At 38.9% G+C, this 144,179-nt stretch overlaps 5 protein-coding genes and 2 pseudogenes across 12 annotated transcripts; 5 read left to right on the top strand and 2 right to left on the bottom strand.

The window, feature by feature from the left end:
- Positions 1-23,746: 23,746 nt before the first annotated feature.
- On the top strand, positions 23,747-28,406 carry LOC306648324 (histamine H3 receptor-like; the record flags this gene model as incomplete). The annotated part of the gene is made up of 3 exons (XM_079118354.1): positions 23,747-24,237; positions 24,420-24,586; positions 27,546-28,406. Exons 1-3 carry the CDS (start codon positions 23,976-23,978, stop codon positions 28,404-28,406), a joined length of 1,290 nt encoding a protein of 429 aa, XP_078974480.1. The 5' UTR covers positions 23,747-23,975.
- Positions 28,407-33,018: 4,612 nt separating this feature from the next.
- Positions 33,019-59,388, bottom strand: VPS35 (VPS35 retromer complex component). Of its 3 annotated transcripts, none has more exons than XM_079117636.1 (17): positions 59,283-59,388; positions 53,646-53,744; positions 52,043-52,139; positions 50,689-50,812; positions 49,313-49,495; positions 47,376-47,589; positions 46,163-46,246; positions 45,496-45,605; positions 43,733-43,829; positions 43,478-43,626; positions 41,475-41,682; positions 40,943-41,098; positions 39,311-39,433; positions 35,926-36,105; positions 35,212-35,451; positions 34,684-34,827; positions 33,019-33,961 (listed from the first exon to the last, which is right to left on the bottom strand). In XM_079117636.1, the coding sequence occupies exons 1-17, from the start codon at positions 59,283-59,285 to the stop codon at positions 33,782-33,784; spliced, it is 2,391 nt and encodes a 796-aa protein (XP_078973762.1). In that variant the 5' UTR covers positions 59,286-59,388; the 3' UTR covers positions 33,019-33,781. The 3 variants fall into 3 exon arrangements, with proteins under 3 accessions (XP_078973762.1, XP_078973764.1, XP_078973763.1); XM_079117638.1 differs by having other exon boundaries at positions 59,322-59,345; XM_079117637.1 differs by lacking the exon at positions 59,283-59,388 and adding an exon at positions 58,464-58,962.
- Positions 59,389-59,525: 137 nt separating this feature from the next.
- ORC6 (origin recognition complex subunit 6) lies at positions 59,526-70,399 on the top strand. Its single transcript, XM_079117664.1, has 7 exons — positions 59,526-59,917; positions 61,215-61,344; positions 62,518-62,681; positions 62,899-62,988; positions 63,609-63,721; positions 64,196-64,267; positions 65,448-70,399. The coding sequence occupies exons 1-7, from the start codon at positions 59,853-59,855 to the stop codon at positions 65,573-65,575; spliced, it is 762 nt and encodes a 253-aa protein (XP_078973790.1). The 5' UTR covers positions 59,526-59,852; the 3' UTR covers positions 65,576-70,399.
- A 3,183-nt stretch (positions 70,400-73,582) lies between these two features.
- On the bottom strand, positions 73,583-117,623 carry MYLK3 (myosin light chain kinase 3). 4 transcript variants are annotated; one of them, XM_079117634.1, is made up of 13 exons: positions 117,407-117,623; positions 101,067-101,157; positions 99,151-99,577; positions 94,924-95,378; positions 93,421-93,526; positions 92,725-92,818; positions 92,142-92,251; positions 91,023-91,164; positions 84,146-84,216; positions 77,708-77,836; positions 76,214-76,366; positions 75,176-75,308; positions 73,583-74,425 (listed from the first exon to the last, which is right to left on the bottom strand). In XM_079117634.1, the coding sequence occupies exons 1-13, from the start codon at positions 117,422-117,424 to the stop codon at positions 74,366-74,368; spliced, it is 1,989 nt and encodes a 662-aa protein (XP_078973760.1). In that variant the 5' UTR covers positions 117,425-117,623; the 3' UTR covers positions 73,583-74,365. The 4 variants fall into 4 exon arrangements, with proteins under 4 accessions (XP_078973760.1, XP_078973761.1, XP_078973759.1 ...); XM_079117635.1 differs by having other exon boundaries at positions 117,411-117,623; XM_079117633.1 differs by lacking the exon at positions 117,407-117,623 and adding an exon at positions 113,658-113,831.
- Positions 117,624-125,755: 8,132 nt separating this feature from the next.
- Positions 125,756-128,016, top strand: LOC306647837 (polycomb complex protein BMI-1-like). The gene has a single exon (XM_079117377.1). It carries the CDS (start codon positions 125,800-125,802, stop codon positions 126,778-126,780), a length of 981 nt encoding a protein of 326 aa, XP_078973503.1. The 5' UTR covers positions 125,756-125,799; the 3' UTR covers positions 126,781-128,016.
- Positions 128,017-132,696: 4,680 nt separating this feature from the next.
- Positions 132,697-133,356, top strand: LOC306649221 (large ribosomal subunit protein uL6-like; annotated as a pseudogene). Its single transcript has one exon. The product of its transcript is annotated as a large ribosomal subunit protein uL6-like (transcript).
- Positions 133,357-135,467: 2,111 nt separating this feature from the next.
- LOC306647990 (syntaxin-12-like) lies at positions 135,468-138,535 on the top strand (annotated as a pseudogene). The gene has a single exon. The product of its transcript is annotated as a syntaxin-12-like (transcript).
- Positions 138,536-144,179: the final 5,644 nt, after the last annotated feature.

Raw genomic sequence — 144,179 nt, 5'->3', positions numbered from 1 at the left:
ACTTTAAGTGTATGTGTGTGTGCATGCACACACATGCTCATGTTTCTGGGATTTAAACCCAGGACTTTTCTTATGCCAGGTAAATACAATACCACTGAGCTTCATACTGATACCGCCGTTTACCGGTGACGAGTTCTGCTCCTTCTAATGTTGAAGATTGAACACTAGAGAAGCACGCCAAGGCAAGCAGATTAAGCAGGTTTTATTTAAAGCTAGTAATACAGACTTCTCCCGGCAGGGAGAAGGGGGCCATGGCTGATGTTCTAAAGTCCCAAGAAGTGAGCGCACCCTACATCTTTTATAGGTTAAATTCTCTTTTGTTCTCCAGTTCTCTCCCTGCTTATCTCTCCTTCCTGCCTAGTGACTAGGCCTGGTATTGCATTAAGTGAGAAGCCACGGGCAGGGGGAGGGCCAAGGTGATTCAGGCAGGCAAGGGCCCAGGGGGCATTAATTAGCAGCTCCTGGCTTGCAGTCCTTGATAAAGGCAGGTAAATTTGGTAATCAATGGGCTCCGGAGATCCTTGACATTCCATCCTTCCAGGGGCAGTCTCCAACTTCCAGAGGCAGATGATTTTGTGGCCTCCATTTCCTCGATTTAACAGATCCCCTATTTCTACACTAACTACCTGTTCCCAATTCTGGCTTCAATACTCCACCCCACCTGGGGAACTTAAAAACTCCCAACATCTGGCCATACTTAATACCCAATAAGTCAGAATGTTTGGTGATGAGACCCAGGCATCAATGCTTTTTAAAGACTTTCAGGTGATTCACTGTGAAACCATGTTATGCATTGTCCCCTTTGCAGATTAAGAAGCTGAAGCTCAGTATGACTAAGGTGGAGGCAGTATTGAGACTTAATTCCCTTCTAGCCGACTTCTAAACCACATGTCAGCTGCCAGGTGGCGGCCTTAAAACCATGAAAAACCCTCATTTTACATATCAGATCACACAGAGAAAGGAGGGGACTTGTCCAAGACTACATAGCCAATTGGTGGCAAAGCTGGGACTGAAGAGCACTCAGAAGGTCACCAATAGGCTAGTAGCCTTAGCTTGTGGCATTATAGGGACAGGGTCCATTAAAGAATGCAATCCAAAACCAAGCCACCTGCATGTGCCCACCCTTCTCCCTCTTGTAAGATTGGGACATGCCTCCTATACCACTCTGTCCTCTCAAGTTGGGGACAAAACCAACTTGGCAGGGGCAGGGAGTCATTTAAACATCATTAAGTTAGGTCAGAGAGGAAGAAGGAGGCTGAGAAGAGTCTGCGGCAACCAGGGGACACGGGAGGACCTTCTGCTTTTGCTCTGGCCTCATTCTCTCCCCCAGCTGCTTCCATGCTCCTGAAAAACAGAACACAAAAGCCTTTTGTCTTGACCTGTTTGCCTGACTGAGAGCCAAGCAACACCTCTTTATATCACTAAAAAGTCTCCCCTGGGATTTTAAGCCTATGCCTTAAAATAATAGACTCAGAAATACATAATCAAGGAAGGGAAACAGAAAGCGCTGTGACCGGGCCAGAGCAGGTCAACAGCATCCCCTCTCACAAAAGCCAAATTATAAGGAACAGGCACCTCAGAGGGTAAACTGTAGAATCGGAAGAGGTCACAGAGGTCATCTTGCCATTTAACCTGTAATGCAATATAAGTCAAGACTCCCTAGAGAAACAGAACCAATTAGAGATAGATGATAGATTGATAGATAGATAGATAGATAGATAGATAGATAGATAGATAGATAGATAGATAGAAGTTTACTATAAGAAATTGGCTCACCAATAATGGGCTAAGATATTCCAACATCTGCAGTCAGCAAGTTGGAGCCCAGGAGAGTTTATGATACAGCTCCAGCCCAAGTCAAAAGGCCTGAGAAGAAGCAGAACCAATGGTGTAAATTACAGGCTGAGTCTAAATCTCAAGGCCAGAAAAAACTGATGTCACAGCTCCAACATAGTCAGGAAAGGAGAGCAAATTTTCCCTTACTCAGTCTTTTAATTCTGAATTATTCTGGCTATTTTATGGATCGATGAGGTTCACACACATTGGGAAGTATTGTCTGCTTTACTCTGTCTACTGATTCAAGTGTTCATCTCATCCAGAAACACCCCCATGAATACACACGAAAATAATATTGAACCAAATACCCAGTCCAGCCAAGACACAAAAAAATAAACCACAGGCGAACTCACTCCTCTTCTCACTGCAATACCCCACTGTGAAAAGTCATCCAGGCTCCGCCTGCACGTACCTCCAGTGGTGGGGAGTTCAGTGCTTCCAAGGAAGCCCATTACATCATTGGAAAGTTCTGACTATCAAAATTCCATCCTTATAATGAGTGGGAATTTTCTCCCCTCTAATCTCTGCACATCAGCTCTATTTATAGCTTTCTTCAAGTTCCACAAATATTTATTCTTTTTGAAATCTCCAGCACCAGAGAAATTTGTTCCAGAAAATGGTGCCTCATTTTAATCCTAGAGTCAGCATTCTTTAAAGGTTATGGCCAAACTGGGCCAGTGGCACATACTTGCAATCCCAGCTGAGGAAGGAGGATCACAATTTCAAGGTCACTCTGGGCAATTTAGCAAGACCCTGTCTCAAAATAAGATTTGAAAAAAAAAAAAAACTGGCCAGGGATGTTGCTCAGTAGTAGGGTGCCTGTCTGCGTTAGGCAAAGCACTGGGTTTAATCACCATTCTCTCTCTCTCTCTCTCTCTCTCTCTCTCTTTCTCTCTCCCTCTCTCTCTCTCACACACACACACACACACACACACATACACACACACACACACACCACTGATGTGTTCAAACGAATTCTTATTAGAAAGGTCCACTCTTCCCTGGAGACTTGTACACACTTATGTTTTAGCTGCCCAACACCCATTTGCACCATTTAACACAGCATTCTAATTTCCTTTTGGGGAATGATCTCTCCTCCACTGTGTGGAGTCTTGGTAGGAGAGCAAACCAAGAATCCTATTCCTGGGCTGGGATTGTGGCTCAGTGTTGGGGGCTGTGCCATGTTGGCGGCACCAGGATGGCGCCTGATCACATCGGCAGCGAGGAGGTTGATTGACATAAGCACACTCAGGTGATTTTCTCTTTCACGCACACAATGTATGCACATGTGTTCTAAAGCACTAATTGCCTGCTAGGAGCGTCTGGCCTAATCTTTGCGTAAGAGGCGTGGCCCTGCTCTCCGCCTCCTGGAGGTGATATAAGCGTAGGCGGAGGGAAACACGCCACAGCAGCCATTAGCAGAAAAGCAGGAGAAGGACATATGCGCGACAGCAGCCAGAGGGAAAAACACGCTACAGCAGCCATTAGCAGAAAAAGTAGTAGAAGAAGACTCAAACACGAAAGCAGCTAGGAAACGTGCGAGGGCAGCTAATAGGGAAAAACGGCACAGCAGCTAGCAGGCAGCGGCGGAAGGCAGATCGCAGAACGGAGAACTGAGACGCATCACTAGGGCACCTTAGGTAGACGTACCCTTAGTTCACAGGATGCAGGACTTTAAGGCGTAGCAAGTTTCTCTCTCAAGCAAAGTCTCTCTCTCCTCTCAAAGCAAGTAAACCTCATTTCCTCTATCCTCTATAATCAAGCAAGAAAGCAGTGCACTAAAGAGAAAGATAGAAGTGCCTCAGTTTCCACTCCACCACCCATAAGACCCGTGCAAGTTGTTGCTGCAAGCGGTGACAAATATCCACGGATTTTGGAACCGCAAAGAGCCAGCGACAGCTCGGTGGTAGAGCCCTTGCCTAGCACAGGGTTTGATTCTCAGCATCATATAAAAAAAAAAAAGAATCCTACTCCTGCCCCATCCACTGAGGTAGTCAAAGTGACCAGGTCTTTCTCTTTCTCATATTATCACAGCCAGGAATGTGGGCGTATGAATTAGGCTTGGCTTAAACTCTGAACCTTCCAAAACAAATTTCCTCTCAATTCAGCAGAGTAGGTTTCTATGTCTTGCAGCAAAGAAACTAAGGTAAAGGGCTGGTTCTGGGAGAGAAGAGCACAGCTTGGAAGTATCACATAATCCCATGAGCTAGCAATCAAAGATGGACTTTATCCATTATGCAAAGTCCCACCCTGGGCATGAAGAAATAAGTAGAAACCATTAGCTTCTAGATATAATACTTACAAACATATATCTCATCAAAGAATATACAAAGAACATTTACAACTCAATTAGAAGATAACTCAATTTTTTGAAATTTATTTTTATTTTTAAAAATGGGGTACAACTTTGGTTTCTCTGGTTGGACACAAAGTAGAGCCACACCATTTGTGTAATCATATATGTACATAGGGTAATGATGTTTGTCTCATTCTATTATCTTTCCTTCCCCCACCCCTTCCCCACCCTTCATTTTCTTCTATACAATCCATTCTTCCTCCATTCTTACCTCCCCACCCCCATTATGTATCATCATCCACTTAGAGAAATCATGTGACTTTTGGTTTTTGGGGATTGGCTTATTTCATTTAGCATATATTCTCCAACTCCATCCATTTACCTGCAAATGCCATAACTTTATTCTTCTTTATGGCTGAATAATATTCCATTGTGTATATATACCACAGTTTCTTTATCCATTCATCTGTTGAAGGACATCTGGGTTGGTTCCACAATCTAGCTATTGTGAATTGAGTTGCTATAAACATTGATTTAACTACATCACTGTAGTATGCTGATATTAAGTCACAACTCAATTTTTTAAATGGATGAAAGATTTGAATGTGTATTTTGCCCAAGAAAATAGATGATGACTAATAAGCACATGACAAGATATCCAAATTCATTGATCATTAGGGAAATGCACATTAAAACCACAATAAGATGCTACTTTATGACCACTAGAATGTCTAACAACTTTTAAAAATGCAGATAATAAAAAGTGCTGGTGAGGGTATGGAGAAAAGAGAATCCTCATGTAAAAGATGGTGGAATAAGACTGACATCCTTACCCTATGTACATATATGATTACATGAATAGTATGAATCTATATCATGCACAACCATAGAAATGAAAATTTATACTCCATTGTGTACAATGAATCAAAATGCAGTCTGTGAAAATAAAATAAAAAAAAAATCCTCATGTACTGTTGGTGCAGCCACTTTGGAAAACAGTTTGGCAGTTTCTTAAAAAGTTAAACATATAACTTACCATATGCCCCAGCATTTCTACTTCTAGGCATCTATCTACCCAAGATAAATGAAACTGGTCACACAAAGACCCATATCCAAATATTCATAGAACTGTATTCATAGTAACCAAAAATGAAAACAATCCCACGTATTCATCAACTGGTGAATGGACAAATAAAATAAGGTGTGCCTATAAAATGGAATACTCAGCAATGAAAAGGAATGAACTGCCGATATAATCTGTGTCATGGATGCACCTCAGAAACCTTATTAAGTGAAAGAAACTAGACCCAAAAAGTCACACGTTATATAATTATGTGAAATACCCAGAAAAAGCAAATCTATAAAGAAATAGCTGATTAGTTGTTTCTTCAGGCTGGAGATAGGGACAGGGATTGATTGCAAGTGGACACAGGAAATCTTTGGGGGAAGATGAAAATATTCTAAAAGTGAATTCTACAACTCTACAAATTTATGAAAAATCATTGACTTCTACATTTTAAATGACTTAATTTATGGTATGTAAATGACATATCAATAACTTTTTTAAAAGCCCATCTCCCATTTCTTAGAAGAAGGCATTAAGAGGTAGCTGCTCTCTACCACCACAACTGACTTTAAACATTGTGTCTAAAGTCAGGCACAGTGGCACATGCCTGAAGTCCCAGATGTTCTGGAAGCTGAGGCAGGAAGCTTACTTGAGCCCAGGAGTTTGAAGCCAGCCTGGGCAACATAGCAAGATTCTGTTTCAAAAAATGAAAATAAAAAACAAAATACATGTTTTGTATTTCTAGTGTGAAGGATATGTAAATTCCTAAAACAATGGAACTTGAAGGGCTGTACTGACAGAATTCTAATTGGTCAGAATTCTCTTTGTTTAAAGTAGCAAAAATCCATCTCAATGGTTGGATCAAACAAAGAGTATCAATCATCTCATATAACCGAAACATTCAGGGACATGCTGATTTCAGGCACAGCTGCATGCGGGGGCTCAAATGAGGTCACCAGTACCTTCTCTATCTCCTCTCTTTTTCTGCATCTCTTGGCTCATCTTTCCTCCATGTCTGTTTTTGCATCCTTTCGGTGCATGGTCCCAGTAAGCACTCTCATACAACCATTCCCAATAAACAAAAGCTCCTCTTGCTCAACAGTTTCCATAAACATCCTAAACTGACTCCTACTGACCCAACAAATCACAGATTCACTTGCCATCCTGTAACACATGCTTGCTGAGAGTGGGAGAAAACTGGTTCCCAAAAGGAAAAGCCAAGTTCAATTATCAGAAGAGGACTGGATGCTTGGCTGGCAAAAACAAGATACTCAGTACAGAAATCATTAAGTTAGACCCTGAGGTCAACAGGAAGTTGGAGACCTACCAAAGGCAGAGAAGAATCCAGTGGAGTGCAGATCAGGGTTTCCCATATCCAAGACACACAGGGTGTTCAGCATGGTAGATCAGTACCAGAATGTTTGCTTTCATATTTTTTCTTTGTAGTGCCTTTTTCCCTGAGCCACACAGAGCTAGTGGAAGCTAAATCCCATCCTGGGTCCCTTTCTACCCTCTGTGTCTCTTATTCACTCTTCATTCATTTCTCAACCATCCTGTGTTGTAAAATTAATGTCATCTAATGGTTCTTAAAAATAGAGCATGGGGGAAACATACTGTCAGTTTTTAGGCAAACTACTGGGATCTGAAGTTGGCAGTGGCCAAGAGGGCTGACAGGAATCAGTCCAAAGAGAGTCTAAGCAGAATTCAGAGAGTAAGCAGGGATGTTGTACATTTGCCTCCACTGGGAGTAAACTCAGCAGAAGCCACCACTGTTGGTCCCAACACAGGGAAGAAAGAAGAGACATGCAATTATACCCATTGCTACTGGGTCCTGCCTATCCTGCTCACTCCATCCATTCAAATATGGAATGCAAGGAGGATCACAAGTTCTGGACCAGCCTTAGCAACTTAGCAAAACCATGTTTCAAAATAAAAAATAAGTAAAAAGAACTGGGGATATAGCTCCATGGTAAAGCATCCCTAGGTTCAACCCCTCCCCTAGTATCAAAAAAAAAAAGACATAAGTCATATACCATGCAATTCATCCATTTGGAGTGTATAAGTCAATGATTTTTGATATATTACATTAATTTTTAAATTGTATAAAACAAATTTCCGTTTTGGCCATTTTACATATATGATTGTAAATGTATATGGCATTAATTACATTCACTTTTTTTTATTACCACTTCTATTTCCATCACCACAAGCAGAAATTCTGTAACCATTTAACAATAATTCCCCATTTTCCCCTTCTCCCAAACCCTGGCAACCTCTATTCTACTCATTGTGTCTATGAAATTTCTACACTAGGCACTTCAAAAAAGTCCTCAATATGGAATCAAACAACATGTGTCCTTTTACATCTGACTTGTTTCACAGCATAATGTTACAAGGTTCATCCATGTTATCACATGTATCAGAATTTCATCCATTTTTCATGACTAAATAATATTCTATCCCATGTATATGCCACATTTTGTTTACACATTCATCTGTGGATGGACACTTGGGTTATTTCCACCCTTTAGCTATGGAGGATAATGCTGAGTGAACATTTGCACACAAATATCTGCTTGTACAAGTATCTCCTTGTATAGCAGCATATAGGTCCCTTGAGTACTTACCTAAGAGTGAAATTGCTGGGTGATATGATAAAAATTCTATTTAGCTTTAGAGGAACTGCCCAAAATGTTTTCCACAGCAGCTGTATCATTTTACATTCACACCAGTGGCACACAGAGTTCCAATTTTTCCACTTCCTCATCAACACTTAAATTCCATGTTTCTGGGCTGGGGAGATAGCTCAGTTGGTAGAGTGCTTACCTTGCAAGCACAAGGCCCTGGGTTCGATCCCCGGCACAGCGGGAAAAAAAAAAAAAAAATTCCATGCTTCAATTTATTTATTTAGTTTATTTTTTAATATTTAACTTTATTTTTTTGCAGTGTTGGAGATTGAACACATGGGCACTCTACCATTGAACCCTTCTTATTTTTTATTTTGAGACAGGCTCCTGCTCAGCTGCTCAGGCTGAACTGGAACTTGTGATCTTCCTGCCTCAGCCTCAAGTGGCAGGGATTATATGCCTGGCTCCATGGTTTTATTATAGCCATTTTTCTAAGTGTGGGGTGGTATATCTTATGGTTTTGATTTGAATATTCCAAGGACTAATACTGTTGAGCATCTTTTCATGTAGTTAATGACCATTTTTATATCTTCTTTGGAGAAATGTCTGTTCAAGTCCTTACCTGATGCAGGTGGGATGCTGGAGATTAAACTACGGAGTGCTTTACCATTGAGCTACATCCCAGTTCTTCCTTTTTTTTTTTTTTTTTTAATACACAGAGTCTCCCTAAGTTTCTGAGGATCTTGCGTTTAGTTGCCCAGGCTGGCCTCAACTTGGGATCCATTTGCCTCAGTCTCCAGAGCCTCTAGGATTACAGACATGTGCTCCCGCACCAGCTTCTTTGCCCATTTTTAAATTGAGTCATTTATTTGTCTTTCTGTTGTTGAGTTGCAAGAGTTCTTTATAGATTCTGAATATTTAACTCTTACCAGATATATGATTTGCCAGCATTTTCACTCATTATGGAGGCTGACTTTTCACTTTGTTGATGTTGTCTCTTATGCACAAAGATTTTAAATTTCAATGAAACCTAATATATTTTTCCTGTCATTGCTCATGTTTTTTGTCTTGTCTAAGAATCCATTGTCAAACCCAAGGTGACAATGATCTGCAAACCTTATTGCTTCTAATTTTCTTCTCTCTCCCCAAGAGATAGCTTTCACAACCACGTAGGGGTGAATGTACCAAAATGTCTACGTTCGCCCTAGCCTTTCTTCTGTTTGATTGTAACAAAGAGACAAAGATTCTACTGCTTACTTGTCTCACTACCCTGCATTCTCAAAGGTCCCTCAAATGCAGCACATCCAAGATCAAATGCATGACCTACCCTTATCCTCTAGCCCCCAAAGCTAATCATCCTCCAATAGATGGCACTTTTGTAGTTCCATTCAAGTATGTAAACGAAAGTCTACTGTTTTTATCTCCTTCTTCCTGAAGCCCAGTTTCCAATCCATCTTCATGAACTTGGGTGCCTGAGTCTGAAGAAGCCTAAGTATGCAGAGCAAGGTCCTCCTTGTCAATGGGAAGGCCAGATCCAGAAAACGGAAGGCCCAAACTGCTCTTATCACAGAAGAGTGAGGAGCCTGGAGCCCTTTCTTGCTTCTTATCTTCTCAGTGATCTCATTGGCATCCCTACTGTGATTGACATGTACTCAAATCTTCCCCCCACACCAACTCTCTGGCTCTCTTCCAATGTATTCTCACACTACAGCCAAACAGGTCCACTCATGTACCCCCCTTTAAAACCTTTCAAATACCTTTCATAGCTCTCAGAGTCAGATTCAATAGACTCATCATGACCTGAAAACCTTGCATGGTTGGATTGACCATTCATTTAACCCACTGGTAACACCCCTACCTACAAATTCCAAAAGAACCTCAAGCTCATTATATCCAAGTTGAAATTGGATCAGATTCAAGCTCTGGGGTCAGGAGCTTAGAATCCCAGCATTTTTTAACTGAGAGACACCTCAAAGATGATATTGTTCATTGATCTCATTGTGGTCTAGATGGTGACTGGCGCCCAAAAGGAAGGGAGTCTTCCAAAGACATGGGTCACTGGCAGGGTCAGATAAGTGCTACCATTTTTCATACAGTTGCAAAGGTTAGAACCAAGGAGTCACTCTGATATCTCCCTGTCCTTCACCCTCTATAGCCAAACCAGCACCAAAGGCTGGTGATGGGGTCGGGGCGGGGTTCCTGTATATGTTTCAAACTCATCCACTTCTATCTGCCCTGTCAGTCAGTCCTTCTTGACTAGGCATGTCACCTCTTGCCAGGGTGACTGTGTTGGAACCACACATCCACTCTGACTCTCCTCCACCCTTCCTCTCGCTGCAGCCTCACCATAGGTCCAGTCATTGTCTCCTCTTTGCTGAAAAATCTCACTGGTTTTGCAATTAGTTCCTTTTACAAGTTGGCTTCTGGCTTCTCCAGCCCATCTCCCTGACTCACCTCTTTCAGGTACTTAAACCTTGTAATCTCTACCTGCTAGGGACTAAGGTTCGTGTTCCTGCAAAATTCAGAGGTTTAAGCCCCATTGCCCAGTGTGATGGTGTTTAGAAGTAGGACCTTTGGGAGGCAGTTAGGGTTAGATGGGGTCATTCAGGAAGAGCCTCCAGGCTGGGATTATAATGAGATAAAATGGGATTATAATGAGATAAAGGGACCAAAACTCTCTATCATGTTAAGAAACCAGGACAAAAGCCCTCACCAGAACCTGACTATGCTGGCACCCTGACCTTGAACTTCCCAGCTCCAGAAATGTGAAAAATAAATGTTTATTATTTGAGCCAACCAGTCTGGTATTCTTGTTATAGCAGCCCAAGTTGACAAAGACACACCCACCTCAGGGCCATCATATATGCTATTTCCTCTACCCCATTCCATCCCTGAGGCCCAGTAAATGCCTACTCAGCTTCCCAGTCTCAGCTGAAGGAAACATTGGATAAAATCCCTAGTGTCTGCATTCATAGCACAGACAGATGGCCTTGTCCTTGATCTTGAGGCAGAGGAGGCGTTTACTGCCCACACACTTCTCTCCCCGTCATCTCTTAGGCCTCCAAGATCCAGAAAACTTCCTTAGCCAACCACCCACCTCCAGTGAACTCCTATCGGGGCCTGATTCTGTCCACTGCCCTTGAAGATGAAGCCCATGAGTCATCCCTGGGAGAGGACACAAGGAATGTTGTCCCAAATGATACGTCCTGCAGACCCAAGCTCTGGGGTCAGGAGCTTAGAATCCCAGCATTTTTTAGCTGAGAAACACTTCAAAGATGATTTGTTCACTGATCTCATTGTGGTCTAGATGGTGACTGGCGCCCAACAAGAGGACGGAAGTCTTCCAAAGACATGCCATGGGTCACTGGCAGAGTCAGATAAGAACCAGATATCTTCATTCCCACCTCAATGCTCTTCCCACTTCAACAACGAGGGGTGACAATGTGAGAAGGTACCATCCAGAGTCTTCACAAGAAGCAGACACAACAAAGAAGGTAAAGTAGGCAGTCCTGAGACTGATCTAGGAGCTCATTGTAGACAGGTCTGAAGACTGCAACAAATAATTGAGTAACAATTTTTAGAGGATGAAAGAAGGGCATGACTGAGAAGGTCCTTCCCCATACTGGTGGGGACCAAAACTGGTGAAACAGTAAGGGTTATTACCATCAATAGAACCTCACCTTTTCCACAGTTGGGTAGGATCTATAAAAATCCAGTTCCCATTTTAATAACACAACAACCTGTACCCAGGACTCTCTGAGTCTAAAGTGAAAAAATATTTTAGGATATATTTGGCTATGTCAAGCTGGGCAGAGATCACCCAACTAAAAATGCCTTAACCAATAAGGACATTTATTCTCCCATTTTCCAAGAAGTCCAAAAGAAGTTTCAAGAGTTGGCTCAATGCTTCAGTGAGACCATCAAGGTCAAGCTTTCTCCATAGTTTCACTCTGTTGTTCTCACCATGATGATGTTCCCCTGATGGTTGCAAAATGAACAAAGTAGCTCCAAGGAAACATATCATCACACAGAAATGTTCACAACCAGGAGAGGAAAGAGAGTTTCTCCCCTCATATTCACTCTTGAATTAAACTTTCCCAAAAGTGCCCATTCCCACCCAGGGGACTTCTGTTAGGATGCCATGGACCAGGTCACATGCCCACATTCTAACCTGAAAGGACACCTAGAAAGCAATCTCTGGAATTTTACACCTGTGTAGGTAGAAATGAGCTCCTCCAATGAGTAAAAATGAATGGAAAGGAGCTATTTGGGTGGCCAACTTATTCTACACCACTGGGCTTAGGTCTGAACAGCTTTATAGCCACATCATGCCACGATGCAGAAATTCACTGACATCCTGACACACACTTTCCCAAAGACTCAATGACTATAAGACAGATTTGACCTTGGTGATTGACTCACTCCATGAGTAAAATCTAAGATTTTCTCCTCCTCCAGCTCTCCTGCTGGTTTGGGGCTGTACATGTCAAGCTCATTAAAGGTCCTTCTATCCAAAGCTGTATAAAAAGATGACTAAGCCCTCTTATGAAAAAGATCAACTAACCAGTCATCAATTTCTCATTTTATCTGGGGAAGATAGGTCAAAAGAACATTTGCCAAGGGAAGAAAAGCAAAATGGAAAATTCCTCATCTTCACCTTAAAGCACAGCATCAGGGAGGGTGAATGACCACTGCGTGTTATAACGCCTGAAATTCTAGGCCCAGATCCATCCAACAGGCATTAACTCTGTAACCTCAAGCAGATTCCTTCACTTCTCTGAGCCTCTATTTCTTCACTTAGAAAATAATTTTCATAACTCATACCCTCATTTAATTGAGATTAAACAAGCTCATGTACTTGGAAATGAGCTCTAAAGCAAAAGCTGTTGATCATAATTCAACAAATACTGAACATCTATTATGTGCCAGGTGGCCTGGTCAGTGGTAGATGTTTCCACTGTAGCTGGAAAACACCACAATTAAAAAGGGAATCAGGGCTGGGAATATAGCTCAGTTGATAAGAGTGCCTGCTTCACATGCACAAGGCCCAAACCCAGGGCCACAAGAAACAAAAAGCGGGGGAGGGATCAATAAGGATGATGCATTCAGGTACTTAGAGAAATTTATTCATCACAGTTCTGTAATCTGGGAAGTCCAAGATCAAGAGACCGATTCAGTGTCTGGTGAGGACCTGTTTACTAGTCAGTAGATGTCTATCTTTCCTCTGTACCCTTATGGACAGGTTACACAGTAGAAGGGGCAAACACCAGTCACTTTAGCCCTTTATTGGGCACTAAACCCATTCATGAGGGCTCCACCCGCACAACCTAATAACTTCCCACAGGCCCCACCTCCTGTAGCCATCATATTGGAAGTTAAGATTTCAACATATGAATTTGGGGTGGGGGCAACAAAATTCAGCCCTTCACATAAAAAGACTAGTAAAATAATCAGTTCAGTGGTCTGTTAGAAAACAACTGAGTGTCAGGGAAAGAGTTGGATGTTCAACATTGAGAAGGAGCGGTCAGGGCACAGTACAATATGTGCAAAAGTACTGAGGCAGGACCTGAGACAAGGCCACTGTGATTGGAGCACAGTGAGTGCAGGGAGTAGAAAGAAGAGGTCAGAGGTAAGCAGGTGGACAGTCAGGCAGAGCCTCTAGGCCCATGTTTCAAACTTCAGGGCACAACCCATCCAATGAGATCAGAGTGCTTTTCAAGTTCTTTGCCTTTCTTTTTGTTTTTGTTTTTGTTCTTGTACCAAGGATTGAACCCAGGGATGATTAATCACTGAGCCACATCCCCAGTCCTTTTTTATATTTTATTTCTCTAAGTGCTGTGCTAATCTGCTGAGACTGGCTTTGAACTAGAGCTCCTCCTGCCTCAGCCTCCTGAGTTGCTGGAATTAAAGGTGTGCACCACCGCAGCCGGTGATTCTTCACCTTCCAGTGCCCTCTTTCATTTAATGAGTGTATATAACTTTTACAGTCATAAGAACAAGTTTAAAACCTGAAAACAGATGCCCTCAGAAACCTGGAGGAACAGAGAAGCCATGGAGGAAGAGATGATTCAAGAGAAGTCCTCTGCCTGCTCCTTCAGCCCCAGCCTTGCCTGGGGCTCCCAGGTACCTTCATTCCCTTTTACTTTCCCTCCTTCCGTTCTTTGCTTTTTCTCTCCTCTGTATTTCCTTCCTTCCCTTCTTCTAATTTTTCCTTGCTTTCCTTCCCCCCCTCCCTTCCTTCCTTTTTTCTTTCCTTTCTCCTAGAGCAGCATTTTATTTCCCACCGAATGAAAACATCAAAAGCCTTTCCTGTATACACGAGGACTTGATATGCGAGCAACCTGATTCAGTGGCTGGGTGGGCTAAATCCAATTTAGTGTCATCCATATTTACCAAGTATGTCTTCTATCCCCTCCCCAAATAAGAAGCTTGTCCTTCAAGTGCCCTTATTTCCTGGCTCAAGGAGAAAAATAATTGGCTGAAACCAATGTTCAGGGAACAGGTGGAAGTTACATGATAGCTCCCTTCTTCCCAAACCTGACTCTGGTTATGGGTCTCAAATCCTATGCCCAAGACCCTGGCAATAATATCAGTGAGAAAAGACTAGGCATAATTCAATGGTGAGTGGCAAGGACTATGGAATTCTTCACTCATTTTAATGGATATTTATTTATAGCCCCTCTTCCAGTAAGAGTCAAATCAGAAAACCAGTATGGAAAAATGAAGAGAAGATCTTGATAAAACAGCTCAAAACCCTACATCCAGCCCTGCCTAGAACTGGAATCCCTGTGGATGTTTATAGATAGTTCATTTGTGCAAATGAGTAAGTCCCTATTTTGTTTGAGCTTGTTCAGACTGAGTTTCTGCCACTTGGAAGCAAAAGGATCTTTGCTGATACCTACAGTAGTACTTTGTCATTCACAAGCTTTTACCTTCACTGATGTGTCTGGGCACTGGAATATCTATCACAATCTATCCTCCCTATCAGGGATAATATTATCATCTTGTTTTATAGAAAAACTAAACAAACTGAAGCTCAGCAACTCCTCAGAGTCCAGTGACTGGTAAACCAGAGGTAGATTTCCATGTAGCCCAATGTTCCAATTTCTTTCATCTCTTCACCTACTACTTCCCATTCAATAACATGTCTGCTAGTTACCTGACTCAGGTAATATCCTTTCACAAGAGTCTGTGTTAGGTAGTGTGGGGGTCATTCCTGTCTTCTGAAACAGATCACTTTGCCCTGACATGTGGCACAGACCAAGTGATTATCATTTACCCACTTAAGAAGTGATATTCATGCAGAGGATTGGGAGAGATTTTTTTTAAGCGGAGACCATTTTTAACTTACTTTTATTGTAAGGAGTTCTGGCAACAAATGTGTAGAGAATGAGACAGTTGACACAGCAAAACACACAAATGAGAAAACCTTCCAGCAAGATGGCAGTAAAAATGTAGAATCCTGACAACCATAATAATTTGTTAAAAGAACAAATAAGACAGCATTTCCCAAAGTGGTTCTATGGACGATTAATCTCTTGAGAAACATCTCAAGGTGTTTCATCATGGGAAGGGGGTGTTATTGTCAAATGATTATCAGGCAGCTGTATATTCTTCCTCTTCTAGAGGACTCACCGACAAAACCTGCAGTAAAGAAACCTATTTAACTTGGTGTTTTCCAAATTTATTTTACCAGGGACATGTGTGTATAGAGTTATGTGGTGCAAACAAAAGAAATCAGCTCTGGCTAACTTAAAAGGGGAAAAAATGGAATTTATTGGAAGGGAATACGATAGCTTGTAGAATTATAAGAAAGCTTAAGTTATTTTAATTTATCTCAGCAAGCTTTCCATGTTAGTATACTGATAGGCATATATACAAATATGCATATATGTATATACTTACCTCATTCTTTCAAATTGCTCTGTGGTAGTATTGATGAGTGTCAGTTATCCATTGCTATTAAACAAATCAACCCAAACTTAGTGACTTAAAAAGATCTCTTGCACATTTCTTTTCTAATGAGCAAGAGATCTGTGGTCAGTTGGCTGGGAAGGTGGTGAACAGATGGTCTAGGATGGATTCATCTATCTTCTGGAAGTTGCCAAGCTACCAACTAATATGCTTCAGTTCTTCAAATGACCTCTCATCCTCTAGAAGGCTAGCATTTGCATGGTAGCATCATGGTTCCAAGTACAGCAAGAGAACAGACCCAAAATGCAAGGGCCTTTCAAGTCTCTGCTTTGTATTAAGTATGGTTAATATCCCATTAGCCAGAGGAAGTCACAGCTAAACCAGACTGAAGGAATGGAAAAACAAACTCCAGCTTCTGCCAGGGCTACCACAGCACCACCTTGTAAGGGTCATAAATGCAGAGGGGAAGAATTTATGACTCAACTTACAACCTACCACAGAATGGATCATTTTTCCCCTTCCTTCCTTCCTTCCTTCCTTCCTTCCCTCCCTCCCTCCCTCCCTCCCTCCCTCCCTTCCTTCCTTCCTTCCTTCCTGGTACAGAGGATTGAATACAGGGGTGCTCTACCACTGAGCCACATTCCTAGTCTTTTTTATTTATTTTGAGACAGGATCTTTCTAAGTTGCTGAAACTAGCCTCAAACATACCTTCCTCCAGTCTCAGACTCCCAAATTTACAGGCATGAACCACTGCACCCAGCTATATTTTTTACTTTCATTTCTCTATTTCTGGGCATTTTGAACTCTTCGCTATTTATTACAAGAAATGTTGAAACAACCCTCTTTTTAAATATTTCTTTATACACGCTTGAGATTATTTTGATAGAAATTGCCCAGTCAAAAAGCATGTATATTTTGATAGATACTGATTTATACTTCCACTCATAAGAGACTGCCCAATTCCCTGTGTCTTTGTGAATCACAGCAATATCTAACATTTTAAATTATTCCAATCATTTTGGAATATGAAAGCTATCCAATTGTTGCTTTAATTTTTTCATTTGTATTAATTTGGTTCCTAGTGATATAACATCATTTGTATATTTACAAGTCATGTGGAGGTCTTTTATGAATAACTTATTCAAGTTCTTTACCATATTTGTTGACTTGTCTTAATGATTTGTGAAAACATTTCATATATTCTTTGTAAATAGTTTCTATGACATGTGTCAGTTATCTCATATCTGTTGATAGCATCTGTCATTTTATAGAAGTTTTTCATTTTTTTAATTTTGTTTTTAGTAGTAGATGGACACAATACCTTTATTTTATTTATTTTTATGTGGTGCTGAGGATCAAACCCAGTGCCTCATGCATGCTAGGCAAGCACTCTACCACTGAGCCACAGTCAGCCCCAAGAAGTTTTTCATTTTTTCATGTAGGTAAATTTGTCAATGATTATTTTCTGTGGTATTGTTTTCCCTATCTCTGAATTCTTTCTTTTCTTTTCTTTCCTTTCTTTTTCTCTCTTTCTTTCTTTCTTTCTTTCTTTCTTTCTTTCTTTCTTTCTTTCTTTCTTTCTTTCTTTCTTTCTTTCTTTCTTTCTTTCTTTCTCAGTACTGGGGACTGAATCCAGAGCATTCTACCACTGAGCAACATTCTCAGTCCTTTTTATTATTATTTTTTTGAATTTTGAGATGGGGTCTTACTAAGTTGCTGACCATAAACTGTGATCTTCTTGTCTCAGCTCCCCAAGTCACTAGGATTACAGGCATGCACCATCACACCTAACTAAAACTATTTTTCTTATAATACTTTTACACTTTTGTTCACTTTTACATTGTGTTTCTTAATTCCTCTGGAATATTTATCTCCTTTTTATAAGATAGGAGTTTAATATTTTCTGTATTTCAGCCCTTCATTTCAAAAACAAATCAATTGTATAATCTGTTTTTTCCAATTGATAAGACATATCTTCTTTGATGGAGATGTAGCTGTGTTAGAGCAATGTGCCTGCATGCACAAGATCCTGGGTTTGATCTCCAGCACCAGAATACATACACAGAGAGAGAGAGAGAGAGAGAACAAGATAAAAAAGTCTTTATAATAAAGTATATCTCCATGTATATATGCTTCTGAATTCTGCATCTTGCTTCATATTCATTGCATTTGTTGATTCCTGACCCATCTTACTTAATCACTCTACAGTCATGATATATTGAAATACAATCAGGCAAGTCCCTTTGACCATCTTTTTCAAAACTATCATGGCTATTTTTGTATATCTTCTCTTCCATGTAAATTTTGTTTGAAAATCTTGTTGGAATTTAGTTGGAATTGAATTGAGTTTAACTGGAATTGAATTGAACTGATAGTCTAATAGGAGAGTCTTGATATATGAGTCTTGCAAACCAAAAACCATTTGTCTCTCCATTTATCAGTAGAGTTTAATTTCTCTTCATTCTGTTATTGCATGTTCATTATTAGGTTTACTCATAAACATTTGTGACTTTTGATTCCATTGGAATTTTTTGCAACAAATGTCTAATAGATGGTTTCTAGTATATAACAAAGCTATTGCTTTTATATATAAATGTGAATCTGTCCACTTTACTGAACTCATGTTAGAATTAATAAGTTTTTAACTGAATCATTTGGATTTTCTAGGTAGCCAAAAAAATTTATGCTTTAACTATAATAACAGTACAGGGGTGGGAGGCAATAATATTTCAGTTGCCACAGAAATTTCTCGTAAGGGGAGATGATATTGAATCCAGAAAATAGTTTGAAAGCCTGCTTGAGCTGGATGTATCAGCAAAAGTCCAGAAAATAGGACTAGAATAGTCTTGAGAAAAGCAAAGATATATTTTGTTCAGAGAGAAGGGAATAGAGAAGGAAGATGTGAGTCTGGGGCACCGCATAAGGTGAAGGAGGCCACAAACGTGACTTAGTAAGGAGTGACTGTGAGGCATTTTTACCACAGGAGTGCCTAATGTTTTATTTGAAGCTGATAGGATTTTATTTCTGAGATGTAAATCCTTTCTGGATATTCTCCCCAAATCCATCGGGGTTTTGAGGAAATCAAGGCAGGATCCAAGTTTCACATTTGAGTTGTGACCCATAAAAGAGATGGCACACACAGTAGTGAGACAACCAACAGAGAGGAAGCTGAGCAGTTTAGTCAGTTTTGGGTCGCTGTGACCAAAATAACTGACAAGAATAACTTAGAGGAGGGAAAGTTTATCTGGGGCTCACTGTTTCAGAGGTCTCAGTCCATACACAGCCAAGTCCATTTGAAGGATTTGGAAAATGACAACCCCCAAAACTGTCTGACCTGGAGGAAGAGGGAAGAGAAAAGCAATCATTAATCCTCTTCCAGTAAATCCTTTCCCAGTAACAGTGGGCTCTGAGGGGGGAAAAAAAGGCAATTTCATCCTTTCCTGGGTTCCAACCTCAGCACCTCCACCAAAAGCAAACATTCATCCCTTTCCAACTACCATGGGTCCTGAAGGGAGGAGGCAGATACTGAAGTGTTGGACTCTGGACTTTTACCCCTTCTCATTGACGATGAGTTCTGGAAGGAGAAAAGCAAATAGTGAAGCTCTGGGTAAAAAGCGGTCCTAGAGGAAGAAGATAAGCAATGAACACTGAGTTCTGAGTTTTTCCCAGTGACAGTGAGTTTTGGAATTTTTACAACTTTTTCCCTGACTTCCCAAACTGACACATTCTGCCTCAGTCTCCAATGATTAATTCGTACCTGTAACACTCAGACTCTTTCTGTAACCTGTGGTCATAATTCTACCCAGAAAATGAGCCTCACCAGTGCTTGATTGACTCTGCTCCAGAATAAAGGATAGCTTGTTGAGGTCTGCTTTCACCCCGGTTATTTGTGTTTTCAAAATGGTGCTGAAATCATGTTGGTTATTTTTGCTTATACCAATGCTCTGGGTCCAAGATGAAGCAGGGCATCATGGTGGAAAGACAGGTTAAAGGAAAGCAGCTTACCTCCCTGTACCCAGGAAGCAGAGAGAGGGAGTGGGGAAGGGACAGCAGAAAAGACTGACCGTTCTAGGGTACACCCACAGTGGAGTCACTGTGGTCACCTCCTCCAGTCACACTCCACCTGCTGACAGTTATCACTCAGTTAGTCCATTCAAAGTGGGAAGAACCAATTAAGTTACAGTTCTTACAATCCATTTTACCTCCAAATATCCCTGCATTAACACAGGATCTTTAGGGGGCACACCTTCTATCCAAACCATAACAATAAGTTCCACCACATATAATTGATCTGTGAATTTTTAATGAATCTTGGGGAAGTCTTAGACTCTCCCAGGTATGCAAAGTTCAAGTAATCTTATCTCCAACTCATGAGACCTAGAGACCCCACTGACACATTGGCTATATATAATAAGGCTACAGTTTACTGTGTACTTAAGCAACGTGTCATGCAATGTGTACCTCTTGCCAAATAATCTTTACAAAAAAAGCAGTCACTTATTATTATCACCATGTGATGGCTGTTCAAATGGGACTCAGAGGTCCTGAACTTTGCGCAGGGACATTCAAGTTTGTGGTAGATCCAGGATTCACACTCAAGTTTGTCTGGTTGCTAAAGCAATGATTTTACTCTCAAGAAAGAGGACACAGCAGTAGAAACTGGTTTAAGGATTGATGTGGTGCTGTGGGAACCCAAGGAAGGGAGAAGGCAGCTCTGCCCCAGGGTTAAGAGGCCTCCTCTGTTCTGAGCACGGTAAATCCTGGCAGGGGAGTGAAGTCAGCACCTTTCCCACAGCAAAGGAAGAAACCCAGACATCAATTAACAACAACAGCAATGGTAATGATAATCTTTACTTCCATTTAAAAAATACATCCAAAGATTCCTTTTTTTTTAGCAGATTTGGTGTCTCAGTTATGTCTCCTTTGGGCAAATTTAAAATATCTGTGTTCCTGAGAACACCCAGCAGGGGGAGGCTGCTGAGAGGTGCTGAGTGAACAGAATGGACCAAGGATTTAAAGTATCCTGCCAATAGTTTCCCAAGTGGATAATAATAATCATTACAGCTCTAGTGAACTGAACACTTAACTGTGTGTTGTGTAACGTGCTATATACTTTCTACATATTCATTGAATCCTTGCCACAAGCATATGATGTAGAAGCTAATTTTTTTTTTTTTTTAAATGGGATATGTGTAGGTTCTTACTGGTCTCAAACTCCTGGGTTCAAGAAATCCTCAGTGGGGTTGGGGGTGTGGCTCAGCACGCACGAGACCCTGGACTCAATCCTCAGCACCACATAAAATAAAGGTTTTACGTCCACCTACGACTAAAAAATATATTTTAAAAAAAGAAGTAAGAAAAAAAGAAATCCTCAGCCTGCTGCATAGATAGGACTACTGGCCCATGCTTCTTACTGCACCCAGCTTAGAACTGTTATTATCCCCTCTTACACTGGAAGAAATGGAGGACCAAAGAAGTTAAGTCTTGGACAATGTCCCCTTTCCTCACAAGGCAAGTGGTAGAACAATGTAGTAGTCTGTTCTGATTGTCAATAACAAAACACCACAGACTGAGTGGCTTAAACAACAGGAATTTATTTTCTCACAGTTCAGGAAGCTAAAAGTCCAAGATCAAGGTGCCTTAAGGGTTAGTTTCTCTTTCTGGCTTGTAAATGTTCTGCTTTTATCTCTGTGTCCTTACATGGCCTTTTCTCTGTGTGCACCTGGAAGGGGCAGTGAGATCTGGTCCCTCTCTTCTTACAAGGACACCAGGACTAGCCAATAAGGCCTCCACTCTTGACCTCGTTCAACCTTGGCTACTACTTTAACAAACCCTATCTCCAAATAGTCAGATTGGGGGTTAGGGCTTCAACATAAGAATAGCAAAAAAGGATTTGATTCTTAAGCCTGGTCCCCTAACCACTCAACAGCTAATGGGGAGGGGGATATGTATACCTGCCAAACTTTTTTTCCCTGTTTTTGTACACAGTGACTACAGTGACAGTATAATTTGTGTCCCCTACCTAACCTGCCATCATCTTGCCTGATGACCGATCCTCAGCTGGAAGGCCTGCCTGGAGAGGACCCTCAGTCCCTCTCACATGGGCCTACCAGCTCTAGCAAGTGTCATTTCACCAGCTCCAAAGGAGAGTGAGCAGTGATTGCTGCTAATTAGCAGCAATTAGCTGTGGCAACCAAAGGAAAGGGGGGAGGGTCTTTATGGCTAAATGAAGAGGCAATTAGTGGACAAGAAAAGAGATAAGTGCTGGCCTGATTCTTCCTTCCTCAATCATCACAGTTGTTTTCAGTCCTTGAAAGCGTCATTGTCCCCATAAGAGTTACAGTTATCTCCTGACAGGCCATGTCTCTTAGCATCAGTTGGGAGCTGGAGAAGAGCTCTGTTCTTTCAGGCAGAAGATCTTGGTTCCAGCTCTTCTGTTCCTGGACTCCCTGTATATCCCTGGGTGAGTCTTACCATTCTGCCCATTTTCTTATACATAAAACAAGTTCAAATAGATTATTGTTTCTCAAATGCAGGTGGCAAGTCAGTTGAGGATGATGAAATAAATGTAGGGGCCAAGACCAACATCAAACTAGCATAGGATACAATTGAAAATATCAGTATCTGACAACAAAGGGCAAGTAGTGTTTTAGTTAAACTTTTTTACCGAAGGGTATACATGAATGTATGCTGGGGCATGTATGTGAGTGAGTGTCTACACCCTGGGTTACAATGCAAGAATTACTTCCTGCTATGAGTTGTGGTCCAAAAAGTTGGAGAGTCACTGTAGTTAATGTTCCCCAAGGGTTCATTCCTGCCCTGTGGTTCAAGAATTTGCTTCCATGAAGTTGGGCTGCTTTTCCCATCCCTGGAGCAAACTGGTCTACAAGAGGAAAATAATGGAACAAATACAGCAGCTGTAATTCTGAGTTATTTAGTCACATTCTCTCCTCACAGTCCACTTCACCCCCCCACCCCCACCCCCAGTCACAGGAAAGGTTCAGCTCCAACTCCGGAGGCAAAAATGTTAAGATGCAGCCTTTCACCCAACATCCCACACCAGGGTCCATAACTCCTCTGGGGAAAGGCAGCTTCCCCATCCCCACCCCATCAAGCGGTCCAAAGGGCTCTGACAGTCCCTTGCTGAGCCAGTTCTCACAGGAAACCATTCTCCATGCTAGAGGAGCAAAAGGGGGGCAGCTAAGAGAAAGGGAACTCTGGAAAACCCAGAAGTCACTCTATCCACCGTGAAAATTTTTCAAGTGGCTGGTTCAATTGTAAATTGCAACTACTTTTCTGGAGGGCAACCTGGTAACACAGCTTGCTCTTTGTCCCAGCAATTCTGCTTCCATTAATTTCTCCTGAGGAAATTATGGAGCAGAACTACACAAGCAAAACCAAATGAAACGTAGAAACAGCTTCTAGTGGTCCATGAACAGATTAGTCAAATACTCTCATCCATGCAAGGACAAAAAAAAAAAAAAAAAAAAAAAAACCCGAGGCTTTAATGATAACGGTGCTGACCTCTATCCCATATACATGTAGGAAAATGTTCAGATTTATTATTTCTGGGAGAGAAAAATCAGATTGTACATTAGGACAGCCAAACCCCATTCTTGTTTTCAAAAATCTTTTCTTTTTTCTTTTTTTAAAACGGTCTGCCTAGTTCTTTGGAAGAAGGGAGAGTTAGAAAATAATAAGTGTCCAAACCATGGAAAGACTTAAAGTGGGCATTTCTGAGGAGCTAATGAAGAAATTTTATTTCAACATTATGCCCTCCTATATGGTTTGATTTCTTTTGTATAAGTGCAAGCATTACTTTTATGATCGAAACAAAACAAAACTATTTGAGAAAATAATAACAACTGTGCTCCAGAGACTCTAGGACTGCTGGGTGGGTAAGAGGAGAGTGGAGCCCTCTTCCCGCCTTTGCTTCCAGAAGCGCGCTCAGGGTGAGGGTACAGCCTGAGGGTCCCCGGCCGGCGCTTGCTTCTGTCCCTGGCCCCCGCCCCTCTACGACCGCTCCCCAGCCGCTCCCCACCTCCTGCCCGGCTCAGACTCCAGCCCAGGCTGCGGGCCCCTCTAGCCCCGCCCCAGCTGCAGCGCCCTGCGCCTCCTTCCAGCTGCACTTGGCTGTCCTGACACGATTTCCTCGCTCCCCTCGGGTCCCGCAGCCGCTCCTGCCGCCAGCTCCTCTTACCTGCCCCGCGGAGGCCCCTGGACCCTTCGCCACCGCATGGAGCCCAATGTATCTGGCAACGCCTGCACGCCGGGACTGGGACCAGGACCGGGGCTGGGCGGGGGGCTTCGCCCTGGGCCGTATGCCAGTCACTTCTCTGCTCCGATGACCGCGCTGCTGGCAGCGCTTATGGCGCTGCTGGCTCTGGCCACGGTACTGGGCAACGCGCTCGTGGTGGTGGCCTTCGCGGTGGACCGCAGCCTGCGCTCGCGCGGCAACTTCTTCTTCCTCAACTTGGCGGTCGCGGACTTGCTGGTGGGTGAGTGCGGTCCCCAGGGCTGGAGGTGGGGTCGTCTGAGAAGCCCTGCAGGAGGTAGGAGGTGTCGCAGCATTCAGATATCTCCCCCGGGAAGTGGGGTACTGTGGGGCACGAAGACCGGGGCCAGAACGGGTCGCCAGGCCGTGTTCCCAGGTCCGCTCACCGCCCCGCTTCGCCTGCAGGCGGCTTCTGCATCCCGCTGTACATCCCCTACATCCTGACTGGCGAGTGGAAGTTTGGGAAGGGGCTGTGTAAATTGTGGCTGGTGACCGATTATCTGGTGTGCACCGCCTCGGTCTTCAACATCGTCCTCATCAGCTACGACAGGTTCATCTCTGTCACCAGGGCGGTAAGAAAGGGGGAGGCTTGACATAGACCTGGGCGAGGTGAGGGTTGGGTGGGATCCAGGCGGAGACTGGGTGATTGGAGTTGCTGGAATGGTGGTGGAGGGAAACCTCCTGCATGTCATTTCCATATGTTTTCAGGACCCCACATTACCCAAAAGGAAAAAGAAAAAGATGCCAAGACAAGATCACAAATATCATGATCTGTTTTAAATACTTAAATTTGACAAAGAAGTTACAATGCAGGCCCCCAGTGGTAGAGCCTCTGTAGTTCCAACTGCTTGTAAGGCTGAGGCTGGGGCCCAGCCAGTGGAGCCCAGGAGATCAAGGCCAGCTTGGGCAACACAGCAAGACCCAGGCCAAAACAAAAAACAACAACAAAAAAATATAATATAACTGTGCCTTTTCTCAGGATTTGTCTTTTTAAATTAGATGATATAACATAGATATGGTCATGAACGTTGTCAGAGAATGCAATGGAAATCTTAAGTCCAGTTATAGCACATTTATCTTTTCTCCTAGTCAGTATTCTCTTTCTTCTGTATGGGCTCACTCTGAGTTCACCAGGCCCTGTTCAGTTATCTGCTCCTCCTTGGTTACCCACTTCAAATAGCAGTGCAACACTCTCTTCCTTCTTCCCTACTATACTCAGGCTTATCTCCACCTGACTTATATTAGGTCTGTCTCACAAGACTAAGTTCCCAAAAGGGGCAGAGCTGTTTCTTGGTCACACGTCCCCAGTGCCTGAAATAATGCTAGACATATTTTCTAATATGATTCTGATTAAGTAATCTCAAGATCAAAAGTCCAAGTTCAAGGCCCAGAAGAAAAGGGATACCAAAGAGGCTTCTTGCCCTCCCCAGTTAATAGTTAAGGACTATCTCCCCCAGAACAGCGCTAGGTAGAGAGGGTCCACTTGCTTCCAAGTATGGGGCTACCTCAGTGTTTTCAGGGCCAACAGCAACAGAAAGGGTTCACGTGAGCAGTCACAAGTGTAAATTCACTCATCACAGTGGTGAATTTTTAGGCCGACTCAGGAGTCAGGAGATTTGAGTTCCAGTTTTTAGCCACTTCCATGATGTGTTACCTTGAGCACATCCTCATACCTCTATGAGTCTGTTTCCCCATCAGAAAAGTGAGGGGTTAAAAGCCTTTTGACTCTAACCTCTATGATGGCTAATTCATATGGTCCTCTTCTCCCTGGAAGATAAGTAGAAACTAAAGTTTACTCCCATTTTGCAGATGGAATGATAAGGCTCAAATAAATTAATCAGCAAGGGCAGAGGTGAGTATTAAATGAGGCAGGATAGAAGTGAAAAGGAGAACTTTCCGTTGAATTTTAAAAAATCTTTTATCTTTTGTGCAAGTAATCCATGCTCACTATAGAAAAATTAGAACACAGCAGCAAGCTCTGAGCTTCTCAACACCCACAATGCCTCATCATGGTTTGAGAAATTCCCCCCCACTCTCTCTCATCCCCTTCTCTGCCAGCCCCCTACCTCCAAGTCCACACTGTGGCACCCACACAGTTTGTTTCATTTATTGCTGCAGTTCTCAAGCTCTTTTGGATTGAATTGGCTTGGAAGAGGGTTCAGGTATTGGCATTTTTTAAAACGGCTTTGAGTGATTATAAGGCGCTAGAGAATAGAAACCACTGGCTTTTGTCATTGCTCCAGTCCAGCTCTTCCTTACCTCACTTTATTTGGATAAATAATTTACTAAGTATAAATATTGCCCAAAGTGACATTTTCTAACTTTGCAGGAGCCCACAGAACACATCACTTGGGTTTACTCCCTTGAGATCCTCCCTTGATTTTCCTTTGCTCTCAGTGCAAGGCTTTGTGTATATTACAGGTATAGGAAGTGAAATTAACTGACAGTATTAAATGTTCTGCACTGACCCATGTAGAAAGCCAAGTGTTTTGCTCCAGTGACACACTTCTGAAGCATCTACAGCATGGCAGCCCCGTTGGGGAAAGACTTCCATTCCCCCACATCTTCAAAGCACCTTTCATTTCCCCAGTTATCTCTTACCTTCTCATAACATTTTCCGCAAACCAAAGATGAAGAAAAATTTATTTCATGCTCCTGCCTTTATAAGTGTTTTTTCCTCCCAATGATAGTGCTAATTAATGTTTAGGAACTTATTTTAAGGCAGACACTATTCTAAGAACTAACTTTACCTCAATTATATCCAAGATTTTGACATGCATTTGGTCATGGCAATCCTATAGTCTAGGGAAAAATACTATCCCATTTTACATTTGAAGAAACGAAGGCACACAGAGGTTAAATAAGTTGCCTAGGACAAACAACTAGCCAAGTGATAGCATTTGAATCCAAGTTGGTTGACTCCAGACTCTGCTCTTGGCCATTGAGACATAGAGCCACCTACATGAACTATAGTGGGGACTAAATAGGTCATGAGTAAAAATATTGAATGAGCCAGGTCACACACACCTGTAATCACAGCGACTCCAAAGGCTGAGGCAGGATGGCAGCTTTGATGTCAGCCTCAGCCACTTAGCAAGATCCTGTCTCAAAATAAAAAATAAAAGGGGTTCAAGTCACAGAAACACACACACACACACACACACACACACACACACACACACAGATCACAAAGTTATGGGATTGTTTAAAAGTTGAAAAAGGAAGTGTAACAGCACAGTTGCAGTGCACTGTGAATTAATCAGTTATTTCACATATAAATGTTCTAGAGGGTGCTGAACATGTGAGAGAATAGTACTAATATTCAAAGAGACAGAACTTGGCCATCTCCTGAAGTGGCATAGTAAATCTGGAAAGAATTGGCCAATACAGAAATAAAACCTCCTTATCCCCCAGACACCGGTCATGTTGACAACTAATCTTCAGCCTCGCTCATGGTATCTTGCTGTACCAGCCTGAGTGAGTGAAGCTGCCTCAGCCTCCCCATCACTGGCCTCTGTTGTTTCCCTGTAGGTGACTTACAGGGCTCAGAAGGGCATGACAAGGAATGCTGTCTTCAAGATGGCACTGGTGTGGGTGGCAGCATTCCTTCTCTATGGGCCTGCCATCATCAGCTGGGAGTATGTGGCCAAAAGAAGCATCCTGCCCCGCGGGGAGTGCTATGCTGAGTTCTTCTACAACTGGTACTTCCTGATGACAGCCTCCATCATTGAATTCTTCACACCCTTTATCAGTGTCACTTACTTCAACTTGAGCATCTATATCAACATTCAGAAGCGCAACTCTCTGAGGAATGACTATACTGCCTCCAACCAAGATGGCTTGGAGATGAACTTCTGGGGGAGAAAAAAGAAGCACATTATATTTTTTGTTAAACCGACTGAGAGGAGAAGCAAGAAGAGGACAGATCAGGGCTTCTCCACCAAGCAAAAGGATCTTTCCTTGGATGTGCCTGGGACTCAAGATCTACCACCTCTGCGGGTAGATCTCAGAACCAAAGCAGCTCGGCGTCGGCAGAGCCACTACAGGCCCAGCGAAAGCATCTGCAATGCTGAAAGGCAGTCAGATCTTGCCAGCACCATGGCCAATCGCCTGCGGCTCTCCCGGGATAAGCGAGTGGCCAAGTCGCTGGCCATCATTGTGTGTGTATTTGGCCTGTGCTGGGCTCCCTACACTTTGCTCATGATCATCCGAGCAGCCTGTCATGGAACGTGCATCCAGCACTCCCTCTATGAGACATCCTTCTGGCTCCTCTGGCTGAATTCAGCTATCAACCCTATTCTGTACCCACTCTGCCACATGAGTTTCAGAAAAGCGTTCATCAAATTGCTGTGCCCTGGAAAGGCCAAGATCCACCCCCATATGTACATGTGACAGAAATGCCTCTTGTGCCGGATTACCTAAGTCCTTCACTCCACAAAGAAAAGGCAACCACACTTTCCTAAGCCACTACCACTCACTCCACCTTAGTCTTTGCCACAAGGAAACATGGAACCCATATAAGAAACAATTTCCTCCAAGTATAATATTTTTAAAACATTGACTATGGAACTGTCATCGAGGGCTTTGGGGGAGTTTTGTTTTGTTTTGCAGTGCTGGGTCTCTAACCCAGGGCTTTGTGCATGCTAGGTAGGGCATTGTTGATTCAAAAATTTGTTCCCTGAATCAGCAGCATGGGGATTACCTGAGAGTTTATTAGCACTCTCTGGCTGCACCCCAGACCTGCTGAATCTCAGAATCTGCATTTTAACAAGTTCCTTGAGTGATCTGTATGTTTAATAAAGTTTGAGAAGCATTGATCCAGGGGATGTGTAAAGGGATAAAAATGGTTGAAAAAAAAAATGATTTTGTAATACTCACTTCCTGTGGAGTCATCCTACTTAAGGCTTAAAATTGCTGAGGCTTAAGTTTATGTTAATTTTATCAAATTTTCACACACTATTCTATCAGTATATTTTACCTGTTGATAAGGCTATCCAGTTTAAACATGCAACTTTTGTTCATAGTAGTATATGAGAGTATTCCATCACTTTTATGCATATAAAGACAAGACTTGAAAAATGGTAAAATCTGGTTTTACAAAATATACCAGATTTTGTATCTTACATTTATACAGACATACCAGACAAATGTAAATGCAAGAGATTAACTAGGAATATGACTCAGTGGTGGAGTGCTTGCCTAGCATGCACAAAGCCCTGGGTTTGATTCCCAGTACCACCACCAAAAAAATTTAAATTAAAAAAAAAGTTCTCAAATACTAGAGATTATATCTAATGGCGATGAAACCTCCAAAGGGTTTACTTGTTTGCTTGTTTTGGTACTGGGAACCCACTGATTCTTTGCCACTGACATATATCCCCAGTCCTTTTAATTTTTCCTCAAACTTGTGATCCTCCTGCCTCAGCCTTCTGAGTCTCTGGGATTACAGGCATGAGCCACCACACCCAGCTTCACAGGTTCTTTGTAGTTGCACTTGGTTCTTTCTGATGAGAGAAAATGGATTTAAGTCATAGCATAATACTTAGTCATAGGAAGACATTTCTGGCCTAAAGCTAATTAAACACTGCAATGAGTGGTAAAACAGTCTCTCCAGAGATTTGGGAAACATTGGTCCAGTTTTGTTGGTACACTGCAGGGTGACATAAAGAAATGAACAGCAATATGAGAGCTATCCCACCTCACTTTCAAATGATTTGTTTTAAATTAATACAAGCCAGGAAGCTTTTCTTTAATCAAACCTGGGTAACTAACCTAGATATCCTTCAATTGATGAATGGATAAAGAAACTGTGGTATATATATATATACCACAATGGAATATTATTCAGCCATAAAGAATGATAAAATTATGGCATTTGAAGGCAAATGGATGAAATTGGAGAATATCATGCTAAGTGAGATAAGCCAATCTCAAAAAACCAAAGGACGAATGATATCACTAATAAGTGGATGATGACACATAATGGGGGGTGGGAGGGGTTAGAGTTAGGGTTAGGGAGGGGGGCAAGAATGGAGGAAGGAAGGACTGTATAGAGGGAAAAGAGGGGTGGGAGGGGTGGGGGGAAGGGAAAAAATAACAATGAATCAAACAACATTACCCTATGTAAATTTATGATTACACAAATGGTATGCCTTTACGCCACGTACAAACAGAGAACCATGTATCCCATTTGTTTACAATTAAAAAAAAAAAAAAACCTGGGTAACTGAAGTGTGCAGCAAATGTGTAGATAGTGGCAATTGAAACATGGTCTGCCTTCCATTCCCCGGGCACCTCCATAGGGCCAACCCTAGAAAGCAGGAAGACTTCCTTCTCCAGAGATTTCTCCATGCAGCACCTTTTGTGGACAATATAGCCTGGAATTCCCATCACTAAAGAAAATTTTGTTGAAAAATCCTTTCAAATCTATTCTGCTTGAAATTATTACCTTAGATTCTCAGAGATAGCAAATGGGATGGAAAAACCCCTCTGTATTCTAGTTAAATCCCCTCCCACTGCCTATGATGGTTAACATATTCATTATGGTCTGTCACATTTCTCAGTGGCTCTGAGAGTTGCACATGAACTGTTCATCATTCTTCAAAGTATCCTCCCATGCCTGGTCAAGTCAAATGCCTCCTTCCCTCCTCTTTTAGTTGTTTGGATAAGCTTACAGCCTATGCGAGGTCATTAATGGCCAGAGTTGTTTTACAGTTCACTCACCTGATGGTCACCAATCTTAGGGCTTGGGGAACAATCAGAAGCATGAATTTCTATGTAAAGCAGCAATTGCTAATCCCAGCAGCTGAGGCAGGAAGATCCCAAGTTCAAAACCAGTCGCAGCAACTTAGCAAGACCCTGTCTTTCAATAAAATATAGAAAAGGGCTGGGATGTGGCTCAGTGGTTAAGTGCCCCTGGATTCAATTTCCAGTACCAAAACCAAATAAACAATTTTGTAGACTCTAATCATTGGTTTGCTGACTAGAAACAAAAAGGAGGTAAGGAAAGTAGTCACAACAGGCATTGCTCATCCATTCATACCATCTTCCTAGATGTGGCCTCTTATAACTTATCTCTTGATCTTGGGATTTAATGCCATTCAACACCAGTTCCTCCCTGTTCAGTGCTTTTATCCATCTGTGAAGGATTTCCCCCCACATCCATGAAGGACAGGTAATTTTATGTAAGATGCATAAATATTAGAAAAGGAAAAAAGAGGTAGCAGACATAAAATAAACAGCTGAGCATGGTGATGCTCACACGCCTTTAATCCCAGCAACGCAGGAGGCTGAGATGGGAGGATTGCAAGTTTGAGGTCAGCCTGGGCAACTTAGAAAGTTCCTGTCTCCCAAAAAAAAAAAAAAAGGCACATATGGGCTGAGGATATAGCTCATGAATGGAGTGATGAAGCACTTGCCTAGCATGTGCAGTCTCTGGGTTTAACCCCAGTGCCAAAAACAAAAATAAAAACAACAAACTTTCTTATACCCATCAAAGTGCAGTAAAGTTTTTAAATGTCTACAGTCAGTTTTTCAGTATTTATCTCATTGCACACAGGCAACTTCTATGTGTTACTCTTTTAAGTGCCTGGCCCTAGCTGTTTTGTGTACAGGACTGCAAGCCAGGCATTAGCTTCATAAGAGGCAATGGAACTTGAAGGTCCTTGGGAATCCATACAACACTCTCCAGGACTTCCCCAAACTCCAGCCCCCAAAAGTCCCTCAGTGCTATTCTGGGTATACAATCTTATATTCTGTAACTATGAATCTGTCCTCACACCAGACTAAAATTATTCAATGTGTAGACCATTTCATGTTCACCTTTAAATTCAGTGGCTAACTATATCTGGCATATGGTAGGTATTTTTGTTCAATAAAGAAACATAACAATTAAGAATATTAGCAATGTTTTGGCTTTTCTTAATCTGGTCTCTTTACTTCAACCCAGAAAATGAGACTTTATACCCTATAATGACATTTTTTAACTTTAACCCATCTTTTCCAACTGAACTCAAACTCAAGTACTGAATCATGTCTGTTTTACCTTTCCAGATACATTCCACAGAACATACAAATGGACACAACTATCTCTAATCCATAATCCAGTGTCAATTTAGAGTATGCAGTGTATTTAACACTACAAAGAACACAAAGGGTTTGCTGGGCCAAATGTACCACAGGAAGGCTTAGCATAGCTGCTAACTTCTGATTTTATAATCGTTCTTGTAAAATCAAACAAGTTCTAGATATCTGGCAATGGGAGGGCAGAGGGTAAGGTGTTGAATGTTGTGGTAAGTTGAAATCTTTAACAATGAATTGCAACTTCTCCCTTCAAGAGGTGGAGCTTAATTCCATTCACCCTCTAGTATTGCCTTAATGGCCCATACTAAGCCAAAAATGACAACATATTTCCAAGGTTAGGTCATAAAAGGACACTGCCATTTCTTCCTTGCACTTTCTCTATGGACTCACTCGCTCTGGGAAAGGCAGCTGCCAACTTATGAGGACACTCAAGCTGCCCTATGGAAAAGCCCACAGGGAGAGGAAACGAAGCTTCTACCAGCCATGTGAGTGAGCTAAGAGTTTAGAAATCAGCCTTAATCAAACCTTTGGATGATGGCAGTCCCAGTCAAAATCTTAATGGCCATCTTGAGACAGCTTGACCCAGGATCACCAGCTAAGCTGCTCCTAAATTCCTGATACTGACAACCATGAGATATATTTTTGTTGTCTGAAGACCCTAGGTTTAGGGATAAATTGCTAAAAAGTTATTAATTAATATGTGTGGTGAGCCTTTGGGGAGTTACATGACTCATGGTGCCTTAGGAAAAGCAGGGTAAAGCTGGGGAAAAAGGGAGGCAGGAACATAAAGAGCACATGGTGCCTTGCTCCACAAGTGCTTAAAGCCACAGCTCTTTGTAAACATATGAGATGTGTGAAACTCTATAGGCCTTCTACTAGTTCTCTTAATCAATCAAGATAGTATGGAAAAAAAGATACAAAAAATGTTAATAGCAACTTTATTGTTTCACTGGTGCAAAAAAATCATAATTGTGATGCACTTCCCGTTAAATTTACAAATAATGAAGGTTATACATAAATTATACAGATCGCAAATTTTCTATTTTATACTATTCAAAACCAAATTATTTTGATAAATATATCCAGGACAACATAGGTTCTTAATGGATGGCTGAGTCCAAATATGCAAAATATAGCTTCTGGTTTTGACCATGGTGCTTTAAAATTCTCAAAACATGCATTAATATATTCTAGTTTTAGGGAAAATATTACACATGGCCTTGCATTTAGGGGAAAGCCCAAGCTGAATTCACATACAGTATTCCTTCTAAATTAATCTCAAATTGGACTAGAGAACAAAGAGACAGACTTTTGGGTTAGTACTCCCCAGTAATGAAGAAAATACACAATCAACAATGAAACAAAACAAAACGACAGAGCTTCATTAGTAGCCAAGGTAAGTGTGTATGTCTTTTTTTTTTTTCTTTACAGATCACGGGAATTTTAAATAGCAGATCAGTCATGCTACTTGGGGTGATCAGACAGACTTGAACACTTATGAAGTGAATAACTTTATTAAGGTCCTGAAGGTGAGTGTCCGGAGGTGCTGGGTAAAAACATCACAGGTAAGAAACGGGAAACCTACCTCAGCATTTCTGAAAGGCACAATCTATGGAAGGGATACCTAGTTTAATAAAACCCTTACTGGATGTACATGGAAAGGAGTATGGTGAGCTGTTTTCTTTTTAAAGGATGAGACCTTCATAAATTGGCCCCTCAGACTCTGGTGATTCCCGCCTCAAACGCAAATGCTCAAGCGTATTATGAAAATGTTTGTTAATCTGCTCTGTTTCTTCACTGGACTCAAGATTTGGGAGGTCTTCTCGAATCTTCTGGATAAGTTGGTTCAAAACCTGAATTGTTACCTACAAAAGAGTATGTATAATTTCACAAACATGTATCACAAAAAAATTTAATAATACCATTTTAAGAAATTTGTATTCTCATTAATTACCTGAGTAATTATGAAAAAAGAGATGAAAACATGATTCCTGGTTTGAGCAATAACTATTGGTTAGCCACCAAAAAACAAACTTAAAACACAGAGTAACTTGAACCAGTAAAAGAAGAACAGAAACAAAATTTTATTTAACCTACAAATTTTGATCAATGATGGACTGCTGAAAGGATACTTAGGAATTATTCTAAATTAATGACAATCAGCCTACTTATGGCAATTTATAGATTTTTTTTTTTTTGGTACCAGGGGTTGAATCCAGGGGTGCTTAACCACTGACAACATCCCTAGCCCTGTTTTATATTTTACTTAGAGACAGGGTCTTACTGAATTGCTTAGCACCTCGCTTTTGCTGAGACTGGGTTTGAACTCCTGATCCTCCAGCAACAGCCTCCGGAGCTGCTGGGATTATAGGCATGTGCTGCCACACCCAGCTCTTTTAATTTTTTTGAGAAAGGGTCTCACTAATTTGCCAAGGCTGGTCCTGAATTTGGAGATCCTCCTGCCTCAGAGTTGCTGGGATTATAAGCACTCATCATGGTGCCAAGCTGTGTTTTGTTATACATCAAGTCTCAGAAGAGTGGGAAAGGAAGAACTAGTCCACTAACAATACTTTATTAGTTCACTTACCGCATCATTTTCCTTTTCATAAAAATAGATATATCTGTTCAGAATTTCTATAAAAAGCTGCACTTGTAGAGAGGGGTCCATGCACTGATTTGCTATTTTTAGAGCTTTTTTTAGGCACTCCATTACCCTCTTGCCTCCATGAAGCTAAAGTAAAGGGGCAAAGAAGTATGGAAGAGATTAACAAACTGCAAATGTTCCATTTTCACACAAAGAAACACAACACTACAATGCTCTTTCCTATATTAATGGAATACAACATTCTTCTTTTATAAAAAAAAATACACATATATATATACAGTCTATATTTAAAAGAACAGACAATGTTATATACTTGCTATATTACGATATCCTCAAAGTGGAAGCTTCACCACAGGCTGAGACTCTCCATATGATTTCTACTTCATTCAATTGAACAACTTTGTCAGATTTTCAAATGCCCCAAATGTTTCACCTCCAGAGCACAAGGTCATGGCAACTAATCAATGTTAACAATCTCATCACTTATAACATGGTCAGGAATGACCTTACCTCCTCCCCATTTTTGTCTGTGTTTCTGCCAGACCAAAAGAGATGTGCACAGGTGCTCACAGCTCGGCCCTGATCTGGTTTTTTCAGAAGTTTGGATGCAGCAAGTGCACACTGAGTCCTCAAGGGTTCATGATTCTCTTCACTGAAGCACTTCATCCTCTCAAAAGTACCAATGATCAAGGTGATGGCAGCCAGCTGTGCTTTGGAATCACTAATTTCATCTTCATATAGAGAAAATGCCTGGTGGATACAAAGCAGAAAGGACTTTTAGGGACCCAAGTACTTTACCAAACCCTCATCCTGTAAGATATTCCACAGTCCCTTCATATAAGAGTGTGCTATCCTGTCAGCTCTCTTAGGCAAAACTTATAGGTGAGATGGTAAAGATGCTGACAAGTTGCAGCAAAGACCCTGTCTCAACTTTGTTTAACCCTGGATCCCCAAACTGAAGAGACAAAGAACATTTTTTCCCAATAAAACACTTTTACCATGACCCTCTTGGAAGCTTAGACTTCATTAGCACTGAACAACTGAACGATTTTGCTGCTCTGCACCAGTCAATATGGCTATACAACATGAAGAGGTTCCAAGACAGTGGGAAAGCGGCAGTTACATATTCAGTTAAAAAAAGGAACTATATGTACACTATCACCATAAGTACAAACAAACTCAGGAAAACTGATTAGACAACCCAGAAAGGAGACAGATCTTCACCTGGGACATAAATTCATATGCTACTGTTTCATGATTTTCAAAACCAATTTCTCCAGCAGCTAGCGCTCCTTGAAGGAAAAGTCTTAAGGGTAACTCTGCCAGTTCTGCTTTGATCAAAGCACTAATAGTCTGGTGAGCAAATGAAAAAATCTTCTGGCATTTCTTTTCCCATTTGTCATCCTAAAATAAGAAAAAAAAATTTTAAATACCTTCAGTTCAAGATTAACTTACTCAAGAATATTCATTTTATTTAAAAATTCTAATAGAACAAAACAGTGAAAGCAGTAAAATTGAGCTCGGACTTTTCCTGTCATTTTCCTTCTCTTATTTATGGAACACACAAATAAATCAAGTTGGATGTCTTCTTAAAACATGCATTTAAGGCTACTACCTTAGTAAATTTTTGTATATTTGGGTTTTTTTTTCCCCTGATCAGAAAAATAACATATCCCTAACTGGATAAAATTAGGAAGAATTTTAAAAATTAAATCATCCCTAAATCAACCAACCAGCAATAATCACTGTCATATCCTGATGTTAATGTCTTCATTTTTTCTTTATGTAAATGTAAGGTAGCTGGGTTCTTTGTGTATGCTTTGTTTTCTACTTTAAAGCTCAATGAAAAGAGCTAAATGAAATTGGTCTAATACTGCAAATAATTTGTATCCAACTTCTTGTCAAAATCATTTTCCTCATCATAGTAAGCTATTTGAGATTATTTTTCTTAAATATTTTTTTAGTTGTTAATGGACCTTTATTTTACATATTTATATGTGGTGCTGAGAATCAAACCTATTGCCTCACACATGCTAGGCACACAAGCACTCTACCATCAAGCTACAAACGCAGTCCAAGATTATTTTTATGGATAGAAAATATTCCAACTGAATGAATAGCATCATTTGTTACTCTCCTATAGAAACAATCTATAATATCACAATGACTGGTTTATATACACAGAGCTTTTACCAAGACTCTAATTATTTCCTTAGTATAAATTCTTAGAAGTAAAACTTAATAATTCCACTTAATGCTGCCAGTAACATAGTGTCAGTTTTCTACTAGAAAAATTGTAGTAATTCACATTTCCACCAATGTTAGATGAGAATGAATTCTTATTACACCATTACCATTGCTGAAGCTTATTTCTCTTTTCTCTTGGCCAATATGATTTTCTATAAGGTTCATTATTATAATTATTAGTGAGGTTAGATATTTTATTATGTTCAACTATCCAAACTTATTCCTGGTAAAGCAATCAGTTCTGTTCATTTTTCAAAGAAGGTGATAGTCATACACCTGTTATGAAAATTAAATGCTGTAAACTATGTATACAGTCCTTGGCAAAAAATGTGGTAGAGTGTAACTCCTAGTTGCTATTTTTCTGTCCCATATATATTTTTTATCTCCACAGTTTTTTCATCTTATAACAAAGTTTTTGTTCTTTGGCAACCATTGGTCTACTCTGGCTTGAGTTTTGACTTTCTAAGATTCCAAGTGTAAGTGAAGTCATGCAGTATCGATCTTTTTCTATCTAATTTTTTTCACTTAGTATAATGTCCTCCAGATTCAGAAATGTTGTCACAAATGGCAGGACTTCTTAAATTTTAATGACTGAATAATACTTGTGTGTGTGTGTCTGTGTGTGTGTGTGTATCACATTTTCTTTATTCAGCCATTTTTAACATTTGGCCATTATAAACAATACTACAAAGAATATGAGTGTACGTGTATCTCTTCAACCTAATGATTTCATTTACTTTGGAGTAGGGGGTCTACAAGACTGTATGACAGTCCTAGTTGTCATCTCTTTTCTTTGTTAATATCTATCCTTAACAGGTGTGAGGCAAAACCTCATTGTGATTATGATGTGCATTTCCTTGATGATTAGTGATATTGAACACCTTTTTCATTTAAATGTCTTCTATTTAGATTCTATGCCCATTTTTAAATCAAGTTGTTTCTTGTATTGAACTGAGTTCCTTATATATTTTGGATATTAACCCCTTATCAGATGTATGGTCTGCAAACATTTTTTTGCATTCTATAGGGATTGTTGTTGATTCTTTTGCTGTGTAGAAGAGCTTTTTAGTTTGATAATAATCCATTTGTCTATTTTTCTTTTGTTGCTGTTTTTTAGTGTTATATTAAAAAAAAATCATCTCTAGGACCAATGTAAGGAGGTTTCTCCTTATGTTTTATCCTACTTTTATGATTTCAAGTTTTACATTTAAGTCTTTATCCATTTCAAGTTAATTTTTTACATGACATAAAGGTCCAATTCCATCTTTTGCCTGTGGAAATCCAGTTTTCTCAGTACCATTTATAGAAGAAACTGTCCTTTTCTCATTGTGTATTCTTGGCAGCCTGATAAGATTAAGACTGTATATGCATAGGTTTATTTCTGGATTTTCAATTCTATTCAATTGGTCTGAGAGTCTGTTTTTATATTAGTACCATACTCTTTTGATTATTACAGCTTTGTAACATAGGCTAGTTGCTATTTTTATTGTTAGTCACAAATACTTATCCATGAAGTGCTGGAAAATAGAATGTAATTGAGAAGCTGGCCTAATAAAAATGGATCAAAAGCTGCTATTCATGCTGGTAGATCTATCGAATAAACCTTTTTTCTCCATTATTGGAAAATTAAGTTACTGAGGTTTATTCCTTAATATAAATCTGGCTGTCCAACTTTCAGGTACACTAAGGTATTTTCTTCAAAACTATACTACTGAAGACAAGTCACGAGGAAAAAATAGGTTCATAAAAGAATTATACTTATAACTCTTGATATTGTTCAAATACATGCTTTTCGAAAGAAGTGATTATGCAATGCTGAGCCTGATTTAGGACCTATGAGAAAGCGCTAACATAAATTGTTCTTTTCCTTTCTTTCTTTTCTTAAAAAATATTTTTAGTTGTAGATGGACACAATACCTTTATTTTGTCTATTTAGTTTTTTTTATGTGGTGCTGGGGAATGAACCCAGTGCCTCACACATGCTAGGTACAACCCCAGTCCCGTGGTTTTTTCGTTTCTAAGTTTGCTTATTTGTTTTTTATTTTGCAACTAAGTCTATTTTGCCCAGGCTAGTCTAGAACTTGTGGGCTCAAGTGATCATCCTGCCTCAGTCTCCCAAGTAGTGGAAATACACGTGCATGTTACCACACCCTATTTCTAAGTGATCTATGTGATCCCTCAGCTAGTATATGACCTACCAATATTGCTGTTAGAAACACATAACACAGGATGAGTAATGTATTAAGAATTGCTGAAAATGGGAAGTAAATATACCACTATTTTTTTTATACATCTGAAATTTTTCATAATACACAGTGAGGAAAAGGAAAAAAAGCAGTGAAATACTTAAGAGTAAACTTACCACTTTAGAATTCTCTTTGTATCGAAAAGCCAGCTGATAAGCTGCAAATACCAAAGGTGGTAATGTGAAGCGAATCCGCTGATTTCCCCCAGCTCCAAAATGTTTTCGTGCCGTGTTTAAAATCTGACCAAAAAAAAAAATTTTTTTTTAAATTTTATTCACATTATGATTAATCATTTATAAACTAAATGAAGCTCTAATCATCATTACTTCTATGAATCCTGGGCTTTATGATGGAAAGTACTTTACATATTTCTGGTCTCCCCAAGTTGTCACAATCACCCTAGAGATAGTCAGTAACTCCACTTCACAAATGGGGAAACCTGAGGTTCAGAGAGGTTGTGTAACCTAACCTTGGTAGGTGGTTAGGAATAGAGAGATACTTAAATATATTTTTGTACACACATGTACAAAGTACAGTGGTGACAAAGAATGCAGGCTCAGAAAAAGGACAGACTTAAATTTAAAAGTAGATTCATACATAAAACCTGTGTGACCCTGGGCAAGTTACTTTCTCTCAGCCACAAGTTTCATTTGAAAAATGGCATAACATTCTCCTAGAACTGTTGGGAAAATCAAATGACACATGTGAAGTGTTATCAATACCTGGCACAAGACATGTGCTCAGAAAATGTTGGCCATTACTTTATGCACATGGCTGGTAGATAATATCTCCTAATTAAGAAAAATATTAAGCCCATTTAAATCAAGGGTCAGGCCAATACACTTTAAAAGGGTCATTATGAAACAAATATATGGATGGCTCAGGAAAAATTACAAACACAGAATTCATGAAATATTTAGTGATACTTATAGTAGAACGTGAATATCTGATATGAAAGATAGATAAGTGAATGCATTCTCCCTTTGGGCAGTGGGAACTAATGATTCTATCCTTAAAGGCTCTGCACATAGGCATAACCATCAGTCAACTGTGGAAGGCATGCTTCCTAATCACTACATTTGGTATGCAACAGGTAATGACATACAAACACACTATCTCACACAGAAACATGAAGGAATCATTTAAAATACCTGAACAATCAGAAAATCACTGAACAGATCACACAGTACACAGAACATGAGCACAGTGTTCAGAATGTTTATCACTAAGCGAAGTCAAAGACTACCAACAGAAATCAATCTCTTTCACATCAATTATGAAGGAGTACAAGAGTGTCAACAATGACAAAGTCAACAGAAGACAGAACTTATCCTCAAATAAAGGTACTTTTCATTATAGCCTTGTGCATTCCACTACTTTGCCCAGGTAGGCAGTCAACCATACCACCTTTCTTTAAAATAAATTACCCAGTATTAGTTGCCAAAACCCCTACTAAGGCAACATGTTTTTATTTATTTCAGAGATTGAGGACTGATAATAAAAAACAGAACTTCCTACAATTGTTATTTATTAGGAGATTAAGGTTAAGGAAGAGAAATTTTGAATTTTAAAGTCCTTTACATATTTTCAATGTGACCAATACAACTTAAATTTGCAAACCTTGGAAAAATAAATAAAATTTAATGTAAGGATTATGTTTCTTATACTTTAACTAAAAAGTAAAAAAAAAAAATAATATGAAAGAATTATGGACTATCCAACTAAAGGAAGTAAGAGTTAACTCATACCAAGTACTGCTGATCAGGGTCTTCTGACCTCAGAAGATGAATGAATCGGCCCACAAGGCTCTGCTCATCAGCAAAGTCTTCTGGATCAGGGTCTTCTACAGGTTGGTCTGGCTGATCTTGAATCAATGTGGATACCAAATTCATTATGGAATCCACCTGTAACATGTTAGACACAAGAAACCCACCAGGGAGAAAACACTGAGATATGAAACCACTGTCAAAATATTTTCAGTTGTGTAAAGTTATGAAAAAGTATCAACAAAATAATTCCATTAAAAAAATACATACATGGGCAAAAGTCTGAAAGAGATGCACCAAATATTAACAGTTATTCTTTTTCTGTAGGAATTATAGGTGTTCATGATTCTTCTATGTACATCTCCAATTTCCTAATTTATATATTGAAAAAACTACTTGCAACTTTCCTTTAGCATTAAGTTACCTCCTCTATCTCATGTGTCTAGGTCTGAAGATCTGAAATTATAACTACACTGTCTGTTTCCCTAGAGTAGCATGTTGGTTTTTCTCTTACCTGGTCTTGAGAGACAATTTCTGTGTTATAATCCAGAACATTACTAAGCACATAACAACTCATGCTCTTTCTGGACTCGTAGTCAAAGTACTCAAAGAGTGGATGGAAATGTTTTAATTTCAAGACTGTTAAAATATTGTTGTAAGTATCAACAGGTATCTTCAAAAGTCTGGTGAGTTCCTTTGAAACTGCACTACTGGTAGCAATACTAAAAAAAAAAAAAAAAAAAAAAAAAGTAAGCCTTAATGAATAAAATCAACGTTTATAGATAAGTAGTACTTGCTTCACAAAAATGTTTAAAATTTCACTTACATATTAAAAGAAAAGGGTCAAGTGAATATACTATCCCAAAATACCCCAATGATTTCATTCAAACACATTCATTCATCTATTATTGTCTTGGTGATAAATAAAGTAGTCTCTGGCTAGGCGTGGTGGTACATGCCTGTATGCCCTACCAGCTTGGGAGGCTAAGGCAGGAGGATTGCAAGTTCAAAGCCAGCCTCAGTAACTTAGCGAGGCCCTAAGAAATTCAACAAGACCCTGTCTCTAAATAAAATATAAAAAAGGGTTGGGGATGTGGCTCAGTTGTAAAGTGCCCAGATTCAATCCCTGGTACCAATAAATAAATAAATAAATAAAAGTATAGCCCCCAATTCATAAACAGGTTGTATAGCTAGAAAGATGAGTGTCTAGAATTTGACAACATATCTAAGGTAAAGTATTTTAAGTAGTAGTTTGATTCCTAGGACAGACAACAAATACTGCATATTCATGATGAAAATAAGAAAAAAAATATGCAAAATCAGCAATTCAATAGACTAGAAAAATACATAAATTATATATAAAAATACATAAACAACTGCATCAAATGTTGGTAATCAAGGAAAGGCAGGTTGTATTTTGGAGCCTGTAGCACCATTCTGTGGAGGTTAAAATTTATGTATGATTTATCAAAATGCATAAATGCATTCTACTGTCATGTATAACTAGAACAAATTAAAAAATTAAATTAGAAAAAAGATTGATGGGGCTGGGGATATAGCGCAGTTGGTTAAAAAAAAAAAAAGATTGATGCAAATCCAAAAAAAATTAATAAAGATATATCTGGACATTTATAAGACCTTCAGAGTTTGGGATTCTAATCATTTTGTCTACTTTTACTTCTCTAACGCTCATCATTCGAGATCTGAACTATTTTTCAGTTCACACACACACACACACACACACACACACACAAAAGATAATAAAAAGTCAAGGAAAAAGAAGGAACGTTCTGATGCAGCTGAACCATCAGAAGGGAGATAGAAAGGAGAAAAACTGCTTGACCCATTGACCCAAGTTCAGAAACAGTGGGGAACGAGACAGTAAGAAAAGATGCTGCTGGAAAAGATAACAGGATCAAAACTGCCCACAGTGGTCAACAGAGGGTGCCACAGGTCTAGGATAGCATGGTTGAAGAAGCTTCAAGTACAAAGCAGTAATTTCCCTAAAGGTATTAGAAATTAAAGCTCAAAATGGAAAAAAATATTTAAGTCAATTTAATTTCTATACCTTAAATGTTATATAGATTTATATTTAGATAACATTTAGTATAATATATTCCCCTAATTTTTTACCTGAAATATACATATCCTCCTATTTTTTTTTTTTTTTCACAAATTACTCATCTGTAGGAAAATAGTTCTTATGGATATATTCCTTGAGTAAAATTTACTTACCAGTTTAAAAACTAGCTTATTAATTTATAGAAAGGGATCTGAATTGGAGACACTGGTCCCTGAAGAGTGCCTATGGTCCATGAGTGTCACTATTTCATTAACGACACAACTAAGTAACTGGTGGTAACTTTATGCCCTGATTAGCAACAAGCATGACAATTTTAACAAAAGCTTGAAACATGACAAATGCTAACATTTCATAAAGTTTCTGAGGAAGAAAAACAAATCTAGGACAAAAAAGTGTTTTATATGTATTTTTACAAAAATATAACTTTGACTTACTGTTCAAGGTTGAGTTTATTGAATATCTCCACTGTTGTTTCTAGAACTTTATCAACGTAGTCCACCCGATCAGGGTAACATTTCATGGCAAGATTAATGAGAGAGACTTGTAAAGATACAACATCCTCTGAAGGCATGTCTTGTCTAGACTGGATGTTTAGAAAAATCATACAATTTATTTTAAACAATTACAAAAGAATCTACCAGCAGAGAAGTTTCAAAATTTTGAGAACTTAGGAGAAAAGCTACACAAACCTGTATCACTGTAGCCACCTGCTGTGAAAATATGTCAAAAAGTTTAATATCTGCTGGGATTCCAGGTCCATCTTCCCGATGAGCAAATAAAGCTAATCTAAAGAAGAAAACATTTATCTCAAAAAATATAGGAAGTGAAATCATGAATCACATTTTATTCTGTACTGCTTTTCTGTCTTGCACAAATCTAAATGTTCTGGCACATTAAAAGAGGTTTTGAAGAGGATAGTGAGTACTGATCATTCCCTCAACTCATTTTGAACTAAACATTGCCAACAATGCCTTATTTCATCGACTTTCTTACATTTTACCATATAGAGATTTTCAACAGGCTGATTTTCCCAAACTTTTCAAAGTCTTTAATTATAGATATGGTCAGAAATGCATTAAAGTCACAAGTGTATCTAACAACCATGACAATGTTTAAAAGATAAATGTAGACTATTTTAAGATGTTGTATTTTTTATTATGTAAAGTATAAAAAAGAACTAATTCCAAAGATAACTATTATTTCCAAAGTCTTAAAATATTTAAAATCATGTCTGTTCCATTATGTGTTTCCCAAGGTCACAACTGCATCCATAGTTTCTTATGCACAGAAAAATCAGTACTGATCAGGACAGCTAAGTGACATTACAATTTACACAGGAAAGTCCTGTTTACTAGCTTCCTTTCACGATGGGCCCAATAAGCACACAATTTTTGCTGCCCAGGATAGAGCTAATAATTTGGAGGATTAAGCTATATAAATTTTCAGACTCTAAAACTAATAGATAATTTTTTAAAATAAGAAAAGGCATTTGTATTTTTCTATAAATCTTCACCTGGGTTTCTGATTTCATAATGACAATGTACTATGCTCACAAATAAGATATATATTATGTACTGCCCACAGTCTGGCACAGTCTGGTTACCAAGCAGTTATTCACCAAAGCCATTAACAAAGGCCAAGATTTTTTTTTTTTTTTTTTTTTTTTTTGCAGTGCTCAGAATCAGACTCATGCATGTTAGAAAGTGCTCTACCAATGAGCTACATTCCCAGGCCTCAAAGGTCGTTCTTATTTTTAATAAACCAACCACGACCAAAGGCAAAGACAACAAAATTTCAAGGGAATTTGCTAAACACACATGATACTTAAAATAGCATTTTAGGTGCAGAGGAGCACACCTGTAAACCCAAGTGACTGAGAAGGCTGAGACAGGAGGATCACAAGTTTCAAGGGCAGCCTCAGCAACTTAGCAAGACCCGGTCTCAAAATGGAGAAAAAAAGAGAGAGAAAAAAAAGAAAAAAGACTGTAGCTCAGTGGTAAAGTACCCCTGGGTTAAATTCCCAGTACCAAAAAAAAAAGAAAGAGAGAAAAAGTGATGGCAAAATGAACATTTCTAATTATATATACATACCTTATGGTTACTTAATAAAGAAAACTCTAAATCAAATATCAAATCAGGTCCCACTGAAACATAACTTATATCATGGTAAGAAACAAATTTTGTTTTTTCAATATCTTTGGAGTTTCAAGATTTAAATGATGGGTGTATACAATTGTTTACATGTCAATTAAATGAATAAATTAAAAATACTCAGTATCTCCATGCCTTCTTCACAACTAAGAGTTGAATCTCTTTCATGCCTAGGTTAGGCAAGTATATTCATAGAACTATATTACTTCTCATAAAAGACAGAGACAAATAATTATGAAAATGTTTTAAATTCATTATTCCTAAGTTAGGACATTTGTCCTCCAGTGTTGGAAGGTCTTACCTATCAATCAAAGCAATGATAATGTTTTTCACGTTTACATTTTGGTGTAACTCAGCACAAGCCCGAAGAAAAGGATTCAAAGTCTGGAGGTGGAATTCATCAGGAAAAACCTGAAAATCAAATAAAAATTGACTGATACCGATAAAAGTATTTAACGTGATATGCAGAATTCGTGTATTTAAAGTTCTTATTTATGGAAAAAATAATTTTAATCTCATACAACTATACTCAAATATATTATTTTTGAACCTTTCTACACACAAGCCCAGACAGAAACATTCCACTAAACAAAGTATACCTACAATTAAACTAAAACTCATGAGATCTAGAAAACGCAAAAGATCACTCTTTCCCACTTTTTTGGGGAAAAAAAATGTATCAACATAAAGACCAACTTATTATTTGAAGAAAGTAAAGTTCTTCATTCAGGAAAGTTGATTTTCTACTCAATCAGGATTTTTCTTTTTTCTGGGGTGGTATCTTGCTCTGTTGCCCAGGCTGGTCTCGAACTCCTGGGCTTAAATTATCCTCCTGCCTCAGTCTCCTGAGTAGCTTGAATGACAGGTGTGACATCACCTTGCCTAGCCCAAGGGTTTTTTTTCAAAATAATGAAAATTAACAAAGATAAAACGAGTCCTTTTAAAAAAGAAATAAATGTCCCACCTACCTGAATAATACACTCCATGAGATATTCTTGAGCCAAAGCATCCCTACAATTCACAACTTGTTCCAATATACCAGTCAATACAATCTAAAAGAAAGAAAAAAACATGCAAGGATTAAAAGATGATTTTCAAAAATCCAAACTGCTCTAATAACACTTCGAACTAACTTGTAAAACATATTTTAAATTGTTCTCACCTACATTTCATTGAACTTTAAAATTTTATAAATGTTTTCAATAAAAAATTCTGGGTTCCAATTCAGTATAAAATTCATGATAAAATGGAATTATGTGTTCTAAGAAACCTTTATATACTCCAAGGTCATAAAAATTTTCTCTATCTTTTCCAATAGTTTTAGATTTTATATTTGTCTCTGATTCATTTTTAGTTTAGCACTGGTCAAGATCTAACTTTTGTTGTTTGCATATAGATATCTAATTGTTCCTGAAACATTTGTTTAAAAGGCTGCCTTTGCACCTTTCTCAAAAATAACTGAGCGTGGGATGTAGCAATCCTCAGAATTGTCCAAAAAAAAAAAAAAAAACATTCACGTGTGGGTCTATAACAAATTATGGAATCCAGAGATCAGCAAATCTAGTTACCTCTCTCTGCAAATTGTTTTGCTGAAACACAGCTATATCTATTTACTTCTGTATTTTCTGAGGCTGCTTTTGCACTATAAGTGAAGAGTTTATTAGCTAATACTATATGACTTGTTACAAAGACAAAATACATTCACTATCTGTTCATTTACAGAAAAAGTTTGCTGATCTTTGCTTTATTCCCATCCATTGATTTATCTTTCTATCCCTTTCACCAACACCACACTGTCTTTACTTTATTGCAAATTGTGAATTCAAGTTGTCTAAGTGCTCCAACTTTTGTTCTTCTCTTTCACAACTGTTGTGGCTATTGAAGGTTTTTTGCTTTTTCATATAAATTTTAGAATCAGTTTGTTTATTTCTACAAAAAAGTTTGCTGGGATCTTTATTGAGATTATACTGAATCTTATAAGGAAAACAGCTATCTTGACAATATTGAGCTTTCCAATTCACAAACACGTTTATCTTTACATTTATTTAGGTCTTCTTTGATAAAAAGTCATTTAAAAACATTTTACAGTATAATATTATTTAACAAAATATTTTTATTTTAAAAATCAGATTTCAATTTACATCTCACAACATAAGAAAAAGTGACAAGCAAAACATTAACCTGTTTGTAACGTTCCACATTTACACCTTCCAACTGACTGAGGCGCACCAAATTTGTTCCCACTAAAATTCTCAGTTCTTGTCTTTCTCGTTCTCTTTTTTCTCTATCTCGACTATGTCCCTGATGCTGCATTCGCACCCAGAGCTTGTTCATTTCTGCAAAGTTGAGTAGTACGAAATCCATAGAATCACTGATATCACCTGTTGTTTCTTCACTGCAAAGAAACAGTTGAAAAAAATCTTTAAATCTGGATTTAATTTATGGGACTACCATCCCTCTCCTTTATTTGTTTCCTTCTTATCTGTGATACACCAGTGCTTTGTTTTAAAAAACACTTTCAACTTCATTCGCTTCGTAGTAAATTTAAGAGAATAGCCTCAACGGGAAATAATACTAGGCGGAGGACATAATGTAATTTTCAAAGGACAAATTACTTTCCCCAACTCCCTATCCTGAGCTAACTGGACTTGCTCTTATGGCAATTCCCTTAATTCAAAAAGTATAAAAAATGTGACACTTATATACTAGTAATTACATCATTTAATTGTTGAGGTTTTTTTTTTATTGCAATGTAAACTTTGTGAGGAAAGACAGCATTCATTTATGCATGTCCTAATTTATATTTCCATATTTCCTAAGATGGGGAATGTAGTAGTTTTCTGTGATTTTTTTATTGATTGCCTAATTTAATGCTCAAAGTTGAGAGTCAAAGTGTAATGAAGCAAATAACCTTATTATCTTTTCTATACTCTGAAATTTTATGTTTTCAGTACTGTTTAACTTTTTCATTAAATTCATGGTAGAAAATCTTTTTTTCTCTTAAAAAGAAATTGAAACTAAACATCACTGATTTGTTTACCTTAGTATTAAAGTCAATATATACATAAATTTTTTAAAAATATTTTTTTAGTTGTCAATAGACTTTTATTTTATTTATATGCGGTGCTGAGAATCGAATCCAGTGTGTCACGCACGCTAGGCAAGTGCTCTACCACTGAGCTACACCCCCCACCCACATATACATAAATTTTTTTTTAGAATATTTTAAAATTGCTTGTTCTATTTAGTACATGATAGTAGAATGCATTTTGATTCATTGTACACAAATGGGGTACAACTTTTCATTTCTCTGGATATGCACAATATAGAGTCACACCATTCAATCTTACATGTACACAGGGTAATGATGTTTGTCACATTCTACCATCTTTCCTTCCTCCCACCCTCTTACTGCCCTTCAAGAAAATCATACTACGTGAAATAAGCCAATCCCCAAAAATCAAAAGCTGAATGTTTTCTCTGGTAGGTGGATGCTGATACATAATTTTTTTTAAAAAAGAGATTAATTTCTTCAATCTAGGGACCTGTAACGCAAAGAGTCCACCCAGTTTGATGATCACAGCTAGCTGACCATCTTGTAGGAAAAAAGTACAATGGACTTGGATGCTAGAAACCTGGTCACATGAGCAATAGGGGCCTCTCTGAATGGATTTTCTTCAGAAGGGGGATTTTTCTATCGCAGAGGGCATTACTGGCTGTTTAGAAAAAGAATTAAAATCACTTCTAGAGTAACTAGCAGCTTATAAATTAACTGGCTCACGGAAAAAGTTAAGCATACCTAATTATTTCATCACAAATACAATTTTTAAAATGTAATTCATTTTAAAAGCATACTTTAAAGAATACTTAATAGAAAAATGCTCTAAATTATGCTGAATGAAAAAAGCAGATACAGACAATTTGCATATTTTGGATCATATCATATATACTGAGGAGTTCTATATGACAATGGAAATCTACACACAAAATGCTACCAGTGACTGACAGTCGGCAGAATTACTAATTTTTATTTTCTTATTTTTGTATACTTTTCTACACTTTTAAAATATTCTATAATGAAGAAATATTACAACTAAACTAAGAGAGAAATTACTTACTCTGTTGGCTCTCCTTCATCAGGTAAAATGTTTCTGGTACACTGAAGAAGATAATTTCGAAGAAATAAACCCCTCAATGGATGCTGTACACCACGGCACATTTCTACCAAATCTTTCAAAATATCTTTCCTAGACTGAGGAAATGATTTGACATACACAACGCCAACTGTGATCAATAGATAACTAGAAGAATTAGAAAACGACATTTGATTAGAAATAAAATAGTCAAATCAAACACTTTATGATGCCCAAAATACTGTATTCAAACACTAAAGATAGAAATCATGTTGCATTCTCCTATATTATTAATGCCACCTGATTTAAAATATAACTACTTAAAATGTAAAAAAACAAAAATAAAATAATCCACTGACTTATAAAAACATATATACAGTAGTTCCCCATGAAGGATATGTTTCAAGATCCCAGTCAATGCCTGAAACTGCAACTGATGTATGTTTTTTCCTTTATGCACATACTTAGGATAAAGTTTAATTTATAAATAAGAGGTTAACAGCTAATCAAATATAACAATCGTAATATATGTAATAAAAGATATGTGGTCTCTCTCTCTCTCATCTCTTATTATAGTTTACCCATTCTTGATATGAGATGATAGTATGCCTACATCATGAGATGAGGTAAGGTGAATGACTTGGTCAATGTGAGATAGTGTTAGGCTACTACATAAAGATTACCTGAACACGGCACTGCCATAACATAACAAAAATTTGATAACCAAGAAAATTAACAAGTGACTAACAGATGGGTAGCATATATACTGCGGCTATGCTGAACAAAAAAATGATTCAGATCCTCAGTGAGACAATGTAAGATTTCAACACACTACTCAGAACATTACACAATATAAAACAGTTATTTCTGCTATTTTTCCATTTCATATATTTGGACCCTGGTGGATAGCAGGTAGCTAAAACCATGGATGGGGGAAGGGGAACGACTACTATATATATATGTGTGTGTTTGTGTGTGTGTATATTTAACATATTAGAAAGAAGATAACTGTCATGATATCAATTTTTCTAATAGTCAAGACTTTTTAAAAAATAACTTCCTTTTGGGCTGGGGAGATAGCTCAGTTGGTAGAGTGCTTGCCTTGCAAGCACAAGGCCCTGGATTCAATCTCCAGCACCACACACACAAAAAAAAACTTCTATTTTTTCTATTTCTAAAATTCTTAAACATCTATATAAAAGTAAATTTACTCTAAAACTCAGATAACAAAATACCTACCAAAATGTTAATCTCAATTTGTTAAAAAATTAAATACTAGTAAAATTGGTTTTTCAAAGAAAGGATATAACATAAAGTAGGAAATGCAGATGTAAAAAGCCTCCCCAATTCTAATTACTTACAGCCTTGGAATAATGTTCCCAGCATACTGTACAAGCTCGTAAAGATCTGCCACTTTTCTTCCTTTAGCAAATTCATCTGTCAGGTAGACCTCCAAGTAATGCAGTTCATCAGAAATAGCCATATCTTTTAATCATGATTAAGAATTAAAAATAAAGATAAGCCAAACTAAACAATTCTATAACTTGTTGGAGTCATTAAAATTACTGGGTAGATATATTAGATTTAGACCTCTAAGGAGGAGAGTGTTTTAAACAGAAGATAGAATTTCAGCGTTTCCTTACTTTAAAATGAAGATTTTGGGGCTGGGGTGGTTGTGGCTCAGTGGTGGAGCACTTGCCTAGCATGTGTGAGGTACTGGGATCCATTCTCAGCACTGCATATAAATAAATGAATAAATTAAAGATCCATTGACCAAAAAAAAAAAAAAAAAGAAGAAAAAAGAAAAATTAAGATTTTCATCCAGGTATGACAGGTGAACAGGAGGATTATTCAAATATTTGAGCCCAATTCAAGACCAGCCTGGGCAATACAGCCAGAATTCCACTCAAAAGAAAAAAAACAAAAAAGATTTTAAAGGCTATCTGCTGAAGCAAAGCAGTAACTACACAAGGATTACCTATCAGGCTGCTGAAGGGTTTTAAAATGGCAAATGATTGAATTCCTTTCCATTTCAGAGTCCTATATAATAAAATCTAAGCATTAAAGAACCAACTACCTGCCAAGCATGTTGGCCCATGCCTGTAATCCCAGCAGATAAGGAGGTTGAGGCAGTAGGATCACGAGTGTAAAGCCAGCCTCAGCAAAAGTGAGGTGCTAATAAGCAACTCAGTGAGACCCTATCTCTAAATAAAATACAAAAAAGGGCTGAGGAGGTGGCTCAGTGGTCAAGTGTCCCTGAGTTCAATCCCTGGTACCAAAAAAAAAAAAAAAAAAAAAAAGACTACCTATTAACTTCAAGGAAGGCCTGAAAATTTAAAGAAGATTAAGCACAGGGCTGGAGGGTTAGCTCAGTGGAAAACACTTGCTTAGTATGCATGTGGCACTGGGTTCAATCCTCAGTACTGCAAACAAACTAAACAAAGAGTATCAAGAAAGTTTTCCTTATTTACCCATTTAAGACAATGAAGAATAATATAACTCTAGAAAAGTGTAATAAAGAACTAACAAAATTCGGGCTGGGGAGATAGCTCAGCTGGTAGAGTGCTTGGCTCGCAAGCACAAGGCCCTGAGTTCGATCCTCAGTACCGCGCAAAAAAAAAAGAAAAAAAAAAAAAAAAAAAAGAACTAACAAAATTCGCCTTATCAAGAAATAAGTATGGTCCAAATGTTTATTCTTCAACATTCAAAAGATACAAAGTTCATAGTAGCTCTTCGGTGATAACATAGAAGTCCGGAGTTCACCAAGCATATTAGAAGCATGTTTCAGAGCATCCATAAGCTTGTTTTTGTCCTACAGAAATATCAAAAAGATTGATGAGAATGCTTAATTTAAATAAACATTTATCTTGGTTAAACAAATTTTTTACATCAAGGATTTGTTATGTAGTTTTAAAAGCACTTAAAATTATTTTAACCACATAAAAATTAACATTAGTTTCTCCTTGCCTTCTCTCTACTAAAAAGAAAAAGATGTGACTCCTCACCAGAGTTGCAAAGGTTGGCAAGATTTAAATACCCAAGATTGCAAACTTCTTACTCTTTTCAACCTCTAGAGACTGGGAAACGCTCCATTAATTCACATTTTACCTGCGAGCAAGACAGCTGGCATACTAATTTTTTTGAAGTAAGATACTATCCTGACAATGTCTTTGTCATAGGCTAGAGACTCTTCAGAGCTGTCTGGAATGACTATTCATTTAAGTATACTTTACTCCTATATTCTTCAAACCCTCGCAGTGCCCGCTTAACTCAAACAGACAATTCTTTCAGATTAAAAAAAAACCACTATTTATACAGAGATAAAGAATCAAGCAATAGCAAACCTATTTTTTCTATTCCATGAAACTTATTTTTCTTTCCAAATCTGTTTGTAAAGAAACCAAAAACAGTAAGATATTAACAGCATACAACTAAGCTTTATAAATTGTGAGACATTATCCAAAGGTAAGACGGTCTCACCATCACAATTTATGGATTGAGGTACACTGGTACCTATTTCGTTCAATTCTTTAAGTTTTAATCCAGCCAAGCTCAGTGGCACACGCCTGTAATTCCAACAGCTCAGGAGGCTAAAGAAGGAGGATCATAACTTCAAAGGCAGCCTCAGTCATTAAGTGAAGGCCCTGTCTCTACATAATAGGCTGGGGATGTGGCTCCATGGTTAAGTGCCCCTGAATTCAATCCCTTGTACACACACACACACACACACACATTAATCCAGAAGATCTACAATATCTATACAGATTATCTTCTTTTAGAATATGAAAATCATATAAATAGGTATAAGTGTAATTTTAAGCTAGTTTTCACAATATATAGATTATAAATTTATTCTCATTTATATCTATTCAGGATGGAAATTAAAGTTTCAAGATATCCAGGGGGAAAACAGCTGAGTTATTCCAATTGAAAGTATTTAAATCCATTAATTTAAACAAATTATTTATTAAGCACCCATATGTCAAGCATTCCTCAGACTTGTACAAGATGTATACAAAGAGGTGAGTAATTCACATCAGATCTTAGTGTGGTAATGATAGTGATGTATAAATAAAAGGCTTACGTTCTAGTAGGGAAAACTGACAATCCCAAATCATAAATATAATTGTGAATAAACAGAGCTCTCTGTTGAAACTGCTCTACATAGTGCTTAAGAAGGGACTGAAGATAGCAGATGGTAGACACTGAAGATTAGATTTACCAGAAGCAGTGATGCTACATAATTTTAGAAAACACTGTAGATGTTTCCTGAGGAACCTACAGTCTATAAGTGTGTCTTTCATATTTTCATTCTTACCAGGCATCTCTTCATCTGGAATGACTGAACCTTCACAGCCTGTATGGCTTCATCCAAGAGCTTTTCCTGCTCATCTTGAGGTGACTGCTGTGTTGTAGGCTGAAATTTAGGGGGGAAAAAAAAGTGTTTCATAAACACTTTCTTCTAACAAATGTTTTATTTCTATAGTTTGAGTCACAATCTATCTCCAACACTTTAACATTACATTCCAATTCTACATCTTAAACTAATTTATCAACTTTTGACAAATACTGAAGCATGTTGACCTCAAAGAAATTTATGGTTATTTTCTGCTAATGTGCTTTGAATTCATTAGAACATAGTCATCCAATCAATCTAACACTTGTGATAGGTAAAGTCTAACTAAACTCTCTAAAAGACTCTCCCTTTAGATTACTTTTCATCTGCATTTTAGATGAACTACTTTATAAGAACACTGACCCCCTCCACCACCTTAGACAATATATATATTAACAAGGAACTAAAGAGCTTAGAAATACAATAGCTGAAATTGTTGTTAGCAACTCACAGTAGGAAATGATAAAGAGTATTTCCCTCAATAGTCAGCTTATATCATTTTAAATATATAGGTCTATAGCTATAATGGACAAAATATATCTACTCTGCCATCTGCCATCAGTCAAAAGGTTGCCTGAAACATGAATTAATTCTTCCTATCAAGTAGAATTAACCACTCCCTCAAGTTGTATAAACATTGTGTTTACATCTCTACCTCAGCACATATCAGGTTATAATTATAAATGATGGTCACTTTTATGTACTTGGGATTCAACATATATATGCATGCTTTATACATGTTTACTACAGAATAAGCTGATTTTAAAATGTTTAGATTGTGTATTTAATATAAATGACTAAATAATCAACAGGTGAATGTATAAAAAATTAGTGGTTTACAATACACACAATGAAATTATTACTTAGTCATACAAAGGAATGAAGTTGCCAGGCACAGTGGTGCATGCCTGTAATCCCAGCAACCTGGGAGGCTGAGGCAGGAGGATCACAAGTTTGAGGCCAGCTTTGCTGCAAATTAGCAAGGCACTGTCCAACTTTAGAAGACTCTGTCTCAAAATTAATTAACTAAAAAGTTTTGGGATGTACCTCAGTGGTAAAGTGTCCTTGGGTTCAATCCCCAGTACCAAAAAAAAAAAAAAAAAAAAAGAGGAATGAATTAAGTTGATGCATTCCAACTGTAGGAATTTCATTTCCTAGAAGACATACAATCAAAGTCACATATTGAATGAGACCATTTATATGAAATATCCTGAACAGGTAAATCATCCACAGAAATAGAAAGGAGATTGGTGGTTATCAGGAGGGAAGGTGGGGGAAATCACTATTTAATGAGTTTCCTTTTTTGAGATGATGAATGTTTTAGAATGAAGTAGAGGTGGTAGCTATACAGTATTTCCAATTTATTAAAATGCATTGAACTATTCATTAATATGGTTAATTTTGTCAATTTCACTATAATTTTAAAAATTATTAAAGACAAAAAGCATCTTACATAATGAGCTAAAAAATGTGGAAGGTAAAGACATGCATAAACATGAAAATAAAATCTGGTCTGTTTCATATCCAAGACAATCGAAACAACACTTCATTTTGAGATAAGTGAAACATAAGCCACAAAAAACCCACTTCTAAACTATAATCATTTATAAAAATTGAACTTTCTCTTGGCTTCATTTTGGGAAGAGAAAAAAATTAAATAGCAGACAATGCCCCAACCAATACCCTGTATCTCCTTTAAATTTTTTTCTATGACAAACTCTAGTGAACTGAATTCTTCTGCACTTCACCTCAGAAGCATAAATAAATTTCAAAGAAAAAGTTAAGTGTCTTTTGCTCTTCACTTTAAAAGACCATTAATTTATACAGCAGAACTATCAGCATAAAATGTTGGCTTCAGAGTTAAGGAGGATAACAGCACTTAAGGATTCTAACTTAAAGAAATTTACTACTCTTCAGAAACCTATCATTTGTATTTTTTTGGTGCCTTACCTCTGGGTAGAATAGATTTTAAAATAATTAAAATCAATGGATTACATTAAGGTCAAATGGTCAATTTAGAAGTAAGTAGTGATACATCAGGGTATTTTTATAACACTTGTTTTTATTGTGATAAGATAATATTTAAATTTACCACTGTAATCACTTTTAAATGTTCAGTTTTGTGGCATTAAGTATATTTACAGTGTTGTACAGTATCACCTCCTACCTCAGGAACTGTTTTATCTTTTCAAATGGAAACTATATCCATTAAACAGCAAGAGCAACAGCAACACCACTATCACACCACACCACACCCCAGTTCCCTGCCAGGGAATTCTACTTTCTTTGTCTTTTAAGTACTCTAAGTACCCCATAGAAGTGGAATCATACAATATTTTTCCTTTTGTGTCTAAGTTATTTCACTTAGCATGATGTCTTCAAGGTTCATCTAATGTTGTATTATGTGTCAGAATTTCCCTCCTTTTTTTAGGTTGACTATTCCACTGTATATACATACCACATTTATTTATTCATTCATTCATCTATAAAAATGTGAGTTGTTTCCACATTTCAGTTACTGTGCATAATAATTTTTATTATACAGCAAATAAAATTGGGCTGTAAAGAGATTACAAATAGTTCCATAAAATTTGAATAGAATGACTAAATTCAGTGATCTATAAACAAATGAATGAAATTTTACAAAATTCTTCTATTTTGTATCAACTAAACTTAATAGAAATGTGAACATAAAATGTGAAATGTTACCAAAGACAACTTATTACCAAGTAGGCTACAAATAAAAAAATAAAGCTATAATAAACAAATATATTTTCACATATTTCTCAGACAGTGTAGTTGTGCTACAAAAGGCTATACTAAGGTTTAGTTTTTATTTATTTTTTTTGGCATTAGGGATTGAACACAGGGGTGCTTAGCCACTGAGCCACATCCCCAGCCCTTCTTAATATTTTATTTAGAGACAGGGTCTCGCTGGGTTGCTTAGGGCCTTGCTAAGTTGCTGAGGCTGGCTTTGAACTCATGATCTTCCTGCCTCAACCTCCAGAGCCACTGGGATTATAGGGGTACGCCACTGGCCTGGTTCTAAGGGCTATTCTTAATGCCCTTCCTAGGAAGTGTCACATAGAGCAGGTACAGTTATACTACAAACATCTTATCATTAAACACAAGCCAAGGAACCAATGTCTCCTCATTCATGAAAGTGGTTTTCCATTTGCAAATATCTCTGCATTTTACTGCTCACAGATCAGAGAAAAATGGATATACTATAGATTCAAAATCCAATAAACATTTGTGATGAGGCCCATTTTACCTTGAGACCCATAAACAACCCTCTCAAGTCTACAAAACCACTCTCCATTTAAACAGTGTACTTTTTATTTACTATTCCATAAAATGAAGAGATTTTCACCAATATTTTGAGAAGTAAATGAAATGACACAAAATGTGCATATCACTTAGTAATCACTTAATAAGTGTTACAATTATTATTGGGATTCAATTACCTCCACACATTGTAGCAACCTACTTGTCAATTTCTGCACTCATAGACTGAAATGTAATCTGACAATACAAAGCATATCAATTGCAAAATGAGAACTAATCCTACAAAGACACAAAATTCTATCATGTTAATAAAAGTGCCATTTTAAAAGTGATGACATGGCACAAATTAACAATTTTCAATAAGAATTAAGTATGATGAGGTGATGGGCACTTTAAAACATAATTTGAGCTGGGGATGTAGTTTGGTTGTAAACTACTTGCACAACATGCTAGAATAGGAGTGGGAGAGTTCAACTGCCAACCCTGCCAAAAAGAAAAAAAATACAAACAAAAAGCCCCATAATTTGAATGCCAAACTAATGCTAATTTACCAAAATATTTCCCTAAAAACCCTATGATAGAGTACACCAAGAACATTCAACTCTCATGGATTCACCTATTGGCAATACTCTTTCTGCTCCACGTGGAGAATTTCTGCCCATCCTCCTCAGTCTGTTCACGTTACTACTTCCGGTAGTCTTTCTCAAGCTCCCTAGGCAAAATTTCCCCAAAACACTGAGTTGACAGTGTTGTGAGGCAACCCTCCCACTACATTACAGTAAGTTCCATAAGCATGTCTCCTTCACTAGTTTATATCCAATACCTAGTAAAATTTGACACTAAAAGCATACAAGATGTTCAATTAATTGAACTGGAGTCTAGATCTTTAAGGTCTAGGAAGGGACAAAGAAACTGACATTTCAGATGCAAAAATGAGTACTTTCCCAAACTACTTGCTCAAAGACTGAGTACTTGCCCAAATCATACTCAGTGACTGTGAGAGGACTAGGTTTCCTCTCCCAATTAAATTTACAAGGACTGGACTGTGTCTGCCTAACTGCTCAAATATGGTTTGCCAATACAGAACTGGAGTGAACAATAAGAAGATCCTCAACTAAGTGCTTTTCATTACAAAACACTAAAATATCAACCCACAAACATCAAGAAACAAACATCCTAAAATTAAATGTTTACATTAATATATTAGTTTCCAATCATAATAAAATCACTTTGTAAGACAATACATTATATGAAAGTATATGTCAAAAATTTAATCCTAGTTTATTTTATTAAAACATTTAGAAGTGAAATCTGTGTCCAGGTTTACAGAAGCCTGTCTACAAAGAGTGAATAATGAGATAATTAAAACTGACTACTCAACACCAACATCCAAAAGCATCGTTTATACAACAGACTACACCAAACGCTAATAAAATGCAAGTGACAACTTGCCTTTGTGGGAACCAGACCCAGGATTCATATTTTGAGGAAGTTCAAGTTTATCGTCCAATGCCATACCACGATTTGTTACCATCACAGAGAGGCCTAAAGAGAATGATTACTTCCAGCAAGTAAAACACTTGGATTTTATCAAAGGGAAGACAACCGAGCCAGGATGTTCAAATGAACAAATGAAGAAGTCTCCTTTCTGATTGCCAGGATTAGTGGAACAAAGGTGAGTCCTTCTAGGAAACAGTTCCCTAGAATTCGCTGACAAACACGGCAGCACAAGGGGTCCAGGAGGCCAAGAAAGGCCAGGTAGCCACCGCGGCCCCTCTGAAAGCTATTTCTTGCAAGAAAAGGGTGTGGGGACGGTGGAACACAGCTAAGCACAAAGGTGGAAATGCACCACCTGGGCGGGTCCCAGCGGCACACTATAGGCTCTGGTGCTCTCCCAAGACCCCAACCCGTTTGTTAGCTTAGACCTGGGACTCGGGCTCCCCTCCAGGAGGGGAGGTGGCCGATTCCACTTAAGCAGCAGCCGCAGGTCTTCACGGACACCTAAAGTCTACGGGTCGAGACACTCCCTCAGAGAAGTCGCCTACTCCCAGGGAGCAACGGCCGCAGCCAGGGGCCACCGCCCACCCCGGCCCATAACAGACTGCTTGCGGCCTTCCTCGGCCTGTCCCTTATCCGGCAGGCCAACCCGAGCTGGTGTGAGCCCCGATCGAACTGCTGGGCCCCTACTCCGACGGCAGGGCTCCAGATCGGCAGGAGAAAGCATGGGCTGGAAGAAGGGTCTGCCCGGGTCCGCCACCCCCTCACACTCACCATGGCGACTCCCCCGAGCCTGCAGCAAGCAGCACCTACCCCAAGCGGCGCCTCCCGCGGTCAGGTGACGCTGCGGCCCCTCCAAGCCCCGCCCTCTTTAGCCCCGCCTTCGGGCCCTGCAGGCGGTTCCTCGATTGGCCCGCTTCTGGGAACCCAAGTCTCGCGTGTTTATTGGTCCTTGTCAATTCACGCTAGGCTGATGGACCTGGGCGACAGCCAGTCTCTCCATGGTGTGTGAAAGTGGGTGGTGCGGTACAGGCAGCGAGTGTTGCTCAGCGACAGGCAGGAGACAGCAGGAAGGAAAGGCGGGTTCAACGAGTTTGTTACGAAGGAAGCAGTAGAAGGAGGGGGAGCTGCCTGCCCACGGTTCACAGTATCCGCCTAGAGCCACACGCTCGTGCTGCGCCTGCGCAGAAGAAGGAACAGGATTGGTCTACGGGACGTCTTCAACTTGTTTCAACCAATCCAGATGGGCAGGGGGTGGGTCCTGACTCTCACTGGCTGGCGCTGCGTCTGCGCGCGGGTTTCGTTGTACCGCAGCTGTTCGCGCGTGTAGTTGGAGGTAGCGTCATGGAGTCGGGGTTGGTTGGACGCTTAGCCCGACGCCTGGGCCTCACTGAACCCGATGTGCTTAGGTGAGTCCGACCGTTCCTGCCCCGGGAGAGGTCCCTGTCTCGCGATCCTGAGCCCTCAGGTTTGGCCTGAGCCCTTCCCTCAGGACGCGCGGTGCGGGAGCTCCGGGGTTGGATGAGTTAGGCCCTTCTTCCAGAAAAAGTTCACAGACGTGGACTCGTTCGAGATGATAAGAAGGGGCGGTTGTAGACGTCCTTAAGACAACTGTCTTTGTGGAAAAGGAATGTGTCAGGGTCCTTCTGTGGAATCTTATTGAGTATTTATTTAACTCCGTGACCCAAACATGGTACAGACCCTCTGGGGATCACTGCCCGCCAATGGAAAGAACCACGTAGAACAAACACTCCAGGGTAATGTGCCGGAGCGACTAGGAGGCAGAGCGCGACACGTCAGCCACCTTTAATAAAAATTCAGGAAAGGCCCTGGAGGAAGTGCCATTTTGCTCTTAGACCCGATTGACATGAGGTGCCAGGCATGGGAAGATGTGACAGGAGCAGCCCAAGCAGGCAACTGTTGGGAAATCCTTGAGATCAGAAGGAACATTCCAGGTCCGGGGTTCAAAATAAACCTTTGCAGCCAAAGCGTGTAGAGCAGAGAACTAGGCCTTGTGCGTAGTTAAGCCAGGGAAGAGAAGGAAAAGAGCACTCCTTAAAAGATTTTAAGATAAGACTAGGTAATCTTTTAGAACAGCGGTTCTCCTTGAGTGTATTTCCTGGACCTGCAGCAGCATTATCTTCTTGGCATTTTGTCCAAAAGCACTTGGGAAAGTGATGTCTGGTATCAGGGTTTTGCTACTGTCCTTTAAAACTTCCCCTCCCCCCAGGATGTCAACTTCATTCTCAACCCAAATAAACTTGCATAGTAGTTAGGCTCAGGATGAAGTCCATCCAGCCGTGTTCGTTGTTTACCTAAGTCAGCCAAACTTATGAAAAAGAAGGTTTTTTCCTCTTTAATACCACTTTATTTTATGTGATGCGGAAGATCCAACCCAGTGCCTCACGTGCTAGATGATCCCTCTACCACTGAGCTACAACCCCAGCCCTTTTTTGTTTTTGTTTTGTTTTGTTGTACCAGGATTAAACCCAAGGGCGCTTTATCACTAAGCCACATCCCCAGCCCTTTCATTTTTTTATTTTAAGACAGGGTCTCATGAGGTTATTTAGGACCTCAGTAAGTTGCTGAAGCTGGCTTTGGAACTTGCCATCCTCCTGCCTCAGCCTTCCTAATCCCTAGGATTATAGACATGCACCACTGTTCCTGGCCTGAAAAAGTGTTTTGATGAACACATTGCCCTTATAGAAAAGCAGAGGAATATTTGCGACTGTCCCAGGTGAAGTGTATTGGTCTATCTGCACATATCACAGAAACCAGTAATGCAGTCATGTGCCTGGACCTTGCTGCTTCCTGGATGAAATGCCCCTTGGACAGGGTAAGTAGGTCCCATCCAATGTGTGAATAACCTAGTGCAACACTAAAGCTTAACTGTTAGGTTTTAATTTTTCGTTAGATTAGACCCAGATAAAAACTCTTATGTTTTAGAATTCTGGTTATTATATGTTATTCTAGATAAACTTTAGACTCATTTTATCAAGTTGGCAAAAAATATTTTTTGCAATGTTCTCTTTGTATTTCCTTAACCACCTCTTTATTCAGAGTTCATCTCCCATAGGGCTGTTAGCCTTGATCTCCTAAAGCACCTGTTTTAAATCTGATTTCCCCATCCCACACTGTCACAGAAAATTAAGAGAAGCAGCTTTAGAGTCAGGAAGAGTCACAATGTTGAGAGCAAATCTTAACACCATTTACTAGCTCCGTGAGCCACTAGTTTCTACAACCATAAAGTAGGGATAAAAATGTCCATTTCACTGGGTTATTATGATGATTGAACAATATTACTGTATGTAAAACCTTTAACAGTATTTGTGTCATAATGAATACACTCATTAAATGGTGTAAATATTAAGAACAAAGCTCTGTTTCATAGTTTGAGGTCAGCCTCTCTTGAACCCTAACCTCAGGCTACACTGTTCATTTAATAGACTTGTTTACTTTTAACAACTTTTGACTTTGAAAATGCACCTTTATTTCCTGGAATGTTCTTTTGACAAGCTCCTGTTTGCCTTACATGACCCCACTTTGCTGTTACATTATTTATGAAGCTCTCCTTGACTCTTCCAGAGTTGTTTCCCATAGTTTTGATCAACTGTTTTTCTCTCCTAGTTTCCTTCTTTTCTTCCTTTCCTTCCTCCATTACATTCACCCTCCCCATGCACTCTCACCACTTTCTTTGTTCTTTTCCCCAATGATTCGTACATTGGCACCTCTGTTGAAAAACAAGTGACCATATATGTGTTCCCATGTTTTTTTTCTTGCTGCTTGAACATATTGATACTGTATAATTATTTAAAAATTATCTGTGCATATGCATAACTGCCTTTCTATAGTAAGAGCTTCCCAAAAGCAGGAGTCTGTTTGACATGTTTAATGATTTTCTATTAAATGAAGTTAAACCTTTAGAGTGATTTGCCAGAAAATTAATTTTGAAAAATTGATACCACTGTTTAAATCATAGAATTTATTATTTGTGTTTTTCCTTTCAAAGCCTTATTTAATTAAACTTTCTGGTTTGAACAAGAAGATGTATCAGAGCTGTCTTAAATCTTTTGAGTGTTTACTGGGCCTGAATTCAAATGTTGGAATAAGAGACCTAGCTGTACAATTTAGCTGTACAGAAGCAGTGAACATGGCTTCAAAGATACTGCAAAGGTATGGGCATAAAAAAACTTAACTGAAAATGTATGCTATAGACAAAGCAAAATTATATAGTATCTATTCAAGTTAACTTTTAGTCTTAAAAATAACTTAAGATGCTAAGTCAAAGTGCGCTTATCTCATGCATTTAAAATTGTAAGTACTAATTTACATTTTCAGACTCTTGTGAAATAATATTTTCTGACAATTCTACAAATACACTATTCCCCAGCTACGAGTCCAGTCTTCCCCAGACACAACAAGTAGATCTTGACTTGTCCAGGTCACTTTTCACCACTGCTGCACTACTTACAGCGTGCAAGTAAGTGTTCCTTTTAACATTCAGAAAAGCTCCCAATTTATAAGTGGGTTTTTTATTCCCAAAGAATACTTTTAATTTGGTTGATTTTAACTCAGAGCATATTTCCTCCTATAAATAACACTAGGAATATTGGCTTAGTGACCAGATTCTCAGTTTATCCCATAATGTAGCTGACAACTTGGAACTAGGGTTGCCAGAAGCTCATTTGCCAAGTAGCAGCCATATATGTAAGCTGGATATTCTAATTTCAGAGAATGTTTTTTATAAGTGATGAAATCTGTCAAAAGAGTGGTCATGTGTGATTTTTCCAGTCATTTTTTTAAAGTACTAACTGTTCTTCAATTCATCTTAAAATTATGGGTTATCTATGTGTATATCAAATTCTTACCTAATTGTCATTAAATTCCATGTGCGTTTTAATTCTTTTGGGCTAATAAAGTGCTTAAAAAGGCAGATTTGCACAGTTCTAGTTAATGACATGTTTGAAATAAAGGAAAAACTAAATAGTTGGGTTTTTTTAATAAAGCATAGGCAGAAAGAGAAATAAATTTATAATCTGGTTGGCCAAAGACAAAAGCTGTGCTGGTCTTGATGTGAGCATTTCTGAAATTCTTTCATAGGATTCTAAAGTTAAAAGTGGATAAAAACAAAATGGCAGCCACATCTGGTGTAAAAAAAGCCATATTTGATCGACTATGTAAACAATTAGAGAAGATTGGGCAGCAGATTGACAGTAAGTGTTCTGTAGTTCAAGAATGTATCATTTGAAAATGTGAACTTGCTGGTAAAAGTAAGATATTTTTAAACTTACAAACTGGCTGGTTTCTAAATTCTGTCCTTAATGTGGGCCAGATAATGTTTTTAGTGAGAAAACTGATTTTATTTTTCAAGTAAAGTACACTTTAGTAGTAACTTTTTAAAAATCTATGATTCCATGAATTTATGCCTGGAAAATCGATTTCTTTTAACATGCTCTAATGTAAAATGCCATCTGCCATATACATAAGTTAGGGTACAAGTGGTTCTCAAATCTAATAAGAGGAACAGCAAGAAAAGAGAATGGCAAGGTCATTTGCCTTATCCTTATCCTACTTTTTTTTCCCATCAAGGTGTCTAATTTTTATTTGTGATTCAAAATATGTCCAAATTCTAAAATTGAGAATAGGAGGAAAAGTAACTTTGATAACACATTTTTCTTTCCATGTAGAGGGAGAACCTGGAAATTTATCTAGTCCACCCCAGAAGAAAAAGAAAATAGTGGTTGAACCACCAGTAAAGGGTAAGGTTTACTAACACCTAACACTGTAATGACATTGAAATTATTGCAGTGTGATTAAGGCAGAGAGCAGTCCTGTGCTGCTGTAGCAGCTCACCTGACGACAAGAGTACAAATCCTGACCATTAGTCATTTGGTAAGACCAGCGTTCCAATCAATCATCAGTGGATGTAACAGAAGTATTATGTAATTAAAAATGTATCTGAAGCCAAACTGCTGAGGTTCAAATCCTGTTTTCCCACTGTTAAAAGCATTTTACAAATTTAGAAGAGTTTTTTGAACAAAGAATGACTCATGAATTGGACAACATTCAAATTCAAAAGAAGTTCAGAAAGTTGTAAGCTTTTATAGACGGAACCTGAAAGCAAAGTAGAGAAATTAATTGGCCTATGGCTAAGTTGTTTGATTTTTTTTTTTTGGCCGGGGGAGACCAGGGATTCAGGGATTGAACTCAGGGGCATTTAACCACTGAGCCACATCCCCAACCCTTTTTTGTATTTTATTTTAGAGACGGGTTCTCACTAAGTTGCTTAGCAACTTGCTAAGTTGCCGAGGCTGACTTTGAACTCATGATCCTCCTGCCTCAGCCTCCAGAGCCACTGGGATTACAGGCATGCACCACCACGCTCAGCACTGGCTAAGCATTTTCTTATTTGAACATGATCCAATGGGAGGTCCCTAGCTGGTTGTGGAGGTTTTTTTATTTTTTTAATCTTCTTAGCTTCAAAAAGAAGATCCAGTTTTTTTACATAGAAAATTTAGCTACTAAGACAATCTCAGGCTAATGGCCTCCATTTTATTTGATTTAACACCACCTACAGGCTGTGGTTTTTAAGTCACATAATTTCTGTGAATCTCTGAAGAACCCTTCTAATATTAATCACATTTTAAAGATTAGGAATTCTACCTTCATAGAACTGTGATAAGGGTTAAATGAGATACTGTTTAAAGTGCTTTAGTTCAGTGCCTATTAAACACAAAAAGTGTTTGATAAATGTTGACTGTCTGGGGATGCTGGGAGTATAAGACAGAAAGCAGTGATAGGTGCCATTTCTACATTTCAGTTTCTTATTCCATATTACCTTGATTAATTGAAGTACATACTTTAAACAAATTGGCTTTTTTTTTTTTTTTTTTCCTATTTGTAAACATAAGAACTACTTTTTATCCTTTTCTCTAATAGAACTAGAGAAAGTAGTAGAGATCCCACATACATCTCAGAAAGATGAAGATCTGACACAGGATTATGAAGAATGGAAAAGGAAAATTTTAGAAAATGCTGCCAATGCTCAAAAGACTACAGCAGAGTGATTGCAGTTTCTAGACTGGTATGTGCTGCAAACCTATAGTACACTCCCACTTCCAGGAAGATTTTAGGACTTTGAAATTTTGTTTGAACTTTTATTACAAGGATCCTATTGCCTTTATAGTAAAGAAGCCAGCACGAAGGCTGAGATCTGTTCTGGGCTATGTGCTGACTCCTGCCTGGCAACATTAAATCAACTACAGTGCCTCAGCTCGCCACAGGTCTCCGCTCTCCCACAAAATGTAATTGGAGCCATTTTGCTTTTCAATTGTGTTAAACTAAAGGCAGTTTCCTGTTCTATTGGAATATAAATTTCAGGGTGAATGGAATTTGACTGATTCTACTCTTTTGGTTTGACTAAATATATTGTACAGCTTAAATTAATAAATGTTATTTTTGTATGTACTCAGATTGCAGTTGTCATCAGTTTGGAAGAATCCTTGTTAGGCCAGAATCTGTCTATTCTAGCAGGGGAAAAGACCAAGTTCCTGTACGCTGAGCCTCACTGCTCAGTAACACCCAAGCTCAGGTCAGATTTTGTAGGTTTAAAACCCTGCTCAGCTACTCACCACCTGTGAAACCTTGAGGTAATTAACTTCCTAGACCTTGTCAATAAATTAGGAGTAAAAATGGTATTACCTCAAAGAATAATTTGGAGGAATATATCAGAGACTAAGGCTAGCAGAGAACCCACTATGTGTAAATATTGAATGTAGAGAAGAGCTCAAGACTTTAATAAGCCTGTTTCTTCCTTTATAAAATAGAATATCTGCTTGCAAGGATTAAAGTTAAAGCTTGCAAAATACATGATATATAAAAGGTATCCACTAAATAGTAGCTTTTGTTGTTAATTTGAACTAAAATGAATAAGGGGATTATCCCTGTTTATTTTCAAAACATAAACATCATTTGTTGCCAATATTTAGATTTCTAGCTTTGAGCCAAAAGCATTGTATTCACAATATCACATGCTAGGCAAATGCTTTACCACTGAGCTATACCCCCAGCCCTCATAATCTTTTACTGTAAAATTGTAGTAAAATATAGTTTTTCATCTCAACCTTTAAGTGTACTGTTCAGCAGGGTGTAGTCACATTGTTTTGCAACTAGTCTCCAGAATTTTTTTCATCTTACAAAACTGCCAATTAAATAATTCCCCATTATTCCCTCTCCCAGCCCCCAGAAACATTCTTTCTGTCTCTGAATTTGGATACTTCTGTAAGGTGTTTCTTTAAGATTGATTTATTCCACTTGGCATAATGTCTTTAAGATTTAAAAATAAGTAGTGTTTACTAAGGTTACATTTTGCAGTGTGTAGATTTTAAACCATTAAGTCCCAAGTTTTTCAATCTGTGAACATAATATTCAATTATTATTTCAAAGTAACTATAAGTGGTACATTTAATTTTCAGTTTAAATTTTATAGGTGTTCCATACCTTGAAGAATAGACAAAATGGATTAAAGAAAATAAACATTGGTGTATTGCTTGATTATCTAATATGATTAAGATTCATTCATATTGCAGCATGTGTCAGCATGTCCCACCATTACTTCCCATCAGTCTCCACATGCTCAGCAGTGCTTTTTTTTTTTTTTTCTTATGTTGGTTTTGGTTTTAGGGTTTTTTTAATAGCTGCCATCCTAGTAAGTGAGGTGTTATCTCATTGTGGTTTTAATTTGCATTTCCCTAATGATTATGTTAAGCATATTTTCATGTGGTTAGTAACTCTTTACATTCTTTGTAGAAATGTCTATTCAAGTTCTTTGCCCCTTTTTGAGTAGGGTTGTTTCTTTTGTTTGTTTTTGAGTTGTAGTTCTTTATGAAATACAGATGCTAACCTTTATTGGGGAAATTGGAAAATATTTTATCTCATTCCTTTCAATCTGTTCTATTCTTTCATGCAGTTTTTAATTTTGGTATAGTGTACTTGATCTGTTTATACTTTCATTGCCTGTGGTTTTTGCTCATGTACCCAAGAAATCATTGCCAAATCGAATTTCATGAAACTTTTCCCATTTTCTTTTAAGAGTTTTACAGTTTTAACTCTTAATTATTAGACCTTTCATCCATTTTGAGTTTATTAGCACATTTACTTTGAAATTTCACTATTAAGATGAGATTCTGGTAAATTTGTAATTTCTGAGCCTTATTTCTGAATGATATGAGAATAAAGAAGTAGTACTGTTTGTGACTTTTTTCCTTTAAAGGCAGGAATTAGAATTATTTTGATTATTTGGAATGTAGCAGGTACTTGGTTGTTTGTTAAATTAGGAGAGTGGGGGAATTACTGAAAGCAGTCTTGGTCCAAATGCCCTCTTAGGGCAGGAATCCTTTTTACAATTTTCCAACACATTCACACCCCCAGTACTGTTTTTGTTATAAAAAATTTTTGGAAGCTCTGCTCTATCAAATGTGAAACTTATAATTAAATTCCCTCAATGTCTCTGAATTATCTTTTTTCTTTTATTCAAATCAGGGTCCAAACAAGGTCCACACATGACATTGGATTGCTAATTTTTAGCTATAAAAGCAATACATATTTATTGTTTAAAAAAGGAAAAATTCAAATGATTCAGAAAGTTACAAAGTAAAAAGTAGAATGCCCTTCCTAATCACCCACCTTTTGGAACATATTATGAAGTATTTTACATACCTAGAATTTGTAAAAAAATTTTTTGTAGTTGTAGATACACAGTATGCCTTTATTTTTTTTTTTTTATTTGTTCATTTTTAGGCTGTGCTAAGGATTGAACCCAGTGCCCCACATATGCTCTGCCATTGAGCTGCATCCTCAGTCCCATATCATAGAATTTTTAATGCACACACAAGCACACGTCTCTTCAAATGAGATGATACCATACACATGTTCTATAATTTTTTCGTAGTGAAATAAAGTGTTTATTAAGTAAAGAAGCTATGATTATTTTATCTGCCAAACACCTTTGTTGAGCTGTTTTAGGTTCCAACAGTTGAAAACCCATTCCTGCTAGATTTCCTTAGCAAAACTCTGAAGGAGAGGCAAGGCTTACTTAAGGCCAAAGCCTCAGAATTGTAGCCAAGGCTGAACAGCTTCTTACAAGATTGTAAATCACCCTAACAATGCTTTATTCTACTGCAGAAGCATGACTTTGGAACTTTAGCAGACCACAGCCAGCCTGCCATGGTGAAACATGTAGGTGTAAAGCTGGGCAGGTAACAGAAGACACCTACTGAGGCCTAGCTAGAGTTACATAATAGTCAACTAGGGATCACAGGCTGTCTCCGCAGCACAATTTCCAATAAACAGCTATGCTTAACAAACCATTACAAACACAACTTTTCAGGAAATGAAAGCAAATGTTTGCCTCCCACCCCTGCTCCAAGGAATTTTGTATACCCAGTATGTCCCCTGGCTAGGCAGACCTCATTGGTCTGTCCCCATCCCCCACCTTCCTCTCATGGCTGGAGATTAAATCTGCTGTTGCTGCAGATCTTCCAGATCTCCTGGATCTCCGCAGTTGGAATTCTCAGCAGATGTGATGTTGTTTCTCATTTCCAGCTGGAATGCAGCCGCAGCCTGGAGAACCTCTGGTTCCAGAGGCTCCTGAGTATTTGTGTCCAGTGCTTGCACCTGCTCCTGCCAGGTGGGTAGATCCTGCATGGAGTTCTCATTGGAAAGATAAGAAGCCTCTTGAAGTGAATGACGCTGTGGACTAGGTGGCTCTTGCCACAGTTGCATGAAATCTTCTGGAGTCTCCAGGGAGGTATGTTGGACTCAGTACTTACAGGAGATTGAGGAAAGCAGCTAAGAGAAATTGTCTCTGAGCATGGGCTATGTACCAATGGTGGCTAATCCATAAAGGATTCCTGTTGCTCCTCAGGGAGAAGACTATGACTTTAATCATCCTGGTACTCAGAGTCTTCATCATGTTAATAGTCAGTGGTGTCTTGCTCATCTTCTATTTGGACAGGAGAATCAATGGGCTGGTTCTGTTGTTTCAGTACGTCCTCCTGCAGCTGCTGCTCATGTAGATATTGTTCTTGTTCCTGAATATTCTGTGTGGAGGAAACAGAAGTTTCTTCAAGGTCCTCAGTGAACATGAAACAATGGAATGGATTACAGAAACATTTAGCCTCTTTGAAATCCAAAATGGACCTCTTCTTTTCCCAGAGTACTGGCTTTTGGACATGATCTCTGAAGACTGGGGCTCAGAACTGAAAAGGTGGTATGTTGTCCCTTGCTTCATCTGAGCATCACTACTAGCAGCCATGCTGGAGGTAGGGAAGGCCTCCTGCCCCACAAACTCCACGAGTTCTCTGGGAATTCTGGCTTCACTGGGGCCTCTTGGGCCACTAGGTCAACAACATCATCCTGGTCCACAGTCATCTAGGTATTTGGAGTCCAGGTCAATAGGGTCCTCTTGCTTCCTCGGGTCCATCTCAGATTCAAATTCAAAGCTCTGCAAAGATGAGGAGTTTTGTGAATCCTGTATGATTCTGGAGGATGATGTGCTAGTCTCAGAAGATGAACTAGAATTTATCTGAATGACATGAATAGCGTCTTGTGCTCCACGCTGCTCAACCTCAACAATATCAACTTCATCATCCAAGGAAACAACAGCAGATTTGCTGTGCAGTGCTTCCTTTTGAGAACTCCTTCTTTGTCTTTGAACACTTCTGCGATCACCTGAAGTATGTTCTTGATCTGAATCTTGTACAATTATAGTTTCAGTGAATTGTTTGCAGTATGGAATTCCTTCAGGACTTGAAATCTGAGGATATAGACAGTTCCCTTAAAATAAAACTGATCCTCCCCAGAGCAGATTGTTGGCAATCAATGTTGCAGGTCAAGTGCATTTAGGATTGAAGCCTCCAAAGAATACTAAAGATTCATTGCAGATGTGTTTGAGACTCAGGATGAATTTCACATATTCGTAAGTAGGATTTTCTTCTGGTTCAACATTTCCTCTTTTTAAATAACAACAAAACTCTGTCCCACTGAGCATGACAAAGGAAATTTGAGTGTAATCTTATGGTAGACTTCATTTTTTTCTTCATTGTGCAAAAGGGTCAATAATTTTTTGCCCACTCTATCCCTTGGCAGATGGCCAAGGAGAGAGACATTTTCAGCCACAAACGTGATTACTCCATCTGTGCTCAGTATAATCCTAAAGCCATCCAGTGACTGTAGTATTATTTGATTAAAGTCTTCATAGTTACAAAAAGAATGGATCCCAATTTGTTTATCCTGAGAGCCACCAGGATTGAATTTTACTTACCTCCTCTGCAAAATGGCAGATGTGCTCTGTGATACTTTGGACTTGCCTCCTTTCACCAGGTAGCCATGGTTTTGCATCATTGCTCTCAGCTCCTTAAATAGGGAACCAATCCCTTCCTTCTTTGCCTTTCCCGGTTTAGCAAAAGCACCCCTCTTTTGATTCTGCCTTTTGTCCTCCTCCATTATTCAGTGAAGTAATGAGTGATTTTCCAGCAGCTCCCTTGAAAATCTGCAGTTGGATCAAAATTCCAAATTCTGGGAGTTTACAGTGCACCAATGGCTCATCTCCAGACACCTCTAGCTCAACTCTGTTCTATAATTTTTTAAATAAAAAGATGACTTTCAGAATATCTACATCTATTTTTAATAGCTATGAGTTATTCTATATGGTTATGGCAAAATTCATTTTAACTAAACTCAAAATAGATATGTGTTGGTTGTTTCCATTGAATCATTAGCAACAGTGCTATAGTAAAAAATTTGTGTAAACCTCTGTATAATCATTCCAATTCTAAGGCATAAATTTCCAAAAATAGAACTACTACATGAAAGTGTGGGCATGACTTATTATTAAAGTGGAGGAATGACATTTTCCTCACACCCTTATCAACTTTTCACCAGCCTGATAAATGAATAAAGTAGACCCTTTAGTTTCTCTGCCCAACAATTTCCATGACTATTCATCAAATGATAAAGTCCCATTAGAAATAGTTGATAATGCCAAATGTGGTGGCACACTATAATCCCAGTGGCTCAGGAGACTAAGGCAAGAGAATCAGGAGTTCAAAGCCAGCCTCAGCAACTTTGAGAGTTGCTAAGCAGTTCATTGAGACCATGTCTCTAAAAATACAAAATAGGGCTGGGGATGTGGCTCAGTGGGTCAAGTGCCCCTGAGTTCAATCCCTGGTAAACCCCCACTCCCCCCCCCCAAAAAAAAAAAAAACAGTTGATACCAGCACTGTTCTAATTGTTCTAATCTAAAATATTTTTAGCAAAGTACACACCAGCAAAGTAGAGAACTAAAAATATCCATAAAATTCAAGCTTCATAAAAGCTTTGAATTTCAAATCAGGGGGGCTAAATGTCATACTCTCACTTGTGTGGGCCTGGCCTAAACATGCCCCCTCAAAGAGACTTTGGAGAGAAATTGTTTCTCTAGGTAAAGAACAGCAGCATAAAGGGGGGGGAAATTAATTAAAATTTGATAAAGGATTCTGTCTAAATCTGTCCAAAGTAGAAGACACTAAGCACATGTGTCTAGTAAACACCTAAAATGTGCCTGATACAACTACAGTTCTAATTTTATTTAATTTTTAGTACCAGGAATTGAATCTAGGTGCATTTAACCACTGGGCCACATCCCCAACCCGCTCAGCCCCTCTTTTAAGTTGCTAAGGCTGGCCTCTATCCTTTGATCCTCCTTTCTCAGCCTCTGGAGCTGCTGAGATTATAGGCATGAGCCACTGCACCTGGCTTATTTGATTTTAATTACATGTAAAAATAAATACTTTGGTCAATTACTGGAGAACTTTTTAAGTACTTGAAATAACTTGAGTATGTGAATATATTTTTCCACAATAAATTTTTTGAAATTTAAATATAGATTAAGTATGTCCAATGAAAACCTAGGATCTGACTTGACAGCTATTTTAAGTGTAAATTACACATGAGGTTTTTGGAGACTTGGTATGAAAAAAATATAAAATATTTCAATAATTTTTATATTGATTACATCTTTTTAAAGTATTTTTGATATATTGGGTTAAATTATTAAAATTACTTTCAGTGGATATTTTTAGAGGAGCTACTAGAAATTTTTAAATTATGTATATGGCTCATATTACATTTCTGTTGGACAGTACATTTTTAGATCAGGGTAAATTTTTTTTTTTTTTTTTTTTTTTTTTTCGGTGCTGGGGATTGAACCTAGGGCCTTGTGCTCACGAGGCAGGCACTCTACCAACTGAGCCACGTCCCCAGCCCAAGAGCAGGGTAATTATTAACTACATTTTTCTGGGTAGTGAATTCATATTATTTCCCAAGGATCTTAAGTCCCAAAGATAAGAATGACATACACAGTAGACCTACAAAACATTATTTCTAACTCCTTCTGTAGGCTGCCCTCTAAAAACCTTTTCCAGAAAAATAATTGACCTTAAAAATAAAATACTTTACCAAATTGCTAGTGCTGTCTCAGTACAGGTAGTTTCTGATGTTTACTTATTAATTGGCCAAGTTGGAGCAGGCCTAGACATGCTGACACTGAAAATCTGACCTTCCCTACAAAGGTTAGCTTCAGGAAAATTACAACTTGAGAACCGCAGCATCAGGATAACCTCTCCCATCTTCTGCCTCCTTCTCCACACCAAGAAAATTCTTATTCGGGGGGGTGGGGGGGGGAATCCTTGAAAGGCTGCGAAACTGCTGCATGTCTGATTAAAAATTAAAAGTCACTATACCAACTAAAACTGCTAACTTGAGAAGGTACTGGAAATAGCACAAAAATCAGAAGCAAATAAAAGGAATGTTTGAATAATAAAGTGTTCCTTTTAATGGCTATAAGTTGGAAAAGTATTAAAATATACACATCTAGAAGTTAGTAAATGTGTTGCTTGCTACACTAAGAATAGTGTTATTTCAGTGAATGGATAATGTCACAAATGCATACAATAAGTGTTTAAATATGCCCCTACATAAGAAGTATCTGTTTAAAGAATGACAGCACTGAAAGTAATATATACTTACTACAGCAGTAAGAGAACAGTTTTCCTTTATTGCTTTGTAATGAAACATTTCTGTGTTTCTCTCAGCTGAACATCATTACATTTTGTATATCCATATCCAGGCTTACAAGACCAGAGATTCATACCCAAGAAAAGGGGGTCAGGACAGGATAGAATTAGGAAGGGATGAAGGTATGCAGAGGTAAAAAAACACATTCAGAATGATCAGATTTAGCTATGACAGATGATATATTTCAAAATTGCAAACAATACTAAAGAATGCACATTGATGTTGATTCTCAAAGGGAGCATAATTAAAACAAATTTGAGAATTACTTTCCTTAAGTCCACATAGCTTGACACTAGAGCAGGGAAGTCAAGATTTGCTCACACCTATGCAAATCAAAATTCTTGGAAATCTTTGTATTAGAAGAGATAATAATTACATATCCTTGGGTCTACTGAGTTCTTTAATCACATTAAGTTTAGAATTTAAATTTGATATATGCAAAGTAGGACTTTTCCTACCTACCTAAGAACGCCTACACTTATTGCCAAGAGGAATACTTGAAAAGTAAACACAACATTTCAAACCTAGTGATCTTACAAGGCAGAAACAAAGCTCCTAAGATATTTTCTTGATAGCCACTTTCATCCACAAGGCAACAGCCAGAACCTTTTTTTTTTTTTTTTTACAAAATAAGAGGAATCAATAATAGTAAAAGGTCAGATTACTTAAAATCTTGAGTCATCTCTTCACATCACCGCAAGCCTTAATAATTTCTGGGCCCACTGGAGCAGCAGAGTTGAAGATTAGGGACAAGTTGGAAATTTCCTTAACCTGTTGGCAGCAGTCACCACGTAGAAATGTTTCTTGAGGGGAGGAGTTAAAAAAAAAATAGAAGAGAAAGCATATTTTTAGACTAATGACTTTAAGAAGAAACAATGAAAGGACTTAAGCAAGTGTACCATGTGGGTTTGTTCAGAACACATTTCTAGAATAATTATAGTAGAATATATGACCTTAAATGGCATGTTTCAAGTAAGTATGAAGTGAAATGTCTTTCTGCCCTTTTCACATGAAAAGGGGAGCACCCTAGAGCAGTGTTTTTCAAACTGATTCACAGCCCACCAGTAGGTTGTTAAATCAAATTCATGGGTTGTGAACAGCTTTTTTTTTTTTTTTTTTTTTTTTTTTTTTTATGAAACCAAATGACAACAGAAAATATAAGCATGAATCCCTCTGTTAGAGTAAATGAAATAATTTTTACTTCATCTGTATCTACATGTGCTGGATCCCTAGGTAAAGATTTTGGATTTATTTTGTTTTTGTTTTTGTTTTTGTTTTTTGTGCTGGGGATCAAATATCTAGGACCTTGCACATACTAAGCAAGCATTCTAGTCTCAAACTTGTGATCCTCCTGCCTTGCCTCCCAAGTCTTTGGGATTACAGGCATGCACCACTGCACCAGTTTGTGCGTGGTATCTTTTAATCAAGTAATACTTTTGATATGAATAGATTTTTTCCCCTCAATTGTCTATTTAAAATCAAAATGTAAGTAAAAGCTACAACTCTTTCAGAAGACAGAATATAAATGTTGCCTTTACTGAAAGAAAAAATACCTTCCATTTTCTCTGGGCCATGTATTTCTGTAGCAATAGTTGGGATTTGAGATGAACTTTGGATTTCGAGGCTTTGGCAGGCAGATTATTCAACCACTCATGTTTCAGGCATTGTGTGGCACTCATTCTGCAGCTGTGAAATTAAACAGCAATCAAAACTTTTAGTTGAGGTTACCCTTCTAGTTGTCTAAAACTCCTCCAATGGATGGAAGCCTGAGTTAGTGGAACAGATTAATCATTCAGGTAGATTCATGCCATATACCAAAAAGGAAACTCCTCGTTGCCTAAAATTCTGCTCCTTAAAAGTGCCAATAAGTTGCCATCAGAATGTTCCCTGACCTCTTCAGAAGTGATTAATCACCACCACCCAGAGAGGGATAGGAAACAGGCAGAGCATTAGAAGGCCAGCTGTTTGCTCTTAGGTGGTAAAAGAACCTGACACTTAAAGGAAGTTCATTCCTCCTTCCAGAGTATAACATCAAGTGATTCTTCTGAATTAGGATTATTTTTATTCTCACATAACCTTTCACAATCAGGAAAAAAACTGAAGATCACAGAACTATTAGCTGCATTAGACCCCAGATTCTTGGGCCTTACTCCTGGGTCACTAATACCTTTGGTTATTTTCAATTATTATTTTGTCTGAGTATTAAAAAACACAATAGTTGAACCCATGACTTTGATAAGAGCTGCTGAAGCCAAAGTAGATTTCCATCACTAAGAAACAGGGTATTCAGACCTTTATTCTGATGATGACTTTTTTTTATCTCAACTTTTTTTTCCCTCAACATTAGTGTATTTTAATTTATAACTTGAAAATATGACCCATTTGTAAATACACATTTTTCTAAAACTATTTACAGCTTATGCTCCTGGTTGTTTTAAAATTGATTTCTTTTGTGACTTTCTCTGCTCCCTTTATTGTTCCAAAGAAATACAGATTAAGAAATCCTAAAGGAAGAAAAGATTCATCAGGCTAAACCAGTACCCATATTAGGGTCACCATCAGAACAGTCCATGACAAGCAATAAAGGGTACCTCTTCTCTTTGACCAGTAGCCGGGAAACAAAGTCCTTGGCTTCCTCTGACAGCCCTTCAAAGGTGTCAGCGTCGAAATCCCAGCTACAGTTCACAATGAAATTCATGGTTTCTGCATCTGTTTCCCCTAGAAATGGGGACAAACCACTGAGTCTATAGAGGAGAGAAAGAATCATCAGTTTGTGGAAGCCACATTTGCTGACATTCCTCAAAAGAATAAAGAAGAAACTTACAAGGGTACAAGGGTCAAGCAGACTTAACTAGAATCAAAAGGGTTCAAAAAAAAAAAAAAAAAAAACAACTTCCATCATTTCTTCATAGAATACAGTTCAGCATGTTTGTTAAGGAAAGGAGATAGAAAGATTAAAATTTTAGAGACAGGAATGGTATTTGGAGTAAGTTCCTCTCCTCTTTTCTCAGCTCAGTACACCCAGTATATATTCATTTAATTTAAAAATAGCTTTCCACGTCTCTCCAACAATCAGGATCATTCAGGTACTATCCTCACCTTGGGCCAAAGGGAAATTGGCTTTGTTAGGATCTTGCTAAATTGAGGGCAGAGTGGCAGGGCAACCTAACTGGCTGACTCTAAACTTCCCCAGCCTGGTGCAAGAGACACAAAGTGCAGGGATGTAGGTAGCAGGTATATAATAATGATAAGACTCAGAAGCAAAACATGACTTTGGCCTCTAAGGAAATAGCAAAGGGGACTCCACGGTTGGAAAGAAGAAACAAGAAGACGGGATCAGAAGTGACAAGGTAAGATGACACAGCAGTGTCCTGCCTGCCCATCCCCTTGCCTTAGCCTCTGGTACACTCCAGCCCCACTGTGCCAAAGCACCTGCATTTCTTTGCTGAAGCCTTTTCAATTAAATCTTGCTTTATCAACCAGGAGATTAAATCTATCCTTATACACACCTGGGATCAGCCCACAAACAAGAACTAATAAGAACTGATGTATCCCCTAATTCTTCTACCCCTTAAGTAACTCAGTAAGTATTCCACAATGATTCCAGAGTTCCCTAGCAGAATTAAATTTCAGTTGCCCACACATGGGCCTTAACTGCTGGGTCATTAGTACTTTTGGTTATTTTCAATTATTATTTTATGACTTGAGTGTCAAAAACTCAGTGGCTCAACCCATCACTTTGATAGAACTGCTGGAGCCTGCATAGGCCTTCGTTTCCAAGAAATGAGGTATTCAGACCTTTATGCTGGGGAATGATATCTGATATCAACATTTTTTTCCATATTAGCCTATTATAATTGGTAACTTAGAAATAGGATCAGTTGGTAAATGTGGTTAACTGGTTTGTTAACACACCCTTAACTGGCTACCCTCTCCATCTCTCTACCCTACCCTTCTACTTTTGTTTCCTGAGAACACTTCCCAAATAAACTACTTATGCTCAGTTTTTTGCTGCTCCAAAAGGTACCCAAAGTAAGACAGATGGTCCCCAGCCCCACCTCAGAGCCAGGCCCCTAAGCACTCACAGCATATAGGTGATGACTCCCACACTCCACATGTCTGTGGGGAATGAAACAAACTCATAGTTGACGACTTCTGGGGCCAGGAACTCGGGAGTACCAAAATTCACCTTCAGCTTTTCCCGAGGCTTGTACCTGGACGCACAGAGAACCATGGAAGACATAAGATACTGGGACTAATTCCTGGTGGGAGGAGACACTGTTTGACCCTTCTGTCGGGTATATTGCCTGGACCTCACACACCACACATGTAGCTTACTGGATAATAATCATAACCCAAGGCCCCAAACATCAGGCTTTTTCAGTTAATGGTAGAATCAGAAAACCACAATCATCTAGGCATTTACAGTCTGAGGAGGAGAGAATATCGGTATTATTGGGCTATGCAGCCATACGAATGAGTACACATGGGATAGAAGATGTTGGGAAGGGACTGCTCTGTCATTGGGTACAAAGTGACTTGAGGGATGATGGTAAGAATTAGAAAAAGGAAAAAAGCCTGGCATGGTGGCACATGCCTGTAATCCTAACAGCTCAGAAGGCTGAGGCAGGAGGATTACAAGTTCAAAACTAGCCTCAGAAACTTAGAGAGACCTTGTCTCAAAATATAAAAAGGGCTGGGGATGTGTCTCAGTGGTTCAGCATCCCTGGGTTCAATCTCCAGTACCAAGAAAAAAAGAGAAGAAGAAAAGATGTTCATTATTACTTATCACTAGGGAAATGTAAATCAACAAAGTGATACCACTTCACGCCCCCATAAGTATGTATACCATATGGAAGGTAGAAAGGAAGGAAGGGAATTTCGACGAGGTTGTAGGGGTACTAGAATATTTATGTTGGTGGGAATGTAAAACAGGATAGCCCTATGGAAAACCAAAAGGGAGTTACTCAAAAAGTTAAAAATAGAATTACCATGTGATATAGCAATTATACTTCTGGGTATACAAATCCAGATTAATCGAAAGTAGGGTTTCCAAGAGATGGGTGTACACTCATGTTCATAGCAGCATTACTTACAACTGCCAAAAGGTAGACGCCACCCAAGTGATCACTGGCAGATGAAGGGATAAGAAAATGGAATATTATTCTGCCTTAAAAAGGAAGAAAATTCTGATACAGGTTTCAACATAGTTGGACCTCAAGGACATGCTAAGTAAAATAAACTAGCCACAAACAAATACCATAAGATTCCACTGATAGGAGGTACCTAGAGCAGTCAAATGTATAGAAACAGAAAGTAGAATGGTGGTTGCCACAGGTTGGAGGCAGGAGAAAAATGGGAAGTTACTGTTTAATGGACACGATTTTAGTTTAACAAGATGAAAACATTTTAGAGGTTGATTGCACAATAGTGCACTACTACTACTACAATTGTACTACTGAACTATACACTTAAAATTAAGATGTTAAATTTTTTCAGTTATCCTAAGTGGCAAAAATTGTATATATTTATGGTATATAGCATTGTGTTTTGGGTTATATGTATAGCTTTTCAAATAGCTAATTAACATGCATCACCTCACTTATTTTTATGTGGTGAGATCACTTAGAATCTATTATCTTAGCAATTTCAAATATACAACATTGTTATTAATTATAGTCACCATGTTGTACAATGAATCTCTTTATTTTTCTTGTCTAAAATTTTGTATCCTTCAGCCAGTGTCTCTCAATGCCACTAACCCTGCCCATGGTAACCACCATTCTACTCTGCTTCTGAGATCATCCTTTTTAGATTCCATATATAAGTGATATTATGCTTTCTGTGCCTGACTTATTTTACTTAACATAATGTCCTCCAGGTTCATACATGTTGTTTCAAATAATACTTACTTTTTAAAGGCTGAATAGTATGTTATTGCATATATATTCTACATTTCCTTTATTCATTCCTCCATTAATGGAAACTGGGTGGTAAATTGTATATTATGTGAGTTTTTAAAATCATGATTCCAAATAGAAGTAGTTATGGGCATGAAGTTTAAGCAAAGCTAGAAAAACAGTTGATGGCTGGGTGGAAGGGGGTAGTAAACCATGCTTTTTAGAATCACTCTTAAAGGAGAAAAAAATCTGTGGTTAAAAATTAATGGGTACTTTCTGTCAGGCACTGTGCTAAAAATTTTACATACCAGCATTATTTCATCCTCCCAATAACCCTATGAAATAGGTAAGGAAAGGTTATTGTCCCCATTTTATAGATGAGTCAATTATGAATTAAAATAATAAATTGAATCGAATAATTATTCTGCCAAAATACCCCACTTCCTTCAAACCACATTTCAAAGAGTCTTTTCTCTTCCAAATTTGCTAGATTCCAGGCAAATACAGATGTAGGGTCAACATAGCCTACATTCATCCAGGGAAAGAGCAACAAGAGGGTTGGTAGGAATTCTACCTAGAAGCTGAGAGAGTATGTAAGCCCTCCTCTGGCAACCTGCTCTTCCCCTGCACTAACGACTGGCCCAAGACTTAGGGTAAAGGAGGAAAATTGAGAAGACCAGCCTCTGCTCAAGGAGAGAAGGCCTATTCTCTCAACCCCTGGAACCCACCTACCCAGGTGATATTATTGTTCCCAATGTCTCTTTATGCCCTATATCCACATCTTGTGTCATGTGACTTTATAGTCCCTTTCACTAAAAGTATCATATCTTGACTCATCCCATTAATGCAGGGGTTGGCCATATGAGTTGCTCTGATCAACAAAATGTGGGTGGAAGTGACATTGGGTCAATTTTAATCTAGGCCATGAGAGCTTGTCCTCTTGCTCCTCTGCTATTAACATGAGAAGAAAATGAAACACATGGAGCTGATGTGACTTCACTGATTTCATCTTGGATCTAAGCCCAGCCTAGATCAATGACTCTCAACCAGTGGTGTGGAGATAAATATTTAACAATCAACTATTAGTTTACGCACATACAAACCCTGATTTGTAGCATTTGCCAATTTCTGAGGTGTAAATACTGATTTCCCATGGCCAAATTTAAGGTACCATGATGAAGTCACTAACTAAAGACCTGGAAAGAGTGGCTTAGTTGCTCACCATTCTGGAATATTTCTACCATATAGATATAAGAAGCATAAATAAGCATGGGAGCATAGAGTATAGCAAAATAATTAGGTACTGATGTTTTTAGTACTTGGTATCTTAGTTTTTACTATAATTTCTTTGCTCAATTTATACAGTTTTAGTTTTAATAATAGCTGTGTTTAACAACTGGATTACAAAATTCCAGCTAGTACAATAGTTTTCAACTGACTTAGGTTTATTGTACCATTACCTGAGGTAACTCACAAATGTGTATATGAGAATACATTATTGTTGTTTTGACCCACTGGATTTTGGGTTGGTTTGTAATACAGCAGTATTGTGGCAATAATTAACCTATGCATTCACCCCAAAGCTGTGTCAAAATATCCAACAAAACCGTCACTCCAGATTTTCAGCACAAGGTCCTCTATGACAATAGTCTGATATAGGAAGTCTCATAGCACTTGGAGTAAGCACCCCCTTGCCCTGTCCAGGAAAAAATGGATTTGTCTTCTGATTCTACTCTGAACCTTGGCTTGGGAGTTGGGAGATCCAGCTTAAGCAAGATCTTTCCCATCCTGTTTCCATCCTTTACCCTTGACAGGGTCTACTACTTAGATCCACTGATGGTTGATGACTTTACTGTCCAGCCTGGGGTAACCTTGGTTTCCTCCTTCTGAATGTCAGGACCTCTGAAGATCTGTGTATACCTCTACTCTGCCAGAAACCATTCCCCCACTGTAAATCTCAGCATTTTCAAATGGCCCCACCCAAAAATATAACTTTATTTTTTTATAATTTGTATTTTCTTTATAAACATTTCATTATTCCCCAGTATAGAATATGCTTTCTGAACCCGCATGCTCTCCCCTCAGAGCCTTCCTCTTGAAAATGACACACTTTCTAGGAAGAGGGCCAGTTTATCTGCCTGACTGACCCATCTCCTGGATGATTAAGGATGTTTTTGATGTTTTCTTTCCATCTCAAAATCAAATTAATTGTATTCACCCAGCCCCACTGAGTGCAGATTCCTGGGCATCGTGTATTTCAGATGTCGGTAGGTCACAGTGTCCAGCAGTTTTATGTGGGGACTTCTCTTAAGGTTCCTTTTCTTGAATTTGCCCTCTGCCTTTGGTCCTGATGGCAAAATTATCATCATCAATGCCCTTGACCAGGTTAAGGAATCCATCTGACAGTTTTGGATGGATTGGCTATTCACAGTCAGCTTCTGGCTAATTTTTGGTAAGCTGACCTTCAGCGCTTTTCACCTCCCTCCTAGGTACAAGTCAACAGCCTATAGGATAAAATGCAAACCTGTGAACCTAACGTTCAGGACTCTTCATTTAGTGCCCTCATCTTCTACCATATCTCCCTCAGACTAGCCTGCTCATACACAGCATACACCTTTTCTGGCCCCATAACTCACACTGCCTCCCCTCCAGCTGTATTATGCCAGCACCAACTCTCACAGTTGCACCAGAGTCCATTATCTCCTCACAGCTATTCGATGATGTTACACTGGTAGCTTGAAATGAGCAAAAATAGGCAGATATTACAAATCAACCTTACATGCTCTCATTCCCCACTTCTTCAGTTGGCGATTAAACATCTGCCAGTGCACCATTGCCTGCGGTTAACAAATCCTGTCCACCCACTCTTTTTGACTATTCAAAGAAGCCTTCCCTGACTCCAGAAGTTTCTGGTGGTTGCTTCTTACTCTCAGTTCACAGTGCATGTGGCAAATGGACATACTACATACACTAGTGTGTGTGTATTCTCAATAAAGACAATATTGTCCCACAGGAAGTGAAAATTAGTTCTTGGAAGTGAGGGTCAGGGAATAACAGCTACTGCAATGGTTTGTGACTCTCCAAAGGAATACACAGTACATTTGTGGCATGGAGTGGGGGACCAGGCAACCAGGGGAAGAAGTCTTTTTGAAACATTTATTGGGGGACAGGTAACATAATGAGAAATACTGACCTGGTGTATAATGCATGCAGGTGTGTAGGATAATTCCAATTTTAGAAGGCACTGTTTGTGAAAATATGAAGCAGTATTTTTTCCATTATGAACTGAATGTCTTTAAGTGTTTGGATTGGGGGATTTTATATTGTGCATGAAATAAAGGACACAGTCAGAGATCCTGAAGTTGCAGTGGGATGATATGAATGTCCTGCTGTTATATCAATAGCATTGGGGGCAGTGAAAATGTATCTCTCAGCCCTGCAGACAGGAAACATCAACCACTTCAACCAGGGGAGGAATGACCTCAGAAAACTGCCATTTTGGATGCTGCCTGCAAGCAGCTACAGGAAACAAAGGCTAAACTCAGGCAAGCAGCTTGGCTCCATGGGGACAAGGCTCTGCTTTCTTCTACTTGCAGTTGGAGTAGAGGACACCTTAAGGCTCATAAAGTAAACAAAGATAATTTCTTTTTTTTTCTTTTTCTTGGTGCTGGAGATTGAACCCAGGACCTTGTGCTTGCGAGGCAAGCACTCTACCAACTGAGGTATATCCCCAGCCCAAGACAATTTCTTTATGAGAAACAGTCATTAAGATGATAGGAAAACTTCGGGGAAGAATCAAAAATGTAGATATTGGGGTGAAGACCTGCCCAGAAAATATGTGGTTCCCAGAGAAAAGTCATTGGAGAAAATAAAATTTTGGAGGAAGCCTAGAGATGGGCATATGACTATTGCTATACTTATGAACTGTGAATGCTTGGAGACTTGGGGGAAGCCTAAATGTCAGGGATCTGCTATGACCACTGCTAAGAATTCACACCCCTCCCATGGCAGGAGCCCTGTAGTGGCCCAGTGTTCACACATATGACTAGACAGGATTATGCAGTAAAGCTGTCTATACTTCACTAGGCTTTAAGCATTTTAGGAACCCTTAAGAAATTTAAAAAATTACATACAGTGTTCATGTTAGTGCACTGAAATTTGACAACCTAATCATCCTCATAGGATGGGTTTGTACTATCCATGTAGGATCTCATTTAACCCTCATAACTGATCCTCATATCGGCAATTAATGTCATTGTATCACCATTTTACCAAGATCTAACTCAGTCCTGGGTGGCTCCAGAACCACCTACCCAGGGCACCATACTCCCAACACCCCATTCAGCAGCCCCCGTTAACGCTCACTCCCTCTCTGCTCAGGTGGTTCACGTTACAGTTAACCGCACCGCCACTTAGGGAGAAGTGCATCTCACAGCCCAAACACATTTCTGGTAATAACAAGGCCCATCTGCAAGCACTTCTGCCTCTGAGTGTGAGCGCTTTCTTGCGTCAGTCTCAAAACTGAAGAATTGGCTGGTCCTTGGGCAGGTAACCATGCCCAAGAAAGCTACAATAAGGCCCAAGGAGTTTTGTCAAAGTATCAAAACAAAATCATCCCCTTACCTTCTGGCCAGCCCAAAGTCAATGATCTTAATTTGGTGTCCTGCCTGATTTACACACAGTATATTCTCCGGCTGGAAAAGAAAAGGGAAGTCTGCTTAGCTCAATTAGCAGCTAAGGAGGCTCAGCTCCCACACTTACTTGTCTATAAGCCTCAGTTTCCCAGCCTCCAAGAGAAATGAATGGTTCAGAGCAGCCCTACAAGGGTTATAAAATGAAAATAAATGAAAGGAGCTGATGAGACAAAAGGATTGGTTGTAGGCCGTGGAGAACTGGAAGACTTCTGCCTTTACAGAAGGCCAGCCACTATTCACTAGACAGGCACAACTATCAATTCTGAGGAGAAGCCAGAAACGTGGGCTTTTATGAAAATTCTGTGTTTTTAAATGTTGACAACTAAATCAAACTTAAACACATGTATGGGAACCAAACAGAACACCTCTGTGGTACAGATCTGGTCTACATGCTGCTTGTTAGAATCTATTATTTTGGGGTGATGGTTCCCAACCCTGGATGCCCATTAGAATCATCAGTGGAGTTTTGAAAGTCCCAGTGGCCAGGCCCCAACCCTGACCCATGACACTGGAATCTCAGGGGTGAGACCAAAGCATCACTCAAGGAGAATAGTGCTGCTAAATGTCAACCTGCCATGTGGTGGCTTTGACATGCTGATGCTTTTAGGTCTTTCAGATCAGCTTCTGGACACTGAGGGAGTCTGAAATAATGCTTGCTAATTGTGCATGACAAATCTGGGATTGTAGGAGAGCTGAGTAAACATGGCAGGCTTATGGTAAAAAGGATATGGAAACTTAGGGTTCAGTGCCTGAAGTCCAGGCACCCATTATCTGGTTCTGTAGCCTAGTTGAGTCCCCATTCCTTTTTTTTTTTTTTTTTTTTGAGTCCCCATTCCTGAACCTCAGTGTCTTCATCTTTAAAATGGGAACAATACCTCCTACTGCCTATCTTCCTGGGAGGATCTGAGGATCAAAGGACATAATATCAGGAACACTTCACAGTTTCTAATGCAAATGTCAGGTACTGACTTTCTCAGCAGAAGACTTGATGCTATCTGTTATAAAATGTGTGATTCCTCAGCTAGGTAGAGAAGAATGATATTTTTAAAATCTCTGTCTTCTTTAAGGTGCAGAACACCACCATCCAATGTAAATATTATGTAAGTCACATGTCATTGAAAGTTTTCTGAAGTCACATTAAAAAAGTAAAAACAGATAAAAATTTTATAACCTTACCAAAATATAAGTAATAATGATTTTACTGTAAAATTTTTTTTTGTTTCCAGGGATTGAACCCGGGGCACTTAACACTGAGCCACATGCCCAGCCCTTTGTTATTTTTTATTTTGAGACAGGGTCTAACTAAGTTGCTTAGGGCCTCGCCTCCTGAGCCAAAATTCACCACTTTAAAATATATAACTCAGTGATTTTTAGTATAGCCACATAATTGTGCAATGATTATCACTAATTTTAGAACATTTTCATCACTTCAAAAAATAAAACCAAAAATCATACGTCACTGTCTATTCTTTCCTTCCCTCAAATGCTGGCAACCACAAGGGTTATTTCGTTTCCTTGGATTTGCCTATTCTGGACATCTCATATACATGGAATCATAAAATATGTGGCCTTTTGCATCCAGTTTCTTTCACTTGCTATAATTTTTCAAGGTTCATCATGTTGTAATACAGATCAGTACTTCATTTCTAAATAATAGTTGCTATATGGATACTTACCACATTTATTTCATATATTCATTGATTAATGAACATCCAGGTTGTTTGTATTTTTTGGCTATTATGAACAAGACCACTAAGAACATTTGTGTATGAGTTTTTATGGTGACTGTGCTTCAGTTCTCTTAAGCATATAACAAGAAGTAAAATTGCATAGTTATATGATAATTCTATGGTTAACACTTTTAGGAACCTTCAAACATTTTAAATTTTGTAGCCCACCAATAATGGATGAGTTTTCTAATTTTTCCACAACTAAACAACACTTCTTATTGTCATTTCAATTTTTTATTTTAGTCAGTTTATTGAGTATGAGGTAGTACCTCATTGTGATTTTGATTTACATTTCCCTAATGACTAGTGGTGTTTAGGATCTTTCTATGTACTTATTGGCCATTGTATGTCTTCCCTGTGTAAGTATCTACTTAAATGCTTTCATCATTTTTAAAAATTGGTTTATATGCTTTTCTATTATTGAGTTGTAAGAGTTATTTTTATATTCTAGATACAAGTCACTTATCAGATATACGATTTGGAAATATTTTCTCCCCATTTTGTGAGCTTTCATTTCACTTTTTGGTGGTATCCTTTGAAGCACAAGTTTTTTTCCTTAGATGAAGTCTAATTTATCTATTTTTATTTTTTTGCTTACACTTTAGATGTCATATCTAAGTAACCATTGCCTAATCCAAGATCATAAAGATTTATTCCTCTTTTCTTCTAATAATTTTATAGTTTTTAAAAATATTTTTAGTTGTAGATGGACACAGTACCTTTATTTTGCTTATTTATATGTGGTGCCGAGGACTGAAACCAGTGCCTCACATATGTTAGGCAAGCACTCTACCACTGAGTTACAACCCCAGCCCAGTTTTATAGTTTTAACTCTTACATTTAGGTCTATGATCCATTATGAGTTAATCTTGTTGTGAGGAAAAGTTCCACCTTGATTTGTTTTGCACATGTATAATCGAGCATGGTATCTCAGCATGATTTGATGAAAAGACTCTTTTTTCCCACTGTCATGGCACCATCGTCTAATTTAATAGCCATAAACAAAGGGGATTATTTCGAGACTCTCAAACTGATCTACATGTTTATCCATATCCCAGTAATGGACTGTCTTGATGTCTCTAGCTTTGTAGAAAGTTTGGAAATCAGAAAATATGAGTCCTCAAACCTTGGTCTTTTTCAAGATTATTTTTCTGAATCTTAAGATTTACTTATGAATAACTGAAAAAGAATCCATCTGTGATTTTGACAAGGATTATGTTGAATCTGTAGATCAATTTGGGAGTACTGTCACCCTAACAATATCGAGTCTTCCAACCTATGACCAAAGGGTGCCTTTCCATTTATTTAGGGTTTTTTACATCCTTTCAACATTTTTTGTAGTATAAGTCTTGCATTTATTTTGTGTAACTTGTTCCTAAGTATTTGATTCTTTTGATACTATTGCAAATGGAATTGTTTTCTTAATTTCACTTCTAGATTGTTCATTGCTAATAAATAGAAGTACAATTGATTTTTGTATGTAGGGCTGGGAAGATAGTGCAGTTGGTAGAGTGCTTGCCTCATAAGCATAAGGTCCTGGGGTCAATCCCTAGCACTACATTAGAAAAAAAAAAAAAAAAAAAGGATGTATCCTGCAACCCTTGCTGAGTTTATTAATTTTAATAATTTCTCCTCCTTAGGATTTTTCTATATACAAGACCATGTCATCTGTGAATACACATAGTTTTACGTCTTCCTTCCCAATAAAATTGACTTTTACTTATTTTCTTGCCTAATTGCTCTAGTTAGAACTTACTTATGGTAAAATAATTAATAGAAATGATAAGAGGAGAAGACATTGTCTTAATCTGACCTTTTTTAAAAAATGAACACAATACCTTTATTTTATTTATTTATTTTTATGTGGTTCTGAGGATTGAACCCAGTGTCTCACACATGCAAGATGAGTGCTCTATCACCAAGCCACAACACCAGCCCTTGATCTGATCTTAAAGGGAAAGCATTCAGTCTTCTACCATTAAATATAATGTTAGGTATAAAGTTTTTCAGAGATGGTCTTTACCAGATTCCCTTCTGTTCCTACTTTATCGTTTTCATCATGAAAAAATGTTGAATTTCATCAAGTATTTTTCTAAATCTTATGTAGATTTAGATCACATGTGTTTTTCTAAATCTACATAAATGATCATGTGTTTTTGTCTTTTATTCTAATATTGATTTTTATGTGTTAAACCAACCTTGAATTCTTGGGACAAATTCCACTCTATCATGTGAAAAATTCTTTTCATATGTATTCAGTTTGCTGATATCTAGAAATTTTACATCTATCTTCATAAGGGTATAGGTCTGTTGCTTTCTTTTCTTGTAATGTCTTTCTTTGGTTTTGGAATCAGGTTAACATGAACCTCATAAAACAAGTAAGGAAATGTTCTTTCCTCTTTCATACTTTAAGTTTGTGAGGGATTGGTATTGATTTTTCCATAAACACTTGGTAAAATTCACCAGTGAAGTTATAAGCTTGGGCTTTTCTTGGTTACTTATTAAATCTCTTTACTTGTTATAGGTCTATTTCTATTTCTTTTTCTTCTTGAGTCAGCTTAATTAGTTTGTGTCTTCCTAGGAAGACATTTCATTTAGGTCATCTAACTTGCCAGCATACAATTTTCACAGTATTTCCTTATAAATATTTTTTATTTCTCTAAAGTCACTTGGGTATTCTCTCTCTCTCTTTTTTTTTTCTTGATCTTATAACTAAAGATTTGCTAATCTATTGATCTTTACAAAGAACCAACTTTTGTTTCATTGATTTTCTCTCTTATTTTTCTGTTTCATTTATTTATACTATAATTTTTATTATTCCCTTACACTGCTTGCTTTGAATTTAACCTGATTTTTTTCCGAGTTTCTTAAAGTGGTAGATTAGATTATCGATTTGAGATCTTTCTTCCTTTGGTTGGTTTTTTTTGTTTTGTTTTGTTTTTTTAAATAGACAGTCCGGCAATGTTGCCCAGGTTAGCCTTGGACCCCTGTGTTCAAGTAATTCTCCTGGCTCAGCCTTCCAAGTAGCTGAGACTACAGATGGTTGCTACCATACCCAGCTATTTCTTTCTTTTTAATACAGGTATTTATAACTATATATCTCCTTCCTGGCTTAGATGTATCCCATAAGTTTTGGTATGCTGTGTTTTTTTTTTTTTTTTAATTTTCATTCATCTCCAAGTGTTTTCTAGAATGTACATCCAAAATATTAACATTTCAATAGGTTATCAATACAAAAATACCAAAGAAATATTTTCCTTTCTTTTTTTTACATTAAGTCCTTGGAATTCAGTATTTTAAACTTTAGAATACATCTCAGTTCAGACTCTAGGTTTTCATCAGAGCTGTTTTATTTGTAAATATTTAGATTCCATGAAATTTATAGACAAAGTATAAACCCAAGTTGTTCCAGATATACTACTAAAAGTTGTCCATTAACTGAATCAAGTATCAGTTTTTAAATTAAAACTAATAAAATTTAAAACCCAATTCCTCAGTTAAAACTAGTCACATTTCAAGTGTTTGATGGCTACTGTATTGGACAATACAGCTCAGAAGCTCGTCCTCCATTTTTAATCCACACAATACTCCTAGGAGATAGGTATTATTATCCCCTACCTTGTGACTAGTGAAAGTTCCTTGCTCAAGGAACTTTCCCAAGTTTCACAACCAGGTAGGGACGAACCAACACATCTAGTAGTCTTGTCGCTGGGAAGTGGGCCTTGGTAATTGACTCTCTACAATTGGGGTCACAGAAATTGCCCCAAAGACTGGTTGGTCTTTAAGCTAGAACCACAGAGCATATTCCTGAGTTTTCCCTAATTTTTCTCCCCACAAAGAAAGATGGGCCCAGAAGCCTTGGAATTGGCACTAGTGAACAGAAGACGACTGAGGCCAATTCCCTACCCTCTCTAACCTTACAGTTGGATGCCAATCAGGAAAAATGGGCAGGAATTCCTTCCCTTTTTCTGGTTCTGGGGATCGAACTCAGGGCCTTGTGCTTATGAGGCAAGCACTCTGCCAGCTGAGCTATCTCCCCAGCCCCAAATTCCTTCCCTTCTTGAAATGAGTTGTAGAAAGCACCCTCATATTTGTCCAGTGAAATAGAAAATCACAGAAATTTATCTAACTACCATCCAGGAACTATGCCTGGAGCTTCATGTACATGTCAAACTGAAAACATTCCTCAGGGAACAAAAGAAAGCATAATACATTTATTCAGTGGACTATCACATGACCCTTAAAAAGAATGGGGAAAGATGTCTGTATTGTTTTTTTTGGGGGGGGTGCTGGGGATCGAACCAGGGCCTTGTGCTTACAAGGCAAGCACTCTATAGACTGAGCTATCTCCCCAGCCCCTGTATTGTTAAATTTTAAAAAGCAAGCCTAAACCCGGCATGGTGGTGCATGTGTGTAATCCCAGTGCCTCGGGAGCCTAAGGCATGAAGATTGTAGGCTCAAGGTCAGCCTCAGCAACTTAGTGAGACCCTATCTCAAAATTTCAAAATAAAAAAAATTAAAAGGGCTGCAGATATAGCTCAGTGATAGTGGTAGAGTGTCCCTGGGTTCAATCCCCAATACTTCCCCTGCAAAAAAAGGCAAGCTTAAAAACAAGACACATCATATGATTCCTTTTGCATATGTCTCCAGGTTTGTATATCATGCCATGTTTTTCATAGAGATTGCTCAGGTTGGAGTGGGAAGAACTTCTGTACTGTTTGATCTACATTTATATTTATATTATATACTTTATATATATATTTGTTATTTCAAGACTATGTTCCCTTCTGAACTTTTAAAAAATTAATCTTAAAGATATTTTTAAAGAAAAAAATTATTGTCTCGTTTAATCTTCAAATAATACTTAAAAAGATAGAATTACCTACAAGTTACAGATGGAAAAACTGAGGCTCAGGGAGTTGACACGACTAGTCTGCCCTAGGCTCCAGAACTAGAAAATAGAGGAGCCAGATAAGAAAACCAAGATTATCTACTAATAGAGCTCTCAGTGATGGGATGGGAGTACACCAGAGGTTCAAGAACTGGGCTCCCACCTACCACATCCCCAGAACTTACCTTGAGGTCTAGATGCAGAATGTAGTGCTGGTGGAGGTAATGCACACCCTCGCAGATCTGCTTGGTGAACAGGACCACATCCAGTTCAGTCAGGTGGTACTTCTCTTCTGTGATCCGGTCAAAGAGTTCACCCCCATCCACACTAGCAGAGGAAAGGGAGAGGCAGGCATCTGCATGAGCAAAGCTCTCAGAGGACTTGCCCACTGTTTTTGCCAAGGACCAAAAGGGGATGGCCTAGGAGAGCTCAAAGTTGGCTGCATCTCATGGTCACAGGGCTGCTGCCACTGCCATCTGGGTTTGCTGGGGTATCTGTACTCTGGCCCATTCCTAGCAAAAGTATGGGATGGTCTTCCAGATTGATAATGCTGGCTCTGGATAATCTAAATCAGGGCTACAAATTCATCTATTTAGTGGGGGTCCAACTAGCACCTAAGTGGCAAGAAGCCTTAATGGGCAAATTAGACCATATGTGAGACAAAAGTTGTATGAAAACACACAATCCTTAGTCTTTTATTTTTCTTTCAATAGAGACATGATATGACAAATGTTTTGCTCTCCTCAGTCCTGCCGTAAGAAAAACACCACCATGAGCACCATTCTAAATGGCTTCTGAAGCCACGACTTTAATGCCCAGGGTAGTGGGAAATGGAAGGCATTGTGGCAAAGGAGGGATGGGTTGTCCTGTCCATAAACAGCAGTCACTGAGAGCTCCAGCACACCATTTCCAGCCAGGAATGCAAACCAAGTATTACTAGGTCCTTTTCATTTTCAAGAAAAGCAAGATACCTAGATTTTCCAATTTCTATTACCTAAATTTCCCAATTTCCAACTGTAAACAACTCATTCAAAATCATCAAAAAATCTTTAAGCTAAACTGACATAATATCTGCAAGTCAAATCAGGCTCACTAGCCACTTGTTTATAACAAAATGGCTTGGTCCTCCATGCTCCACACTGGGGTTCCATTAGCCAAGGCAGAAAAAAAGGGAATTGCATGGTCGTCTGTGTCCCAGTGAGGGGAGGGGAGACAGAGAGTTTTGCCTAGAATGAATAAAGGCTCTAAATTCTAACCTTGCATCCTGACCCGAGAAGCCACTGCCCCACCTCTAAGACACTCACTACTCCATGACCAGGGTAAAGCTGTTCTTGCTCTCGAAGGCATCATAGAGCTGGATCAGGTTCACATGGCTGAGCTGGTTCATGATGTTGATCTCATTCTTCACATCCTCCTTGTGGAACCAGAAGAGAAAGAATTTCCAAGAAAATAGGTCAGGAAGAGGAGAGTGCTATACCTCCAAGACAGACAGACACACACATATCCTTCATCCTTTTTGAAAAATATCCTGCTGTCACCACCCAAACCAGGACCTTGCAACAGGAAGGACCTTCATTTGATTCACCCATTTAAAAAGATAGTAAACCCAAAGCCTATGAATGAATGCGCCATGTTGCCAGGGACCCCACAGGCATCTTGGCAGAAGCCATGCCATGCCAGGACACTCACATGTAGGCAGGTGTGGCTGGACTGAAGAGTGTGAGGTGACCTACTGAGTGGAGTGTAGGAGTCATGGGAGAGGCAGGAAAGGCAGCAGCTTCCCTGCTCAGCATGGAGGGGCAGTGTGGCTGCAGGGTGCTGTTAAGGAAGTGAGGGAGGCCTGAGTTTGGCTAGAAGGATCTGGCTGGCTCAGGGCAGATGTCTCACCCGGTCTTTAGCACTCTTCACTTTGATGATCTTGGCAGCCAGCGGGAGACCTGTGGACTTCTCTGTGCACTTGTGAACCTGGCCAAACCGGCCTCTACAGAAACATGAACACAGCAGGCTGAGAGCACAAGAAGCTCATGCCACACATGGGAGGCCACCTGTCCCCTGAGCTTCCTGGTTCTACTCTCTCCTCCACACACACACACACCATATGGACTATCCTAGTCATTGTTCCCACACAACATGCGCTACCCTGAAATCTAGAAAATAACTTTATTATCCCTACCCTATGGTCTACCCTAAACCCTAAGGGAAAACCCCCTTGCTCTACTCTACTGTACTGCACCCCAGGGAATATGCCTGTCGCCCCACTCCACTTCACAGGAGCTATCCTGCACCATAGAGGGCATCCTCACTGCACCTATGTTGGATCTCCTTCCACCTCCAGGATGTGCTTCCCATATCATATCATGTGGGTCCCCCTGCACTTCCCCTCATCCATACCAGGTGGGCATCCTGCACTCTAGGGACAGTCTCTGCACCCCACTCTCATGATGTAAAGAATATCCCATTCCTGGCTTTGGTTCAATTAACCAGTTCCTGAGAATCATCTAGCAGTGTCCCAGCTGATTCTCCAAGTGGTTCCGGCCTGCTCGTCCTCCTCCCACCCCTTATCAAGACACACAGCCCACCTACCCTCCCAAGACTTCATGCTGGCACACCGTGTAACCTGCTGAGATCGATGTCTCCTTGACACTCACCACCCGGTGTTCAAAAGGGGCTGGTGGGGCTGGGCTGTCATCTGTTTAGGAAACAACAAGAGACCTGTGAGCTTTCTGTGTGCAGCCACCCATCCCATATTCACTCAATTACATTTGATTGACCAGGGGACGAACCCTTTGCCTTTCCTATAACCCAGTTATTTGAAAGCCCCTTCTCAAGAATCATATCACTGGAGCCACACATTTGGCAGAGGAGGAAGCTGAGTCTGAGAAAGGCGAGGGGACTGGTCCAAGGTCACACAGGAAGCCAGTGACCGGATGCAAACCCAAGTCTCCTGGCCATTAGGACAGCGCTGTTTATTAGGTCAAGACATTTTGGCAGCCTGCTCATGAGGTCTAGAAGGGGAATCCTGGGTGAGTTAGTGCAAGCCTGTGGAAAACAGTGAACAGGGTGAGCAAGCACGGTTTAATGAGGAGGCTATTTTTAAAGGCAAAGGAGGGCTACAGAGATTAGCAAAGGTGGTGTGAGAGGGAGGCAGTTGGAGAAATAAACACCCCACCCTTTCTCTTCTCTCACCCTCAGTTGATTCTAACCAAAGGTCAGACAGCCTGCAATGGAGCCCATAGGAGGCAGCTCCCAGGGCACAGGTTGGGAATCAGGAGGGACAGTGGATCTGGAGGGCACATAGAGAACAGCCTGCACTTGGAAAGATCAAAACTAATGGCTTAGGGTTTTCTTGTCCTTCGAAAGTGATATGAATACCTAGAAATGTTTCATGAAATAATGTGAAGGAATAAAACAGAATCCAGAACATGCACCAAACACAATAACATACACCAATTTGTACATGCAGGGCTGAAAATGCTGAGGCAGGAGGTCAGGGGCTTGGGTTGGCATTTGTTTAGAGCTTGTCATAGGAGAACTCTGCTTGCTCTCTGGCTACGGGGAGCACTCACGGTGTTCCACAAACTCTGACCTAGGAAGGTGACCCCAGGGATAAAAGGGTTTAGAGCCTCTGGGTTGCAAAAACACAGCATGCCTCCCACTACCCTGGGATGGCAAGCAGGTCAGCAGTCCTAGAACCTCCTCCCTGTCCTGAAGAAAATCTGCTCCCTGGTTGTGAATAGCCAATGGTGGTTATATGTACCAGTCAATGTCTGTGGATTTTTAACAGGAGCCTACCCTTTCTCGATCCAAAGTAATACCAATGGTGAAAATTCAGGCAGCAGGTGGTTTTGAGAAACCTACCCAGATGGGCCACCCAGGTCCCCTGCTACCCTAGCTGACCAGAATTCAGTCTTTCTGTCTCTGTGCCTTGGTCTCCAACCCCAGGATGTATAAGTAGGCTGTTCCCAAGTCTTGGACTCCCCGAGACCTGCATTATCCAACCCTGAAAGCTGCAGAAAGCACCCCCAGGAATGTAGCCTCCCAATCCATGCCTGGGCTTGTGTCAAGTCTGGCAGCAGCCTCACTCACCCAGAACCAGGCTGCCAGCCCCAGCATCTGGGGGTGTCCTCCTTCCTGCTTCAGCTCCTAAAGTGACCCCAGCTGCGCAGTCATTCCCAGGCTCAGGATGTCCTGCTCCTAAGCTTCTGTCCTGCTGCAGGCCTGAGTTCCCAGCAGGGTCATCTCCCTTGTCCCTTCTGGTGAAGCTCGGCCCTGCGGCAGACTCAGCCACAGGCCCTTGCTTCTCTGCACCTGCTCCCTCATCACTGCTCTTCTTCTGCAGTGGGGGAAACTCTCTGGCTTCCTTGGGGTTTTGTTCTCCTAGCTTAGTTCCAGGAGCTTCAGAGCAGCAGCTGGGCCCAGGCAACTGCTCACTGGGTTGGGCAGCTGTCGGAACCTCTGCAGGGGGAGTGGGTCTGAGGCTGCCCCCACGTGTCACAAGAAGCTCCCCAGGAGTGTCCATCTCTTGCACATGGATGGAGATCCTGGAGGAGAGAGAAATATGGCCCTGAGATTAAAAACAAAGACTCCGAAATTAGAACAGACATGGGTTCAAAGGCCTACTGCTGCCACTTACTGACAGTGGCCTTTGACTTCACTTTTATCATCTGTAAAATTAGGACCTTAGGGTTGTTATAATAGTAAAGGTTAACTTATGGTTGGAGACTCCGATCCCTGCCCCCTTGGAGACCTGACCACCACTACCCAGACAGGACATCAGGAGAGAGTCTGGCTTAAGTAACAGCACCATCAGCTCTCAGGATTCACGGGATGAGCATTCAGGGAAGGTTTGGGGCAACCTATGATGAACAGGGGTGGGAACCACATGCCCCTGAGGGCCCTGAAAACCTGCTTTGGTTCCAGGAAGACTGTAGCCTGCAGGTGGGAGACCGGGTGCTTCCCACTTTCTCTGAAGAGAAGGAAGAACCAAGTCAAATAGCACACTGGAAGCCCCCGGTCAGATGTATTTGATTAAAATAAGTCAATTGCTCGTGAAAGATTGGACTTTCTGTTTCTCTTCAACAAGTTGCAGACCTGGCAATACTGGGCCTGTGTGCCTGTGAAGCTGAAGAGCAACTCTCCACTTCCCTGCTGCCCTCTGGCAGTGCCTCTGAGCCCACTTAATTCATTTTCACTACCCAGGTATGGTAGGTATTGGGCTTGTGGCCCCAGATGAAGGTTGAGAAGCCCTCTGAACCCTGATGTTCAGAGGCAGGGACCTTGACACCAGCAGCCATACCTCTCGGGTTCAGACCCTCTCAGAGCTAGATGCTCCTGACTCTGGCTGTCCCACGGGGGCTTCTTCTTGATGGATCACCATCCCACTACCATGAGATCTATGTGTGTCAGAGATGAGAGGGGACAGTGTTTGGCATGGGCTAAGTGAGTCCTGGGCAGGAAGCCAGGTAGCCTTGATTCTGGCCTCAGCTCTGCTGGACAACTACGGACAAGTCTATCCTCGGTTCCCTCTTCTGTTAAACAGAAATGGCAATACCTTACAGATGTGCTGAAAGAGTCGACTAAGCAATGAGAACACTCAAAAAGTGAGGCCTAAAGATGTAATCACTGTGGAAAACTGAGGAGGATCTTTTAAAAATTAAAAGTAGGCCCAGTAGCTCAGGAGGCTGAGGCAGGAGGATTGCAAGTTCAAAGCCAGTCTCAGCAACTTAGCAAGGCCCTGTCTCAAAATAAAAAATAAAAAGGGCTGGGGATGTGGCTCAGTGGTTAAGAGCTCCTGGCTTCTATCCCTCGTACAAAAAAAGAAAAAAAAAAATTAAAAGTAGAATTACTACATGTTCCAGCAGTTCCACTTTGGGGTATATATCCAAAAGAATTGAAAGTCATGTTATAGCAATTTTATTAACAACAGTCAAGAAGTGGAGCAATGGACTGGGGATATAGCTCAGTTGGCACCGTGCTTTCTTCACATACACAAGGCCCTGGGTTCAACCCCCAGCACCACAAAAGGAAGAAGAAGAAGAAAGAAGAAAGAAGAAGAAGGAGGAGGAGGCTGCCCCACGGAGATGGCAAATACAGGGCTGGAGATGGGTTGGGGAGGGGTTGGGAGTCAGCAGGTTCTACATCCTCCCATACTGACTGCTGAGCAGGTCAGAGGCCATGTTCTAGAAGTCAGGTCAGCTGCCACAACTCCAGCACCCCTACCATAATCTTCTTGAAAGCCCCTGGATTGACAGCCTGTCTTTCCTCTTTCCACCACACTATTTAGGACCGAATTAAATACTGGCCAGAAGAAGTGGGATGAAGCAGTGGTTAGGGGCACAGATTCTGGAATCTAGTAACCTGGATTCAGATCCCAACTCTGTGAATCCCTAGCTGGGTGACCCTGGACACTCTGAGCCTATGCTCCCTTATTAATGAAATGGGACAACAACCACAGTCCCCTAAAGTGATTTGATGCCTGTGGAATGCTAAGCACTGCACTCCATGAAACCTACTTTTTGCTTTTCTTCATCTAAGAAGTAGTGATTCCTTGTTCCCCACTAGAGCCACCCAGACCCTTTTTAGCATGTTAAAAAATAAAACAGAAGAACAAAAGTTCCATGCCCTGGTGTACCAAAACAGACACGAAGACCAGTGGTACAAAATAGAAGACACAGAGACAAACCCACATAAATACAGTTTTCTCATACTAGACAAAGGTGCCATAAACATACATTGGAGAAAAGGGCCTCTTCAACACATGGTGCTAGGAAAACTGGAAATCTATATGCCGCAAAATGAAATTAAACACCTACCTCTCATCCTGCACAAAACTCAACTCAAAGTGGATCAAGAACCTCGTCATTAAACCAGAGACCCTGCAACTGGTAGAAGAAAATGTAGGCCCAACTCTCCATCATGTTGGCTGAGGATCTGACTTCCTCAACAAGACTCCTTAAGTGCAAGATGTAAAATCAAGAATCAATAAATGGGATGGTATCAAATTAAAAAGCTTCTTCACAGCAAAGGAAACAATTAAGAACATGAAGAGAGAGCCTACAGAATGGGAGAAAATCTTTTCCACCTGTACCTCAGAGCATTAATCTCCAGGATATATAAAGAACTCAAAAAACCTAACACCAAAGAAACAAATAACCCAGTTAATAGAGGGGCAAAGGAACTGAACAGGCACTTCACAAAAAAAGAAATATGATTAGTTAACAAATATATGAAAAAAAATTAAACATCTCTAAAAATCAGAAAAATGTAAATTTAAACTACACTGAGATTTTCATCTCACTCCAGTCAGAATGGCAATTATCAAGAATACAAGTAACAAATATTGGTGAGGATGCGGGGGTACACTCATACATTGCTGGTGGGACTGCAAATTGGTGTAACCACTCTGGAAAGCAGTATGGAGATTCCTCAGAAAACTTCAATTGGAACCACCATTTGACCCAGTTATCCCATTCCTCGGGATACACCAAAGGACTTAAAATCAGCATATGACAGTGACACAGTCAATTCAATATTTATGGCAGCTCAACTCACAATAGCTGAGCTATGGAACCAACCTAGGTGCCCTTCAGCAGATGAATGGATAAAGAAAATGTGGTACATATACATAATGGAATATTACTCAGCCATAAAAAAGAATGAAATTATGGCATTTGCCAGTAAATAGATGGACTGGAGACTATCATGCTAAGTGAAATAAGCCAAATCCCAAAAAGCAAAGGCCAAATCTGATATGCGGATGTCAACACACAATAAGGGGAAAGGGAAGAACAGAAGTTCATCCGATTAGACAAATGGGAATGAAGGGAAGGGAGAGGGATAAGAATAGGAAAGACAGTTCAATGAATCAGACATAAATTCCCTATGTTCATATATGAATACACAACTAGTGTAACTCCACATCCTGTACAACCACAAGAATGGGATCCTAATTAGAATAAGTTATACTCCATGAATATGTCAAAAGACACTCTACTGTCAATATGGCTAAAAAGAATAAATTTTTTAAAAAACCATGCCTGAGACTCCTTCCAGAATAATTGACTCAGAATAATTTAAAAATACCAATACTTTCTGGGCATTGGTATTTTTAAATCGCCAAGTAACTGCCGTAGGGGGCAGCAGGTGACAACCAGTGCTCTAATCTCCCAAACACAGGGTCTTCCCCTTGGGAAGCTGGTCTAGCTCTAGGCATACAGTGGTCACTCAGCATGTGTCACTGGACAATTGCCATGCTGCCGCTAAGGGACTGTAGTTAATTCCACCCACTGCCCAGCACAGAAGAGCAACCCCTACCTTAGAGGAGACTCTCCACCACTGTGAGCTGCCCTGGACGGCGCTGGTGCTCTTGGGGGCTCAGGACTGGGCCCTGAAGCCAGCCACGTGTCCTCCTCTGAAGACTGAGGATCAAGCCTGCTGGATGATGCTCCTTGTCCTGCACCTGGTACCACGTCCTGGCTGGTGGGGGCCTCGATGACCCTGTCAGATGCTGCAGACAATTCCAGGTCAGTCCCAGGGTTCTCACTGGATGTCTCAGAATCTTTGGCTTTGACCTCTGTGGGCAGCGGCAGGTAGCCAGGAGGTACCTGTCCTGGGCCAGGAACTCCATCTCCCTGTCCAGGTGAGGCCGCTGCCTGAGAGAGGAGGTTGGCTCCCATCTGTGAGGTGCTGAACGAGGGCAGCCTCTCCACTGTCCCCTCTGGCACATCAGCCTTCTGGCTCTCTACAGGAAAATAGGCAGGGTAAAGATACAGTCCCATTTGGGGAAGTCTGTCACAAAGATACTGCAAAGTATACACACCAGGGCATTCAGCATACCGTGTTTTGTGTTTTTGTTTTTGTGGGGGGTACCAGGGGATTGAACTCAGGGGCACTCAATCACTGAGCCACATCCCTAGGGTCTCACTGAGTTGCTTAGCACCTCACTGTTGCTGAGGCTGGCTTTGAACTCACCATTCTCCTGCCTCAGCCTCCCAAGCCACTGTGCCCAGCTCCCAGTGTACTGTGTTTATAATAGCCAAAGGCTGGAGATGAATGGCCATCAGGAAGTTGTGTGAACCACGGAACATCCACACAATGGAGTGTTGCACAGACAGGACAAAAAAAAAAAAAAAAAAAAGAGGGAGAGAGAGAAATTAACATCTCTATCCACAGCTAGGGAGTAATCTCAGGATGTACTAGAAGTGAAAAGAAGCAAAGTGGAGAACAGTGGGTATGGAAGCCTCTTTACCTAAGGGAGGATGTGTTTGTATGTGTGTGGGGAGGGGGTGTGTACTTGCAATGTGGTCTAAATTGAAAGGGGTTCAAAGGAAAGATAAAATGTTTTTAAATGATTATGTATAGGGCAAGAAAACAGTGTAAGAACAAGAGGAGAAACTTCTCTCAATATACTTTGTTTTGTTGATTTGACCTTGAAACCATGTAAATAGTATGGAAATTTTTTAAAGAAAATTAAAATATAAAAAATGAAATTTAAAAAACCTGATAAATATTAAGTTGGTATACATTACACAGAAAGGAGTTATTTCAAAGTATTTCATTTTTATTTTGCTTATTTTGCCCAGGTTGATCCCAAATTTCTGGGCATAAGCTATCCTCTGACTCAGCCATCCAACAGACAAGTGTCACCACACCCAGCTCCAAGTCAAAACACTGCAATTGAGCTGGGGATGGTGGGGATGGCGGGGATGGTGCACACCTACAATCCCAGAGTCTTGGGAGGCTGAGACAGGAGGATCACAAGTCTGAGACCCTAAGAAACTTAGCGAAACCTGTCTCAAAATAAAATGATAAAAAATGGCCTGGCGGGCTGGGGCTATGGCTCAGTGGTAGAGCGCTTGCCTAGCATGTGTGAGGCACTGGATTCAATCCTCAGCACCACATAAAAATAAATAAATAAAATAAAGACATTATGTCCATTTGCAACAAAAAACATTTGTTTTAAAAAAATGACCTGGAGATGTGGGGATGTAGATCAGTGGTTGAACATCCCTGGATTCAATCATTCAATCCCTGGTACCAAAAAAAAACAAAAACAAAAAAAACCCACCATTGCAATTGACTATGATATAAATAAAAGACAAAGAACTGTTAATAAGAAAAAAGTGGCTTCAACAGTTTCTCAGTAATCACACTGTGGGTGGGATTGTCAATATTTTTATTATGAACTCACTGTGTGTGCAATGTGGGAGAAAGCAAATGGGCCCACTTACCTTCCCAAGGCCCCCTGATGTCGGCTTGCACACCTCTGGTGCTCAGTGCATGCTTTGGTTTTGCTCCCTTCTCTTCTACTTGCTCTTTGTTCTAAAATAAGGATCATAAAAACCATCATCATTCTCATCAACATCATCATTCAGGCCATAGATATTTATTGCCCACCTACCATGTGCTTAAGGTAAAGCCCATGGTGTTCAGGTTATTTGGCATACTCTCACAGTAACCTTAGAAGGTCGATACTGCTTATCATCATTTTAGAGATCAAGACACTGAAGCCTTCCCAAGGTCATGAAATTTAAAAGAGGAGAAGCTTAGTTTCAAACCGAGAACCGAAGTCCTTTTTAAGATGTCACGGTATTACTGGTGAGGAGTGGGCCCAGACCCTGGCAGAGGGTTTTAAATAGACTGGACCTCAAAGGACTTAGACCAGGGATAGAAATAAGCTTAAAACACCAATTCAGATGAATTGTTCCTGGCTAATGGAGTGTTGGTTTAGGTTGGGTTCGGAAGTCAAACCCATTCTTAGTGAGGAAGGAGTATCGTGATGAATTTGCCTGGGGGCTAGCAGGGTAAGTCCCATGGTCACCCCTCTCCAAAAGCAGGAGAACAGACTCTCAGGGTAGCCTTGCTGGTTTTGAACCCCATCTTCACCACTTGGCCATGCTCTTTAACTTCTCTGCATCTCACTTTTCTTATCTGTAAAATGGGGATATTATCTGCCTCACAGAATCAAAGGGAGGATTAGGGAGTTAATTTGTGGAATGTTGGAGAAGTGTGCCCAGCACATAGCAGTGCTCAGTAGTTCCAGTGATTCTGTCCTGCCTGAGCCAAAGAGCCATCAGTGTCAAATGAGCCCACTGCATAAGGATGGTTGGTGCTGGCCCAGAGGCACTCCCGGCAGCTTTTGCTTAAATCTGAAGTCTGCTCAAAACCAGTGCATGGGGTCCCGTGCTTTTAGTCCTGAAACAGGCTGCAGCACAGTCCAGTTGTGAGCTCTCAAGCCAATATTTCTACATGCTCTGAAAGGTTTACCTGGGGCAGCCAGGGAATTAGAGTCATCGATTGGAAAAGTCCCTAATACGACTTGTCACAGCCTGGGTTGTGCCGTGAGGCACAAGACACTCTAGTAAAAGGTTTTTCTCCTGCTTTGGAGGTTCTTAACTGGAAGCCCAGAGGTCAAAAATAGTTCCGGACACATTTGGCTTGTGCAACATTCACATTTTTAAATTTAAGCCAAGTACAGTGGTACCTGCCTATAATCCCAGCAACTCGGGAAACTGAGGCAGGAGAATCAAAAGTTCAAGGCCAGCCTCAGCAACTTAAAGAGGCCCTCGCCAATTTAGCAAGACCCTTTCTCAAAATAAAGAGGGCTGGGGATGTGATTCAGTGGTTAAATATACCTGGGTTCAATTCCTGGTACAAAACATTTTAATTTGTTTCTAACATTTAATCTAATTAAAATTATATAGGATTCCTTTAGAGCTAATAGAATTGTTTCACATACATACACACTGTTTTATTTTATTTATTTTTTTCTCCCAGTACTAGATTTGAACCCAGGACCTTGTTCATGCTAGGCAAGCTCTCTACCACTGAGCTACAATCCTGATCCAACTGTTCTATATTTTGATTGTGGTGGAGGTTACCTGGGTAGATACATTTGTTGAACTGTATATTTAAATTGTGTGTAGTTTGTGTGTGTTTGTAATTTATTACACTCTAATAAAATAATTATTATTTAATTATTATGCCTTAATAAAAAAAATTCTAGGTTCTCAACTTCTTTTGAAAAAAAATCTGAAGATCTAGGCCCAAATGGCAAAAACTGGCAGGGGCAGTTCCCTCTAACTGGGATGCTATAGTCTTTAACTCTTCCAAATGTCTCCCTGCCCCTAGGCTAAGGTTTGGTTCCACTGTTTTTCCTACACTGTGCCCACTTCTCTCAATCCTATTACCTGTTCACTCCTTCAACTTCAGGACACCGACTTTTGTCCTTTTAATGGTAAGGGCATAAAACATGGAGAACGCATAGCCCAGCACCTGGCATGTGGTAAGCACTTGATAAAAAAAATGCTAAGCTGCTATTATGATTATCACCAACGTCATCAATGTGGCCCAGACCCTGTGCTCAGCAGATAAATAGCTCTCCCTTATCCCTTTTCTGCAGACTCTGTCCTGACACCCCTGTAGCTGTGGAAACTGGAGGCATTATCACAGATCTCCTCTTGTTTCACCCCTCCAATAGAAAGGGACTTGTACACACTGTCCTTTGGCAGACCTTGTTGGGCTCAAATCAGTCCTCTCTCTCCCTCTGTCTCTAGTGTAGGCGAGCATGTGCGTGCGTGCACGTGCGCGTGCACACACACACACACACACACACACACACACACACACACTGAAACATAACTGGTTTCTGTCTTTAGAACTCAACCTTGTGGTTCCTGCCTTGTCTATAGAAGCAGAAAAAGTAGAAGAGACCTCAGGTACCATTCTAGAGGACAGATGCATCTAACAGCTTGACCATGATTCAGGCCTACTCCTGGTTGAGCCTGAAGCTGTCTTCCCTGAGAGTGCACCTGGCTTCTAGTAATAATCTAATTCATTGTTACAATCAATTGAAGTGCTACCATGGAGAACCTTTACAAAATCCTGACATAATTTTAAAATTTAACAGCCAGTGCCAGGATTTAATTCAATTCCACAATTACTATGCTCTTAGTCTCTTAGGAAATACAAAGAAGGTCTTCAGAAAGTCTCCATAATGCACAATTTTCAGCACTGACGATGTGTTAAGTAGGTGTGTCTGTGTCTCTGTTCACTGTATGAAAACCAGCAACACCAGCCCTGGGAAGTAGAGGCTGATCAGCAGCTGACATTCCGAATGAGAGTAACTATCTACAAATGTTTGTAGATAGTTATTGATATGTGTATTAAATACTAGAATCAAAGAGAGCTCAATCAAGTGCCAGTGAAGCAATAAAGACAAATGTTGCGAGAAATTAGAAAAATATTCTATGACATCCCCCCATCCAGAAATGCCTAAATATTTGCAGCATGTATGATAGCTGATTTCATTAATGTATAAAGAGCTCTTATAAATCAATATGAAAAAGTCAGAAAACTAAAATAGAAAAGAAGGAAAAGGACATGAACAGGCATTTCACTGAAAATACAAGTTTTTAAACATAAGAACAACATTCACTCTTTTAGTAAAAGAAATATAGACTAAAATTATATATCATTCTGTCTACTTTTGGTTGTTTGAAATTTTCCTTAATAAAAAGTTTAAAATCATTTTATGAATTCAAAAGAAGAGTTAGCCTTAAGAGATATATAACAAATTACTTTTCTTGAATATGATTCAAATAAATGATAAAACATTCTAAATTGTAATATAATCAGGGGTATTTGAATACTGACTTTGGTAATATTAGAAGTTACTCACTTTTTAGGTTACTAATAGTATTGTGATTATGTTTTTAAAACAGTCTTTATATTTTAGATATAAATGCTGAAACATTTATGAAAGACATCATTCAGTGTCTCATTTGCTTCAGAAGTAATCTGGAAAGATAAAATGTGTGGGGAATCCATGAACTAATTAACACTGACTTCCTATTGATGGCTGAAGCCAGAAGATGAACTCACAGGTCATAACATAGTCGGTCTTCTATATCCATGGCTTCTACATCTGAACCACTCAGATTGAAAACATTCAGGAAAAAATTTGCAACTGTACTGAATATGTACAGATATTTTTTCTTGTCATTATTTCTAAACAAGATAGTATAACAACTATTTAAATAGCACTTACATTATATTAGGTATTACAAGTAATCTAGAGATAATTTAAAGAATACAAGAGGATATACATAGGTTATATGCAAATATATCATTTCATAAAGAGATTTGAGCATCTGCAGATTTTGGTTTCCAACAGATTCCTGGAACCAATCCCCCATGGATACTAAGAGATGACAGCAATCTCTATTTTTACAAATGTCTGAAGTTTTTCATACTAAAATATTCAAAAACATGTGCACAGTAAGATCTCATTTTTCATTCGTCAGACAGAAAAAGAATCAAAAATTGGGTAATATGCTTTGTTAACCAATGTAGCAGCAACAAGCATTCCCATATGTTATGGATAGAAGACTAAACTGGAATAAATTCTTTGAAGATCAGTTTGACCTTATTGATACAAATTTACCCTTTGGTTTAGCATTTTTACTGCTAGCAGTATAGCATACCGATAAACTCACACTGTGTTCAAAGACATACATCTATGGATATTCACTACATCATTATTTATCATAGTTAAAAAATAACAATATAAAGAAACAAGGATACAGGACCAGTTAACAAATTAAGATATATCCCCCCCAAAAGAGAGTACTCTGCAACTTAAAAAATAAGCACAAGGAAATTTTCTAGATACAAAACAATGCCCCCAATACATTAAGATTAAATGTGAACATTATATTTAATCAAATACATTAGATTTAACGTATTTAATGCATCAAGGCCAGAACAACATGACTAACATTTGGGCGAAAAAGATACAAAAAATTGAAGGTGAAGTTTATACCAATGTACTCATAAGCAGAGCCCATATCTAAAAGGATTCAGAAGAAATTAGTACTTATGATTGCTTACAGAGGTGAGGGGAACTGTTCTGGGAACTGGAGGATTGAATGGGAGGGAAATATGCACTCTTCATACTATGTAAGTTATTTTTCCTTCTGTTTTGTTTGTTTGTATTGTTTTTAAGGGGCTGGGAGTTGGCGGGGATTGAACCCAGGGACTTAAATATCATGTTTTGTTTTGTTTTGGTTTGGTTTGGTTTGGTTTGGTTTTGGTATGTTTTCATCACGTGCATAGTAACTTTCTTTTTGAAGCTATTAATTAGATTTATTTTATCAGATTAACTGATTTTTTTTCTAAAGCCAAGGTTGGTTATCAGTGGCAAGGGCCACTGCAGCGGTCTGATCTTCCCTGCAGGCCAGGTTCTCAGGGGATGCCCAGTGCAAACAGCAGGGAGCTGGAGGGTGGGCATGCTCTGGGAGGAGCTGCAGGTTACAGAGGGGAAGGGATCCACAGGGTGAGCCCTGGCCTGGCTGGGCTGCAAAGGAAAGCACCTTTCTATCTCCGGTGTTAGCCTCAGTAGCCAACAGAGTCAAGCACAAACCCCTTTAGACCCTAACTCATCCCCTGGCTCCAGGCTGTCTGAGTGCTACCAAGTGGCTGAGCCTCATGTTCCCAAATAGGGTGTCCCCTCTGCACACCTCACCCCTCCAATCCTCCCCCAGAAGCTGAGCTTCCATTAACCAGCAGGTTTGATTATGCAACCCTTGGGAACAGACACTCCCAGAAATGCCACCTCCACCCCCAGGCTCCGGCTCCTGCCTGTTGTCCCCCATAGGTCACTGTCAACACTCATCTACCCACAGGCAGCTGCACACTCCACCTACTCTGGAGCAAAACACAAGGTTGGGGACAGGAAGGGGAGGATGAGTTTTTGAATAGGACCTGTCAGAGGAAACTAAGCACTACTCACTTGTTTCCATCCCAGGTGAGAAGGAGCAGAAAGAAGCCCAAAGAGAAAATAAGTGCAGGAGACAGTAAAGAAGCTTAATGTCCTTCACTCCCTAACTGCCAATTTGTCCCTGACCTCTGGATTGCCTGGAACTGCCCAACGCTCCACAGTCTTGGCCAGGGCACTGCTTCTTCCTTTCCCTGGGTGAGCTGCAGTCAGTGGACTGACCAGAAATCTACCCATGACCCCTACAGTTCTAACTCTCCTTTCCCCCATCAAGGCAACACACTGGAGGCACAAGAAAAGAGCACCATCTCTCCAACTCTCCAAAACCTAGGTGCCTAGCCAGTCTCCCCACCAGTACCCCTGAACCTCCCTTCCAGCCAGGTCAAGGAAGCAGAAACTAACCTCCTCAGGGCCATCAGCCAGGCTGCCTCTTCTCCAGGGAACACTCCCTTGCATGATGAAATCCACCACCTTTGAGTTCTGGAATGTAGCCCCCACCAAAGCAATGGCCTTGTCCAAGGCCACCACCATCCTGAAAAGGGCTTCAAGTCTGGCACCATGCTGGGCACCATCCTGCCTCACAGCCCTTACCAGCTCCAGGACCTCAGGCCACCCAGCCTGAGTGTCAGCTAGAGGAGCACAATCAGATGCTCCTGGGCCCAGCCCTTGGGAGGCCTCCAGCCGGTGCAGGCCTTGCTCTAGGTGGCCCATGCCTTGGCACACACATTGTAGTTTCTCTGTGACATCTTCTTGAAAATGCAGGAGTTTGTCAACCTTCTCATTCAGCATGTTAAGCTTTTTGTCCATGGTGGTTAAGCAGGCCTTGCCCAACACTGGTAGACCCCGGGGTCCCACACTCTCCTTGGAGGAGCCTGACATCCCAACTCAGGCTTGACAAGGGCGAGAATGAGGAAGTGGAAGGGCCACAGACCTCTAGTTCTCACTTCAGCAGTAGTTTCTGGAAGTTCATTGTCCTTGGTAGCTGACAGCCTCGACCTGCAGCACCAACTCGTTTGGACTGCCTGGGCTGTTTGGGGAGCCCAGAGGACCAGGTTCTCTCTGTGCTTTTGCCTTGCTTATCTCCCACTCAGCCATGGGCTGTGACAGGCTGAGTTTGGCCCAAGTCCTTCTCCTTGGGGTCCCTTTGACATCATGGCAATGTTTAACATTCCTCTCTGAGAGGCTGCTGACGGGCAAATATTTTAAGAATCTGCCCAGAGCAGTCAGGGGTTTGTGTAACTGAAGCTAAAGATTGAAAGAAAAGGATCCTTTAGGTAATGTACCTATCAGATGAACTCAACAAGAAGGCATTAGGGATCCCAGGCACTGAGGAGATGGGGTCCCACCTGCCATACATACAAATCTAATTCACGATAAAAAGCAAAATCAAAACAGAAAGAAATCTGAGAACATTCAATTAAGTTCTGACTTCTACCATGATGAAAATTTTGATGCTTTTGCAAATTAAAAACATATTTTTGGTGTCCTTACTTCACTGGTGCCTAAAACATGTTTAGACTGCTTGTAGGATGAATTTGCAGGTGCCTCCCTACATGGGGCCCTCAGTCACTAGTCATTTGTATCTAAAAATAGAAGTGAGGGAAAATGGCCCATGCTCCTCACCAAGTGCAACCCCACAGGTTGTGTTCCTCAGGCGACATTTATCAGTGACCTCCCTGACACCCTGATAAGAACTATGTGGTATCAGGCACCAATTTCCAAACTGACAAAGACTCAGAAGGGCCTTATACAGCAATAAGGCCTATGTTCCCTCTGGTTTCCAAATGTTTTAGCCTCAGAAACCCTAGGTTTAAATAAAATTTTTGCAGAAGCATCAACGAATAAAGCAGACACATAGAGTTGCTCAGGATGTCACTGAGATGGGGCACAAGGTATCAACTGACTGTCTAAAGGATGCCACAGAGGAGTCTGAGTTATACCTTTTTCATCTAGAAAGGGAAATATATACAAGGTCACCCAGGCAACAAGGCCTCCTGAGGATGGGTCAGCCATGGTCAGTGAAGCACCAAGGGAGAGGGGGACTTTAGTGTTCCTCACAACTTTCCCTCCTAAATAAAAACAAAGATGATATACTCTGACCTGGAAATGTGATATCCAAAAGCACCATCAGATGATTTTGCTATTTTAAGTCACATGTGACCTATCAATACAATGTGCTGGCTATGAAGATGCAGCTTGACCACAACCCCCTCTCTATTCACCCTTCCCCTCAGATGAAGCAGCTTACATAGAAGTCCCAACCCATTTCTGGGGGCAGACCTCAATGTCATTTGTGGAATAACTCAAAGCACACTCAAAAGAGTACTTGTCTGCTCTATTTGCTGTGATTAAAAACACACACACAGCCAAGTGCAATGGCTTAATCCCAGTGACTCAAGCAATTTAGTAAGAACTCATCTCAATTTTTTAAAGTAAATAAAAAGGGCTGTGGATGTGGCTTAGTGGTAAAGCACATGTGGGTTCAATCCCTAGTACTCAAAACAAAAAACAATAATAATAATTTAAAAAGCACAAAGTGTCCATGAATAAAGGAATTTGAGGAACACCACACTCCAGCCCCTCTAGGACCTCAGCTGCCACAGAAAAGGCATCAGCATTGGACAGAGACCACTCTTTCCTCCACAATTTATACTTAGTACTTCTCTGTGGAACCAGTGTTCTCTGGATCAAACTTTGGGAATACTGCCTAAAGAAATCTGTGGAAGTCCATCTCCACAGGCCTCCCAATGATTCTTCTTTTCAAGTTGGTGACACTAATTTTTGTGACATGAAATTCCCACCAGTCTGCACAGACAGACCGGAGTCTCTCAGAGAGAGTTTCCACCAACACATACCACAGACTGCTTCATTATTGCCTCTGCTATGGAAATCTCTGGAACCACCCGCAAGTCCAGGGTTAATAAAACCCTGGAAAGGTGAAAGTTCAAAATGAACCCAAAGGAAACAAGCAAATGCCTCAGATACATATTGAGCTCTAAAGCTAATCATTCAAGTTACAAAATCCTCAGACATGCCAGTGTTTCTGACATATGACAGGTATTCAATGCAATGGTAAAGAAGGAATGAATTAACAAGGCTACGCAGGAAGCATCAGGTTTAGCTGACCATGGGGAGATTTCTGTGGGAGGGGGCAGCAGCTGGGCTTTGCTAAAACAAACAAAAGAAGGACTTGGCAGGGTACCCCAGCAATTCCCAGAAGTAAGCTCGGGAACCTTCTTGGGGGAAGCTTAAAATACACCAACAGAAGCTTTGAAGCCCTCTTTGATGAAAAGGAGTAGCCCAGAGAATCAGCTCTGAATCCCTTTCATTTCTTAGCCTATAGGGAGAAATGAGTGTGTACACACCTGGGTTCCCTAGGGGCTAATTCATGTCTTCTTTCCAACTCTCACTGATGTACAGGACACAGCAAGTACCCCAACAATGGTGCCTGCCTGGATAATGGGAGGGATTCTACCCTCAAGGGAAGGGAAGGAAGACCAGAGAAGAGGTGACTGTACTGGATTGTACAGAGCATTGAATCCACTAACACTTAGTTCCTCCAGGGTGAAGGCAGGCCAGCCGATCCACTCCTGGAGAAAGGCTGACCTCTCCTTGCCCCAGGGTTGGGTTACTGTGAACCCCAAGCTTCTTCCCTGGTCTTCTGTTGACCTAACAATCTTGAGGCTGCAGAAGTGAGAGAGATTGCAACATCTTCATTTTAAAGTGATAATCAAGACTGACTCAAGGAGCTGAAGAAATAGCTCCCTTTGGAGAGCGCTCGCCTAGCATGCACAAGGACGGCGGTTCAAATCCCTGGCCCCTCAAACCAGGGGGAGAAAAAAAAAAAAAAACTACAAAACTAAGACTGACTCAAGTGAAAGGCCGACCTCCCATATTTATCTCCTTCCGCTGAAGAGACCTGATGAAAAGTGGTAGTAAAGGAAGACAATAAATACAAGTCCCCAAGTGAGAAAGAAAGGAAGAGGAGCTCTTGTTGAATGAGTGTTATTAATGAATTTCTGAAAGATGGAAAGTTGTTAAGGAAGAGGTAACTGGAAAACCAAGAAAGAGAAAATCACAGCCTAACTGGGTACATGGCAAATATAGTCAAATGTAAAGCCAACTTGCCATGTAAAAACCCCAGAGAAGTCTGTGGCCTTGAGAACCCAGGTGGAATCAACAGGAGCAAAAACACAACTCTGAGGCATATTCCTCCAGTCCTTTCCTCCTTCCCAACTCCTCTGTACAGAAGGGCATTGCCATGAATCACTGCCATGCCACTCCCTGATGACCAGACTGTTTCTGGAGAAGCTCAGTGGTCCACTGTACAAAGCCTATGAACTGGCACTGAGGGAGGATCTCCCTCTGGAGCTCCCTACCTGACCATGCTCAATAAAGCTAAACAGTCAACAAGCCTCAACCACCCAGCCAGTTTTTAGTACCTTATTCTGAAATATGCACAGACAAAAAAAAAAAAAAAAAGAAGATCACCATTATTCAAAGGAAGTCTCCAAGATGAAATATTCCAGGACAAACAAACAGACCCATGATCCTGGAGGAAACAAAGAAAATGAGAAATAGAAGAAAGTTTCAAAAAGGTTGCCATTTATAGTTACAGAAAAATATGAAAAGCTATCCATCCAGGAAAAAGGGGATGCTATGGAAAAAAAGAAGAACCATGGAATACAAGAGAGGCCTTAGAAATTAAATGAGTCATAAATTTTAAAAATCCCAAATATGGATTGAAAAATAAACTAATACCCCAGAAAGTAGAACAAACAGTTAAGATATAAACATAAGAAAATATGTTAGACTATGGATCCAGATGGTCTCACATCTAATCATCAGAGTTTCAGGAACAGAAATAGGAGGAGGGAATTTACCAAGGAAATTCTAGTCATTATATAATTTTAGAATGAGGAATAAGGAAAAGATTATAAAAATCTCCCTAAAACTAATACAACAGAACTGAAATCAGAATAATATCAGTCTTATCAAAACATTTCCCTTTTGAATTTTGAAGACATTGCACCACTGTCAGAGGACATTGCAAAGATGCATAAAAATGCTGCACATGCCTGTAATCCTAGCAACTCAGGAGACTGAGACAAGAGGATCCCAAGTTTGAGGCCAGCCTCAGCAAATTAGCAAGGCCCTTAGCAACTTAGTGAGATCTTGCAACAAAATAAAAAGTAAAAAGTAGCTCAGTGGTAAAGCAACCCTGGGTTACATTCCCAGTACCAAAAAAAAAAAAAAAAAAAAAAAGCATAAAAATTGTGATATTTTCCTTCCTTCCTTCCTTCCTTCCTTCCTTCCTTCCTTCTTTCTCTTTCTTTCTCTTTCTTTCTTTCTTTCTTTCTTTCTTTCTTTCTTTCTTTCTTTCTTTCTTTCTTTCTTTCTTTCTTTCTTTCTTTCTTTCTTTCTTTCTTTCTTTCTTTCTTTCTTTCTTTCTTTCTTTCTTTCTTTCTTTCTTTCTTTCATGCACCCTTCCTAAGGAAGATGCTTTGAAGATATGCTCCAGCAAAAGGAGGAAGAAAAAAAATCAGTATACTTAAAATCAAGGGGCCTGGAATAAGACTGTCTGAATTTAACTCCTGCCCCTGATTTGCTAGAATTGTGACCAGGATTTACTTAACCTCTCCAACTCTGCTCTTCCTATTCTGTAACATGAGAATAATAATGATAGATACACTTCACAGAGTTGGTAAGACAGTTACATGAGAATGCTTGTAAAGGCATCTAGAACAGAGTTTGACACAGAGGAAGTACTCAAATATCAGTCCATCAGCATGGTGATGGCAGACAAGGCAAAAGAGGAACATAAGAAATTAGAAACTCTAAGAAAATCAGAGTTCTTATAAGAGAAAATAAGATTAAAGCACAATAATTCATTTTGCAATGAATATTTGCATAATAAAGTAAATGGTTTGTTAAGTGAAAACAAGAGCATATCTATTGTGAGATGGGAGAAGTAATATGGGAAGTATGAAAAAGGTAAGTCTTCATTTATCTGAATAGGAAGTCCACAGATCAAGTACAGAATTGATTCGAAAAAATATGGGTACCAAAAGAAGAAACAGCTAAACGACTTCCATGTTGCCTCTGGGGATCAGGAACAGGGAGTAGGTAATACAGAACATCTAAAGTACTAAACACATAGTACACTTTGTTGATTCATATTTTTATAATACTGCAGCTGGCAGTGAAGTCTTCTTGTATTGAAATCAAATACTATGATAAGTTTCCAAGAGAGGGAAGCCAGGTGTCTAGAAGAAAGGTACCTGGCCTACATTATGTAAATGCCGTATGAGCTAGCTGCATACCTGGAAACTCCTTCACCTCTGCACACACACGCCTTGATCTGCACAGGAGGTTCGTAACAGTGCAATATCCACAGGGCTGAGTGCAAATGTAACTAAAACCATTAGCACAGTGCCTGAAATTGGTAGAGATTAGGGCTACTGTTCTTAAAATCAACCTCACCTTCTCTCCACCTCCCATCCTGGACTGCCATTCCAATAAGACAATAGTGTGCTCAGTCATCTTATTGAGGGAGAGGGACAGTTCTCCAATCCTAAACCAGCACCCTTCTCCTCACCATCCTGCACCTGGCCCAGTAAATAGTGGCCACATCAGCTAATGGTACATGCAGGGGACCTCTGGCCCTCCCCGTATCCCCTGTGTCACCTTTAGCTGATGTGCACTCCAAAGGTGCAAACGTGTCCTCCATTGAGCTGAGCTTATTTAAAAAAAGGAAAACAGAGATGAAAAAGACTTCAGAGAGCCTCACAGAGTTCAATGCAGACAACTTTGGGGTTAGCTGCCACTTGGCATTATCTGCCCAGTATACCCTGTATCAGCTGAGAAAGGCCCAAGCTGACCACCCCCAAACTATACCCATCAACAAAAACTTTCTGCTGAGTTTCTTGTTCTGAGAGGACCTAGGTCTGGGGACGATTGTCACCAGGGCTCCTTTAGTCCTATGACCTTACCAATTGTTCTCAGCCTTCTACTTCAAAGCATGCTAGCTTAGAGCTGTCCTTACCGCAAATATCTGGGTGTAATCTGACGCCCACTGCTGGCCTCTGGTGCTGGGACTCCGCAGCGCTGGAATGGGGCATAGAGTCCCCATCCTGCAGGCTCCAGAGCTGTGCCAACTCAGTGTTTACTCTGCTTGGAGATGGATGCTGCCCAGCTGCCTGGAGCTCTGGGAATGAGGTGGGCTGGCTGGTCAGGATGATTTCTCTGGAAGAACTCAGGCAGTAGCGATAAGCCTGGCATTTCCGCTTATCTCTGACCCTGTCCCAGGCCCCAGAGGCATCCAGAGGTTTCACTTGGTTATCTGCTTTGTTAGACTGTATCTGCCTCTCTGGAGGCCTACTTCCTGCATCACTTAGCAGAGTGTCTAGTTGTGAAACAAACATATTGTGGTCCAAGAAGAAAGAAAGAGGAGTCCTGGAACAGAGCTGACTTGAGTTCAAAACTCAGAATTTTGATACAGGGGTCCAGATGAGCTGGGAATCCTTTATTGTAGGACAGAAGTTCTGATAGACAACAGAATAGGCAGGAGGCCTGCATTATTTAAAAGAGGCTACTCATACTCTGGTTAACATCACTCACCTCCAGGCTTCAAGAGTTTAGCTATTGCTTCCCCAAATAAAATTACTCAGGAAGCTACCAAGAAGTACAGTCTTCTGGGGTTGTGGCTCAGTGGTAGAGCACTTGCCTAGTGTGTGTGTGAGTCACTGGGTTCGATTCTCAGCACCACATATAAATGAACAAAATAAAGGTCCATCAACATCTAAAAAAATTTTTTAAATTAATTAACTAATTAAAGGTATTGTGTCCATCTACAACTAAAAATTTAAAAAGCAATCTAACTAAAACCTTCTATTTTCTAAAACTTGAATTTGTCTCTAGAGGGCTGTATTTTCCAACTGCCAATTCAGAAAAAACTCAAATCCATTTGCAAGCTAGAACCAGGCCAACAGGTTTCTGCCTCGCCTTTTTACCAGCTCACACAGGCAAGGTGTTTCCATCTGCAGTGTGCTTTGACATGTGTCCTCACCATTGCAGTTTATCAGAGGAGGGTGGATTATGGTCCCCATCTGACTCATGAAGAGACTGAGGCTCATAGTGAGTCAGTGGGGAGCTGCAATCTTGGGCCTAGCACTGTGTTACTAGAGGGGAGAGTTTCTGGAAGACCTCCTTATCCCAACACACATGCTGCTTACAGGACCCTACCTCACCTACCCTTGCTCATAAGAATCAAAGAGATTGCAGATTTTTGATACCAGGTTGCTTTTTTTCTCAGTCTGACCATGGGCAAACCTAAGGCACTTTACCTGCAATGGCACTTAAACCCCTTGACTGTGTTATCCCTCATGAGTTTAGAGCTTTGCTATGCTGTGAGAAATTCCAAAAGTCTGGATGGGAGTGAGGTTAATACACCAGAACAGAGAAAGTGGGACCATCGCTAACTGCAAGGGATATGAGTGGTATGGGGTAAAACTATACAATCTAGTAGTGTGTCTAGCCACACTGTATCTGATTAAAAGAATTTTATTTTCATTGTTCTACTTCTCTCCCATTTACCTACCTCTTTTTGAGGATAGTCCAATCCCAGGATTTTTGGGTGTCAGATCTGAACAACTGATAGCAGAGGTGGAACACAGGATCTATAAAAGAAGGCTTGATTGATCTGGGTGATGAAGTCCCAAGAATAGGAAAGCAAAAAGGGAGAGATAGACACCAAACGGGGTCTGGGATTTGGAGACAAACAGGGCCTCAAGCAGCCTTCCAATGTGAGACAATGAAAGGGGACAAGAGTTTGTAAAAATGTCTGCTGCAAGGTATAAATTGGTCATCAGGAATCATGAGCAGCAATGACACTGCAGTTAGGCTTGGCTTGCATGAACTCGAGTCTTTGTAGAAACCTGGCCACATGGTGCCAGGTAATTCAGGGTCTAAGGGGAGACAAATAAATTTGGAAGAACTTCTTGAGGAAATAAGACTTGAGTTGAGAGTTGAATAATGAGTGAGACTTGGGGAGGCCAAGGAAGGGCAGTTCCAGTGAGGACAGAGCAAACAAAGCCCCAGGTAGAGTCTGACAGATGGGTATGATGGTATAGAGACTACCCTCAGATCAGGATGTGTTAGTAGAAGCCCAGCTGATTCAGCAGATGTGACCCTTAAAAGGGTGAAGGGATAAAACTAGGCAAAGACATTTAGATTCAAAGCAGCAAGAGAAACAACTATCTGATGAAATGTTTTTGAGGTATAGAGTAAAGCCAGTTTAGGAAATGGAAGAAACGATTACCTGGGGAAAGGGATTTTGACTTAAAGGGAACACAAAGTCACTTCTGGAATGCTGGAGATGTTTTATATTCCAGATGGTGGTCGAGTGGGTATATGCATGTTAAAATTCCATAGGTTGACAGGCTGGGGTTGTGGCTCAGTGGTAAAGCACTTGCCTAGCATGTGTGAGGCACTGGGTTTGATTCTCAGCATCACATATAAATAGATGAATAAAGGTCCATCAAAAACTATATATATATATATTTTTTTTAATTCCATAAGTTGTAATAGGTGTGCGTTACACTGCTTATGAATCATGCCTTGAGTCCTGTTAGCATAAAATAAAAAAGCAAAAGGGAACAGATGGGCCTGGCAGTAGAATGCTTATGGATTGTGAGTGCTGGAACCAGCACTGAGGTAAAGCCAAAATCAGCAAGTGTTTACCACTTCTAGGATGTGAGCTCTCATGTTGCCAAAACACATGAGTGCTAAGGAAGTGGAGCAACATCTAAGAGAACACGTCTTTGAAAGTTCTTCTACAAGTGCCACATGAAGTTCAAAGGCCCGCATTCACCACTGAACAGCTGGCAACAGAAGGACCCCTCCCTGTTGTGGCAGAAGACTCTAAAGATCTATGATACTCTTCCCAGATCCAGTGGGTGAAGACTTCATCCCAAAAGCAGGATGTGAACAGCAAGTACATAGAGTTCCGTTTTTGTTTATGATGTACATGGATACCAATATGGTTAGTTCTGCATTAGAGATTAAAGATTAATCTTTATTTTCTGTTTTATCTTTTTTCTAATTAAAAAATGAGTGTATAATTTGTGTTACTGAACAAAGTTTGTTTTTTCCGTAACAGTCATTATCCAACTAGACCTACAAGACTTATTCTAGGCAGACAATACGCACCAAAGAGAGGTTTAATTACCAAGAACACAGAGTAATAAGACTCCCTCAGGACGCCTGTTGATGGAAAATAATAATAACCTTACAGAAAGGTCTGAGGTCAATTGCTTGGTCTTAAATGAACAGAAAATACCTACATTTAACAGGCTTATCAGATTTTTCAGAATTAGCAAATCCCACGGGGAAAGAGCAACTGTGTGTGCTTTATTTTTTAAATAGATTCCCCACCCAACTTGAGAAGAAATATTTCAAACTCCACATACAACTCATAAACTATGGGGTTAATTTGGCATTTTTTGAGAAAGCAAACTGGCAAACATTTGGGGCAAATCACCAGCTACAACATTTCCAGTTGATTTAAGCACCTTTTTTTACTAACCACAACAATAGTTTTGGAAAACACTTCTGAAGTCTGAATTACACATGCAATTCCCCTCAAACCTATACAAACCAAATACAAATCCATGCACACAAAACCAAGAGCTGTTTTAATTGTGACCAGCCTCAAAAAGTGTTTTCTGGAGGGTCTATATGTCCCTCATGCGCTGATAAAAACACACACACAGTAAAGTGATCACCTGCACTTACATACCACCTTCCATCCATGGATCCCAAGTGGTTTGTCAGACTGCTGTTTTCATAAGTCTCCAGTGAGATGTGTAAATATTGTTACCTCCATCTTATATGCAGATAAACTTAAACCTGGGGACAGTTAAGTGGCTTGTCAACAGTTAGAACCCAAGACAAGATCTGTGCAAGTTGTCCTCTGGTTTCCCTTCCTTGGCTGAGAGTCCCTTTGAGCTTTCTTTTTGGCCCCTGTATAAATCATGTACGCAGACCACTGTTTCCCTGGTGATGGAGGTGGCATTCTATTTCCTGCCCTGAAGCTGGCCTGCAGCCCTGACTGCACCACATTTAGACACAAGTGCATCAGCTGTGCATGAGTGGGGATAGTTTGGCTCCTTGGAAACCTAAGTGGCGTGTGTCAGCTGGCCCTAGCCCACTGAGAGCCATTCCAGGCCATACTGCTAACTTCTCCATCATTTGCCCAGAGCAACTCATAAGAAAAGCAATGACATCTCTTGGAGCTGAGTGAACAAATGGGAACATCTCAAAGGCAAACTCACTGGCCCTACTCAAATCATCTAGATGTCTGAAACCCAGGCCCCTAGACTAGTACAGTTCCCCCACCCCTGCTCAGTTCTCTATGGACAAAAGATCAAAGTGTGCTCGTCATTAACTATATGCCTGACAGGCAACTGAATTCACAATTTCTGGTTGCAGTATTAGTTTTGTGTTTATTACTAATGTGTCCTAGAATGACCACTTAGAAACAGAGCTGGAGAAATAACAGATACTGGGGCATTGACAAGGTAAAAAAGAGTTACAACCTGAATACTGTTTCTCTTACAGCCTGTAGTCACTATTAGAAATTGGAGATGGAAGGCAGGTGTGGTAGCATACACCTATAACCCCAGTAACTTGGAAAGCTGCAGCAAGAATATCACAAGTTCAAGGACAACCTAAGCAAATTAGCAAGATCCTCAGCAACTTAATGAGACTCTGTCTCAAAATAAAAAGTAAAAAGTACTGAGTATGTAGTTCAGTGGTAAAGTGCCCATGGGTTCAGTCTTTGGTACCAAAAAGAAAGGAAAGATGAGAGGAAGGAAGGAACAAAGGAAGGAGGGAAGGAAAGAAGGAAGGGAGGGGAAAGGAAAAGAGGGAGGGGTGGGGAGAGGGATGCTGGGAATATGATTCAGTGGTAGAGTGCTTGACTAGCAAGCATGAGGTGCTGGGTTCCACCTCCAGCACTTAAAAAAAAAAAAGAAAGAAAGAAAGAAAGAAAGAAATTGGAGGTAGATACCTGTATCTTAAGTGGTGAATGTATAGCAAAGAGTTTAAAAGCCCAACCTTTGGCACTATGAGAACTGGCTTTGAAGCCCAGCACTATTAAACCTAACTATGTGACTTATTTAACCTCTCAGAGCCCCAGTATCCACATTAAAGCCTATTACATAGGATTGCTTTGAGGATTAAATGACATTATGAACATGAAGCTCATACAAAAGTGCCCATAGCACATAGTTAAGTGCTCAGTGAATGACAGCCTGTAGCTATTCTTGTTAAAAGCAGGATATAAAGTTGTCTACTATCCAACTTTGCAGAGGGAGGCTTGGTGACTACCAGGTTTCTATAGATGAAGAAATGTGATAACAGGGTAGAATTCTCAAAACTTTTTGGTGTGGAACAACATAAAGACCTAGCAGAACTGGCCATGGGTAAAGGATTTCTATTCTTCAAAAGTGGAGACATCTACTTTTGTCCACAGAGGATGTGGATCTGGACCCAAAAAATGAATGTATATAGTCAATAGATGTTCCCATCATTTTAAATGGGACTCATCTGGAAATTAACACTTTGATAGCCCTTTGAGGTTAAACTAGTTCTGGCTTCAACACCTAAAATGGGCTGGGAACATAGCTCAGTGGTGGAGCTCTTGTTCAGTCCTGGATTTGATACCCAGCAGTGCAAAACACAAACAAACAAAAAATACCCAGAACAACAACAACAACAACAACAACAAAATAACTGATAAAGCAAGTATTTACAGCATGGAGAATAAACTACAAAAATAGGCAGGAAATAGACAAACAGGAAAAGAACAGTAGGGAGAAACAGGAATACTTCAATACTGTTATGAAGAATTAAGAAGAAATGCAAACTGGCTTGTTTCTTTAACTCCAAGCAAAATAAATTGTGATTTGATTATTTCATGCATGAACATGGATTTTAAAAAAGAAAATTTGGTAATTTATTTGCTTTATATTTGAATTGTACTTCTAAATATTTTCACATATTATGCACAATCTGTTCAACTTGCTGTGTTTCATCCAGTTTGATTTTTCAGTTGAACCATTGAGATTCTTTATAGATATGATGAGGATTTCACATTTTTCAGTGGGAAACATTCTAAGGGTCAATGAAATAAGAAAGAAATAGATTTTGCCTTTTCAGAAAAACTGTGAACTACTTAAATGTCAACCAGTAAGGGAAACAATGATACTGCTACGTCTACTGACATGAAAAATTACCCAAGGCATTTAGACAAGTTACAAAAATTTTCACAAGAACACATAATACCTGATCCCATCTAATTTGAAAAAATAGACTAATAACCAGATGACACAGTTCTGTAAATTCATAAGCAATATATGGGAAGGACATACACATATATCTACTATTAACAGCAGTTACTTCCCGGGGAAAAAGCAGAACTGGGATGAAGAAAAGGGAAGAAAAAAGTCATTTTCCCTTTCTATAGAATATATGCTTTTGTATTTGCATTTTGATAATGATCATGTTTTTGTATATTAATTGTATATTTAACAAAATTATTTTAATGTAAATAATGCATGAATTTATAGTTCTTTGGCAAGAAATATTACTTGTAGGATAACAAACATTAAATTTGTATGAAGTTAAAAAAAATTTTAATGAACCAGACTTGCTCCCTCTGCCTTGGACCCTTTGTATTAAAGGAATGAAAGTAAAAAAAGGAATAAACCCATAGCTTAAGGACCAAGTGTGTGCAAACACCACATAGGGATGAAAATGTCAGTACATCTCTGGAAGCCAGAATACTGATGACAGAGGATTAAGAGATAACCAACATGTGGGCTAGAGGGGAGGGTTGCCAGTCAGCCATAGGAACCCGGGCAAGCCCTTATGGTGGATCAGTTCTACCCACCTGCTTTTCTCCAACCCCAAGTTCTCCTCACCTCAAGTCCCTCATGCATAGACCAACCAAGTACTGGCAGATGGCATTTACCCACAGGCAAGAGTAAACAAGTCCCTGACAACTCTTTCCAAAGGAATTAAACAATTCATATTGAAAAATCCAAGGTTTTTTAACCTGGTGCCCCAAATCCCCATTCTAGTAATCAGGTGGCCTCAACCTAAAGATGAGTTCTAACTACCTCTCCCCACCTACACCCAGAGCACCTACAAAATTCTCCCTGGGGGAAAAGTCACCTAGTTACATAGACATTCTCCCTTAAGTATGACTAGAACACAAGATATTAGCAAAACTAGCATCCTGAAAAGGAAACACCAATATATACAAACATGAAAAGCTCCAGTTGAAGAAGATAATCAGGGAATAGAAGACATGTTCACTCAAAGTTAAGGAAGATTTTATAAAACTAAAACAGGTTAAACTGAAAAAGAATAGAGAACAAGAAGAAGTGATGAGATTAAAAATATGATAGCTAAAATAAAATGCTCAAAAGAATAATAAAAGAAGAAACCTCCCAGAACAGAGTTAAAAAAAAAAAAAAACCAAAACAAAGAGAAAACGTGAAAGAACAGATAAGATAAAAAGGGCATATCCAAATTTCTAACTTTCACTAAATGCAGTCCAGGAAAAAAGCACAATGTCGTCTGGTGTGAGAGTGAAGGAATGAACTGACTCCAGCCATTTTCCCATTTTTGTATCACTCATTCTCAGGGGACTCTGATAGAAACCCACTTAGCTGCCACTGTGGGAGATTAGTTCCTGGATTTGCCATCCAGGAGTTGATGAAAAGTGGTTCAAAAATGACAAATGAGTGCCATTTCCTTTTGAGATAGGATCTCCCTATGTTGCCCAGGATAGTCTTAAACTCCTAGGACCAAAGGATCCTACCATCTGAGCCTCTGGGGTAGCTGGGATTACCAGTGTGTGCCACCATGACACCTGTGCCACTTTCTTACAACAGCCTAACAACATTGAGGATGCCAGGACCATAGCTTCTGTACTTGTAGACACATGCACTCTAGGGATAACTCATTTGGGCCACTGAGAGAAATGCTTAAATCAGTGTGAGGTGAGCAGAGCCCTTCAGTTCATCATTGATGAACTGTTGCTCCAGGTTGATATCAGTCTACCTTCTTTGGATCTCAGGATGTTCCATTGCCTACAATTACATCCAACTCTCAGAATTCAGATAGTGTTTTTTCATCCTGTTTACAAGAACACTGTTATAGTTTGGATATGAAGTATCCCCCCACAACTCATGTTATTCTTAATGTAGCAATGTTCACAGGTGGGGCTGTTGGGAAGTGACTAAGTCATGAAGAATCTAATGTCATCAGTGGATTAATTCATCGTTAGTTGAATGGACTACTGGGAAGTGGTAGAAACTATAGGCAGTGGGATATCACTGGAGGATGTAGGTTGCTGGGGATGTGCCCTTGGGGACTATGTCTTATTTCTCACTCATTTCTCTCTGCTTCTTGGCAGCCATGAGTTGAGAAGCTTCCTACCACCCTGTCCTTCATCCGTGATATTCTGCCTCAACTCAGGTCCAAAGCAATGTAACTTGCTGACCATGGATCCAAATAAACTGTGAGCCAAAATAAAATTTCTCTCCTTTAAGTTGTTTATGTCTGGTATTCTGGTCACAGTGATGAAAAACTCACTAACACAAACATCACGACTTTTCCAAGGCCATGGTCTATAGACTGTGGCAGACATCTCTTGGATGAGTACCTGGCTCACAAATATTCTGCCTTTTCAAGAAATTCCCCTAATATGGTCTAAATCAGTGGACTCCCGGTAGCCATGTATGTACTATGGAACTCTTTCCCTCATCAAATTGGCCATGGCTGATTGACTCAAGGGTAGATTTTTCCAACTTAGGAATCTGAAAATTGATTTGGTAAGAGAAATTCTAGAGATAGTCTACAGACTTCAACTTGGCGAGAAGGAACATGAGCTTCTATAAACCAAAAAGGTCAAGGGTGGGGGGAAGCCAACTGCAAGTGAAGAAATACACGACAAAAGGCTCAAAGTACATTTGTCAAGAATCAAAAAGAAAGTAGGGCTCTGATATGGTCAGAGTAGATAACTGGAGAATTTGAAACTTCAAATGAATAAAAATAATCCATTAAATACAGGTTAGGCAAGTCATCAAGGCTTAGAGGTATAAAAATAAGGATATAGTAAGAACTCTTTAGGAAAGGAAATATTTAAAAGGACATTTTGTTTTAGAGGAGATGGTGAGACCAATGAGGAGAAAATGGAGATAAATGCTAGTCAAAATGTGAACAAAATACCCAAATTGAAACTCTGAATCTGGAAAAAACCCCTGCATCAATCAGGAAAAGTTAACATGGTTTTCTGCACTTTTATGTAATAATCTCAAGGGTTTTTTTTTTTTTTTTTTTAAAGAAAGTCTTTGTATAATATCCTTTATTTTCTAAATATCTATGCTGCTTTCCCAGCCAGTGACAATAATATCAAGCAATTTGAAATGCATTTCTTATTTCTCTCTTATCCAATAAGCTGTCAGCACTTCTGTTACAAAATTGGGGTCACACTGTTTTTGTATTCAGACTTTGTCACTTACCTTGTGACCATGTGACCCTGAGCAACTTTAATTCTTTGAACTTCAATTTATTGATTCATAATATTAAACACAATCATATAAATGGAACACATTTGGAATAGTGACTATAAATGGTAACTCTTTCCTGTGTTTTAATTATTTGTAATCACACTCAAATGTTGGCACTATTATAAAAGAGCACTAAAATGTGTTCAACTGATTTTCTGTTGTTACAAACATGAGTTTAACTTTTTGGGTGCTTTATATTTCTATAGGCTTAAAATTTACATTTAAAACTTTTAACTCTGCTGGTCAAGGTGGTGCATATCTGTAGTTCCAACTACTGAGGAAGCTGCAGTACACCACTTGAGCCCATAAGATTGTGAGACTAGCTTGGGCAACACAGCAAGATCCCAGCTCAAACAAACAACAACCCTGAGTTTCCTAATGAAAAGCAGAAATTACATGTGTTAGTTTTTCATCACATACCTGACCAGAACAATTTAAGAGGAGGAAAAGTTCATTTGGGTTCATAGCTGCAGAGGTTCAGTCCATGGTCAGCTGACTTCATTGCTTTGGAACCAAGATGAAGCAGGACACCATAGTAGAAGGGCCTGGCAGACAGAAGCTGCTCCCTGTTCATGGTTTCCAGGAAGCAGAGAGAGGGGGGAAATGGTTGCAGGGAAGGTGAACCACTTAAGGCCATGCACCCAGTGACCCATCACTTCTAGTCCTACTCTACCTGCCTACAGTTACCACTCTGCCTATTTAAACTAGGATAGACTGATTAGCTTACAGCTCTCATAAGTTAACCATTTCACCACTAAATATTTCTGTATTAACACAGGATCTTTGGGGGGAGCACCTCACGTCCAAACCATCAACATTACACTTATCTGTATCCATAGCACCAAGTATACTTGGCTTCTCACCCAAGAGAGGCACATGGCACACCTGTGTCAGTGCTGCTACTACTGAAGCTGAAGCAATTTTCTTAATGTGAAATTATAAATAAGTGAATTTCTTATTTGTAGATCTTAGAAATCAGAAGCCAAGGAGTGAGTGGGTTTGTTTATATCTTGCTATACAGATAAATTTTTCCAACCAATTTAAATGAAGTTTGAGGCTGGGAATGTAGCTCTGTGATAGGGTTCTTGCCTAGCATGCACAAGGTCCTGGGTTCAACCACTAGCATCACCAAGGGGAGGTGGGGGAGTGAAATCTAACAAGTTTAGAGTCCTGGGACGCCTTACCCCCAAGTTATATCTCTTGAATCTAGACAGACATTCTTTTCTTGAAGTGTGCCATAGAGAAACAGAAGGAGTATACTCTGAAAACAGCCCAAATACATGGGAAGCAACTTGGAACCACCATCTGCTTCATCTATTACAAAGAAAGATGTGTCACATATGGGCAATGATGGAAACATGAAACCATTTTTTATGGTTTCTATAATAAATCTCTTGGACAGCAGAAAAATTTGGGCATTAAACATAACCCCCCCCCACTGCCAAAACCACAAACTCAATTAAAAAATAGACAAAGGATTTAAATAGACATTTTTACAAAAATGATATATAAGTTGCTGATAAGCACATGAAAAGATGTTCAGTATCATTATTCATTAGAGAAAGCAAATCAAAATCACAATTAAGATACCACTTCACACCCATTTGGATGGCTTCTATAAAAAAGTCAGGAAACATCAAGTGTTGGTAAGAATGTGAGAAGATTGGAATACTTTCACATTGTTGGTGGAACTATAAAATGAGGCAGCCACCATGTAAAACAGTTCAGTGACTTCTCAAAAAGTTAAAAAGACTTATTATATGATTCAGCAATACTATTCCAAAGTACACACCCAAAAGAACTAAAAGCAGAGACTCAAACACTTTTACACCCATGTTTATAGCAGCATTACTAACAATAGCTAAAAAGTGAATTCAATCCAAGTGTTCAACAGATGAATGACAAAACAAAATGTAGGCTATACATTTAATGGAGTAGTAGGGATGAAATTGTTGGGTGACACACATGAAACATTGAAAACATTATGCTAAGTCAATAAACCAGATACTATAAGACAAATATTGTATGATTTCACTTACATGTGGTACCAGATAGGGCAAATTTATGGAGACATAGAGTAGTGGTTACCAAGGGCTGGGAGAAAAGGGTAAAGGGAGTTAATGTTTAATGGATAAAGAATATCAGTATGGGAATGCTGGAAAAGTTCTGGAAATAGTGGTGACTGTGGATGTACTTAATGTCACTGAATTGTACACTTAAAATTATTAAAAAGGTAAACTGTATGTCAGGTAGACTTTAGTCCAATTTTTTAAAATGATACTCTACCTCAACACACATTCTAAAGTTCTTGGGTCATGTGTAACACCACAAAAATGCTTGATAACTACATCTGAGAAGCTGCTCAGCCCAGGAATGTGATACCATTACAGCATTATAAATAACAAAAGACTTTGAGCAAGCCGCCCCTCCCCCGCGCAAGCCGCCCGGCGGCCCCGCACGCCCGCGGAGGCTCGGGGCTCGGGCCGGGCTCCGCGCGGAGTTGCAGCGGTGGCCGGATGCCAAGTGATCTTTCATCAAGCAGAAATGCATCGAACAACCAGAATCAAGATCACGGAGCTAAATCCCCACCTAATGTGTGTACTTTGTGGAGGGTACTTCATTGATGCCACAACCATAATAGAATGTCTACATTCCTTCTGTAAAACATGTATTGTACGTTACCTGGAGACCAGCAAGTATTGTCCTATCTGTGATGTCCAAGTTCACAAAACCAGACCACTGCTGAATATAAGGTCTGATAAAACTCTTCAAGATATCGTATACAAATTAGTTCCAGGGCTTTTCAAAAATGAAAAGAAGAGAAGAAGAGATTTTTATGCAGCTCATCCTTCAGCTGATGCTGCCAATGGCTCTAATGAAGATAGAGGAGAAGTTGCAGATGAAGATAAAAGAATTATAACTGATGATGAGATAATAAGCTTATCTATTGAATTCTTTGACCAGAATAGATTGGATCGGAAAGTAAACAAAGACAAAGAGAAATCTAAGGAGGAGGTGAATGATAAAAGATATTTACGATGCCCAGCAGCAATGACTGTGATGCACTTAAGAAAGTTTCTCAGAAGTAAAATGGACATACCTAATACTTTCCAGATTGATGTTATGTATGAAGAGGAACCTTTGAAGGATTACTATACACTAATGGATATTGCATACATTTATACCTGGAGAAGGAATGGTCCACTTCCTTTGAAATACAGAGTTCGACCTACTTGTAAAAGAATGAAGATCAGTCACCAGAGGGATGGACTGACAAATGCTGGAGAACTGGAAAGTGACTCTGGGAGTGACAAGGCCAACAGCCCAGCAGGAGGTATTCCCTCCACCTCTTCTTGTTTGCCTAGCCCCAGTACTCCAGTGCAGTCTCCTCATCCACAGTTTCCTCACATTTCCAGTACCATGAATGGAACCAGCAACAGCCCCAGTGGTAACCACCAATCTTCCTTTGCCAATAGACCTCGAAAGTCATCAGTAAATGGGTCGTCAGCAACTTCATCTGGTTGATTCCTGAGACTATTAAGGAAAAAGTTTTAAACTCCTGATTTATATAGATATCTTCATGCCATTACAGCTTTATAGATGCTAATACATGTGACTATCGTCCAATTTGCTTTCTTTTGTAGTGACATTAAATTTGACTATAAAAGATGGACTAGATGTGATATTCATATGGACGTTAACTGAAAAGAAAGATTGTTCCTATAAAGAATTGGATTCTGAGAAGGCAGGCAAGGTTTTTGTTTTTGTTTTGTTTTGTTTTTCTGTGTGTTAGGAAAGATGTGAAATGGTTTCTGTAACCATTGTTTGGGTTTGGAAATACTCTGCAGTGGATAGAAGCATTGGGCCATAGTTTGTTAATCTCAACTAATGCTTCCATTACATTCTCCTTGATTGTTCTTGTTATTACGCTGTTTTGTGAACCTGTAGAAAACAAGTGCTTTTTATCTTGAAATTCAACAAACAGAAAGAATAAGCATAGAGTAATGCATTCTATGTAGCCATGTCACTGTGAATAACAATTTCTTGCATATTTAGCCATTTTGATTCCTGTTTGATTTTTACTTCTCTGTTGCTACGCAAAACCGATCAAAGGAAAAGTAAACTTAAGTTTTACAATCTGTATGCCTAAAAGCGGGTACTACCCTTTATTTTACTGACTTGTTTAAATGATTCGCTTTTGTAAGAATCAGATGGCATTATGCTTGTTGTACAATGCCATATTGGTATATGACATAACAGGAAACAGTATTGTATGATATATTTATAAATACTATAAAGAAAATATTGTGTTTCATGCATTCAGAAATGATTGTTAAAATTCTCCCAGCTGGTTCGACCTTTGCAGATTCCCATGCCCTATGTTGAACCTTGCTTTTACCAGCACAGATTATTTTCAACATGGATATCTAATTCTAAATTCTGTTCATTGGAAGCAATTGACAAGTCATCATAATACTGACTTTTCTCCAATAATACATGTTTGCTTTAAGAATTATTGTTGCAGTAAAGAAAAGCTTTAAAGAATATGGACATAGTGTTTTAACTTTCCATTGGTTATAGTGGAATTGTGTTTTTAAAATGTATATTTATCACTAATTCTAAAACAAATTTTTAAATAAACCAGCTAAGTGCTGGAAGAAGGCATTTTATCTAAAGTTATTTTAATGTGTATTACACGAATAATTTCAAACTTAAGCAGTGCTTTAACAATGGAGTATGCCTTCTTTGTAATGTCTGGAAATACAATTTATAATGAGCTTCTACAGGTATTTAAATAGAGCAAGCATGTTAAATTTAAAACATGATCAACCTCAACACTTTTCAGTTTGTGTTTTGCTTTGGTCGAACTAGGTGTTTGTTCATCACCCATCAGTTATTTGTGAGGGTGTTTATTCTATATGAATATTGTTTCATGTTTGTATGGAAAATTGTAGCTAAACATTTCATTGTCCCCAGTCTGCAAAAGAAGCACAATTCTATTGCTTTGTCTTGCTTATAGTCATTAAATCATTACTTTTACATATATTGCTGTTACTTCTACTTTCTTTAAAGATTCAGTAAATGATGTTTTATGAAGCTACAAAATACATATATTTTTATTTTGACCTAAATTTGTACAGTCCCATAGTAAGTGTTGTTTCTAATTATAGATGTAAAATGAAATTTCATTTGTAATTGGGAAAAATCCAATAAAAAGGTTATTCATTTAGAAAATAGCTAAGATCTTTAATAAAAATTTGATATGAAAAGCACAATGTGCAGAAGTTTTGGAAACCCTGTAGTGGATTACAACAGGTAAAAGTTAAAGAGAATACATTGCTGTCTTATAGTGATGTTGCTAAGAAGTACACGCTTTGTTGTATATTGCTTGAGAACCCACTGAAAGATGTATCTGTTTATTTACTATACAGTCTTTGAAGTAAAAGTTACCAATGTTTGCCAAAAAAAAAAAAAAAAAAAAGACTTTGAAGCCAATTTCTCTTGCTGATAAGATCAGAAGTGATTTTTTTTAATTAAAAAAGAGAAAAATATCAGATCTTTTTGATCGTTGTACTGTTAATAGACTCTGAATGAAGACTAACATAGAGACCAAAGTGATGGCATATGCTTTACCATACTCTAAGAAAATCAAACTTTAAAATGTTTTCTATTGACAGTAACCAACCAGAGGCCTTCTTAAGCACTTTAAAACCTAACAGTAGGGCTGGGGTTGTAGTTCAGGGGTAGATCGCTTCCCTAGCACATGTGAGGCATGTGGTTCAATCCTCAGCAACACATAAAATAAAGGTATTGTCCATCTACAACTGAAAACATATATATATTTTTTAAAAAGCCCTAACAGTAAATATGAGCTAAATAATAGAGGCAAGATACTTTCATTTTCATTCAAGAGTATATAAACTGTCTGAGAGAACTAAAAATCTGGATAAGATACATGAAAGATCAATTTTCAAGACACTGGATAGCAGGCAACAGTGGATAGTGATGCCAGAGACAAAAAACAAATAAGGTGAAGCCTCTGATTTGCTCTAGTTTCCAGGAAACTGGAGAAAAAATATGTCAAAAATATGTTAAATGGAGACCTGGAAGAAGTAATCTTTTCTTTAAATCTCAAATTGAAATTCTGGAGATGAAAATTTTACCATGAAGATGAAAAATTACATTTGATGGAATTAAAGGCAGTTTAAATGTTACAAATATTGCTGAACATGAAAAGAGCAACAAGAGAAACTATTCAAAAAGAATACAAGGAAGAAAACACTTAACAAACAATAAGCTGGTGGTGCAAGCCTATGGCCCAGCTACTGAGGAGGTTGAAACAGGAGAACAGACTGAGCACAAGAATTCAAAGACCAGCCCAGGCAACATAGCAAGACTGCCCCAAAACAAAACAAAACAAAACTAATGAATAAAGCAGGCAACAGTGAGCTGTAGGGAAGAAAATGGCCAATTTCCAAACTTGTCAAAGACTATATACTCACAGATGCAAGATGCTAAACTATCACCATCTCAGAAAAGCTTTCCCTTACCACCAAAACTTAAGTATCATTATATAATTATTAGACCTTTTTTATTGTGTATTCTTACCCATATCCCAATGTACACTCCACAAGGACAGAGATCTTGTCTGCAATCTTTACCACTATGTTCCTAGAGCCTTAACAGAGTAACTAGTACTCATCAAGTTCTCAATACACATTTCATGAATTAATGAATGAATGATCTTACTTGTTCCTATCCTTCAGCAAATTCCTATGTCAAAATCCTTCTCAAATTATCAAAACAATTATTTTTATATTCTCAACATTTCCTTTTATTCCTAGTCTAATACAACATGGTATTTATTAGCACTAGTTCTTTTTGCCTAATAGCAAAGTCACTTTTTTTTTTTTTTTTTTTTTTTTTTGGTGGCACCAGAGATTAAATCCAGGGGTGCTCTACCACTAAGCTATACTGCCAGTCCTTTTTATTTTTTATTCTGAGACAGGGTCTCATTAAGTTTCCCAAACTGACCTCAAACTTGTGATCCTCCTGCCCTAGCCTCCGAAATCAATGGAATTACAGGCATGTGCCACTGGACCCAATTACATCATTTCTTGAGGAAAGGCCTATAAGAAAACAATTCTTCTATTCTAGATTGACTCCAGGTAAGGCTTTAGCAAACCTACCATCAAACCTGACACCCTGCTCTACAGATTTTATATTCTCAATTCTCCAGTACAGTAGCAGTTTCATCATAACAATGGTTTAATGAATAACTACTACTGATAATCATTTTAAACACATTATCTATTTAATCTATGTTGGATTTACAGAGGAGGAAATTGAGGTCTAGAAAGATGAAGTTGCAACCTAATCTCACAGCCAGTAAGTAGCAGAGCCAGAATACAAATTCAAGTCTGTTTGACTCTAAAATATTGTTATTTATGCCATTCCAAGATTAAATTTAAAGTGTTATGAAATTGCAGCTAGGAATCAAACAGCATATAACTCTTCAGGAAGGAGTTCTAACAATTCGGTTGGTCAGCTGAACTATGAGTCCAGAGGGCCTAAACTAAGGAAGTTGAAATGCTAGAACTGCCTGAGTATACTATCAAAGACGGTATCCAAAGGCTGAGGGATATGGTTTTCTTCTCTCTCTTATCTAATTGTGGAGATAAAAACAAGAATACAACTACAGCAAACATTAAACAGCCCAATTCCTAATAAAACTTTAAAAAGAAAGAATACCTCATATTTAAGAACGCTTACCTCATCTCCTATTTCCTTATAGGAAAAAGTTACAAAGCATGCTATAAAGCAAGAAAAGGCAGTTTGAAGAGACAATGGAAGCATTCAGAATAAACTCAGATATGATGAACTTTAGAATTACCAAACAGGGAAATAAGTATAGCTATTATTTTAAAGCCTTTAATGGAAAATGTACACAATATGCAACAAAAGATGGGTAACATAAGTGCAAATATGGAAATTCTAAGAAAGAATCCAAAGGGAATTTTACATAATTCAAAAAACAGTATAACACAAGTGAAAAATGACTTTGATAGGCTTGTCAGTAGATGGGACAAAACTGGCTCTAGGAAATCATTGCTGAATTTAAAAAGTCTGTCAACAGGAACTTTGAATTGTTATGCAAAGATGGGTGGGGAGGTAGAGAACTATTTAGTTCTGAGTACTGAGGAATATTTCATAAAGGTAACAAAAAAGTATAACTGGAATACCAGCCAAGAAATGGGGATGGGGGATGAAGATCAGTAAGTCTGTGTGTATATGTATGTATGTAAAAATGGCTGAGAATTTTCCAAAATTAGTGACAGGCACCAAGATACAGGAAGGTTGGAGAACACCCAGCAGAATAAATATCAAAAAATTTAGCCCCCTTGGAAAGAGCAAAAGAAAAAAAACAAACACAAAATCTTGAAATAAACCATGGGGGCAGGTGGGGGGAAACACATCTTACCTATAAAGGAACAATGGTAAGAATTATAGCAGATTGTCAGAAAATAAGGAACAAGAGTAAAGAGTGAAATACATAAGTATTACAATTAAAAACAACAACTAGAATTCTATACCAGTCAAGTTAGCCCTCACTAGTGAAGGAGAAATGCTTTTCCAAACAAAAACTGAAGGAATTCACTACCAAGAGACATGCCTAGCCAGAAATGTTAAAAGTTCTTCAGGGAGAAGAAATATGATATAGGTCAGAAACCTGAATATATAAAGACAATAAGCACTTTGGAAAAGGAATAAATGAAAGTAAAATAAAATGTTTTATTTTTCTTATTCTTAATTGATCAAAAATGTATCTACTTAAGTAACAATATATAACATATATAACACATTTATATAACATATAAATAAATGAGACAAGTCAAAGTTATAGAGGTACAAGAAGGAAGAATTGGGAATACTGCTACATCTGTACCATACATGAACTGGTAGAGTATTATTTAAAAATGGACTCAGAATACTGTAAATTTATACTGCAAACTCTAGGGTAACCACTAAAATTATTATTAATATTATTGGAGATAAAGACTCACTATGTTGCCCAGGTTGGCCTTAAACTTCCAGGATCAAGCAATCATCCTGCCTCAGCCTCCCAAGTAGTTGGGACTATAGGCATGTGCCACCATGCCCAGTCACTAAAATTAATTAAAATTAACTTTAAGTTTAAATGAAGTATAATTGATATGCTAAGAGAGGAAAGAAAACAGTTACATAAAATAATCAGAGAAAGCAAGAAGAGGGAAAGCAAAGACAGATACAACAGAAAACAACTACAACACAGAAGACATTAATATATCAATAATCATGTTATATTTGAATAGTTTAAATACATCAAAAGTCAGAGATTATTAGAGTAGATTAAAAAAGAACTGAAAGACTTCTTTGCCGCATCTACTGCGAGAATGAAGAATGAAGACCATTCTCAGCAATCAAGACTGTTGACATACCAGAGAATGTCAACATTACTCTGAAGGGACGCACAGTTATTGTGAAGGGCCCAAGAGGAACCCTCCGGAGGGATTTCAATCATATTAATGCAGAACTCAGCCTCCTTGGAAAGAAAAAGAAGAGGCTTCGGGTTGACAAATGGAAAGAGGAAGGAATTGGCCACTGTTCGCACGATCTGTAGTCATGTACAGAACATGATCAAGGGTGTTACACTGGGCTTTCGTTACAAGATGAGGTCTGTGTACGCTCACTTCCCCCATCAACGTTGTTACTCAGGAGAATGGGTCTCTTGTTGAAGTCCGAAATTTCTTGGGTGAAAAATATATCCGCAGGGTTCGTATGAGGACAGGTGTTGCTTGCTCAGTGTCTCAAGCTCAGAAAGATTAATTAATCCTTGAAGGAAATAATATTGAATTTGTTTCAAATTCAGCTGCTTTAATTCAGCAAGCCACAACAGTGAAAAACAAAGATATCAGAAAATCTTTGGATGGGATTTATGTTTCTGAAAAAGGAACAGTTCAGCAGGCGGATGAATAAGATCTAAAAGTTATCCAGCCACAGAAACACAGTCCTGGAGAGTCAATTTGATATTCAGTGATGCAATAAAAGATATCTATTGACTTCGGACTTAATCTTTTCCAACAGGTTGGATAAACTTTAGTGTCCTTTCAAAGGAACCAAAAAAAAAAAAAAAAAAAAAAAAACCTGAAAGAACCCACCTGAAAATATAAATTCTATAATCAGCTGATTATCCTAGACATTCTTAGTAAGCCTTATTCAACAGTTAAAAAAATCTTAAGGGCAAAGACGGGCTTCTTTGCAAAAAGAAGTTCCACCTGTGAACAAAAGCTTCACTTTGTGTCTGAGAATTCCTGCCTGCCTTTCTTGATGGCTTGCACTATAAATTTTCAACTTGGCTAACCAGCCTCCACAACTGCAAATGGGCATGTTCTTACCACTCCATTGACTGGCCTATTCCCCTCCCTCTTCTTGGGATCTGCTATTTCCCTGAGACTTAACAATGTCAGAATTAGGCCAATTAATAATCCTATAATGAACTGGGTGCAGTAGCACATACCTAGAATCCCAGTTACACCTGTTTCCCAGCTACTCAGGAGACTGATCACACATTTAAGGACAGCTTGGGCAATTCAGCAAGACCATTTCTAAGTAAAATAAAAAATAAAAAGGGCTGGGCATGGTGGTGCACACCTGTAATCTCAATGGCTCAGGTGGCTGAGGCAGGAGGATTCCAAGTTCACAGCCAGCCTCAGCAAATCAGTGAGATCCTCAGTAACTTAGTGAAATCCTATCTCTAAATAAAATATAAAAAAGGACCAGGGAAAGGAGCTCAGTGATAGAGGCCCTGCCTACCATGTGCAATGCCCTGGTTTCAATCTCTAGTACTACAAAAAACAAAAAAACAAAAAACCCTTCAGTGGCCTCTAAGTGTTCAAGTGAAGAGTCACACACTTCTCACATGAAATTAAAAGCTAAAATGATTACGAAGGAAACCATGTTGGAAGTTGAGCAAGATAAGCTGAAAGCTAGGCCTCTTGAACCTTAGCCCAATTGAAAATGCAAAGGCAAAGTTCTTAGAAGAAACTAAAAGTACCACTTCAAAGGAAATGCAAAGCAAAGGTTTATTGCTGATATGGACAAAGTTTCAGATATCTAGATAGAAGATCACAACAGCTACAACATTCCCATAAGCCAAAGCCTAATCCAGTCCAAGGCCTTAACTTCTTCAATTCTATAAATTCTGAAAGGACAGGACACTGGGAGAAAAGGTTGAAACTAGAAGAGATTGGTTCATGAGGTTAAAGGGAAAGAAAGCCATCTCCAAAACACAGAAGTGCAAGTACTGATGTAGAAGCTGCAGCAAATTATTCAATGATCTAGCTATGATAACTGATGAAGGTGGCTATTACACTAAACAGATTTTCAATGTAAACAGTCTTACACTGGAAGAAAATGCTATCTAGGACTTTCACAACTGGAGAGAAGTCTATGTTTGGCTTCAAAGCTTCAAAATCATGTTAGGGGCCAATGCAGCAAATTTTAAGATCAAGTCAATACTTATGACCTCTGCAAAAAATCCTAGGGTCCTTAAGAAATACACTAAATTTACTCTGTGTTCTATAAATGAAACAACAAAGCCTGGATGGCAGCACATCTGTCTACAACATGGTAACTGAGACCACTATTCAGGAAAAAAACAGAAGATTCCTTCCAAACTATGACTGCTCACCTCATCACCCAAGAACTCTGATGGAGATATGTAAGATTAATATTCTTGTGTGCTAACACAATAACCATACTGCAGTCTATGAATCAAGTAGTTGTGTTTTTTTAAGAAATTTTACAAGGCTATAGCTGCCATAGATAGTGAGTGATTCCTCTAATGGATCTGGGCAAAATAAATTGAAAACATTCTGGAAAGGGGTCACCATTCTAGATGTCGGGAATTTTGAAGAAGCTGATTCGAATTTTCATAGTTGACTTTTAGGGGTTCAAGACGTCAGTGGATGAATAACTGTAGCTGTGCTGGAAATGGCAAGAGAATTAGAATTAAAAGTGGAGCCTGAGGTTGTAACTGATTTGCTAAAATCCCATGATAAATCTTCAATGGATAAGGAAATACTTCTTAAGAATGAAGACAAGGCAAATGGATCAAATTGGAGACTATCATGCTAAGTGAGATAAGCCAATCTCAAAAAACCAAAGGACAAATGATCTCGCTGATAAGTGGATGATGATACATAATGGGAGGTGGGAGGGAGGCAAGAATGGAGGAAGGAGGGAATATATAGAGGGAAAAGAGGGGTGGGGAGAAGGAAAAAAATAACAGAATGAATCAAACATCATCACCCTATGTAAATGTATGATTACGCAAATGGTATGCTGTTACTCCATGTACAAACAGAAACAACATGTATCCCATTTGTTTACAATAAAAATAAATTAAAATAAAAAAAAGAATAAAGACAATAGTTCCTTGAGATGCAATCTACTCCTGGTGAAGAATGCTATGATCATTGTTGAAATGGCAATAAAGGACTTAGTAACGTTACATAAACTCAGTTAATAAAATAGTCACAATAATTGGAGGACTGACTCCAATTTTGAGGGAAGTTCTGTTAGGGGTAAAGTGCTATCAAACAGCATCACATGCTATGGAGACATCTTTTGTGAAAGGAAGAGTCAAAAGACAAAGCAAACTGTGCTCTTAAGAAAATGTTATAGCCATTCCAGCCTTCAGCAGACACCAACATCAAGAAAAGACCCTCCAACAACAAAAAGACTATGACTCAATGAAGGCTTAGATGATCATTAGCATTTATTAGCAAAATTTTTAGATCAAGGTAGTACTACAATTTTTAGACAATGCCATTAAAGACTATGATATAAGGTAAACATAATTTTTATAAGCACTGGGAAACCAAAAAATTTGAGATTAACTTTATTGAAAATTAATTTTATTATAGTGGTCTGGAACCAAATCTGCAACACCTCTGAGGTATGCCTATAATTTTCAACAAGAACACTAAGAAGACACAATAGAGAGAGTTTCTTCAAGAAATGGGGCTGGGAAAATTAGATAATCAGCATGCAAATTAAACTGACCCCTTTTATCATATACAAAAATCAACTCAAAATGGATTAATAAAGTTAATGTAAGACTAAAATTATTAGAAGAAAAATGGGAACAAGCTCCTTGATATTTCAAGGCTTTGGCAATGATTGGGTACCACAGGCAACAAAATCACAATAAGTGGCACTATGTCGAACTAAAGAGTTTCTGCAAAGGAAGCAACAACAAAATGAAAATGCAACCCATAGAAAGGGAAAAAAATATTTGCAAGACATCTATGTAAGGGGTTAATATTCAAAATACATATGGAACTCATCTTAGATGAGAAATAATTCAGTTTTTAAATGGACGAAGAAACTGAGCCCAGTGGTACACACCTGTAACCCCAGTGATTTAGGAGGCTGAAGCAAGAGGATTGCAAGTTCAAGGCCACCCTCAACAACTTGAGAACTGGTCTCAAAATTTGACAACGTAAAAAATAAAGTGTCCTACACAGACACTTCTCAAAAGAAGATACTAATGGACAACAGGTATATGAAAAGGTGCTCAATATCACTAATCATCAGGGAAATGAAAATCAAAACTGCAATCATCTCACACCTGTTACGATTGCTATTACCAAAAAAAAAAAAAAACTGAAGATAACAAATGTTGGCAAAGATATGGAGATATGGGAACCCTGTACACTGTAATGGGAATGTGAATTAGCCCAATCATTTTGGAAAACAACAAGGTTACTCAAAAAGCTAAAAATAGAACTACCATGGGATTCAGAAATCCTACTTCTGCATATACATCCAATAAAAATGAAGTCCGTATGTTGAGGAAATAGCTACACTTCCATGTTTATTGTAGAACTATTCACAGTAGCCAATTATGGAATCAACCTATGTGTTCAACAATGAATAAAGTGTGGAATGTGAAAATAAGGGAATACTATTCATTCCTTAAAAAGAAGGCAATCCTGAGCTGGGGATATAGCTAAGTTGGTAGAGTGCTTGCTTCACAAGATTAAGGCCCTGGGTTCAATCCCCAGCACTGGGGGGGAAAAAGAAAGAAAAGAAAGAAAAAGCTATCCAGCCCTTTCTCTTCCTGGTTTCCCCCTCAGCCTGCAGGTACCTTCTGGTGGCTGCTTCCGGTAAGAATGCAGTGCAAGGCGAGCTGGTTTCAGTTCCTTGTCATGTCCTACAGTCCCTCAGACATGTACTGGAACCTGGGGTACTCCAGGATTTCAACAGCATCATCCAGACATGCAGCAGCAACATTCAGTGGATCAGCCAACCCACAATTCAGATAAAGAAATTTGATGAGCCAACTAGGAACTAAGTATGATTCAAGCAAGCAACAGGAAAATCTGCAACAGTTGCAGCACTCAACTAATCAGCTTGCCACAGAAACAAATGAATTGCTCAAAGAATTAGGGTCCTTGCCCCTTGTCTTATCTACTTGAGAATAGTGCCAGCAGAAACTTCAGAAAGAACGTCTCATGAATGACTTCTCTGCAGCCTTAAATAATTTCCAGGCTGTGCAGAGAAGGGTATCTGAAAAGGAAAAGGAGAGTATTGCCAGAGCAAGAGCTGGACCTCGTCTTTCTGCAGAAGAGAGGCAAAGAGAGGAGCAGCTCATTTCATTTGACAGTCATGAGGAATGGAACCATATGCAGCCAGGAAGACAAAGCAGCCATCACTGAGCAGGATCTGGAACTCATTAAAGAGAAGGAAACAGCTATTCAGCAGCTGGAGGCTGACATTTTGGATGTTAATCAGATATTTAAACATTTGGCCATGATGATCCATGACCAAGGTGATCTGACAGCATAGAAGCCAATGTGGAAAGCTCAGAGATGCATGTTAAAAAAGCCTCTGATCAGTTACAGCGAGCTGCTTACTATCAGAAAAAGTCTCGCAAGATGATGTGTATCCTGGTACTTGTCCTGTCAATGATTATTGCGGTCTTAGCATTTTTTTATCTAGCTATTTTCTAAATGAAGAGCCTTTGCCTGCTGAGTTGTTTTCAAGGGCAAGAGCTTGCTGCAGTCTTGCCAGAACAAACTGATCACAAGAGCGCATACACCAGAATGTCCTATAATAATTTAGTTAGAAACTAATTACTAACTAGTCCTTGGAATTAGTGACCTACAGAGACAGTTTTATCAATTTATGTATATGATTTATTGATTTCTCAAATTAGGAATTAACATATGAATTTTGCCCTTCATTCCAGGTGTTTACTGAAAATTCCATTCTACATATTTTTTTTGACAGGTGACACTTAGTCTCATAATAGTGTCTTTTTAATGTGTATATAAAATTTACCTTTTTACCAGTAACTGAGATGAATTACTTTCTGGCACCCATATACTTGAATCTGTCAAAAAAACTACAATATGCCAGCAATTTTTATTATTTAACATTTTAATTTGAATTTATATGAAGTCTGTTCTGTTTTACAGGATTTTGGCACTATATTTAACTGGAAAGTAACAAAATACACCTGTGTTTTAAACTAAATGAGAAAAAAAGATGAGGAACATCTATTTGAACTGGCTGGTTGCTGGGTGTGTGTTATAATCTGGTTTTGAAGTTTACATTATCTACTTTATATGCCAGTGTCATCCACAGAAGTTCATCCTCATATACACTAAGTCATCTTGCTCCCTTTTCAAAGAGGTTAATTCAATCAATATTACTATACTCTATGGGTCCTTCTCCCACTTGTCTGCAAAGAGAGGGAGAATTAGACACCAAACAGGAATTGTTTGGAATGATTTAATCTTTCTATTTTTTTTTTTTTTTTTTTTTTGCTTTTTTTTGTTTTTGTTTAACTTGTGGCTTTACATTCCTGGTGAATGATGAATTTGCTGTCAAAAGGCTGCCCCTACCCTGTAAGGGTTTCTGGGCATTGATAGCAGGAAGATTTTAAAAATCGAACTGAAGTTGGGTTTAAAACTTAGTCCTGTGAACCTGGTGATAACGCAGAGGTTCGTTTTTATAAATAATACTGGTTTGGGAGAGTGATGTTAGACTCATCCTAATTTATGAATAAGAGGTTAATCTCTCCACTCATAGTTTTAGACAAAAAAGATTCAATAAAAGATTGCTATCCTGTAATATAAATGTTGTCCACTTCCCTTTTTCACAGTCCCCCGAGCAGTTAATTAAAGGGAAAATAAATGTGAACAGAGCCAACAATTTTAGTTCATCCTTTAGTAAATTCAAAGATTTGGCTACTTGGCATATATTTATGTTCTTTTCTTTATTGCCCTTAATATTACTTAATTTCTTGTACTAAATTAATGTGAAAAAGCAGGGAAACAAGATCCCAAATGCATAAGTTTCTTTGCACTATTGCACCATTCTACCTACTTAATACAAATAAAAATTTGAAAAGAAAAAAAAAAAAGCAATCCTACAAGTTGTGGCAATAGGGACAGAATATTAGGTGAAATAAACCAGGCACAGAAAGACAAATACTCTATAATCTCATTAAAATGTGAAATCTAAAAAAGCTGAACTTACAGAATCGGACAGCAGAATGGTAGTTATGGAGGTGGGGCTAGGTCAGGGAAACATTGATGGAAGTATATAAAATTTCAGTTATCTAAGAGGAATAACTTCAAGGAATCTATTGTACATCCTGGTGCCTGTAGTTAGTAACAATGTATACATGCAAATTGCTAAGACAGAACATTTTAAGTGTTATATATTCACTAAAAATAAGTGTATGTGGTAGAATACATGTTCATTATCTTGATTTTAGCCATTTCACAATGTACACATATATCAAAACATCATGTTACCTACTACAAATACAATTTTATGTCAATTTAAATACTTAAAAATGAAAGAAATCAGTAGCACCTCTAAGAGAAAATAACAAAAGTCTAACATTTTGTGTCACTGGACTCTCAGAAGAGGAGAAAGTGCAACAGAAAAAAATACCTAAATGGTTGAAAACTTCACATATTAGGTCAAAGACATGAACATTAAGTTCAATTAGCCCCAAACAGGATAAATCCAAAGAAAGCCTATATACAGGCACATCATAATCAAACCAATAAAAACAAAAGACAAAATCTCCTGAAAACAGAGAAAAATAAGGTTTCATGTAAGGGAAGAATAATTTGAATGGATGTACATTTCTCATCAGAAATCACAGGATGCTAGAAGGACATGAAAGAACTTTTTTAATGTGTTGAAAGAACACAAAGGCAAAAGGAGGAAGGAGAAAAACAAAAGACCAAAAAAGAGAAGGATCATACAGAAAACATAAAGTGGCATATTTAAATCCAAGTGCATAAACTGATTAAATACAAATGGTCTAAATAACCAATACCAGAGGTTGCCAGAAGTAAAAAAATGAACCACTATACACTGTCTACAAAAAATTCACTTTAAATATGATGAAAAGGTAGTTTTAAAGATGATTGGAGCTGGGGTTGTGGCTCAGTGGCAAGGCACTGGGTTCGATTCTCAGCATTGCATATAAATAAATAAAGGTATATTGCCAATTAGAAAATATTAAAAATAAAGAAAAAACACACCAAGAAAACACCAATGAAAAGGAAAAAATGGGTCAGGCATGGTGCATGTCTATAATCCCAGTGGTTTGGGAGGCTGAAGCAGGAGAAGTGTAAGTTCAAAGCCAGCCTCAGCAACTGAGCAAGGCCCTGTCTCAAAATTTTTAAAAAAAGAGCTAGGGATGTGACTCGGTAGTTAAGTGCCCCTGGGTTCAGTCCCTGGTACCAAATAATAAAAAAAGAAAAATGGATTGGTTCTAAGGTATTAATATCAGACAAAGTACTGTAGAGCAAAGAAAATTAGCAGGAAGGACATTATATAAAAACAAAAGGTTCATCAAGAAGACATAGCAAAAAAAAAAAAAAAAAAAGACATACCAAGGATATTTATGTACCCAACAACAGAGTTCAAAATATATATAGCAAAAATAGAACTAAAGGGAGAAAAAGATTCATATAGTTGGGAGATGTCAATACTCCTCTTCCTCTTCCACAAAGGAATAATAATAGAAAATCATTAAAGAAACAGAACTAAACAATATGAGTAGCATCTTAATTTTTTTTCAAGTGTACATGGAACACTAACTAAAACCAATCTATATCCTAGGTCCTAACAATTTTAAAAGAACTGGGATCATATTAAATATGTTCTCTAAACATAATAAAACAAACAAAAAAATCACTGACAGCAAGATATATTGAATCATCTCTAAGAAATTGGAAATTCAGTTATCAATGGAAGTTAGAAAATATTTGGAATTTAACAAAAATAAAACTGCAACACCAAAAAATTGGGGGAATAAAGCAAACAAAAGTGCTTAAAGACAAATTTATACCATTAAGTGTTTTTGTTAGAAAACCATGAAATCAACAATCTAAGCTTCTACCACAAGAAACTAGAAAAAGAGGAGCATATAAAATCAAGGCAAGTAGAAAAGAAGAAACAATAAAGATAAGAAATCAATGAAACTTAAAACAGAAAAACAACAGATTGTATCAAGAAACTACAGGCTGGTTCTTAAAAAAGAGCCATTCAATTAACAAACCTCTAGTAAACTGACAAAAAGAGAAGACATAAAAATTCAACCATTCATATGAAATGGGTCAACTCCTTGATTATCACAGAACTCAACCAAATAGAAATACATGAGTAAAACTGTTCAATAACTATTAAAAATAAATTTAATTCAGGAGCTGGGCACAGTAGCACATGCTTATAATCCCAGTAACTCAAGAGGTTGAGGCCGGAGAACAAGTTTGAGGTCACCTCAGCAACTGAGCAAGGTCCTAAGCAACTTATTGAGGCCCTATATCAAAATAAAAAATAAAAAGGGCTGCCCAGTTCCAATATAATAATAATATTTAATTCATAATAAAATCCTTCTCAAATAGAAATCTCTAGGACCTGATGGTTTCACTGGCAAATTCTACCAAAAATTTTTTAAAAAATTCTAGTCTTTTCCACAAAATAAAATGGAGGAACTACTTTCCAACTCATTATATGAAATTAGTATCACCTAATTTTGAAACCAAAAATATGAAAACATTACAGTCCAGTATCTGTCACAAACAAAAATCATAAAATTTCTCAAGAAAGTATTAGCAAGTTGAATCTATTACATAAAAATCCTAATACAATACAATCAAGTGATGTTTAGGCTGGTTTCAATAACCAAAAATCAATGTGAAGTACCCATATTAACACGCTAAAGGATTCAAAGGTTGTTATGATTATGTAGAACAAAAGCATCTGACAAAAATTCAGCATATGTTCATGATAAAAACCTACAATAAGACATAGAATTTTCTCAATCTAAAGAGTTTCTTCAAAAATTAACAGAACAATAATACTTAACAGTATATTTAATGGCATAGGACTAAAAGTTTTATCCTCCACAAATGGAATCAAGACAAATGATCTCTCTCACCAATGTTTTTCAATACTACTGGAAGATCTAGCCAGTGCATTAAGGCAGGAAAAAGAAAAGGTACACAGATTGTAGACAAAATATCAAAATAACAAAAAGAGCACACCAAAACAAACTGTTCAATTAGAGGATAAGATATTTAAGATTCCTTAAAATACAAAAGGAAGTTTTAACTATGGTGAAAAGAATTATTTAAGTCCATCCTAAAGTCTTTTAATTACAGAATCTTAGATACTCTTTATTACAACTGTATTCTTTAAGAATAAACACGAATGTTCAAACTATAAGAATTGCGTTGAGGGCTGGGAACGTAGCTCAGGGGCACAGTGCTTGACTAGCCTGTCCAAGGTCCTGGGTTCAAGCCTCAGTTTTACAATGAATAAATAAACATATTTTTTTTAAAGTTAGAATAGCATAGAATTAGAAAAAGATAGTAAATTAAATACATAAGACACACATACAAATGTAAAAATAAAGCTTGTAAAGTAATAGTAAAAGGAAAAAAAATAAACCAGCTGCACTGGGCATGATGGTGCACACCTATCATCCCACCAACTCAGGAGGCTGAGGCAGGATTACAAGTTGAGACCAGCCTGAGTAATTTAGCAAGGCCCTAAGCAATTTAGTGAGATTCTATCAAAAGAAAAAAATTTTTAAATGGGGGAGGGGGCCTGGCGATATGGCTCAGTGGTTAAGTGCCTTGGGCTCAATCTCTGGTACCAAAACAAAAAAGAGCTGCAAAGAAAAAATATTATACATTTTTTTGTTTTAGAAAAAAAATCTAAGTTTTAAAGGCTAAAAAGATAGAAAACACTAAAAATTTTTTAAATTAGCAAGAATACAAGGTACCAAACCAAAACCAGGCATTAAACCAGGAGTTAAAATATTAAATGAATACTCTGACATTGATAATTCTTTAAAGAAATACCTCTCCACAAGTTGTTTTTCTGAGGCCGTACTTATATTCACAAGAAATCTTAATCACTTTTAAGCTTTCTTGCTCAAAATAAAAAGTTTTCATATAGTATGTTTCAAAGGTAAAAATCACACTACACTCTTCAGAAACCTTTATTACTAGTAGTTTAAAATGCATACAAGATAAATGCAGTAGTACCTGCAGGTATATATGTGTATTAAGAGAAAAGAATTCTTAGGAAAATTTACAGTTCATCTAGAGTATCTCTTAAGCTCCCTCTGCTGGCTATCAATTTAAATAGAGAAAAAATGTAGACCTTTCGTTTGAGGAGGTAACAGGAGAAACAAGATGAAGAATAAAACTGACAATGCTATTGTTAAAAGGGAAAGGGAACTACAATTAACAATAATTATATATCTCAAAATAGCTAGAAGAAAGGATTTTGAATATTCACTACACAAAGAAATGATAGGTTTGAGGTGATAA

Source organism: Sciurus vulgaris (genome assembly GCF_902686455.1).
Source record: "Sciurus vulgaris genome assembly, chromosome: 17".
NCBI lineage: Eukaryota > Metazoa > Chordata > Mammalia > Rodentia > Sciuridae > Sciurus > Sciurus vulgaris.
The sequence above is the reverse complement of the archived record's forward strand: the minus strand, read 5'-3'. Positions and strand labels throughout refer to the sequence as shown.

What these genes read in the sequence shown, in the direction of transcription:
- LOC306647837 (XM_079117377.1), top strand. Translation starts at nt 125,800, where the DNA reads ATGCATCGAACAACCAGAATCAAGATCACGGAGCTAAATCCCCACCTA.
- VPS35 (XM_079117636.1), bottom strand. An exon ending in GATGAAGGAGAGCCAACAGA is followed by an intron (nt 47,590 to 49,312) that starts GTAAGTAATTTC and finishes GTTTCTTTGCAG; the next exon opens with TGAAGAAACAACAGGTGATA. An exon ending in AAATTGTCTCTCAAGACCAG is followed by an intron (nt 41,099 to 41,474) that starts GTAAGAGAAAAA and finishes AACATGTTACAG; the next exon opens with GTGGATTCCATAATGAATTT.
- ORC6 (XM_079117664.1), top strand. Translation starts at nt 59,853, where the DNA reads ATGGAGTCGGGGTTGGTTGGACGCTTAGCCCGACGCCTGGGCCTCACT. An exon ending in TGAAATGCCCCTTGGACAGG is followed by an intron (nt 61,345 to 62,517) that starts GTAAGTAGGTCC and finishes TTCCTTTCAAAG; the next exon opens with CCTTATTTAATTAAACTTTC. An exon ending in GCTTCAAAGATACTGCAAAG is followed by an intron (nt 62,682 to 62,898) that starts GTATGGGCATAA and finishes ACTATTCCCCAG; the next exon opens with CTACGAGTCCAGTCTTCCCC.
- MYLK3 (XM_079117632.1), bottom strand. Translation starts at nt 107,491, where the DNA reads ATGTCAGGCTCCTCCAAGGAGAGTGTGGGACCCCGGGGTCTACCAGTG. An exon ending in TGAAGAGTGCTAAAGACCGG is followed by an intron (nt 92,252 to 92,724) that starts GTGAGACATCTG and finishes TGGTTCCACAAG; the next exon opens with GAGGATGTGAAGAATGAGAT. An exon ending in TGGCCCAGAGAAAATGGAAG is followed by an intron (nt 74,426 to 75,175) that starts GTATTTTTTCTT and finishes CCTCCCCTCAAG; the next exon opens with AAACATTTCTACGTGGTGAC.